The 144179-nt window shown below is 38.6% G+C and overlaps 2 long non-coding RNA genes across 3 annotated transcripts; both read right to left on the bottom strand.

Moving 5' to 3' along the window:
* Positions 1-76923: 76923 nt before the first annotated feature.
* LOC141422349 (uncharacterized) lies at positions 76924-82909 on the bottom strand. Its single transcript, XR_012446899.1, has 3 exons — positions 82855-82909; positions 81987-82058; positions 76924-77273 (listed from the first exon to the last, which is right to left on the bottom strand). It is a non-coding gene; the product is annotated as an uncharacterized lncRNA (long non-coding RNA).
* Positions 82910-93052: 10143 nt separating this feature from the next.
* Positions 93053-134243, bottom strand: LOC141422348 (uncharacterized). 2 transcript variants are annotated; one of them, XR_012446898.1, is made up of 5 exons: positions 133775-134243; positions 114356-114581; positions 113303-113436; positions 112215-112284; positions 93057-93321 (listed from the first exon to the last, which is right to left on the bottom strand). It is a non-coding gene; the product is annotated as an uncharacterized lncRNA (long non-coding RNA). The 2 variants fall into 2 exon arrangements; XR_012446897.1 differs by lacking the exon at positions 133775-134243 and having other exon boundaries at positions 93053-93321; positions 114356-115239.
* Positions 134244-144179: the final 9936 nt, after the last annotated feature.

The raw sequence follows: 144179 nt of genomic DNA, 5'->3' as shown, positions 1-144179 counted from the left end.
AATATAATTGAAGGGATGAACTTGTTCAAGGTACCCTGGACACATGTTTGGAATTGTCACAATGAAATCTTCTCCTATTATTAATGTATGATAAATCAATTTTTTAATTTAAAAAATATTTCTAGGGCTAAAGAGTATCTTTTCATAATGATAAAGAGGTCAACTCATCAAAAGACCATAATAAACACTTATGTACCCAATAATGATGCTTCAAAATAAATGGAGGGAACGCTGAAAGAACCCTAAGGAGAAAATAGACAAATCATAATTAGAAAGGGAATTCACCCCTCTATTACTCTTGTGTCCCTCCCCGCCTTTTTTAAACAGTTTTAATGTGTTTCATTATTCTATTTTCATACATTGCTTTGATCATATTCATCTTCCTTTGTCCTCTCATTTCACTTTCCCCCTGGTTGGTGCCCCTCCAAATAGTCCCCCTGCTTCACTCTTTTTTGTTTGTTTTGTTTTCGGTTTAATTTATTGTGTGCATTTTAAAGTGAAAGTTAAAACATACAAACCACAGAAGCTTCATAGTACTGATAGTACTGACCAATTTTAAAACAAAAACACTGATCATTTATGCACATTCCTCATCTTTAATTTTACATTGTGTTATACAGAGGTACTAATGATACACACACACATTCTAACTCCTTATAAGCTTTTTGTGAAGCAGCGAGATATTGCATCGTAGCACAGCAGAGACGGTTCCTAAGAAACCACAGCAGCAGTATTTGGTGAATGGTTATGCATAGAACTGACTTGGAGGTGTGTTAAACATCCCTCATGAAACAGGTAGCACACATATACTAACATAGAAAATGTAACTGTTATTAATATAACTCTTTATGCTTTAAGTCTAAAACTCTGGGATACTTTAAAAGCAGACAACACAAAGTGCTTTACTTGAAGACTCCATAACCAAATACTAACCTATTAGTCCCCTGAGAGTCTCTTAAGTTTTGAGGACTGGTCATGGGCAAGTGAACTTTAAATACGTACAAAAGCACTTAATTTACCAGTCACAATCTAGTTAACGTTGGCTACATGTTCACTAAAACATACCTGTGGAGAAAAACTGACTTTAAGATTTCGTTGTTGACTTACAGTAACTTCAAAAATTGTTACAGGAAAAATTGTTAGCACGGAAAAAAGCATTACTTTCACATCTTTCAACATGTTTCAGATGCCGTATTTTGTGAATCCATTATTTTAAATATTCTAAACTTTCAACAAAATAGTATTTGAAATTGTTCTTAACCCTAATACCACCTAAGGAAAAGGGCCAGCCTGCCTATGAAATGGTTATCCGATACAGAACGGTCTGTTTCCACTATGAAAATCCATTAAGTTCTATAGTTAATTTGAGGTAAATATTTAAATCCTCACTAACAGTGTTACACAGATATTTAGTGTCTTGGCATTTAAATCTCAGCAATGCTACTTGCCATACAGGCAATCTTCACAAAAAATGCCAGAGGCAAAATAAAATGGATTTGGGAATGGCTGGCTGAGAAGGAAATGAAAAACTCTACCCTGAGTCCTCAATTGTAGACTCCTCAAAAAGATGGCATACCTGATCACCATCATTTTGTGGAAGGGTCCAGGCAACATTCTAATGTTTGTATGTGTTTTTAATGCTCATAACCTTTTAAACTTAAAATTAACCAAGGGCTTATCCATTTCCCACTGAGTGACGGAAAACGCACTTGTGATGTAGTTAAGCTCAGCTACAAACTGCTTCACTCTTATGTCATTCACTTTCCTGTGAGTTTTAAATATGTAAAACTTATCTAAGCTTATGCATATTATGTACTCATTGATGATTTTAGTCTCCCTTTCTGATCAAGTTCCATCTGTTTCCAAACTTTACTAAGTAGGTCACAATTCAACCTGCCTAATTAATTCCCCAGACTTAACTAGAATACTTTTGCCTTGGCTTAAGTGGATGACTCTATAATCATGCCTGAAGAATGAAGAAATTAACAAACACTATTTCCATATTTCAGTAATGAAGAATCAATCCAATTCTGATGGCATATGATACTGTTACTGGAAATAAGAAAATAATAACAGTTTCTAAATTTTTTCATGCCAATATAGCATAACTTCAAGTTATCCAAATTATACTACATGGACCCAAAAATCTACCTTTTTTAACATGAATGTCCAAAAAATAAGAGTGAAAGTGCAACTTCAGCAAATGCCTGAGTTACATATATTCCCAGGAATCTTTTATGCCTTCCTAAGAGAATATAACTGAGTTTATATGTCACACTATTTTGAAAGTTAGGCAGGGCTTTGATTATCACCAAAATCCCTTACGTTCTTGGAGAAATAATTGTAATACAATCATTTTCCCAGGTGAATTAAGTCACAATTTTCCAAATGTTGTAAATAAATGACATATTAAAGCAGAGACAATGGAAACTAAAATCTTGGGTAGTCTTCATTCCCTCTGGACAGCTGACCTAATTAGCATTGACCAAATACCAACACTTGTTACCCACCAACTGCTTTGCTGACTATGGTCAGATTATTCACAGTTGAGGGTGGAACCCCCAAACTCCTGGAGATGTACTTGTTACAATAGCAGTGGAAGATAGCAGGACAGTTAAGGGCCAACAAAACCATCTTCCTTCATTTCCTTTCTCTTACTCTACTTCACTAGTTTAGAGCTTCTCACTAAAACCTCAGAGAGTTCATGCAACTTCTAGAAGAGCTTAAGTGACTGTCTTCAGGCTAGACAAGCACCCTTCTCATTCCTCCAGCAAACTTTTTCAAAAACCTACTATATACAGAATATAAAATATCTACACTTAAGAAGTTTACATAAACTCAATGAAGAGACAATAACCATCACCAGACTAAATGTTATCTTATATTAACATTCCTCTCCCCTTTCTCTCTCACACACATACATTTTCATTTGCTTCTTTTGATGAGGGAGATAGGGGATGGATAAATAACTTTTTTTCTCCACATAGTAGGATTCCTTGCTCTCAATGCAAAGGAGCCATTCTAAACTATTTGCATGCATTGCTATTGGCAATTTTATCATATGAAAAGCAGAAGAGAGAGAACCTTATTAAAATTTCAGCTTTCCTATGAATGAAATGAAGTAACAATATGGAGGAAACATCAAGATATACGCAAATAAAGATGGAAATTCTTTTTGTTTTGCTCTTAATTTTTTATGTTTTATTAGTTATTTATTTTTATTATCATATTATTGTTGTACTGGGGGAACACTTTGATTTTTTTTTAAGTTCTTACAATATATCATAGTTGAATTCACCGCTTCCATCATTCTCTTTTATCCCCCCCTCCTCAATTCTGGAATAGTTTGAATATGTATCATTTTCCCATTTTCATACATTAGTATATAATATTTCCATCATATTCACTCAAAGATGGAAATTCTTGAATTGTAAATATATGAGATGTATCAGAGAGAGAATGCAGTTATGGGCAGTGGTTTGCTGTAGCAGATTTATAACAATTGTCTTAATCTGTGATAGTATAACAAAATGCCACAAACTGGGTGATGGATAAATAGTAGAAATGTACATCTCAGGTTCTGGAAGTTGGGAAGTTGAAGATCAGTGTGCTAATCTTTGGTGTCTATTGAGGGGCTGGTCTCCACTTCCAAGGTGGCAAGTTGTTGTGGCACTCTGCAGAAGGGAGGAACACTGTCTCCTCACATACAAAAGGGCAAGAGAGCACTCCCTTAAGCCTTAAGCCCTATTATAAGAATGTCAATCCTATTGGTGAAAGAGGAGCCCTCTTCATCCCCTCACAGAGGTCACACTTCTTAATACTATTGGATTGGAGATTAAGTTTCAACATTAATTTTGGAGGGGACACCATCATTCTAACCATAGCACCAGCTCATGACAGACAATTATTAATTTTTCAGAAATTTTTAAATCTAGCAGTTAAATTTTTGATCCTTGAGATAGGCCATGAAGGATGTACTTGCATGGAAATCAGCAAAAGCTGACAATCATGGGTTTTCTTTATTTACTCATTTTTGGTCTGCTAGTTGTTAAACATTTACCAGCATAAGGCTGGATAGAGGATAAAACAAAGACTGACACTGCTGGGCATTTAATTAGTACAGGGGACTTTACTTTAATCCCCAAGTTAACTTAAAGGTTTAGATTTGAAAGTTATAACATTTATGAAATCTCTTAATTACTAAAAAGTTTGGCAACCTGACAAGTTAAATTTAAAAAACAATCCTAACTATAATAAAACATGCTACATAAGAAAAATTCTAGCAATTCGGTTACAAATGTGATTCCAGCTTTTACTTCAAATTTCAAAATTCTCTCCAAAAGTCATACTCCCTAGAACTATACAAACTACCAGTTCTCAGTTCTGTCTTCCAAATTTAGACAAAGTCTAAGATCTGCAGGTGCTGTTTACCTAGTGTTGGCTGTGGATTCATATCTGTAAATATTTCACGAGATTCTGAAAGCAAAATGTGCTTCAAAACAACCACCTGGACAAAACAGAACCTTTGTGGAGCTAAAAAGCAATGAGAGGGATATATAAAAGAAACCTAGAATTCTCTCTTTTTCTAACTAAAAATCTATATTGGGGAGTATAATCACTGTAGATTGGAAATATACTTATGTTCTCTTGATCTACTGATTCAAGTAGTTTAAGAGCAGAGCAAGTGAAATCTGAAGTAAAAATGGAATAAGACAGATGGCCCAATTAAAATTGTGATTCCACAAATTTTTCTGAATCAACTGTAGTAGTCGCAGTGTTTAAACTATCAAATTTGCAGCAATAACATTTAACAATTTGATGAAATAATCAATAATGCTAGTCACATCATTACAGCTGTCAAAATTAAATGTGGAACAAAACAGATCTTTTTCAAAAATAATAAAAGCCCATCAATATTACAAGGAGTTAAGTCTTCTTTTAACAAAAAAAAAGGAAGTGCACTTGTTTAAAGTTCAGGTTAAACAAACAAGAAGCAATCATTAGCTTATTATAGAAACTCCACGATTCTGAACCTGAAATGTGCCTCAGATTTTCAAATAATAGGGAATATGATGACAATATGAAGAGAAACTTGCTTTAAATTGCTGTGCGACTTGATGCAGAGCTGTTCTCTGTTTCTTCTCTGTTTGCAGAAATAGAAACTACTTTAAACCACATTCTTTACTGAGCTATTATTGGATGGATTGGTGTCATTCAATGAGGGATCAAAGATTACATTTTTAACCATAACATTCTAAAGAAAAAAATAATGAAAACCTTGAAAGAAAAAGTTTAATAATTCACTTGAAATTTTCCTATCTTTGTACGGATATGAGATACAGAGTAGTTTTATGCATCAATTTAAAGAAAATGCATCATGCAAAAATTCTGTTATAGAAATAATAATTCAGGCCTTTGAATCTTTAAAAGATAATGGTGTCTTCCATGTTATGGAAAATCAGTGTTGCTCTAGGTCAGTCATAGCACATATTAACAGGGATAACAGCAACATGGCAGAATAGGAAGTCCCCTGCTCAAATACTACCACAGCAATAAGAATTTGGCAGCCATCTTTGGACAAAAGTACCATTGTGGGAGCTTTAAGACCCAGGGAAGAGTTTGAGAAACCCCGATAGCACCCAACACCTACAAGGGCTGTTTTGAAAGGACAGGCCCATATCCAAGTGACAGAACTGATAACTGTAGTACAGGCAGATTCAGGATAGGCTCATCTCACTATAAATCCAGCTACAGCCTCATTTGGCCTTGGTCCTGCCACCAGAACCACCTGTCAAGGAACCCAGAAAGGGAGGAGGGGTTCACACACCTGTGTCACAGGCAATAAGTCTATAGTTCTTGATCCCAGCAGTGAACCCTAAAATGACCCTATGACATCGCTCAAACCCCTCTCAGTTTGGATCTGAGAGTAGCCAGGCACTCTCAGAGGTCTACTGGGAATCACATTAGTCCATGATTTGTCTGTCTTAATCCTATAGCAAACCCAAAAATGGTCCTGGAACTTGGCTCCAGCCCCTCTTATTACCAATCAGCTGGCTGGTGTCCTTTTGCTCTACCCAAATAGGAATCATGGATACATGAGGGGAAGCTATTCATGGCTCTTAGTGGTTTTTATAATCTTCAGTAGACAATGACAGTAGCAAGCAGCAGTAGGTGATGCCCTCTAGTGTTATAGCTCTAGTTTGTGCTCTGGGTGCTGGAACCCTTAGCCCTATAGCCAGTTTTACAGTTCTTCATGCTTGTATGTTGGAATCCCCAGTCCCTGACAGCAGGGGCAAGTGTTTCAACTCTCAGGCCTCAGATGTTAGGATCCTCAGCTCTTGACAGTGGCAACAAGTGTGACAGCTCTCTGGAAGTTTTCTGGTGACAAGGGTCTACTGTCTCTCTTCTCTCTGGTACTCCACAGTTCTAATGACCAAGGTCCTGGAGGCAGTCCAGTCTTTCCAGGAATAAGAAAGGATGCACACTCGCTCAGGATTATTTATTTATGTATTTCTATTGAGTTCTCTTAATGTCTTTATATATTTCAGTTATTAACATTTCATCAAATATATAGTTTGCAAACATTTTCTCCCATTCTGTTTTTGCCTTTGTTGTGTAAAAGCTTTTTTGCTTTACATGGTCCCTATTATTTATTTTTGCTTTTATTGCCTTCTGATTTTGGCATCCCATCCAAAAAATCATTGCCAGGACATCAAGGAGCTTCCCCCTATGTTGGTGAGAATGTGGAAAAAAAGAAAACCATTATATATGATTGGTAGAAATGTAAATTAAATTTTAAGAATACAATTAGAACTACCAAATAATACAACAATCCCATTTCTTATGTTATTTATATCCAAAGGAAACAAAATCAGCATCTTGAAGAGACCTCTGCATCTCATGTTCATTACAGCATTATTCATAATAGTGAAGATATGGAAGCAGACTAAGTGTTCATCAATGGATAAAGAAAATGTGGAGAAGTAGAGCAAGATGGCAGATTTGAGGTATCCACCATGTTGGCTCTGTGAATGAGAGAGTAAGGTATCACTGGAGAGACTACATTCCAAAGAGAGGAAGAGAGAAAGGCATCAGGAATCATGAAAGAAGTAGCAGGACAACAGAAAAGCACAGAGAAACTGAGGCAATGAAGAAAAGAAGAAAACAGTCCCAAGCCTATCCCCAGCTTCCCAGAAGGAGAAGCATAAGATGCCATCACAAAGTAAGTCAAACAGCCCTGGTGCCAAGCTGACAACTGTAACTGCAGCATAAGCTCACACTGCCTCTAAACCTTAAACCTGGTACAGGGATTTGTGAGATGGTGACTGCTCCCATGTGGAAGGCTAGACTCAGTGAAGAAAGACATTCTGTCACTCCCCTCATCTCAGAGGGCAGTATCAAGGCACCTACTAGAGAAAGGATCTATTGCTTGTGGCTGAGATACTCTGGAAGTCTGAAAACATAGAACACTTGCAGCTCAGGGAGTCTTGGGACACTGCCACAGAATCTGAGTGCAAGATGACCACAATAGGTACTTGAAGAGAAAGAGAGAGTCTGACATGGTCATGCAGAGAAGTTCAAGCAGTGGAAAACTCTGCTGGCAATGTAGGGCACCATGGTGGTTAGAGGCTCTACCCTTCCATGGATCAAGTCCCATTGCTTGAGGGTCAGGCAAAAACAAAGAACCTGAGCTTTTTTTGCTTAGTTTTCTGCCTCCAGGATCTTCCTCCTAACAACAGGTGTTGACTGCAAGGTGGGTCAGAGCTCTGCACCCAGATCCACTGAATCACATAATACCCACAGCCTCCCCCTAAACCCCACAAGGAGGTAAATTGTTGAATACGGAGAGGCAATTGAAAGCACTGAAGTCCACCACTAGAGTGTGTTTACTGACAGTCAGGAAGAAGGGCACAGAGTCCAGACCATGTGAATCACAAAACTTCCACAGTCTACACTTGCCCAAAGAGAACTGATGAACAGTGTCTATAAACATGGAGACCAGAGGGCAAGGTGACTAGACATAGTATGGTTAAAACACTATATATAACAGAACAAAGAAAGAATATTGAAAGCTGCAAGAGAGAAGCAACAAGTTGCATATAAAGGCAAACCCATCAGAATAACAGCAGATTTTTCAACAGAAACCCTAAAAGTAAGGAGGGCACAGAATGATATGTTCCAAGCCCTGAAATAAAATAACTGTCAACCTAGATTAATGTATCCAATACAGCTATCCTTCATAATTGAAGAGGAAATAAAAATCTTCCATGATAAAAAGCACTAAAGGAATTATTGACCACTGCAGAAGACACAAAGGAATCCTAGACAAAGAAGAGGAACATAGCTGGGTGCTAGTGGCTCACTTCTGTAATCCTAGCTACTCAGAAGGCAGAGATCAGGAGGATTACAGTTCGAAGCCAACCCAGGCAAACAGTTCAAGAGACCATATCTTGAAAAAAAAAACCATCACAAAAAAAGGGCTGGTGGAGTGGCTCAAGGTTTAGAGTCTGAGCTCAAGCCCCAGTGCTGCAAAAAAAAAAAAATGCAATCAGGAAAGTACAAGAAAGAATAAATCCCACTGGGTGAGTATATTAAGAAAGAAGAAAACATCACAAAAACAATAAAATGGCAAGAAATACTACAATTTTTAACACTGAAAGAGATATTAACACTGAATGTTAGTGGTCTCAATTCTCCATTCAAAAGACATGGAATAACAGGTTGGATTAAAAAGCAAGAACTAGCCATTTGTTGCCTACAAGTAATGCATTTCACTAACTAAGACAAATAACAGCTATGGTGAAAGGATGGAAAAAGGTTTTCCAAGCAAATGGACACCAAAAGCAAGCATGCATAGCTATACTCATATCTGGTAAAACAGACCTCAAGCCAAAATGAGTCAGATGAGACAAACGTCACTTCATATTAATAAAGTGGAGATGACAAGTATTAACATACACTTATCAAACAGTGCACCAAATTTCATTGAACAACCACTACTAACTTACAAGACACAAACAGAACCCAACACAATGCTAGTGGAAGACTTCAATACCCCACTTTAACTACTAGATGGGTTGTCCAGAGAAAAAAATCAACAAATCCTTCAGAATCAATTGCTACTATAGATCAAATGGGCTTAACAGAAATCTGCTAAGTATTTTGTTCAGCAGCTGCACAATACACTTTCTTTTTTTGTGTGTAATCTTCTCTTTTTAATTTTTTTATTATGATATATTCATTGCACGGGGGGATTCATTGTGATAGTAATACACTTTTTTCTCAGCAATTCACAGAATTTTCTCCAAAATAGGTTATATTTTAGGATATAAAGCAAGTCTTAACAAACATAAGGAAATTGAAATTATCCCATGTATTCTATCAGAACACAATGGAATAAAACTCAAAATCAATGAAATAAACTACAGAAAATATTCAAACACATTGAGGCAGAACATAGATGAATAGGCAGTGGGTCATTGAAGAACTAGGGGAGGAATCAAAAAATTCCTGATCTATTAAAAATGAAAAACACAACATACCAGAACCTCTGGGATACAGCAAAGACAGTACTAAGAGTAAAGTTTATAGCAATGAGCACCTACATCAAGAAAACAGATCTTACATAAATAGCCTAATGGTACACCTCAAGCTCCTAGAAAAACAAGAACAAGTCAAACCCCAAATTAGCATGTGGATAGAAATAGTAAAGATTAGGGTAGAATTAATGAAATAAAGACTAAGAAAACAATACGAGAATCAATGAAACCAGGAGCCAGGGGCTCACTCCTATAATCCCAGCTACTCAGGAGGCAGAGATCAGGAGAATCACAGTTTAAAGCCAAATCACAGTTCAAACAGTGCACAAGACCCTATCTCAAAAATACCCAGCACAAAAAAGGGCTAGCAAAATTGCTCAAGTAGTACAGTGGCTGCCTAGCAAGCATGAGGCCCTGAGTTCAAACTCCAGTACCACCAAAAATAATCAATTAAACAAAAAATTGGTTCTTTGAAAAGTTAAATAAGATTGATAAACCCTTAACCAAACTGACCAAAACAGGGCAGAAAAGACCCAAATTCATAAAATTAGAGATGAAAAAAGGAATATCACAACAAATATCAGTAAAATCCAAAGGACCATTAGGTAATATTTTGAAAACTTATATTCTAATAAACTGGAAAATCTAGAAGATATGGACAATTTTTAGATGCATTTGACCTACCAAAATTTAACCAAGAGGGTATAACCATTTAAACAGATTTGTAACAAGCAATGAGATTGAAGCTGTAACAAACAGTCTCCCAACAAAGAAAATCCCAGGACCCAATAAATTCACTGCTAAACTCTACCAGACCTTTAAAAAAGAACTAGCATCAATGCTCTTCAAAGTACTTAATAAAATAGAAAGGGAAGGAACATAACCAAATTCATTCTATGAAGTCAAAACCCAATAAGGACACAAACAAAGAAAATTATAGACTAATTTTCTTGATGAACATAGATGAAAAAATCTCAATAAAAGGCTTGCAAACAATTCAACAACACATTCATAAGATTGTACACCATCATCTTTGGTTGGTTTCATTCCAGAGATGCAAGAATGGTCCAACATATGTAAATGTAATACAGCATCAACAGAATCAAGAACAAAAGTCACATGATCATCTCAATACATGGAGGAAAGGCCTTTTACAAAATTCAGCATCCTTTCATAATAAAATCTCTGAAGAAATTGAATAAAGGAACATATATCAACATAATTAAGGTTATATATGACAAATATATGGCCAACATCATACCAAATGGGGAAAAACAGAAATCATTTACTCTAAAGTCACGAATGAGACAATGTCCACTCTTCCCACTCTTTCAATATAGTGCTGAAATTCCTAACCAGAGAATTAAGACAGAAGAAAGAAACAAAAAGAATTCAAATAGGGAAGGAAGAAGTCAAATTATCCCTATTTGCAGATGATATTACCTAAGACTTGAAAAACCCTAAAGAGTCTACCACCAAAAACTCCCAAATCTGATAAACACTTTCAGCAATGTAGCAGGATATAAAATTAACACATAAACATTAGTACTTTTTCTATATATCAACAATAAACAGGTTGTAAAAGTGAGGATGGATGGAGGTTAAAGGAATCTAATAGAGGGGCTGAACTTGTTCAGAGTACACTGTATATATCACTGAAATTTTCACGATGAAATTCCCTTGTACTATTAATATATGCTAATTTTGAAATTCCAACTAGTCAAAAGGAACATAATCACATTAGTTTTTTTTAAAACATAGGTTTTGCTATTGTATGATTGTGGTGCTACTCTATCAAAAAAGAAAATAGAAAATGTGGTGTATATGCACAGTGAAATATTATTTGGCCATAGTAAAGGAAGAAATACTTCCATTTGGTATAACAAGGATGAACTGAGAAGAATTATGCTAAGTGAAATGAGCCAGACATAAAAAGACAAATAGTGTGTGATCTCACTTATATGTGTAATCTAAAAGGCTCAAACTCATAGAATCAGAGAGTAAAACAGTGATCACCAAGGGCATAGAATGAGGAAGAAAGGAGAAATGTTGGTCAAAGAGTAAAATTTTTTAGTTATCAACAGGTCAGGTCTGGAGACCTAATGCACAACATGGTTCACTATAATTAAACTATTTTAAGTGAAATTTTTGGAGAGAGTGGATCTCAGTGTTCACACATACATGCACACACATACACACAAAATGGGTAACTATATGTAATGATTAATTAATTGATTAATTTGGTTGTGGTAATCATCACACAATGTATAGGTATATCAAATTATTTTTTACATCCTGAATTTACATAATTTTTATTTGCTTTTTATCTCAATAAATCCAGGGAAAAAATAGTCAGATTAAAAGCCAGCATTTATTATGCAACTAAAAATAGTATGCCTATGAAATAAGTTAAATAGTATAATGAGTGGTTATAAAAATAATGAAAAGTAAACATATAAAAAATAAAGAGGTCTCTCTGGGGATGTAGCTCAGTGGAACAGTGTTTGACTAGCATGCACAAGACTTTGGGTATGATCCACAGACTGCAAGGAGGCAAAAAAATATCATGCCAGGTCAGTGGCACATGCATATAAGCCAAGCATTCAGGAAGCAGAAGCAGGAAGATCAATTTAAAGGCCAACCTGGACTACATAGTGAGCTCCAGACCAGCCTGGGCTACATAGAGAGACCCTATCTTAAAATAAATAAATAAATAAACCAACAAATAAATAAAGATATTGTGACCACAAGTACAGCTAAAACCTAAATCAATGATACCTGAAGAGGTGCAGAAAAAAAAACCTGAAAGAAAATATGCCCAAAACATTAACAGTGGTTATTTGTGGTCCTTATATATTGCATATAAATATCAAATATTTATATAAAATATATGACTATAGATCATTCATAACCAGAGAAATATCTTATTACTGTCAAGTAGTAACCCAGAGGAACATATTTTAAGCTGTCCCAAGCCTAGACAAGGGTTGCAACAAGTTTTTTACAAGCATTTTAATTGACCGTTCCATGAAATGTAAAGACAAGATGTCTATTCATTTCTTTCATTTAGCAGTAAAATATTAGATAAGCAAGAGAAAAAGATGAGAAGTAATAAAAGACAGCAAAGAAATACAACCAGATTTTAATATGCAGAATTTGGATGACTTGTAGTTTTACATCACTAGGCTTTAAGAGAATTACTGTATAATGATTGATACTTTGGGGAAATCATCAGGATATGAAATTAATTTCTTAGCCTGGAACTTTAATTTGGCACATGAAGAATTAAGACATAACTAAAATCAAATATCCTTTATTAGCCATAATTCTCCTCAATAAAAATTACCTTGTACTGTCGCTCACCAATCCTCATCTCCACTCTGAGGTATTGATTCACAGTGTGGCGTCATTACTTACCTTTATTTCTAAACTGAAAGAATTAATGTAGTTAAACCCAATTTCATTTGCCACTCTTACCTACAGATCAAATCAAGAATTAAAAATAAGATTGAAGGATCCTTGCCCTACTAGTCTTATTTAAACATATTTTCACAAAGAAGTATTTTTCATCAGGATAAAGAAGAAATTTAAGGACACAAGCAAATTGGCAAAGACAAATTTAGTCTCTTCAGGAAAACTTCCTACACAAGATGTATACTTTTATGCCTCCATGTTTTATATCCAACTGTTCCTTCAGCCCTAAGATTCCCCATTCTTAACTCCTATTCTTTTAAACCACATATCTCATTCTTTAAATCCCAATCTATGTTACCTCCTTCCTATAGCACCAAATCACATTTATAGTTTCCACTGTCTGGTCGTAGATTAAGCCCAGGGCTGAAAAGAAGTAATTTGGGTGTGATGTCATTCACTCAGAGGCTATATAAGAGTACCTTGTAATTCAAGTATGACAGTTGATACATTGTAAGAACTTTTATAAATGCCACAATGTACCCAACCCAACACAACAGTAAAAAAATTTAAAAATAAATAAGTAAAGTAAGGTAGAGAAGAAAGGCAGATAAATGCTACCTAAGCATGATGAAGTCATCTCATTCCTGAGAAATCCTAAGAAGAAATATTTAAAATATTTTAATTATTAAATATGAATGATTACATTAAAATATTCTCTCATTTAAGTATGGGAGAAAAATATCAATTCTCTTGTAAAAAGGCACCAATATCAAACTCTGGGACTAAGACAACTGCCAAACAGAGTAAACATTCCTTATGGCTTCTTTCCCTCCTTCCTGCCACACTACCCTCATTCATGGGATCATCCTCTTTCCTACCCTCTACAAGGCCAATCAAGCTGGGCAGAATCGAATGTCTGGCATCTATTAGACAGTGGAGGCAGCAAAGTCAACAAAACATAGAGAACAGGTGAGGAGAGGATGGAGCAGAGCTGTGTGGGTCATCCCAAGATACAACCAGGGTACAGAAGGGAACTGAGGCCACCCACGGGAAGCAAGTTCAGGAGAGTTAGGGAATGGAAGAATGTCCATGTGGAGCAGCCCTCAAGATTTAGGCCATGTTTAATAGGTTGCAAGGGATAGATACAGCTAGAACTGAATTTCTTCCCAAATCAGTATGACTTAGGAAAATTAACAGCACATTTAAGAACTGAATAAGTTTTAATCCAGGTTTACCAAATCATATGCACACCCACCTTCAAGCCCACCATGTTCTCTCCATTAATCGGTCTCTTTCTTACTTCTCTTTCTACATCCTGGTCTCTTTTTCTTAAGAACATTCTCTTATCCACCTCTGACTGTCTTCTGCTGTTTTCACTTTGTGATTCTTCCTCCCCAGTCCAATTGTCCCCTATTTCTTCCTATTCACCAGTAAGCTTTATTTTTGTAAATAAATCCTTAACTAATATTTGAGGTATTCTAAAGCAGAGAGTTGAACATTTAAACTCTTCTCAAAAACCCAATAAAATTACTTTCTTTTCTTTAAAAGCTTCTCAGGTGAGTCCTAGAATTAGGAACATTCAATAGATAAAGGAATTCCTTCAAAAAAATATATCACCCTTGAGGCAAACACAACAAGGGGATTGAACTTTGATCACATGATAAAGCAAGAGCACACAAGGAAGGTATGAGAATAGGTAAGACACCTAAAAAACTAGATAGCATTTGTTGCCCTCAACACAGAGAAACTAAAACAGATACTTTAAAGCAACTGAGGCCAATAGGAGACGGGGACCAGGAACTAGAGAAAAGGTTAGATCAAAAAGAATTAACCTAGAAGGTAACACACATGCACAGGAAATCAATGTGAGTCAACTCCCTATATAGCTATCCTTATTTCAACTAGGAAAAACCCTTGTTCCTTCCTATTATTGCTTATACTCTCTCTTCAACAAAATTAGAGATAAGGGCAAAATAGTTTCTACCAGGTAACGAGGGGATGGGGGGAGAGGGAGGGGGTGGGGTGGGTGATAAGGGAGGGGGTATGGGAAGGAGGGAGAAATGACCCAAACATTGTATGCACATATGAATAAAAAAATATATATATATATATGTCACCCTTGAGAGAATAGTGAAGAGAATGCAACAAACTGGGGTACCTGGTATGTGTATATGGAAATGTCACAATGAAAGCCCCTGTACAACTATCATATACTAATAAAAACATTATATATATATATAATTAATTTTTTTTTAATTAATCACCATTGGTAGAAGGGCTAGCAATTCTTCTGTAATTATATAGCATATAGTATGTAAGAAAAATTATCTAATTTAATATAACCTTATTAAAAATTCATGCTAAGCTTCTTTTAAAACAGTGGTATAAACTGCATTAATTATGCTTTGAGTAACCTCTTTTCCCCAGCATAACTGGAAAGGTCCTCATTTACAACTATAAAGTAGGAGGCCTGGTCAATATCTATACACAGAATATTTTACCTTATTTTAATATATTTTATTTTTTAACTGACACATAGTAATTATACATATTTATGAAGTGTGACATTTTAATGTACATAAACAATGTTTAATGATCCATCTGGGCAACTGACATATCTATTATCTTAAACATTTATAATTTCTTTGTGTTGAGAATCCTGAGGATTCTCTCTAATAGCTATTTTGAAATACTCAATGTTGGTGTTAATTATATCCCTCTAACCATCCTCTTTCTATCCCTCTGTCTCCCATACTCTTCCCAGGCTCTAGTAATTACTCTTGTATTATCTCCTTTTTTAAGACCAACATTTTAGCTTCACATGTAAGTGACAACATACAGTACTTGTCTTTCTAGGTCACAGAACATTTTAAACAAGTTGTCAAATGTTTATAATCTAAACTAAGGTGCATCTACCCAAAAACTCCTAGACACCATAAACAGCTTCAGCAAAATAGCAGGTTGCAAAATCAACTTACAAAAATCAGTAGCCTTTCTATACACCAATAATGAACAGATTGAGAAAGAAAACAGGAAAACAATTCCACTTACAATACCCTCAAAAAAATCAAATATTAGGAATAAACTTAACAAAAAATGTAAATGACCTCTACAAGGAGAATACAAACCATTGAAGAAAGAGATAGAAGAAGACTACAGAAGGTAGAAAGATCTCCCATGCTCATGGATAGGCAGAATCAACATAATAAAAATGGATATACTTCCAAAAGCTATCTACATGTTCAATGCAATTCCCATCAAAATCCCAATGACATTCATCACAGAGATTGAAAAATCTACCCTAAAGTTCATCTGGAAATACAAAAGACATGAATAGCCAAGGCAATACTGAGAAAAAAAGAGCAATGCTGGAGATACCAAAATCTCTGACTTCGAACTATACTACAGAGCCATAGCAATAAAAACAGCATGGTACTAACACAAAAACAAATATGAAGACCAGTGGAACAGAATAGATGACCCAGATATGAATCTATGCAACTATATTCAATCTTCGACAAAGGTGCCAAAAACTATGTGATGGAGAAAAGATAGCCTCTTCAACAAATGTTTCTGGGAAAAGTGGTTATCTGCCTGCAGAAAATTGAAATTAGATCCATGCCTATAACCCTGTACCAGTATCAACTCAAAGTGGACTAAGGACCTTAATATCAGACTTGGAACCTTGAAGCTAGCACAGGAAAGAGCAGGGAATACACTTGAAGCAATAGACTTCCTCAGTAGAACTCAAGCAGCTAAGCAACTAAGAGAAAGGATTGACAAATGGAACTACATGAAATTAATGAACTTCTGCACAACAAAAGAAATGGTCTCTAAGTTGAAGAGGCCACCCACAGGGTGGGGGAAAATACTTGCTATCTATACATAAGACAAGGGACTGATAACCAGAATATACAGGGAGCTCAAAAAACTAAACTCCCCGAAATATCAATGACCCAATAAAGAAATGAGCAACTGAACTAAACAGAACGTTTTCAAAGGAAGAAATCCAAATGCCCAAAAGACACATGAAAAAATGCTCACCATCCCTGGCCATAAAGGAAATGCAAATCAAAACCACACTAAAATTCTACCTCACTCCTGTTAGAATTGCTACCATCAAGAACACCAACAAAAACAAATGTTGGTGAGGATGAGGTGGGGAAAGGAACCCTCATACACTGCTGGTCAGAATGTAAGCTAGTACAACCACTTTGGAAAACATGGGGGCTTTTTAAAAAGCTAAAAATATATCTGCCATATGATCCAGCAATACCACTCCTAGGGATGTACCCAAAGGAATGTCAGTCAAGTTACTATGAAGGCACCTGTACACCATGTTTATTGCAGCACTATTCACAATAGCCAAGCTATGGAAATAGCCAAGACACCCCACTACTGATGAATGGATTAAGAAAATGTGGTATTTATACACAATGGAATTTTACTCAGCCACAAAAAAGAATGAAATTTTGTCATTCGCAAGTAAATGGATGAAAGTGAAGAACATCATCTTAAGTGAAGTTAGGCTCAGAAGGCCAAAAATCACATGTTCTCCCTCATATGCAGACTATAGACCGAAAACAAATGCAGTAATATTACTGGACATGGGTCACACAGTAAGGGGAGACCATGCACAGGAGGAATAAGGAAAGGGAAGGAAACCTAAAACTTGAATGTGGTTGATGTGCTCACTGTATAGGAACAATTACAGTAATCTTAAACTGGCTGAGGCCACAATGGGAGGGGGACTAGGAAGTAGTGAAGAGGTCTGGTAGAGATGAACCCATCTGGGTTGTAATATACAAATGCATGAAAACAACACAAAAAGTCTCCCTGCAGAGCTATCCTTACCTCAAACTACCAAAACCACCATGTTTTTCTTATTATCTTTTATGTTTTTACTTCAACAAAATCAGAGAACAAGAAGGTGGAACAGGTTCTGCCCAGAAAGTGGGGGGGGGGGGGGGTGGCTCAAACAATGTATACACGTATAAGTACATGTGAAAATGATAAAATAAAAAAATTTTTTAAAACCAATAAATATTTTTAAAAATAAACTAAGGTACACGTTAGGTTTCTGTTTTTCCTAAAGTGGCAAAAATAATGTGACATATAAACAAGCTTCCTAACTTAAAGGGCAATTTGGGGGCATAAAATCTACAGAACAATTGGTTCCCTTTCTGAAAGGAGAAGCCCTTAAGTTACAGATAATGGCAAGTGGTACACTCTCTGCTTGATCAAAATAAGGGCATCTTTCCAAAGAAAACAGATTGGTTTTTTATCTGTTTTCCCTATCCAAATCACTACAATCAGGGCTATGATGGTCATCCTTGGCCACACATTGCAGACTGTGCCATATTACACTGAATAATAATGGTGACAGTACTTAATGCATAGATAATCATCTCCAATGTCCACAATAATGATGAAAAGTAGAAATTTTTATCTCTGTTTCATAAAGGAAGGAAGAGAAACCTGAAAAGGTACTAAGCAGTCAAGGCTAGACTTCTAGAAGGTACTAGAACTGTGAATTAAACCTAAGTCTCCTGACTGCAGAATCCATCATCTTTACCAAGTGAGGTTGCATGATCAAATTTACCCACCAGAGTCCAATTCCAATGCAGCTTTTGATCTTACAGTTTGGAAGGTTTTTAAAGTTTCAGTAGTACAAGCTTCCACCTGCTCATACAATTCCTACTACAGAATAGAGAGCCTGCTAAGTCCTTCAGCAGCCAATGAAATGTGGTGGGAGGTTTTTCTGTGGAACACAGTAGTGAAAAGCTCAAGTTCTGGAATCAAACAGCCTGGGTTTGAGTCTCAGCTCTGTCAATGTGTTATTTTTAAAAGTTTCTCTCAAAGTCTCAGTCTCCCCATTTATCTGTAGATGTTCTACCTCATAGGGTTATCATTAGAATTTAAGGAAATAAACTACGTAAGATCTTCAGCAATGGCACATAACAAGTGTCAATGAACATTAGCAATAATTATTACAAAGAGTCAAAATTAGTTCACTCCAACTGGTACCCACTCATTCACCTTAGTTTGGCTTTCGGGAAAAACAAGATCATTCTCAATGATAAGGAAGCACTTCAGAATCATCCCACTTTTATTAACATTCCTCATATGACTCTATTTCTCACTCCCATGCATTCCTATTTGAGGAAGAATGGACTAGAAAGATCACTATACAGTTGACTTCTAGTTGAAGTCATCTCAAATCTTTGTCATATAAATATGTGTTGAGCCAACTCAGTGCATAATATATTCTTACAACTAATTTGAGAATTAAAGTACAAACATTTAAAAATATGTTTAAGTATCACCTTGCTAAGAATCCTCAAATGATCCAAGTGACTGACTACATAGTTTTTGTGGAGCTCAAAACTCTCAAAGCAGGCACTAAATACACATCAACTGTCTTCTCCATAGAGTGTTGCTTCTTTTTAATGCCACAAGAGTAGCACAGAATACACTACAGACAGCAGCTCATACAAATGTAAGAACATGGACCACCTCAGCTATTATAGGATTCTGCACAATCCGCCCCCATGGAGTCTACATATAAAAATTTCAATTCATAGGGAAATAAAGGTTCCAAATCAGTTGTTTGCTGACATCAGAAAAACAAGCCATTTATAGGAAGAATTCCTCTGAGCCTAGAATACTCATAGAGAGGTTCCTCTTTGGGTGGTATTGTGAAACTAACAATTTAACTTTGTATTTCAGCCCTAACTATGCATTGATTAGCCTAGACATATACAGCAAGTATCACTTTATCTTCCTACATCTCAACTTTAATAAAAGTATCAGCAAAGGTAGATACCTAAAGATTAAATGACCTGAGTTCTCCCATCAGCTGCACATTGGAATCACCTGGAAAAACTTTTAACCAACACCAGCATCCAGGCCCCACCTGAGCTCAGTCAGGTCAGAATCTCAGAGATGGTTTTAAAGCTCCCCAAAAGGTACTAATTTGATCTGAGACTAAACAGTCTCTAATGTCCCTTTCAGTCCTTCTTTCATCTCAGAAATACATTGTACATTCTCCTCCCCTAAGAGGTATTTCACCACCTTGCCTACCCACCTTAAAAATAAAAAAATCTGAGACAGTGTATTCCATTCTAAGTAACTCTGTATATACACATTTCCTATGCTTTGATTAAACAACTGCTATTTTAGCAGAGTTTCTTATAAATAAAAAGCATAAGAGCTAAATGAAAAAAGCTGCCTCCCTATTTTTTCCTTCCTGAAATCAGAAACTACAACTCAAACTTCCTTTCTCTTCTCTGTGTGAATCTCATCTTCCTCCTGTCTGAATTCTCCCATTTCCTCTCTGTGAGATCTACAGGGCCCCCATTAGTCTTCCAACACCCAAAGAGAAACAAGCTACAAATCACGACTGCTTCCTCCCTCAACTCCTACTTCTGGAGACAAATATTGAAGCCCAAACTATGAAATGTTACAACAGGGAGTCCTAAATTCAAGCACCCATATTTCATTGGTTTTTCACTTTTTCTCTCAAAAATATACACAGATTTTATTAACACAATCATCTACTGAACTTTTCAGAAATCAAGAATATATTAAAGGAAAGATGTGCATATTAAAGCAGAATAGGACACAGGGTGGTGATGTCTGCAACTTGGAAATGCATCTAAAAAAATGAATTGACAGACAGATGGTGTAACAAAATGACAGCAATATGAAATCTGGGTGTGAGTAGGTGTGTGTTCACTGCACAATTCTTTCAATAGCTCAGTATATTTGAATTTTTTTAATAAAATATGGGCAGGAAAGGATGTTCTGGAAGACAAATTGAATGACTCTGACATAATAAGTGGGAGAAACCCAATAGCAAACTAAGACAAACTTTGTGATTTCATTCACATAAAGGTCAAGAATAGTGAAATAGTCTGTGGAGGACAGAAATCTGGATAGTGGACACATCTGAGTGGGTAAATATTGAATAGGAAGTAGCATAAGAAAGTCTTTTGCAAGAATGAAATCTTATCATTCGCAAGTAAATGGATGAACTGGAGAACATCATCCTGAGCACGGTTAGCCAGGCCCAGAAGACCAAAAATCATATGTTCTCCCTCATATGCAGACTTTAGATCAAGAGCAAACACAACAAGGGGATTGGACTTTGATCACATGATAAGGCAAGTGCACACAAGGGAGGTATGAGGGAGGATAGGTAAGTAACCCAAAAAAACAAGATAGCATTTGATGTCCTCAATGCAAAGGAACTAATGCAGAAACTTTAAAGCAATAGGAGAAGGGGACTAGGAACTAGAGAAAAGGTTAGTTTGAGAAGAATCAATTTAGTATGTAACACATATGTACATGGAGCAATGCTAGGAATCTCCCTGTATAGCTATCCTTACCTCAACTAGCAAAAACCCTTGGTCCTCCTTATTAACATGTATACTCTCTCTTCAACAAAATTAAAGATAAGGGCAAAACAGTTTCTGCTTGGAAGCGAGGGGGTTGGGGGGAGAGGGAGGGACTGGGGGAAAGGAAGGGTAGAGAGGAGAAATGACCCAAACATTGTATGCACATATGAATAAATGAAAAAATAAATAAATAAATAAATTTTTTAAAAAAGAAAGTCTTCTGCAATGCTGGAAATGTCCTATAATCTTGACATTTCTTATTATATTTCTTGATACCTAGAGGTTGGCTAGATGATTAGATAGATAGACAGATAAACTCATTAAGCTGTACTCTTTAAATTTATGCCATTTACTACAAAACACTATATCTCAATTTTATAGAAAACCTCTAATAATTTACTAAGGAAAAACAGTCATACAAGTTTGCTGCATTCTTTCAAAATCTTGGAGTTCTTAATGTGGTATTCCCTTGAACCCTGGAACAAAGGGGCCCTTACTCACCCATACAACTGGGACTCCTGCATGTTCTTTCCTGAATTCATACCTCTTTTCCCAAGTTAATGGCCCAGGCTGGAAAGCAAACAAGTGAACCTAAAGAGCTGCCAATCTTCAGCCTCTTAAGACCCAAAACCTTTTCTGAAACAACAGTCCTATAAAGACAACTCCAAAGTTGAAGGTAATCCCAACTTAGAAAATCTAAATGCAGAAGGAGGGAAGGAGCAGGAGAAAGAAGTAAATCCAGTACTGGCCAAAATCACAGTTTTAGCCTGTGATATTCATTCTACTGTGCTGTTCTTTGCTCCGCCTTTGTGCAGAGGGAACATTAGCAGTATTGTCATTTTCCTCAATTTGTCACCTAAATGCTTCCCCAGCTCCTCCCAAATGAAGCTGGATGAGAAAAATGAAGCAGCAGCATTCTAGTTCATCAAGACAAAGGTCCCAACAACAAAGTCAAGCTGCAGAAGTGGGAGGGAAGAGGAGTTCCATTGGTATTTTTCATCTAAAAATTGTGATGATATGCTGTAAAACCCTAAATAATAGGCGCATCACCTCATTTTTTACTAACAAACCATTCTGAGATTTTGCAATGACAACAAAACAAAATAAAGAGTGGCAGAAAATATGCATTATATTAATAACAACCAACTTAGAGGCGATGTTAGATAGCTTTCCACTGCTGCAACAATACCTCAGGTAATCAGCACAGAAAGGGAATAGTTTTATCTAGGCTCACAGTTTGGAGATTTCAGCCCATGACCCTTTGGCCTCATTGCTTTAGGTCTGTGATGGTAAAACATCATGGTGGGTGTGTGGCTGGGGAAGCCTGTTTACCTCACGGCCAGGTGTGAAAGAAAGAGGAAGATACTGGCTTTTTATAATCCCCTTAAAGAGCAGGCCCCCAGTGGCCTAAAACCTCCAATGAGGTCCTATCTCTTAAGGTTTCTACCACTTCCCAGTGGCTCCAGGGGCTGTGGATCAAGCCTTCAACACAAGGGCCTTTGGAGAATATTCCAAATGCAATCTTTAGCAGAGGTACGCATCTTGAAATGCGAAAAAGATTGACTAAAGTACACAAAAAGCACTGTGTAAATGCCCAAATACTATAAAGGAGATTAGTACCTTTGGGAACAGTCAAATAATTCTCTCTTTGGTATTTCATGTCCCTCAGAATTTCACGTAGCCTCAGACTTCTTTAACCCAAATCTTAAGCAGGATATTCCGTCTAAAACAAAAACTCTAAATCAATATGCAGGGGGGAAAATGTTAAGCTTTTCCATTCCTTAGGGGAAGAGAGAAGTTAATGAAAATTCTTAATTCTTTGCCTGAATACAAAAAGGTTTTGAAGCTATTTTGATTTGAGGGGGGAAATCCTTGGGGGGAAATTTGATATTTGCACCACAGAACAAGATGAATATGGTCAATCTCTACCAAATTATGCTTTATTTGGCTTCTTAAATTTTAGTAGGCAAAGCATGATCTCAGATCATCCACTATGAAAAATTCTTTAAAATTCCAAGAAGATCAGTGTTGTTGTTAGGCACTGACCTGAGCTGGAAAGAGCTGACATGTCAGGTATCAGAACAGCTGATTAAGATGGCAAGTTCAAATGAAATTAACAGGCAAGCCATTAGGCACACATTGCAATAGTCTGAGTAAGAGGGAAACCAGAGAAAAGTGTCAGCTCTCACCTGTTCCATTTTCTCCCATGGAATACCACCATTCCAGGGTCAGATAGATTAGAACAGAAATGGCAGCCACTTCACTACCAAGGGAAGAAACCCTGAACAAAAGGTGCCTGTGGAACAGAAAGACCCAGAAAATAGAAGAAGGCAAGGGAGAGAATGTTAGGAGAGGAAAAGTATTAAGTGCTGAGTCAGAGTGGAGGCAAATGTCTTCAAGGTCTCCTCCTTCCTCTCTCCAGTAAGGGAGTCTTGCTGAAGATCTCAGACAAACAGGCTTCAAATGGATGCACTTGAATGGGCTAGAGATGCAGCTACCTATAAGAGCATGACCAGCCAGGGCACCTGAGGCCTTGACCATAACTCCTTCCACAGACTGCAGTGTACTGGCTCTAAACCAAGTCTTCTGTAGGGAAGGCATATTTCTCCCATGAAGTGTGTTGTCCTATGGTTGTGTCTGAAAGATCCTGTGCATAGATTTTTGGTCAGGAGCCAAAAACTGGACTTCTCAGTAGTGATATTTGAGAATATTTTATTTTGTCCATCTCCCACACTTATATTTGAGTTGTGGAAGAAATTCATGGTCATAAATTTTGGAGAAAGGAAGGGAAGGAGGGAGGGAAAGAAGGAGGAACAAAGGAAGGGAAAAAGGACAGTGAGGGAATAGAGGAAGGAAGGAAGGTAAACATATATATGGAATATATTATTTACACAAGGAAGCAAAACTTATATCAAAAATATATAACCTTAAAGAAAGTCAAATCTAAAGAAAGTTGAATTAAAGAAATAATAAAGGTAAGAACAGAAAAAATGAAGTTAGTTTGAATAAAGTCAAAAACAAATATGAAAAGTAGAACAATTGTCAACCGAAATTTAGTTCTGTGAAAACATTAATACTACTGAAAATCACTAAGACTGATCAAGAAAGAGAATTTTTAAACCTAAAATACTAATATTGGAGAGATCCAAAATGGCAGTTAGGGTAGGGAATCAGAAATTCTAAGCTCCGTAACACTAGAAACAACCTCCTTGAGACATTGGAGCTACACTTGGGTCATTCTGATTGCTCCTAGCCAAAATAATAACCACCATCACATTAGATGGAGATAAAATTCAAAGACTGACCCTTAAATCTGGTAGGTAATTAAACCTACCAGCCACAAAAAATCCTGCACAGCACAGCCAGTAAGGCATGTTCAACACTAAGGAAAAAAAACAAACAACAACAACAACAAAAGGTCCTTGGCCATTTATTTTTTTTTCCTCTTTTTCTTTTTTTCTCCTAACAAGAAGAAGACAGAACATCAATGAGAATCAAACTCTGCAACATCCTGGACCCCTAGCCCATGGAAACCCTCCCTACACCAAGCCACACTGAAAAAAAAAATGTGTCATTTCTCCCCGCCAGTCAGTTCCAAAGCTGCTTGCATGAATCTTCAGAATGAACAGGTGAGCATCATGCACCATGTGTGACTCCCCTACCCACCCTCCAGAAAAATAGCCCGGCGCCCCTGGGAAGACTGAACCCCACCCCCAGCAAAACTGAAAAACAAACAGTGCCATAATCTAACACCAATAGCAGAGGTAGGGATGGAATGCTGAACCTGCTCTGGAGAAGAGAGGTGGGGCAAGGAGCCAAACTCTCAGTGCAGGTAAAGCAGCAATGGCTGAGAACAAGGGTGGGGTGACAAACCAACCTCCCAGAGGAGCCACAGGCACCCAGCAGAGCTCGGGAAAAACACAAAGACTGAGAGCGGGGCGGGGCAACAGGCCAACCTCCCAAATCAAGGCAGGTGGTGGATGCTGGAGCTGATCTCCAGGATAGAGGGCAGCATTCAAAATTAAATTGCCCCACCTTTCTGGGAGAGGAGCTGACCAAACAGAGCTGCAATTTAGGGGTAACACAGTTGCCACCTGATGAAAACAACAGCTCTGACCACCCAGCACAAGCTGGCAGTCATACCTCACCTCACAATTTCAACTAATCTTGTGGACAGAAGGACCAAATACTACTCACAAGCCAGTCACTTGATGGGAACACATCAGAGCTCCTACTTGTATGCCAATACCAGGATTGGACACCTAAAAATTAACTCCATCCACACTTTCCCTCATCTTCACCTCCCCCCATCCTCCCCAACCTGTCACTACACTACCCCTCCCTCCTACACACTCACCACCTGCTGACTAGCCTACTATACCAACAGTACACAACTCCAGCCCCCTGTGATCCCTGACACAAGCACCCTCCACTACAACAACAGAAATACACCCAAACACACACAAAGGCCACAAAATCCAGCAACCCACATACCATTTCTCCTACTCCCACCCACACCTTTTCCCACCACCTCCCCTTTTTAGTGTCACCTTTACCAATTCCCTATAATCTATAACTAGTCTAATAACCATTACCCCCTCCAACTCCCACTGTTTATAGATATTATCATCAAAAGGTTTTCTATATAACAGGTAAACAATTGGTCTGGTATGGAACCCGTGAATTTCTTATTGCTAAATTACACCTCCAGGCCAGGGACAGAAAGAGCACATCAACCTAGCTAACAACCAAGTCAGTCACAACACAAAAATTAAATCAGGGAAAGAAATCAGGCAATCAAAACCACCAACTAGCCTATCAAAAACATAGTTGCGCAGCACCAAGTGGAGCAACGGGAAGAAGAAGAAGGGATGGAAACACTCTCCTCAAAAAAACAATTTATACAGGATTCAGCAAGAAGTAAAGAAAATGGATACCTACTTCCTGACCTCAACAAAACAAGGGTAAATGTCACTAAGGAGCCCAGTGACACCCACATAAAAGTCCTCAAAGAAGAAATCTTGGAAGATATCACTGAGAAATTAAGATTTTAGACATGGTTAATAAAAAGGTACAAGATACACTCAAGAAATTTCAAGACTCGAAAAATAAAGAGCATGAGAAGACACAGAAACAAATAAAGAAACTAAGAGAGAGGTTCCACAAACAACAAATTGAAACAAAGGACACTATGAAAATACAGAGATATGAATTAAAGATGACAACATAAAATATAAAAGAGGAGTTGAACAAAGATATGGAAAACTTCAGGAAAAAGAATCAAACAGAAATCCTGGAAACAAAAAGTCCCTTTAGTCAAAAAAAAAAAAAAAACAGTGGAAGTCCACTCCATCAGACTAGAACAAGTAGAAGAAAGAATCTCAGAGCTCAAAGATAAAAATAGAAACTAAAGAAAAAAAAACAGAATAAATCTTAAACAACTCAAAACTGTGAAAGGAACATGCAAGAACTCAGCAAATCCATCAAAAGACCAAACCTGAGAGTCATGGGCTTTGAAGAAGGAAAAGAAGTGCAAACCAAAGGGTTATATAATATATCCAACAAGATAATAACAGAAAATTTCCCAAATCTGGAGAAAGTTGTGCCCATTCAGGTACAGGAAGCCTCCAGGACACCAAACAGACTTGACCAAAATAGAACCTCCCACCAGCACATTATCATTAAAACAATAAGCACAGACAACAGAGAAAGAATATTGAAGGCTGTAAGAGAGAAAAAAATTACATATAAAGGTAAACCCATCAAAATCACAGCAGATTTCTCGACAGAAACCTTAAAAGCAAAAAGGGCATGGAGGGAAGTATTGAAGGCAGTGAATGAAAATAATGTTGACCCTAGGATACGCTACCCAGCAAAACTATCATTCAAAATAAATGCAGCAATAAAAATCTTCCATGATAAGCAGAAACTAAAACAATATATGACACCAGGCCACCACTACAAAAGATTCTCCAAGGAATTCTGCACACAGAAAATGAAAGCAAACAAAACCACAAGAGAACAGGAAGTATCAAACCACACAAGAAGAAAAGACAAGTAATCAGAGAGTAGCATTCATTTGACTGCACACAATCAAACCCTTTAAGAACAAAAACAAATGGCAGGAATCACCATAGACCTATTAATATTAACACTGAAGGTCAATGGATTCAACTCCCCCATCAAAAGACACTGTTTGGCAAAGTGGATTAAAAAGGAAAATCCAACAATCTGTTGTTTATAGGAGACCCATCTCATTGACAGAAACAAACACTGGCTTAGGGTGAAAGGCTGAAAGAAGATTTACCAAGCCAATGGCCCCTGAAAACAGGCAGGAATAGCAATAATTATATCAGACAAAGTAGACTTCAAACCTATGTTGGCCAAATGAGATAAAGAAGGACACTTATACTAATAAAAGGGACAATACATCAAAAGGAAATAATAATTATCAACCTATATGCACCCAATGTCAGTGTACCCAATTTATCAAACATACTCTAAAGGACTTAAAAGCACATATAGACTCCAACACAGTGGTAATGGGAGACTTTAATACCCCCCTATCACCAATAGATAGGCCATCCAAACAAAAAATCAACAAAAAAATCCTAGAACTAAATGACGCCATAGATCAAATGGATCTAACTGAGGTTTACAGAATATTTCATACAACAACAACACAATATACATTCTTCTCAGCAGTCCATGGAACTTTCTCCAAAACAGATCATATCTTAGGGCTCAATGCAAGCCTCACCAAATATAAGAAAATATAAATAATCCCCTGTGTTCTATCTGATCTCAATGCATTAAAACTAGGACTCAACAACAAAAAACAACAGCAGGAAATACACAAATAATTGGAGGCTGAATAACACATTGCTCAACAGTCAGTGGATCATAGAAGAAATAAGAGAGGAAATAAAAAGATTCCTGGAAGCTAATGAAAATGAAAACACCACCTACTAGAACCTATGGGACACAGCAAAGGCAGTCCTAAGAGGAAAGTTTATAGCCATGAGTGCATATGTTAAAAGGTCAGAAAGATCTCAAATCAATGATCTAATACTACAGCTCAAACTCCTAGAAAAACAAGAACAAGCAAATCCCGAAACAAGCAGAAAGAGAGAAAAAATAAAAATAAGGGCTAAAATTAATGAAATAGAGTCCATATGTATAAAGAATTAATGGCTGGTTCTTTGAAAAAATAAACAAGATTGACAAGTCCCTGGTAAATCTGACTAAAATTAGTAAAATCAGAAATGAAAAAAGAGAGATAACAACAAACACCAAGGAAATACAGGGAATCATCAGAGACTACTTTGAGAACCTATATTTCATCCCAGGGATGCAAAGATGGTTCAACATACACAAATCAATAAATGTGATACAGCACATTAATAGAAGCAAAGACAAAAAAACACTTAATCATCTCAATAGACAGAGAAAAAGCCTTTGATAAAATTCAATACCACTTTATAACAAAAGCTCTAAGAAAACTAGGAATACAAGGAATGTACCTCAACATTATAAAGGCTATATATGACAAACTTATAGCCAACATCATACTTAATGGGCAAAAACTGAAACCATTTCCTCTAAAATCAGGAATGAGACATAGATGCCTACTTTCCCCACTCCTATTCAACACAGTCCTGGAATTCCTAGCCAGAGCAATAAGACAAGAAGAAGAAATAAAAGGAATATGAATAGGTAAAGAAATAGTCAAAGTATCTCTATTTGCAGGTGACATGATCCTATACCTCAAATACACGCACAAAAAAAAAACTCTACCCAAAAACTCCTAGACACCATAAACAGCTTCAGCCATGTAGCTGGATACAAAATCAATTTACAAAAATCAGTAGCCTTTCTACATACCAACAGTGGACAAATTGAGAAAGAACATAGGAAAACAATTCCATCTATAATAACCTCAAAGAAATCAAATACCTAGGAACAAACTTAACAAAGGATGTGAATGACCTCTACAAGGAGAACTACAAACCTCTGAAGAAATAGATCAAGGAAGACTACAGAAGATGGGAAGATCTCCCATGCTCACTGATTGGCAGAATCAACATAGTAAAAATGGCTACACTACCAAAGGCAATCTACATGTTTATTGCAATTGCCATCAAAATGTCAATGACTTTCATCACAGAGACTGAAAAAAATCTACCCTAAAGCTCATTTGGAAACACAAAAGCCAAGGCAATACTGATCAAAAAGAGCAATGCTGGAGGTATCACAATACCTGATTTCAAACTATATTACAGAACCATAGCAATAAAAACAACATGGCACTGGCACAAAAACAGATATGAAGACCAGTGGAAGAGAATAGAGGACTCAGATATGAATTCACACAGCTATGCCTACCTTATTTTTTACTGAGGCGCCAAAACATACAATGAAGAAAACACAGCCTCTTCAACAAATGTTGCTGGGAAAAGTGGCTATCTGCCTACAGAAAACTGAAACTAGGTCCATGCCTGTCACCCTGTCCTAGTATCAGCTCAAAGTGGATTAAGGACCACAATATCAGACCAGAACAATGCAGTTAGTACACAAAAGAGCAGAGAAAACCCTGGAAGCAATAGGTATAGGCAAGGACTTCCTCAGTAGAACTCCTGCAGCCCAGCAACTAAGAGAAAGGATGAACAAATGGAGCTACATGCAAATAAAAAGCTTCTGCACAACAAAAGAAATGGTCTCTAAACTGAAGAGACCACCTACAGAGTGGGAGAAAATATTTGCTAGCTATACATCAGACAATTACTGATAACCAGAATATACAAGGAGTTCAAAAAACTAAACTCCCCAAAAAATCAATGACCCAATAAAGAAATGGGAAACTGAACTAAACAGAACATTTTTCAAAGGAAGAAGTCCAAATGCCCAAAAGACACATGAAAAAATGCTCACCATCCCTGGCCATAAAGGAAACACAAATCAAAACCACACTAAGATTCTACCTTACTCCTCTTAGAATAGGTACCATCAAGAACACCAACAACAACAAATGTTGGTGAGGATGCAGGGAAAAAGAAAGCCTCATACACTGTCGGTGGGAATGTAAGCAAGTACAACCACTTTGGAAAACAATATAGAGGCTTCTTAAAAATCTAAACATAGACCTGCCATATGATCCAGCAATACCACTCTTGGGGATATACCCAAAGGAATGCAACTCAGGTTACTCCAGAGGCACCTGCATACCCTTGCTTACTGCAGCACTATTTACAATAGCCAAGCTATGGAAATAGCCAAGATGCCCCACTATGGGCAAATGGACCAACAAAATGTGGTATTTATACACAATGGAATTTTACTCAGCCACAAAAAAGAATGAAATTTTGTCATTCTCAAGTAAATGGATGGAGCTGGAGAACATCTTAAGCAAGGTTAGCCAGGGCAGAAGACCAGAAATCACATGTTCTCCCTCATATGCAGATTGTAGACCTAAAACAAATACAGTAATATTATTGGACATGGGTCACACACTAAGGGGAGGATGTGCACAGGAGAAATAGAGAAAGGGAAGGAAACCTAAAACTTGAGTGTGGTTGATGTGCTCACTGTAAAGGCGCGAATAAAGTAATCTTCAATTGGCAGAAGCCACGATGGGAAGGGGACCAGGAAGTAGTGAAGAGGTCTGGCAGAGATGAACCAATGTGGGTTGCAATACACAAGTGCATGGAAGCAATGCTAAGATTCTCTCTGTATAGCTATCTTTATTTCAAACTAGCAAAAATGCTACGTCTTTCTTATTATCTCTTATGTTTTCTCTTCAACAAAATTGGAGAAGAAGAGGACAGAACAAGTTCTGCCCAGAAGCAGGGAGTGGGAGAGGGGGGAGGCGGGAGGTGGCCTGAAACAGTGTATACACATGTAAGTAAATGTAGAAACGATTTAAAACATAAAATCATAAAGAAAATAAAATACTAATATTAGGAATGAAAAAGAACAGCAGTATAAAGCCTATACATATGAAAAAGATGTAAGATGACAATATTAAAACCTTCAGTTCAACAAATTTGACAATTTGGATGAAAGAAAAATTCCTCAAAAAACGTAACTTTTCAAGGTTATCAAAAGAAGAAAGAGAAAAATCTAAATGGCATGATATTCATTAACAAAACCAAATCCTTTATTTAAACTTTCATGAACAGACTCACAATAGCCAAGCTGAAATTGTTTTTACCAATGAATCTTTCCCAACATTTAAGGAAGAAAACAGCAACTTAGCAAAAATGCTTCCAAAGATTAGAAAATTTCTTTTCCTAAGAATAGGGAACATTTTCCAATCATTTTTAGGTAGTCAACAAAATATTGATTCACAATCTGAATCAAAGAAGAAAAATTACAGATCTAAATATGAAAGGTAAGGGGGAAAAAACAAGCTTTTAGAGAAAAACTTACATGATCATAACCTTGGAGAAAAGACACAAAGAGCATTAAAACAAAAAAGAAAAAAATTATGTATTGGAGTATATGAAAATTGAGGATTTCTATTCACCAGTAAGAACAAAACATCAACCCACAGGCTGAATATTCACAATAAGACAAGATTCATTCAAGATATACAATGAACTTCTACAAGTTAATAAACAAAATATGGACAACCCAGTAGGCAAAATGGAAACGGAGCTTGAATGGATAAAATCCATATGACCTAGGAGTATAGGACAAGATTCCTACTGGGATTTGTCATGAAAGAAATGCAAATTTAAATCATAATAAGAAGATTCTCACAAGAAACTAGAATGATGGAGTAAGTTGACACTCAAAAAAAAGGAAAATACCTTGGGATAAATGAAAACACAGAGTAACAAGAAGGCTATGGTTGAGTCAATGTCTGTGGGAAACCGGTTGGCAATATACAAAAAAGTTGAACAAATACATTACCCATGAACCAGAAATTCTAATGCTGGATATATACCCAGCTACATACAATACATATACACAGTGTTCAACTAAAGCTATGTAGCAGAAAATGTGTAGAGACATATTTAATCATAGGCAAACATCTACCAGCAATAAAATGAAGAAATAAATAGTTGTATATCCTCACATTGCAAGACAAAATAGCAATGAGAATGGATAAAATGGATGAGTCCCACAAACAAAATGTTTTTGGTTTTGTTTAGGGCAGTAATAGGACTTAAACTCATGGGCTCGTATTTGTTTACTAGGCAAGTGCTTTACTACTTGAGTCATGCCCTCAGCCCTTCCTACTTTAGATATTTTGCAGATAGGGTCTTATATTCTTTTTTTCTGGGGCTAATCTGGACCACAATCCTCCTATTTATGCTGGAATTATATGGTGCACCATCACACCCAGCTTTTTGTTGAGATGGGGTCTTGCTAACTTTTTGCCCAGGCTGGCCTCAGCCTCCTTAGTACCTGGGATTACAGGCATAAGCCACTTTGCCCAGCCCCCAAACCAAATGTTAAATGAAAGATGTCAAACATCAAAACATATAAATAGTGATTCTATTTCTATAAAGGTGGTGATGGCCCTTGGAAAAGTGATATGAATGACTAGGAGGAAAAGCAAGTCACTGGTAATATTCTGTGTGATGCTGGCTGCACAGATGTGCTCAGCTGGTGAACATTTTTCAAGCTTTATACTTAGGACATGTGTATTTTCTATATTGCATCAAAGTAAGAAGTACATAATATATCACCTGGGTATTTTAATGATATGATAGAGTCTGTAAATATTAAAAGTAGTTACACAACCAAAAGACATCACATAAACTTGTAGTAACACTTTCTTTTAGGAAAAATGAACTGGAAAAACAAAGGTGATTTTAAATGTAATTAATATCTTTTTAGTAGATGAAAAAAATTCTGGGTTATTTAAAATGTTACCTTTTAAATATATATATTTAAAATATATAATATATATTCATGTAAGTAAATGTAAAAATGATAAAATAAAAGAAAGAAGGAAAAAAATATATACAGTATATGAAACCAACTATAAACTGTTAAAAAGAGGAGAGGATAGAGGGGAGGAGGGAAAGGAAAAAAGGATGATAGAGAGTGAACAATATCAAAATACATTGTGTCTGTACAAACAGAGGACATAAGGGTATGTACTGAAAGCTGCCAAATAATAGGGGGTGGGAGGAAAAGAGTAAGGGAGAGGATTAGAAGGGTTGAACTGACCAAAGTAAAGTAAATTCCCAAGTGGGATACATTAAGAAACCCCTTTGAACACTGACTTTGGAAGTAAAAATGAAAGACAGGACTGTGAAATAGGTATGGGGGAGGTACTTATGGGACGGAGGAGGGTGAATGGAGGGAATATGGTTGGTGGGCTTAGTACATATATATGAAATAGAACAAAGAAACCTCTTGCCATTGCTCTAAGTGGGATGGGGGAAGAAGTGGCGGGGGAGAGGCAATTGTACCAATGTACAATGTAAGGCTATTCAGAATTGTCACAATTAATACCCTGGTACAATGAATATATGCTAATAAAAATGAAAAAACAGAGAGTAATACAAGGGGTAAATTCAACCAAAGTACATTATATGCATGCATGGAAGTATCATAATAAAACCCCATTGTATAATTAATTTACATCAATAAAAGTCACCATTTACACATCCCATCTACTATAATTTTTCAATACATCATAAACTGAACTAAATCAAGTATTGTTAAAATAAATGCCACCAAGCCAATAAGCAAATGAAAACAGAATCAGCAACATTAGTCTCCAGAGAAATACAAATTGAAATTGGAATGAGATACGACTACACACCACTAAAATTAGAAAGACTGGAAATATCAAGTGTTGGCAAAGAGGCAACACAAATACACTCAAACAGTCTAGTGAAAACACTCAAACATTCTAGTGAAAGTGTAAACCACTCTGGAAAAATGTTTAAAAATTTCTTGTAAAGCTAAACATATACTTACCGTATGGCCCAATAGTTTCCCTCCGAGGCATTTACCTTAAAGAAAAGTAAATATATGTCCATACTGTGAACGATTCATTCACTATAACCAAGAATTGTAAACAACTCAAATGCCCACCAAAAGGTGCACAGATAAACAAATTGTGGTATGTTCTTACAAAGGAAGACTACTTAGCAATAAAACAAAACCAAGTTCTAGATACTGTGACATGGATGATTCTCAAAATTATCATGCTGAATGACAAAAAAACAAACTCAAAAGAAAATGTGCTTTCTCATTCTGCAACAGACAAAACTAATCTGTAATGATGAAAATCTAATCAGAGATTACCTGAGGCTTGGAGGGTAGATGGAGCCCACTGTACAGGAGCAAGAGGGAACTTTTTGGAGTAATCAAAATCTCTATTATGATTATAATGATAGTTACACATCACATAAATTATGTCGTACACAAGTAATACAATATACAGGGTATATATATATATGTATACATATATATATGTACATATATATATATATACAATTGTCCAATTCATTGTAATGTGCACCTAATGTGGGTGCATTCCAGTGAATATAAATTATACCTCAATAAAGCTGGTTTTTTAAAAGAAAATTCTGCCAAAATGACATTCAATATATAATAAATTAAGAAACTCACAAAAACATTTTAAAAGAACAATCCTGAAATAAAAAAGGGGCACAAATGGCATGAACAGAAACAATTCACAAAATAGAACACAGAAATAAGTAAATATAAAAAAAATTCAGCCTCATCAGTAACTCAGCACATACAAAAATCAAATAAAACATTTCACCTATCAAAATAGTGGAAAAAATTCTTAATAACACTCAAAGCAGGAGTAATTTAAAATTTTTTTAGCTACTTGCATATAATACTAATAGGAACTTAGACCAATTATTGGGGACAATTTAGAAATATGTATCATGTCTTTAAAATACTGTATCTTTTGGATCCAGTAATGTACTCTTCAGAGAAAGAAAAGATTCAGATAAATATACATAGAAAGTCCCTGAATATTTTACACATGCATCAATAGAGTGATGAAATGATGGCATCCCATGACTATTTTGAAAAAAGGATTTTAATGGGATGGAGAGACACTAATTTTGTGTGTGTGTGTGTGTGTGTGTGTGTGTGTGGTATTGGGGTTTGAACTTGGGGCCTTCACCTTGAGCCAGTCCACCAGCCCTATTTTTGTGAAGGGTTTTTTTGAGATAGGGTCTTGCCAATTATTTGCCCAGGCTGGCTTTGAACCGTGATCCTCCTGATCTCTGCCTCCTGAGTAGCTAGGATTATAGGCGTGAGCCACCAGCGCCCAGCAAGAAAGACATTAATTATAAATGTTCCGGAAAAGTGGCAGCGTTCAACTTGGTATGTACAGGACAATCCTCAGCACAAACTTCTCCTCCAATTCCTCATGCAAATGGACTGTAGTCATCTACCCCAAATCCATACCATGTGCCAAAACTCAAAGCATTTGTGACCATTTAGCTTCCCTAGACTTTACTCCAAAAGTTTTGAACCAAGTTAAATAAGTAATGGCACTCTTTCTTATCATTTTTTGTGTGTGAGAGAGAAACAGAGTCTTGCTATGTAGCCGAGGCTGGCCTTGAACTTGTGATCCTCCTGCCTCAGCTTCCCTAGTGCTGGGATTACAGGCATGCACCATCATGCCTACCAGGCAATTATTTCTTACAATTGGGAGCTAGTGGATGGTGATGGGCTGTTGTCTTGCTACCCTTTTTCTTTCTCACATGACTGCTTCCTCTGCCATAGCAGGATGTGGACACTCCATAAACAAAACAGTCAATGTGGATAAAGGATGCAATCCATCATCCTCCAAGTTAATCCTTCTCAAACACAGAGTGCACTCAATGTAGAACTACTTAGAGTATGAGTCCTCAATGGAAAAATTCATGACTTACTGAGAGTAACAAGTACTCAGATTCCTAAAAAGCAAACAGTGCCTCTTCATTCTTCTCTACAGAAAGCTAGAAACAATTAAAGAAAAAAATGCCACTTGTCATGGGTATGACATTCTGAGAGCTCTAAATATGGGAAATATAATGTATTTTTCATCCACCTTCTGCATGTTCTCAAGTCCTGTTACATCTGTATTAGGTTGGTCATGATACCAGATTAAAAAATTAACTGAGACGCTCATGAGTTAAAAGTATTCTTTTGAAACAATCTGTTTGCTCTGACCATTCAAACATTGTAACCACAAAGTGAAATGACTGGAGAAATGGATATGGTCACCCAACATTTCTTACTTTTGGTAAAATAGAGAGTAAGGCCCAAATTAAAGGTCTAATTGAAGTAGAATGAGACATTTCCAGGCAAAGAAACAGAATGTAGATTTTTAAATTAAACTGCTGCTCTCCCAAGTTGTTGGCACAGTTTTGATATCGCACCTTCAGTCTCATGACTGACGCACAGAACAGCATACACAGCAGTCAGTGCATACGCACCTGGTCTGGTTTACACATCTTAACCACAGCAATCAGCCTGCTGTCCACTAATTAGGTCTCCTCTCTCAAACCCTGAGCCTTTTGAGGCCAAATATCCTGTCAACACTTGATTCAAATGCCAGTTACAGAGTAGGCATTCCATAAATTGCTGAATCATAGGTACCAGTGGCTCACACCTGAAATCCTAGCTACTTGGGAGGCTGAGATCAGGAGGATCACAGTTCAAGGCCAGCCTGGGCAAATAGTTCATGAGATCCCAGAGCAAAATGGGCTGACGGTATAGCTCAATTGATAGAGCACCTCCTTTGTAAGCATGAAGCCCTGTGTTCAAAACCCATCCCACAAAAAAAAAAAGGCTCAATCATCACTACATGAATGAAATGACATCAGTGAATGACAGAATCTTCAGCTCTAACGTGAAAAAAAGGCCTCAGCTGCTATGCATTCTAACCCTAATGAAGATCTGTTTCCAGCAGTTAGCTCTGTTTGGCCAGAACTAATTGGCAGAATGGTCCCATTTTCCATTCTTCAGTTAGGTCAACAGGACTGGTGAGGATCAGAGTGAATTGGTTAATTACACCAAGCTCTGTAGGCAGAGATATGACCTCAATTAACCACATGAATAAGGTATGCAATGGGACTTAGAAAGCTTTAACTTTTTATCAGCCACCTCCTACCTAAGTATGAAAATCATGATTTCAGTTTTTCTAAAGTAAGCCATCAACAGCCAAGGTCCTAAAAAGCCCTGCAAAGAATTTAGACATTATTGGTAATGACCTCAAAGGCCTAAGAATATTTGTGACAAAGCTAAAGTAGGTGTGGCTCACTGTATTAAGGAGCCACATGGGTTAACATGGGTTGGCTTTTCCTCTAAAAATTATCTGAAGGTTTTTTAATTTATTGATTATTTGATGTACCTTTTGGAATCATTAAGTTTTCTCTAAGTTATGAAAAGAGATTAGATATTTGTTGTGAAAAGTCACAATTGAGTGTGGACTTTGAACTTGTTTTTCTTTTAGTTCATGAGTTGTTGATACCCAAAACAGTCTCATCCTTAACATTCAGAGTGTCCAGGACTACAGTACAAATGCAAACTCACACATCACATGTAGACTACATGTATGCCAAGTACCAAACCAGTAACCTTAGAAACATTCTATCCTCAGACCTTAGCAAAGGTAGCCTCACAATACCTTAAGGCCAGACTAGATTAGACAATTCTCCACTTTCTTGGAGTTCAGCAGGAGGAGGTGATATAGTGACCAGCACTGGCCCTTGGACAACCTATCATCAGGCTTTCTCTTTTTCTGACTCTTGACTCTATCCTTATGGGGTCATGAACCCACACCTGGGACTTCCCAGCAAAAAAATTCAAGCTCAGTCCTCAACAGCCCCACCCCTAGAGAAGTGGCTGCTCTTGTCCATCTGTTACAGTTTAAATCTTGAATAACCTTTCAAGGATCTATATGTTGAAAGCTAGGTCCCAAACTGATGGAAGGTGGTGAAACTTCTAAGAGGTGGGGCCTAGTAGAAGGAAGTTAGGTCATTAGGGTTGTGCTCTTGAATACTGACACCCCCACCCTTCCTCTCTCTTTGCTTCCTGACCACCACGTGGTAGCCAGCTTCCTCTGCTACACACTCCTGTCATTATATACTTACCCCAACACAGGTCCAAAGACAACAGGGTCAAGCAACTATGGATTGAAAGCATGAATGAAAATAAACCTTTCCTCCTTATAAAGTATATCTCTGGTATTATGTCACAGTGACAGAAAACTGACTAACACTCCATCCTTTGAGCCTATTAGCCCAAAGGACAATGTGCATCAAGGAGGATTGACTGGGAACAGTAGTGAGGGCTAGGAAGTGGCTCAGGCCTGTGCTGGGAGTTCCACAGTCCATCCTACCTGGAATGTAGTTCTAGAAAAAAAGAACCTGAGGTTCCTTAGTCCCATGGATTCCTCATCCCCTAGACAGGGATGCAGCCAGATGTGAACCAGAACAAGACCCTCTCTTGCTAAGACCTAAGTACTGATTTGAATATAAGGAATCTCTAAGACTATGGTTTGGAGTTCATGCTCAAGCACTGTGTTAATCCAGTACTCTGTGAAGGCTGGGGGGTGATTATTATGACAAGGTCTTAAGTGATACAGGTCAATAGCTAAGAACTGGGAATGTAGCTCATTGGTAGAACTCTTACCTAACATGTACAAGGCCCTGGGTTCTATCCCCAGCAGCACAAAAAGAAATAAAAATAAAAAGTCACTCCATTTATTTTTAAAGCCACCTTTAATATCTGGTATTTCTTAATTTAATGTGTACCTTCTAAATATTCCATCTCCTAAAAACATGAAAATGCAATATTTGAGTTTAAAACATAACTCATGACTTATGATAAAAGTTTACTCACTGTCACCATAGCTTATGTTATAAGCTTTTCAAAAAATAGTTAGCAATTTTCTGCAGGAATACCAATTCTGTGGCTAACACATCATTTTTAAGAGCAATTTACATAATAAAAGTAAAATGTTTCATATTTAAGATGATCAGGTCCATGTGAAAAGAAAAATAGCAAGCTTAACCAGAGTAAATTAGGGAAGCAGATTCTAGACACTCATCTCAAGAGTTCTGCAATTATGAGGCAGGTTTCATCATCTGTGGAACGTCGGTTCAAAGACGCCCCCCGCTAGCTTGATGATTGCTTTTCAAACCAAGTGCAATTTGAAATGTGTAACAAGACAACTCCTTCCCTAGATGGTAACTTACCATATTTTACTCCAGTAACCCAAGCCACCTTTAAAGGAGTCCTGAGTTCAATAAGAAGAAAAAACAGAGAACCATCCCTTTTTAAAGTCTATATTGAACTATAACCTCACAAGTAAGTCACAAACATAAAACACAAAGAATTCTTACAAACTAACTAGTACCCAGATCAAGAAACAGGACATTATCTGAATGCTTCCCTCCCAAGAACCCTACTCTGAGTTTTCTCTTGTACCCAGTCCCTATAAGGGTAGTCATTCTCCTGACTTCTAATACCTAGCTTTGTTTTGAATTTTAGGCAAGTGGCAGTCATCCAACTTGTAGTTTTGTCACGAATTGTTCATTCCCACTGCTGTATAGTATTCCAGTGTAGGAATAGAATCAAGTTCATCAGGTCTACTATTGAGGGCATTTGCACAGTCTCCTGCTTCAACTACTCTAGTATATGCCTATTGGTGAATATATGGACACCTATACTGAGTATAGAGCTAGTGTGGAATGCAAAGTCATAGCAATGCATATCCTCAGCTTTAGTGGGTAATGCCAGTTTTCCAAGGAGGTTGTACCCATTTTTATTCCTACTGCAGTAAATGGGAGCTCCCTGTCATGTGTTGACCTCAACTACTTAAATTATCAATATCCAAGCACATCTCTTCATGTGATTATTACAGGATGAAAAGAATGGAAAGACACCATCCCACGCAGGTAAAAGGTAAAAGTCTACTTATGTGAAGGAGAAAAAAGCATTGTGTACACAGAAGGCTACACTCAATGGGGTGCAAAGTACAGTCCCATAGGGGAGCACCCAGCAGGTTCCCATGGCTAAGGGCCCCCAACAAAGCCCCCAAAAACCAGTGATACAACTTGAGATTCTTCTAAGAATTTCACCCACCTACTCTACCCTAAAGGGTAGAGTACCTTGATATATTCCTGGGTGACAACTATGTGGGAACGGCTGGCTAAACACCTGCCTGCTCACCTTGGGTTAGGAACTAGAAATAATCTAAATTCTACCACATTTCTGAATGTTTATTTTTACATGAGAATGGAAAAAATCATGTTAATTCCTCAATAAACCATATTCCTAACAAAAATTCTGCCTGGAATGTTTTCCTAGATGTCTCTAATATGCTATAAACTCCTCAAGGATAGCATTGTGTTGGGTTTTTTTTAATCCCAAATATTAATACACTCTATGGAACACAATAGGTACTCAACAAATGCTTTTTTTCTTATTATTATTAACATATGCTAATTGTACAAAATAATGAGTTTCATTAGGACATTTTCATACCTGTATACAATATACTTTCATCATAAATACCCCCTGCCCTTGTTACAAATGCTTTTTACACTGGGTAAGGCAATTATTGTTATCCCATGATATAAATAATCAGAGTACCAGACACATAGTAAGCCCCCAACTCTGTAGCTACAACTAGATTTTCCTTCATGACCATATTCTTTCTACTATATCATGCTGTCTGTGATTATCACCATACTAGAAATATATTTACTTGCATGTCCCCATGGAACAGAATTAGAAAAGATGATTTCACATCAATATAAAAAAATTTCTAAATGATGTTTAAATCTTTTGCTTCAGGAATTACTCCTAATAAAAGTGCTGCTTATAAGACGCACTGATGTTTTTTGTATTCATATATGAAAATAGAAGAACTAAATCTGCTGAAATTGTTCTAAGATGGAGGGGGAGGGAGAAAGGGAGAAGAGGGAGAAGGATGGAGGTGGTAAATCCAACTAAGATATATTGTCAGCACATATGTAAATATCACAGTGTATCCCCCTGAACAACTACTATATGCCAATAAAATCATAAAAAAGAATACATAAAAAAGATATACACTTTGCTTACTCCATATAAGATATTTATTGGACATAGTAGAGTTGTTGAGGAGACAAGGAAAAGCAGAAATACTTTTGGTTCATGTGTTCATCAAAGCGATATGAATGCATAAGCCAAAAGTAAATGTAAAATTGCAACTGTGATCAGGTACGTGGCCTATGATATACCAGTAGGTAAAACGGAATTGGGGCTTAATCTAGACTACCACCCCTAAGAAAGTGATAGTTGACATCTAGTGGCTGCTTAAGAGTTCAGTAGGAGGAGATAAAAGATGGATGGTTCTAAGCAAAGGCCCATAACCAAGGAAGAAGAGTGATGTGTTTGAGGAACTAGGAAAAGTTCTATGTGATTGGAACAGAAGGTTAAAAGGAAAACAGAGAGACACGAGATGGAGCCAGCTCACAGAGAACCCAGTAGACCTTATTGAGGATTTTGGTCTTTATCCTGCCAAAAATCAGTGTGAGTTTGTTCAACATAACATCCTGACTTTCTCTAACAATTTTTGGTAACCAGAAAGCAAGAACAAGGTTGGTGAAGTGAGATGAGGAATTTTAGAATTCTGCTGAGGATTTGATTATCAAGGCTAGCCACAGGATCAGCAGAGAAGCAAATTGTAGTCACCCCCTCAGCATCCATGGAGGATTGTTTCCAGGACCTCCTGAGGAACCAAAGTCCATAAAGTGTCTTACATAAAATGGAATATTATTTGCATAGAACCTACACATATCCTCCATACCCTTTAAATCATTTCCGGATTACTCATAATACCTGACACAATGCAAATGCTAGGAAATAGGTGTTACATTGTTTAGGGAATAATGACAATGAAAAAATCTAAACAAGTTCAGTACAGATGCAATTTTTTAAAATATTCTCTATCCATGGTTGGTTGACTCTCTAGATATGAGACCACAGATGTGGAGGACCAACTGTAAATCTAAAAGAGTAGGTGATGAAAGTCAGACAAAAACATCAGAGTGTCACAATGAGCAGAAATGATTCAACTGATAGGACTAAGCAGAGGCAGTTACGACATGAAGGAAACTATTGTAATAAAAGAAAATTCCATACTTTAAGTTCCAAGTTTCAGAATAATTTATATGGAGAAGATCAAAATGGATATGAAGGTGACTAGGGAGAACATCAAGAAAACAATATATCCTTCCATCTTTTGGCTTTAATAACAAATTTTTAAAAAGGAAACAATATAAACTCATGACTTTTGAAGGGTTGACTCCATAGAAATCAAAGCTAAATTTTCTCTCATACATAGGAACTAGAGAGGGCAGGTAGGGAACGGGGGAGAAAATGACCTGAAGAGGGACTATTAGGAAAGGGAAAGGGAACTGGGGGAGGAAGAAAGGATAGGAGGAAGGATGGATACCATCAAAGCACATAGAAAGCTCCCAATTGTGGAAATGTCACAGTGAAACTCATTAATTTTACAGTTAATATGTATTAGTAATTATAATAAAAGTGTTAAAAAAAAAAAAAGCAGGGCCATAGAAGAAGACTAAGGAAAAGATGAAAAGAGTAACTTTTCAGGCAAATGTTGTCACCAAGTCTCATGGCAAGAATATCTTCGGGAGAATTCCAAGATGGCGGCTAGAGGTAGGAAGCAGAAAGCAACCCTCCTATAGTGAAATCTTGGAGAGACGCTGGAGACACACTTTGCAGGCATAATCACTGAGAAAAGGCATAACTTTGACTCCTCCACATCTCCAGCCGGTGCAGAGAATCTCCACTTCACATTAAACGGAGAACCGAGGAGGGCCCCTGGGGCCGCCAGTGGCCAGCACCCATACGGCTTGGGAAGACGCGGACCAGGTGAGCTTCGCGGTACCGCAGTAGCCCCACAGACAAGCCTGGGCCAGAGCAGCATAGCCCCCTGGACAGACTGACCTCCACCCGGGAAAAAAAGAGAAACTGAGTACTAAGCAATAAGAACAGTTAAGACACGCTGGAAAGAGGGTGGGGCGCCCTGAGCGCTGAAGATTGGGGGAAGGGAATCCTTCCCGGGACTGTAAATAAACGAGCCGGGTGGGCCGGAGAGGCTCTGGCGGGAGTGGGGCGCGCCCAGCAACCAGAAGCGGGACAGCTTGTGAGAGGAGGGAAGACCCACTTCCCACGTGAACTGTAAATAAACACGCAGGCCTGACAACGCGGGGCAGTGTCACCTTTCCCAGTGCTTGGAAAGGGGAAAGCCTGTAGCAGAGGCCCCCGCACAGGAGAACTCTGAGCAAACAAAGCCTGTGGGACCAGGTGAGTGCTAGCTCACCCCAGAGATCTGCATAAATAACGCCGCCAGCTACAGGCTGAGAGCAGCAGGCAGGCAAGCCACAGTTGCAGATACCACTCTCAGAACTGCCTCCAGACGCTTTTTTTTCTTTTTCTCCCTACCTTTGATGAGAGAACAACCGAATTACACCTGCAAGCCGAAAAACTTACTGAAACTGTATTGCATTTGAACTGGGGACACTTGGTGGGGCTTTTTTTTTTTTTTCTTCTGTGTGTGTGTGAGTGTAGTTTTGTTCTACTTTATGCATCCCCTTTGATGAGACAACTACAGAACAACATCTGAGGCACCAACTCCAGGACTGGAGATTGAGACAGACATCCAAATTATTAAGACTGAAATTGCATTGCATATAAACTTGGAAGTTTTTTGGTTTTTTTTTTTAATTTTCTATTTTCCATTTTATTTTATTTCATTTTTATAAATAGATATTACTTTCATATACTTATTTTTTATTTTTTTATCTTTCATTTTCAATCCTCTCTCTGTCTCTCTATTGTCTGTTCAGCTTACTGTCGATTAGTACACTAACACTCCCTGTTTGTACCTTTGAAACTCTCTTGTCTGATACCTTGTTCTGCTTTCTCCCTCTTGTCTGTATATTTGTTTTCCCCTTTTCTTTAACTTCTTGCTTTCCATCTCAGCTCACTCTTCCATTCTCAATATTACCATTGTTATTATTACAAGCTAGAAAATACTTAATTACACACAGTACAGGGACAGTAACAACACCAAGGACAATGACAGGAAGACAAAAAAAACAAGGAAACCAGTTTCCCCACAGCAAAAAATTAGTACAGGAACCAGAGGGGAATGAAGAGAACAGAAACTCAGATCCAGACTCCAACAAAATGAAGATAAATTATGCCAAAGGACCCAATGAAGCCCACAAGAATAATTTAAAAGAAGACATACTACAAGTACTCAATGAGAATTTTATAGAGATGATACTGGATAGGGTCAACCAAAATGTACAGGAGACACTCAAGAAATTCCAAGACAATAAAAATAGAGAATTTGAAAAAGCAAAAGAAGAAATAAAGGAAACCATAGAAGCACTGTATAAACACCAAAGTGAAAGAGAGAACACAATGAGTAAATGGATAAATGAACTCAGGACAAAAATAGACAATATTAAAGAAGAAAACAGCCAGGATATGGAAAACCTCAGAAAAAAGAACGAAACAGAACTGCAAAACAAAACGGAAGGCCAATCCAGCAGAATAGAACAAACAGAAGACAGAATCTCAGAACTTGAAGATGAAATGGTAACTAAAGGAAAAACTGAAGAACTATTAATTAAACAACTCAAGACCTGTGAAAAGAAAATGCAAGAACTCACTGACTCCATCAAAAGACCAAACTTGAGAATCATGGGCATCGAAGAAGGAGAAGAGGTGCAAGCAAAGGGAATGCGTAATATATTCAACAAAATAATAACGGAAAATTTCCCAAATCTAGAGAAAGATATTCCCATACAGATGCAAGAGGCCTCCAGGACATCAAACAGACCAGATCAAAATAGAACTACTCCACGACATATCATCATTAAAACAACAAGTTCAGAAACTAAGGAAAGAATATCGAAGGCTGTAAGAGAGAAAAAACAAGTAACATACAAAGGTAAACCCATCAAAATCACAGCAGACTTCTCAACAGAAACATTAAAAGCAAGAAGAGCATGGGGTGAGATCTTCTGGGCACTGAATGAAAATAACTTCAACCCCAGGATACTCTACCCAGCAAAGCTATCATTCAAAATAGATGGAGCAATAAAAGTCTTCCATGATAAGCAGAAACTAAAACAATATGTGACCACAAAGCCACCATTACAAAAGATTCTGCAAGGGATCCTGCACACAGAAAGTGACACCCAACTTAACCATGAAAAGGCAGGCAGCACCAAACCACAGGAAAAGAAAAAGCAAGACAGTAGAGAGTAACATCAAGTTAGGTACACACAATCAAACCTTCAAACAACTAAGATAACTAAATGGCAGGAATCACCACATACCTATCAGTACTAACACTTAATGTTAATGGACTTAATTCACCCATCAAAAGACACCGTTTGACAAAATGGATTAAAAAAGAAGGTCCAACAATTTGTTGCTTACAGGCAACTCATCTCACCGACAGAAATAGGCATATGCTTAGGATGAAAGGCTGGAAGAAGATTTACCAAGCCAATGGCCCCCGAAAACAAGCAGGAGTAGCAATACTTATCTCTGACAAAGTAGACTTCAAACCTACATTGATCAAACGAGATAAAGAAGGACATTCCATACTAATAAAAGGGGAAATACACCAAAAGGAAATAATAATCATCAATCTGTACGCACCCAATGTCAATGCACCCAATTTCATCAAACATACCCTGAAAGACCTAAAAGCATATATAAATGCCAACACAGTGGTTGTGGGAGACTTTAACACTCCATTATCATCAATAGATAGGTCATCCAAACAAAAACTCAATAAAGAAATCCAAGATCTAAAATATGCAATAGATCAAGTGGACCTAGTAGATGTCTACAGAACATTTCATCCAACCTCTACACAATATACATTCTTCTCAGCAGCCCATGGAACCTTCTCCAAAATAGATCATATCCTAGGGCACAAAGCAAGCCTCAGCAAATATAAGAAAATAGAAATAATACCGTGCATACTATCTGATCACAATGCAGTAAAAGTAGAACTCAACAACAAAAGTAAAGACAAAAAACATGCAAACAGCTGGAAACTAAATAACTCATTACTTAATGAAGAATGGATCATCGATGCAATAAAAGAGGAAATTAAAAAGTTCCTGGAAGTCAATGAAAATGAAAACACAACCTACCAGAACCTATGGGACACAGCTAAGGCAGTCTTGAGAGGAAAGTTTATAGCCATGAGTGCATATATTAAAAAGATTGAAAGATCCCAAATCAATGACCTAATGATACATCTCAAACTCCTAGAAAAACAAGAACAAGCAAATCCCAAAACAAATAGAAGGAGAGAAATAATAAAAATAAGAGCTGAAATCAATGAAATAGAAACCAAAAAAACCATACAAAGAATTAATGAAACAAAAAGTTGGTTCTTTGAAAAAATAAACAAGATCGATAGACCCCTGGCAAACCTGACTAAAATGAGGAGAGAAAAAACCCAAATTAGTAGAATTAGGATGCAAAAGGGGAGATAACAACAAACACCATGGAAGTCCAGGAAATCATCAGAGACTACTTTGAGAACCTATATTCAAATAAATTTGAAAATCTAAAAGAAATGGACAGATTTCTAGATACACATGATCATCCAAAACTGAACCAAGAGGAAATTAATCACCTGAATAGACCTATAACACAAAATGAAATTGAAGCAGCAATCAAGAGTCTCCCCAAAAAGAAAAGTCCAGGACCTGATGGATTCTCTGCTGAATTCTATCAGACCTTTAAAGAAGAACTGATACCAACCCTCCTTAAACTGTTCCATGAAATAGAAAGGGAAGGAAAACTGCCAAACATATTTTATGAAGCCACTATTACACTTATCCCAAAACCAGGCAAACCTCCAAAAGGGAGAACTATAGGCCAATCTCCTTAATGAACATTGATGCAAAAATCCTCAACAAAATAATGGCAAACCAAATTCAACAACACATCAAAAAGATTATTCACCACGACCAAGTAGGTTTCATCCCAGGGATGCAGGGGTGGTTCAACATACGAAAGTCAATAAACATAATAAACCACATTAACAGAAGCAAAGACAAAAACCACTTGATCATCTCAATAGATGCAGAAAAAGCCTTTGATAAGATCCAACATCATTTCATGATAAAAGCTCTAAGAAAACTAGGAATAGAAGGAAAGTTCCTCAACATTGTAAAAGCTATATATGACAAACCTACAGCCAGCATTATACTTAACGGAGAAAAATTAAAACCATTCCCTCTAAAATCAGGAACCAGACAAGGATGCCCACTATCTCCACTCCTATTCAACATAGTACTGGAATTCCTAGCCAGAGCAATTAGGCAAGAAGAAGGAATAAAAGGAATACAAATAGGTAAAGAAACTGTCAAAATATCCCTATTTGTAGATGACATGATCCTATACCTTAAAGACCCAAAAAACTCTACTCAGAAGCTTCTAGACATCATCAATAGCTATAGCAAGGTAGCAGGATATAAAATCAACATAGAAAAATCATTAGCATTTCTATACACTAACAATGAGCAAACGGAAAAAGAATGTATGAAAACAATTCCATTTACAATAGCCTCAAACAAAATCAAATACCTAGGTGTAAACCTAACAAAAGATGTGAAAGACCTCTACAAGGAAAACTATACACTTCTGAAGAAAGAGACTGAGGAAGACTATAGAAAGTGGAGAGATCTCCCATGCTCATGGATTGGTAGAATCAACATAGTAAAAATGTCGATACTCCCCAAAGTAATCTACATGTTTAATGCAATTCCCATCAAAATTCCAATGACATTCATTAAAGAGATTGAAAAAACTACTGTTAAATTTATATGGAAACACAAGAGGCCACGAATAGCCAAGGCAATACTCAGTCAAAAGAACAATGCAGGAGGTATCACAATACCTGACTTCAAACTATATTACAAAGCAATAACAATAAAAACAGCATGGTACTGGCACAAAAACAGACATGAAGACCAGTAGAACAGAAATAGAGGATCCAGATATGAAGCCACACAACTATGAGCAACCTATCTTTGACAAAGGAGCTAAAAACATACGATGGAGAAATAGCAGCCTCTTCAACAAAAACTGCTGGGAAAACTGGTTAGCAGTCTGCAAAAAACTGAAACTAGATCCATGTATATCGCCCTATACCAAGATTAACTCAAAATGGATCAAGGATCTTAATATCAGACCACAAACTCTTAAGTTGATACAAGAAAGAGTAGGAAATACTCTGGAGTTAGTAGGTATAGGTAAGAACTTTCTCAATGAAACCCCAGCAGCACAGCAACTAAGAGATAGCATAGATAAATGGGACCTCATAAAACTAAAAAGCTTCTGTTCATCAAAAGAAATGGTCTCTAAACTGAAGAGAACACCCACAGAGTGGGAGAAAATATTTGCCAATTATACATCAGACAAAGGACTGATAACCAGAATATACAGGGAACTTAAAAAACTAAATTCTCCCAAAACTAATGAACCAATAAAGAAATGGGCATGTGAACTAAACAGAACTTTCTCAAAAGAAGAAATTCAAATGGCCAGAAAACACATGAAAAAATGCTCACCATCTCTAGCAATAAAGGAAATGCAAATTAAAACCATGCTAAGATTCCACCTCACCCCTGTTAGAAAAGCCATCATCAGCAACACCAACAACAACAGGTGTTGGCGAGGATGCGGGGAAAAAGGAACCCTCTTACACTGTTGGTGGGAATGTAGACTAGTACAACCACTCTGGAAAAAAATTTGGAGGCTACTTAAAAAGCTGGACATCGATCTACCATTTGATCCAGCAATACCACTCTTGGGGATATACCCAAAAGACTGTTACTCCAGAGGCACCTGCACATCCATGTTTATTGCGGCACTATTCACAATAGCCAAGTTATGGAAACAGCCAAGATGCCCCAGCACTGACGAATGGATTAAGAAAATGTGGTATCTATACACAATGGAATTTTATGCAGCCATGAAGAAGAATGAAATGTTATCATTCGCTGGTAAATGGATGGAATTGGAGAACATCATTCTGAGTGAGGTTAGCCTGGCCCAAAAGACCAAAAATCGTATGTTCTCCCTCATATGTGGACATTAGATCAAGGGCAAACACAACAAGGGGATTGGACTATGAGCACATGATAAAAGCGAGAGCACACAAGGGAGGGGTGAGGATAGGTAAGACACCTAAAAAACTAGCTAGCATTTGTTGCCCTTAATGCAGAGAAACTAAAGCAGATACCTTAAAGCAACTGAGGCCAATAGGAAAAGGGGACCAGGAACTAGAGAAAAGGTTAGATCAAAAAGAATTAACCTAGAAGGTAACACCCACGCACAGGAAATCAATGTGAGTCAATGCCCTGTATAGCTATCCTTATCTCAACCAGCAAAACCCTTTGTTCCTTCCTATTATTGCTTATACTCTCTCTACAACAAAATTAGAGATAAGGGCAAAATAGTTTCTGCTGGGTATTGAGGGGGGGAGCGGGAGGGGGTGGAGTGGGTGGTAAGGGAGGGGGTGGGGGCAGGGGGGAGAAATGAACCAAGCCTTGTATGCACATATGAATAATAAAAGAAAAATGAAAAAAAAAAAAAAGAATATCTTCGAGCTCTAGAGGGCTGAAACTATGATAAGGATGGAGAGGGAAAAGGACTTGAGAATTACCAAAAAATATGTAAGATATTGATTAGATGTACTCAAATCAAGTGTTAGCCAATCAATTCACATTGACAAACAACTCCTACAAGAACAGTTTTTAAGCATTAAGACTATGACTTTAGTTCAGAGAGCTTTATTTTCTTTGTTCAATTTTTTATTTAAGTGTCAAGAAATCCAAGATCAATAAGTAGTGTGTTTGTTTGGGGTCATGGGTAGGATATAACTTATCTAACTGTGAAAAATTATGGGGATGAAGGTACATGACCCTCAAGTGAGCGAAGGAAATTCCGTTGAGTATACTTCATAAAGAGCTCTACCATTGCACATTACAGGCCATCACAACCTTTCCATCAGAGGAATCCTGACTTTTTTCTAAAATGTATTGCAACATTACTAAGAGTGAGGAGCGCCATAGAGGCCAAAAACTCTCTGAGATGGGATCATATTAAGGGCTGCTAATAGGAAGGGAAGTGAAAATTCACAAAATTCTTTCAAAATTAGAAATGGTAAGAAAGATTTTGAGAAAATAATCATCAACTTACATGTTTTCTTGACCAGACAGAAAGTGTAAGTGCATGCAAACCCCAGATATAAGTCTGTAACAGAATAGACATCACACTCAGCCTGCCAAATAAATGATCTCTTGCTATGTGACTTAAAAATTGTCAAGTGACACACTGTAAAGCAGGTCCCGGAAACTGCTCGGAATGCAGGAAGTGTCTGCTTCCCGCTGGCACATCTGTACCCTGGCTTCAACTCCAAGCCTTCCATATTTCCTCTGAGACCACAGCTTATAAATCAGATGAGACTGGTCATCTTGCAACAAAATGGATTTTTTAAATGTGATTTTGAAGAGATTGGAAAGTGTAATACAACAGATTTTTCAGTCTTCAATGCTGAGAAATGATTGTTTTATGGATGGCTCTATTGAGAATGTGATATTACTCCCGAAACAAGTAGGCTGTAACATTTCCAGGAGCTATATCATTAGATGTTTTATTCCTGAGCCTAAATGGTCAGATACCAATTATGTGTGTGACTCTAAAGGATTGAATAATGATGACCAAAGGGCTCTAGTCATTGCTTTTATTTCTGAGTTAATCACATTTTTGACAAATCCACCAAGGAAGCCTGAGTAATGATGAGTTCTAGTATAATATAAATATTCCAGTACAGGTATGTAGTTAATTACAATATAGTTTAAATGTCACTTTTGCTATAGGGAAAAAAATCTAAATACACTACATCCCAAGATAGTTTTGCATGTACATTCATAGAAAGACTGTATATTTCTGGCCTTCACATTGACATACTCACAGAAAGGAAGAGTTGTAAGGTCAATATCTTGCTAAATTGCTTCCTTTCCAGATGTCCAAGCTCTAGAGGACATTTCACTTTTTAGACATACACACAACACTATTTCACAGAATGCTCCTACTTGCCATCTCCCCTTACCCCTTGGCTTGCATTTAATGACTAAAATTCATGCAAACTGGCTGCTCTTACAGGCTCATAAGGAGATGGCTAAATCTGGAACCAGGTGGAAGACGGCCAGTTAATTGGATCCTTCTTCTCCAAACACCAGGGGACAGCTGGTTCGCATTGTCTTTCTAATGAGCAACACTGAGCTTGAAGCTGGGCACATTAGTTGGAGCTCCTCTGGTGCTATGTACAATCTTGGAAATCATGCTTAATCACTGCCAGAGGCCTTTATGGTGAAAAGAATACTCTTTCTACTTTTAAAAACTGCAATCTGATATTGGGGGAAGGTGACAGTATTTCTTATTTCCCATTTTGGTCTTCGTGTGTCTAAATTGTCATATCTTCTGCTTCATCTTCCCTCCCCTGGGTATATACATCTGATGTCAATATATGTGTTGTAAACCATACACACACACACACACACACACACGCACACACACACATGAGCACATGCATGCACTGGTGGGTAGTCCCCTGAGAGAAGGGACAATGTCAGTTCACAGTAAGAAATGCAATATGGATTTAAGCTTGTAAGCCTGGTAGAGCCAAGAACCAAAGCTATTTTTAATAAGAATAAAGAACAACTGTGAATCATATTCCTTAAGGGATGGGACATTAACACCTTTCTTAAATATTACAGAATGAAAGAAGGAAAAATTGCTTGGAAGATTTCTATTCCCATTTTAAGCATGAAATGTAGTAAACTGACCAAAAAAAATCCAGTTTGATTAATTAGGGACCAGAATACGACTCTCTGCCTTTCAGTAACTTAGGTCTTTGAAGATACTCACTGGTTCCATAGGTAAAGTTCTATGTCCTGAGGCTCTCAGATGTTCAACCTTGGTCCAAGACTGCTGGAACCACTATAACTTGGTCTGTTTTCATTTTAATTTTTCAGAGAGATATGAGATGTCATTTTTCAATACAAAGTATTGAAATGTTTCCAAATGGTGTCAAAAATAAAAGGTTTAATAAAGTATCTGAGCTTTCAGTGCTTCTCTTTTTCCTTCAGGACTGTCAGAGAGGGAAGGAAGAAGGTTAAGCAACTATAAAAGTATTGATGAAACTGGAAAGTTTTCTGGCAATAAATTTTTATTACTTCTCTGGCTCTCATTTTATTTTCACAAATTTCCTTTTGATTTTCTCTTTACTCTAAATTTAAGATCTTAACATTTCCACATGGAGCATCTAAGTCTTCCTCTTTGCTAGGAGAGGAGGAAGGTGTTACTCACATTAAAAATGGGCATTGCTACAACCATTCCCTTATAAGAGACTCATCTAAATGATAATGAGCATGAAAAATTGATTATCTCCTAGGTTGAACTGGTCTTTGTGTTTTTCATCTGGAGAATTTAATAGTGCTAGAATAGGTCTCAAAACATAAACATGCCAGCACTTCAATTAATAAAATAGTGAGAGACAGATCTACAGAATTTTACCTATTTTGGGCCGAAAGCTTCCCAAATAAGAGTCATTCATATCATAATGTCAATAGAAAAAGGCCACTGTGAATTTTTAGCTTTCTGTTTAAACTTATATGTGGACTGTTTTCTTCAAATCCTCTAACCCAAAGCAGAAGATGAATTGTAGAAAGCTTTAAGCACAGCAAAATATGAATTGCAATCACCCAGTCCCTAATAAATAAGAAACCTGATAAAAATATTTGATGAGAAAAGCAGTTCTTAGACTGTGTGTTAGGGCTTTCTAGATCTTTTTCATGGTCATTACAATTTTCTGTCCTCAATTTCTTAAACTTGTCCCTATAAAAACATGCATTCCCTACAAGATTTTATCTTTTCCCTCTCTGAGACATTTCTCAATGTCTACCTTTAGTCTCTCCACAGCTACAGATCCATATAACCACGGGATGTCTCTATCTATTCTGTACACTACCAAAACATGCTCTCACTCAGCATTCACAAGCCATTTCCTCTCCTCATCTCCCCATTTCTGCTAATGGTACCCATTTATTTTATATTACCCCGTGGTTCTCAGTATCATTTATGATTTTATGCCTACTTCCATAGGCATCTCTGGATTGTGAGTTCTTCAGGGTAAAGAATGTTTTCTCCCTCATATGTGGACATTAGATCAAGGGCAAACACAACAAGGGGATTGGACTTTGATCACAAGATAAAGCGAGAGCACACAAGGGAGGGGTGAGGATAGGTAAGACGCCTAAAAAACTAGATAGCATTTGTTGTCCTCAATGCAGAGAAACTAAAGCAGATACCTTAAAACAACTGAGGCCAATAGGAAAAGGGGACCAGGAACTAGAGAAAAGGTTAGATCAAAAAGAATTAACCTAGAAGGTAACACACATGCACAGGAAATCAATGCAAGTCAACTCCCTGTATAGCTATCTTTATCTCAACCAGCAAAAACCCTTGTTCCTTCCTAGTATTGCTTATACTCTCTCTTTAACAAAATTAGAGATAAGGGCAAAATAGTTTCTGCCAGTATCGAGGGGGTGGGGGGGAGAGGGAAGGGACGGGGGGTGGGGGTAAGGGGGGGAGAAATGACCCAAACATTGTATGCACATATGAATAAAATAAAATTTAAAAAAAAAAAAAGAAGAATGTTTTCTGTACACTGGGCATGATGGTACATGTTTGTAATCCCAGCTGCTCACTCAGGAGGAGCGGGTAGGAGAATCACGATGCAAGGCTGGCCTGGGCAAAAGCCTGAGACCCCTACCTGAAAAATACACTAGAAAGCAAAAGAACTTGGGGCATGACTCAAGCAATAAAGCATTTGCCTAGCAAGCACAAGGCCCTGAGTTCAATCTCCAATTCCAACAAAAAAAAGATGTTTTATCTGTGTCCCTAGATGTTACTTTCCTATATCCATAAACATTGATATTTAATAATGTCAAGTGAATGAATAAATACATACATTCTTGCAAAGCACTTTAATCAGACTATTACTATAGGGCTGCAACTTTAGAAATGAATGTGAAAATTCACATGAACATTATGACAACGAATGCCAGTTGGTGAACTTTGAATCTGGACTGGATGTCTGACAGTAGCATTATCTTAATGTTAACTCTCCTAAACTTTATTACTGTTTTGTGGTAGAACATTATGTGGCTGTACTTTCAGAATGTCCTTGGTCTCAGAAACGATGTGCTTCAGTATTCAGGAGTAAAAATATTAAGAACCTAGGCGTTACATGGTAGTGGTCATTATTGTGAATGTCAGAAATAATGTTTTTATCTTAAAAATAAACCATTAAATGTGCTAAATTCAGATCTTGTAGGATCCAGGCCTCAAACCAGGACAATGTGGAACCTAATTAAGGTTCTTACTCCTAAAGGAGCTCTGACATGCCTGATCTCATGTCATCCTAATATAATAAATACCTGGCATCCCCAAAGCAAAAGTAATCAGGAGCCTAGTGAGTATTTGAGTGGTTAAATGCAATAAAAATAAAACAGAAGCCCATTTGCACAACCTACACCACATGTCATACAATTTTATTAAATATGTGCCTGATTTGCCTGCCAGGACTTTGGTTAAATATGTGAGAAAAAGCTGAAGCCTGTAAGTTAATAAATTCAACTTAAAAAATCATAACCTGAACCTGAAAATCCCATTACAGTTAAAAGAAGAAAAAAAATCTACAGGCAAAGTATTTTGCACCTTCAAATGGGTTTCAATATTCTCTCAAACCTCTACCATGATTCACCTGAGACCTGGGAAAGATAGATACCCTGGGCAGTCATAGTTCTAGGAGAGAGAGAACAAGAACAAGGGAAAAACAGATACAAAGAGAGAAACACAGACAGAGACAGAAATAGAGGATGACACCCTGCACAACAGATATATCCTAATTTAAAAAAAAATAGAGGATAACAGAGAGAGACAGAGAGAACCAGATTCAGAGACAATAAGAGAGCGAGAGAGAAAGGCAACAGGTAGAAAAAAAACAGAAAGAGAGAGACAGAGTCGGAAACAGAGACGCACCCCACAACCTCACCAACTATGGCCACAATTCAAAGGCTTCTGGGACAAAAAAAAACCTTAATGATCACTCAAACTGTGTCCCAGAAATTCCTAGAATTCTTTGACAGCCCTTAAGGACCATTTTTGGGAACAAAAAGATATTTAGCCACTGCTTCCACCAGAGGTGCCCTATTTTTATCTGCTTATATATTAGGGCCCTTAAGTAATATTTCAAAGAAATCAGTTCAATTCCATCACAATGCAGGTGACAAAACTGAGACCAGAGAGGTTGAGTGACTTGCCAAGGACCACACACTCAGCATCAAAGCAAACACCGGAACCCAACTAGAGACCTTCAAGCTTCCAGGGCTCGTTCCACAGCGACAGTGATTCCCACACAGGACTGTGAAGCTAGATAATGAGCTCATTCAAATGAAGACCTGTGCCTCCTTCTGAGCAATTCTGACTCAGTGGTCCTGGGAATCTGCCATTTTCCTGTGTCCTGCGTGATTCTAAGTCAACCAATCACAGGCCAGCATTTGGGACCCATTGCTGCCTCTACTAATGCATACATTAAATCTTGCAGCAAATGCAATTTATATTTAATTGACGTCAAGCTCAGGACTCAGCATCCTGCAACCCAGAATCCTACTATCAGCTGACTTGGGAGTTTAAGTTTAAAAGTTAATTTAGCGCCAATGAGAGAAATGATTTATAGCCTCAGTGTGTGTGTATTCACTCCCTAGGGACAGCTCCCAGAGGATGGGAAAACAGCATGTCAGCCTTGGCCCTAAGGCCTATTCCAGATGGCTCCTAAATGAGCTGGAGGGATCTGCAGCAGCTTTTCAAAATCCTACTTCCATACCCACATGGTTTAAGGAAAATGAGAACAGTAAGGAGTCTTAGAATTAGGAAAAGATCTTACTGGATGCAGAAGACAAAGACTTGTACACACTGCTCTCCTCAGCTTCCCAGGGCTTCCCATGTGTCTCGGGCAGAAACTGTCAGAGACAGGAGTATCTGATCACTGATGCAATGTTAGTATCCCACATGAATGATGCTAAACTGGCAATATGGTCCCACATACGGAGAAGACTGTAGGAAAATACCAGCCATAGCACTTCCTCAGGGCAGGACCCTTAGTCCTTACACCAGGGAAACATCACTGATGGTCACAAATACCAGGATCTACTCTCATTCCTGAGAGGAGACCCCTCTTCCCAGCCTCTTTGCAGTTTGGGCAGTCAGGTGAATAATTCTGGCCAATAAACTCGAAGTAGAGATATTACGTATCACCTCTGGGTGAAAGGACTGAAAAGATCCTACACTAGCCTCCAGTGTGGTCTCTGCTTCCCCTGTAGACTGGAATCCAAGTGTTGATGTAACAGAGACATTAAAAAGAATCAGGTGGAGCTTAGCACAACAGCTCACACCTATAATTCCAGCTACTCAGAAGGTGGAGATCTGGAGGTTTGCAGAAACTATCTGAAAAATAACTAATTGGGACAATAGCCCAAGTGGGAGAGCACTTGCCTAGCAAGCAAGGGGCTTTGATTTTAACCCCAGTACCAAAGATTCCTAAACTGCTGCTTAGAACCAAGCTGCCCAATGGGCCTTAGAGCCTGCAAGTTGAAAAAATTCCCGGCTGCATCAAGCCACTGAGATTGCAATGGTAACTCCTTACCATGGTTAGCCAATCCTGACTCAACTCCTCATCTCCCTCACTCTACCAACTCCCTGCTCCTGACTTCAAAAACAGGTTGCTGCTCTCCCAGCATCCCACCAAGACCATTGTACAGGAAGAGGGGCAAAGCCCCTCTAAGGCCCTCTTAAAGAATTAGGTGTTATTGAATTACCTGCTTTGTGATGTTATCCATAGAGATATAGTTTCAATATCAGAAATAAACACCTATTTTAATCTATATGTTGAAGAAAAGAGAATGGAGGGGGTGATCCAGAAAGAAAGTCCCTGTAAAGTCTCAGCATTATATTTCTAGATTTAGGATCTGAAGCAAAGGTGATTTTTTTAATGCATAGTTCAAGGACCAGGGTAGAGACTCAAGGCTGCTCCAAGGTCAGTTCCCCAGGTTAGTTTAAAAATCTTTAATTTCACATCAGATACAAATGCAGGATTGAGACAATGTCAGGTAATGCTCTCCCTTCACTTTGGTGATTAACAATTCCCACTGCTTCCCTGTACTAAGGGAAACTCCCAGACAGACCCATTCCTGCCTTATGAGTATCCTCCATACGACTCAGAAAATAAGGAAGAGATGTGTGGATCTTCTAACAAAGTCATGACAAGGTGACCTTCTGTGCAGCCTTGACTTTGTGCTGCAGACAGCCCTGCCAAGCATCCTACCTAGAATGTGGATAATGCCCCTGCAGTCACAGTATACAGTCTAAGTGAAGAACCTGTAGTCCACACAGGCAAGAAACACACTCCTGAGATAAACTGAAGTAGTGCTTCAAGTCCCTCAACATAACCATGAGTTTCCAGAAACAGGTACAACAGCCCCACATCGCAGTGGTCCAAGAGGTGAGGAGGAAGAACTTTGGTCAAGATGGGCTCCCAAGCAGCCATGAATCTGAATGCACTGAAATCTTACCAGTTTTCTAGCCACTCTCACTCATAGACAACATGAATGACTCTGAAAATGTCACAGACTGTTAGTGGGAAACAAATCCAGGATTTTTCCTGCCCAACAATGTGATCTGTATTAGTAGAACCAATTCTCAAATACTAATCAAAGTGCAACCACACAGGAAAGAAAATTGCAACTCAAAAACCAGTGTGGGAGCACAGCCATTGCCAGTGTGGCTCCAGGTCTCATGTCAAACTAATGGGATAAATGACCAGCTGGTAAGGTCCATTCTCATAGGACAAGGACTCCAGCTCTCCAGAATCAAAGCTTTGGACCATGGGTCATGGCCCAGCTTGGCCCACATTCCAAAGAGCATCCCTCTAACTTCTCTTCAAGGTAACTCAAAACTTAATATGGGTGACTAAAATCTCATACACTCTTTAGCAAAGATCAAGGGGAAACTCTAAGTGCTTCTTCAAAAAATTTGTGATCCAGTGTCCTATGACTGGAGATCGCTGGCACTATGTACTAAGTTCATGATTTTTAAGAAACATTTACTGCTGGTGACTCCACCTGCAGTTACATACATGTAGTAAGACTGCTCTGATTTTCTGCTAAGTCATGATGAAATTCAAATCTAAACCATGTGCTAAGGCATCATCTATCACTGAATCTTCTGATTCCAAGCCCCCTTTGCCAGGCTAACTCTGAAAACATTGTTTTCGTTGAATAATTATTTAAATGTGTGCTCATAGGAAATATTATCAAATTATAGTAAATGAACAAATGCAATTAAATAAAACTATGGCTCCTCATGAGCACATAATGATCTGAGATGTTTGGCCCCAGGAAATGTGGTTAGAGTGGACATTAATCTCTGTCTACTGACTCAGGTGTGCACAATAATCCAAGTTTTAATAAATAAACTTAATTTCTGGCTCAGTCCCCATCCTGCAGCTTGGCGGGGGGCGGCTCTTTCTCCAGGGTCATGTGGAGGTCATCTGTCTTCATAAATTATTGCTGAGATACCCACTGTTACAGATTTACATGGTCTGTTCGGATTCAGAAGATTCTTGTGGCTTCTATGTTTTCCTAGAGGTGAAGAGACACTTGTAAGGTTGGGGCTTGAGCTGCAATGACACCATCTCCCATATACCATGCAGTCATTCTCTTTGGGATCTTGCTGCCTCACCAGGTACCATCAGGAAGATAAGTCTGGGTCCTCACTTGATGGGCTTCTGGACCACAGGGTCCACCTGGGAGAATCTTCAGGACAAAACCACTTATAGTTGTCCTTTGTGTCCAAAGAGAATTGGTTCCAGAATCCTGAAGATACTAAAATCTACCGATGCTTAAATCTCTTATATAAAATGGAATAGCATTTGTACATCCTTCTGTAAACTTTAAATCATTTCTAGACTACTGGTAATACCTAATTCAGTTTAAGTGCTAGATAAGTAGCTGTTATAGTATATTGTGTAGGGAATCATAAGAAAAAAGTCTGTAGATGTACAGTACAGACACACTTTTGTTTTTACATTTTACACCCATTGTTTGGTTGAATCAGAAGATGCAAAAACCCTGGACCCTGAGGGCCAAATGTATTTTCCCTCCTTCTTCCTTCAAACCAGTCTAATCCTTCTCACAAAACTTCCTTCTTCTTCCTGTTACTAGCAAATCACCTCATCCTCCTATGAATTTTATCAAAAAACATGATGACTTATCACAAGCTATTCTTGTGTACAATGATCCAACTCAAAGAACAAACTAACCTAACCCCTAGTTTAAAAACATAAAAGCAGACCCAAATACACAGAGCATCTCTTAATCTGCTGTGTTGTATTTTAATAAATGCTAGACTATTTTTAAAATGTGCCTACAGAGCACAGAGGAAGAAGGGTAAAACATCAGAAGTAAATTAGAAGAAAATATGAACTTTGATAACTACACTGCACAGCCTACTGATTTCCTTCTCTTCACCAATTAGTGTCACTCAATTAAATCAGATGAATTTTCATTTAATCCAGTGGATTCCAGACTCATTAAAACAACTGAACAACTTTCATTGAGTTCTTTTTTCTTCTGTTCAGGCACAACCCATCAGATTGGCTCATAGCCCCAGTGAGAGGCTGTTGGCAGCCCCAAAAAAACTATACTGAAGTTACTCTCTTGTTTCTGCTCATTCAGCCTAGACATTTTGGCTTCAAGACAGTGCATAAATATGCATGGAGAAGAACTTTTAAAACTTGGATTTCTTTTAGCCTTCCAGGAATTTTTGAAGTCATAGATCTCTGGTCTAAGAAGAAAAGTAAGTAGTCAATAAACATGTAAAATTGGCTAGGACTCAAAGAACTGGAAAATCAAACAACGAGATGCCTACCTGCAAGCTATGAAGCTTGCAAATTTTTAAGCACTATAGAGGTGTTGGTAAGACTTAGGGAAGAAGGGTGATAATTATATACTGTTGGTGGAGGAACAACCTTTCTGGAGAAAAAACTAGCTATAGTAGATTAAGTGTTATGGTTTGGATATGAAGTGTCTCCCAAAAGGCTCATGTGTTAAAGGTTTGGTTCCCAGCTGATGGCTTTGGGGAAATGATTGGATCCTGCAGGCACTGGCCTAATCAAAGGACTATGAAACTATCTTTGATAGATTCATAATATGATGCCATTATTGGTAGATAGTAGAAATTAGGAGATGAGACCTATTTGCAGGAAGTAGGTGACTGGGGGTATGTTCTGGAAAAATATACCTTTCCCGGTCCCTTCCCCTCTTTCTGCTTCCTGACTGCCAGGAGTTAAGCAGCTTCCTCTGTAACATACCCATAGCCGTGATATTGTGCCTCATGTCAGGCCCAAAGTAAAGGATCTAGCTGACCTTGGATAGAAACTTCTCAAACCATGAGCCAAAATAAAGCTTTCTTCCTTTAAGTTGTTTCTCTCGAGTGCTTGTCACAGTAACAAAAGTCTGACCAACGCAACAAAGAAGCACTAGCTATACCTCATGAATCTCTAATGTCAATGGCTTGACACTATAAGTTATTTCTTAACTGCCTGGAGCCTGAATGGATGATCCAGGTTGTAGGGGGCACTCATCCTCTCACTGAAAAGATTACAGAGCCTCACTGGAACTTCTACCACCTTTAGTCCCTTCCGGGGTCACCTCAGAAATTGAAACTCAGCTGAGAGACCAGAGAAGAGAAAGGCCATGCAGAAGGCACATCCACTTTTTTAACAACCCTTACCATGAAGAATAATTATTCCTACACTTCTGCTCAGAGTCTGTGGATAGGAATCAGGCACATAGGTCACTGAGATGCAAGAAGGACATGAAGCATCTGCTTCCAAGCAACAAATCTACACTGTGGATGGGGGCACGAAATTATCTCCATCAAATAGCAAAATAAAATGTGTATTCATACATATGTGTACAAAAAGCATATATATATTTGACCAAGCAATTCCATTTTTAAAATTTTATCAAAGTAAATAATTAGATATAAGGATAAAGATACATTCATAAAGATGATCACTGACATTTTGCTTATAATGAGAAAAACTAGAAATGATCTAAAAGTTATTAAACAGATTGGTTAAATTCTCGCACATTCACATAATGCTGTACTGTTCACAAAAAACAAGAATGATGCTATAAGTACTTATTTATTCATTTATATGGAATTTATAAACCATGATATGCAGGATGAGCCCATTTTCATAGCAAAAAAATATCTAGTGAATACATAGACTGGTAATTCACCAAGTAGAGTCAAGATTCTATAAGTACATTTTCTAAAATTCAATCTCATTCATTAACTTAGAAGCATTCCAGATCTGAGGGATTGACTCTTGGCTAAAATAGTCTCAAGAGTTTGATTAACAAACTAGAAGGCTGATTTGTTCTTTTGCAATGAAAATATACCTCTGTTACTAGAAATGTCTGTTTCTTTTCTCAAAGAATATCTTCATTCACCATCAAGAAGCTAGGAAATAAAATTTATCAGATGCTGCTTCATGAGCTTAATTCTCTACAGAAATGGAATGTGATGCTTTTGAGGCTTTTTTTTTCCAGAATGGAGAATCAATCCCATTTCACACAGTCAACCAACATTTATTGGGCTCCCACTCAATGACACAAATTGTGTTACATCCCGAGGACACAAATTGTGTTACATCCCGAGGACACAAAGGTGAACAGCACAGAATCTGCCACATTGGAACTCAGAGGGGAGCAAGAGAGACACAGATATGGACAGCAGTTGTGGGCTGTGAGCAGAACTTAGGGAGTAACGCCCACAAGATTCTGTGAGAAGCACCCAGCCCTTTTTCAGAGCTCAAGAAGGATTTAGTGAGGTGATAGTACTTCAGTGAGTTAAATATAAAAGAATGAGAGAAGCTTCCAAACACAAGCAAAGCGAGGAAGGATCACCAGACAAGAGGAAATGCATACCCAAAAAAGAAAAAATAAACACAGAGAAAACAAAGACTGTGAGCACTGGGTACTGCTTGTATTTCCTTATACTATTTTGGTGGGTAATAGTAAGTACAGTATCTTTAGCCAGAGGAAGGCACAATGACTAAGGGTTTAGGTCCATCAGGAATGAAGCTGTGAGAAGCACCCAGCTTACTAGTTGGGTCATACCATTAAGTAAGCCACTAATATTAGCAAAGGTGTAAACTACAGGTGATGAGACTTTAGAATGACTAAAGCAGCTTCAGAAACCAACCCCTAGAGCTGGCTGAGGCTTCCACTGAAACCACCTCACAACTGTACCACACCCACTGCCCAATGCTGCTTCTTTATCTTCCACAGATGTCCATCGCAAGGGCACTTGTTGATCAGCCACTGAATGTCCATCTCCATCCAGAATCTGCTTCCAAGGAACCCATCTTACGACACACACCAAATGCAGGTACCAAAAATACCTGAATCTGTCAGATGGTACTTGATATATACCAATATATTTCCCATCCAGCTTGCCTGCATCATTATCTATTAATAGACCAACAAAAATACAATCAGGTTGATCATTAAATATAAATATTGATGAGACACTCCTTACTATAAAGGATCAGAATCCCATCTTCCAAGGTGGCCCTTGATGTCCAAAGTTTGATTAGACTTTTTCTTCAAGGATGAATCACTACCAACCTCAGATAAAATCCCTGATTCATTCTTGTTTTGAAAGCAAAAACTTCCAAAAAGATTAATTACAGCAGGGTAGACCTTTCCATGACCAGATAGCTATCTGGTTTTCAACAGAAGACACCTAAAAACTAGCTAGCATTTGTTGCCCTTAACGCAGAGAAACTAAAGCAGCTACCTTAAAGCAACTGAGGCCAATAGGAAAAGGGGAACAGGTACTAGAGAAAAGGTTAGATCAAAAAGAATTAACCTAGAAGGTAACACCCACGCACAGGAAATCAATGTGAGTCAATGCCCTGTATAGCTATCCTTATCTCAACCAGCAAAAACCCTTGTTCCTTCCTATTATTGCTTATACTCTCTCTACAACAAAATTAGAAATAAGGGCAAAATAGGTTCTGCTGGGTATTGGGGGGGGAGAAGGAGGGGGCGGAGTGGGTGGTAAAGGAGGGGGTGGGGGCAGGGGGGAGAAATGAACCAAGCCTTGTATGCACATATGAATAATAAAAGAAAAATGAAAAAAAAAAGACACATAGGGAGGCTTTTCTCACATTCTCTGATAGAATTAATATGCAACTAAACTATGTGAAACACTACATGTTATATTTCAATATGTTCTGAAAATTTTCAATCATATACTATTGATTATCCATGACACTTAAACTGTTCTGTAATTAAACATTTAAACCATTTTAAGCTAACACTGATTTTGACTTACAATTAAACTTAGAACTGTCAAAAAAAAAAAAAAAAAAAGAAAGCAAAAACTTCCAAAAAGATTAATTACAGCAGGGTAGACTTTTCCATGACCAGATAGCTATCTGGTTTTCAACAGCAATACTTGAGGTCAGATCATCACTTGTGATTTCTGAAATTGTTTACTCTAAAATCTCTGACCATGGCTTCCCTATACAAACAGAAGACACAGAGAACTCTCTTCCATTTCCTTACTTCATTTTTCCTGCCAGGCATTCCCCTATTATTAGTGGTCTACAGCTCACTTAAGTGGTATGGACCCTTTCATTTCTAGGGAAACTACCACTTTTTCCACCTGTCTTTCTTGTTTCCTAAATGAGGCCTAAGACAGAAAATATTTCTATTTTTTCCAACTGTAGATTACATGGGTTTATACAAGGAATTCTACTAGATGTGAATTCACAAATTTGTCCAAAATAACAGAAAGCTGTAAGCATGACCTGGCCCACTCCATATCAAAATGGTGTTAAAGAAATTACATAACTGATTAACTTTAGAGGAAAAAGAAGGGAACATATAGGATGACTTGTGTCTTATACTGTTCATCTTGTCCAAATTCTATAAATGTTCCGGTGTTGAAGATCCCTTGTTAAGAAATGGTTCTATTCATAGAATAAAGAAACTCACCAAATATTGCATTTAAAAGGAGAAAGGAGGGAAGAGGTTAAGGGAATATAATAGAGAGGATAAACTTGTTCAAAATACACTGAATGCATATATGGAATTTTGATATGAAACCTCTTCTATTACTAATGAATCCTTTATTTAAACAAAGAAATGGTTCTGTTCACAATCAAAATAGTGATAGGAAGTTTTTCTATTTCCCAAAATCTTGCCCCTATATATTGAAGAAATGCCTAGATTAAAAAATAATTTGTGACTAAGATATAAAACAACCATCATTAAGGAATTTAGGCTTCTTGGCCAGCTGTGCTGGTAAAGATGAACCACTTTGACCTCCTGAGGTCTTGTTTTTTTCATTTGTTTACCAAATAAGGAAGGGTAAGAGAGGGAGAGCCTTTCCAAAAAATTTTAGTGTTAAGTATGTGTTACTTTGTAAGGGAAATAATTTAAAAATTACTATTTAAAAAATTTTAAAGGTAATTTCCAAGTTTCTATCCAATGCTAAAGCTGTCTAACTCTCCATGAGGTCAGGTTAAGCTAAATTGCATTAGCAAGCTCATCTGCCCCAGCCTGTATCTCACCAAAACATAGCTTCAATAGCAATCCATACACCAGTGTGACATCTCCCGGCCAGACCTCTCCACTGAGCTCCAGACTTGTAAAACTTCCACTCCATATAGTCATTTGGATGTTTCAAAGGCACCTCAAATGCTCATATGCAAAATAAGTTTCATGACTTTCAGCCTAAATCTGATTCTTTTCCAGTTATTTTTATTACAATGATGAGCACCATCACCTAAAAAGTACAACCAAAATATAAAACACAAAAAATAAATTTGAAAAAAAAAGAAGTACAATAAACCAGATGATGACATCTCTTGTGTCCTTATACTTGCAGTCTATCTTTAAGTCTTATCAATTGTGCTGCTAAGTAGCCCAAGCCATCCTCTGGAGGCTCCACCTCCACCATACAATCCAAGCACAATGACTTCTCACCTGCACTAGGCTACAGCCATCTCCCTGCCTCCCCAGTCTTCTCTTGCTTCATAGCCATTCAGGGATGTCTCAGAGTGCAAAAATGCTCATACCATCCATCTTACAGCCCCCAGATGATTCCCCTATTTTATTAGGATAACCACAAAATTTTTAACCCTTTTTATCTGGTTTTTTTTCTTTTTTGTACCCATACTGCATTTAAATAGTGCTATCTGTTTTAAGGACAATAGTATTTTGCCTCTACAGAAATCACTGTGGCAACAATAACAATTATACTAGTAATAGTAGGAGTCAAAGTCAAGATCAACATTCAAAATAGATATTTGGAAAAGACTTAAGCAAAGGAGCTCTTTTCAGAAAGAGGAAAGATGCCCTTAGGTAGAGAAATTCTGTACAGATAATGGAACATACTTAGGCTAACCAAAAGAAGGCCTGTTGTGAGACCCAAACACTCCAGAGAGGAGCCAAGGGAAGAAATAGGTAGATGTCACTTTCCCTTCTCCTTCCAATCTGTTCTTGGTACTTCCTATTGACCAAAGTCAGGAGGGCACAAGAGGGCACAAAAGACCACTGAGTCAGTCTATACAGGATGCAGTCTTCCAGAGACCATGATAAAAAGTGATGCAGAGAGCTCGACTAGAGAAAATAGAAGACATCCAGCAAAACTGTTATCATCAGCATCATGACTAACTTCTCTGAATACTTACCAGCTATGTAACAAAGTCCCATTAGCTAATTTAATCTGAAAATATTACAAACTCCTTAACTCTTCCCACAAGGCCCTCGACAATCTGGCCATTCCCTATCTCACCAGCTTCATAGTGCAGTGTCCACTTCTCTCTTAGAGCTCCAGCTACATCACCTTCTCTAAGTTCTTCAACTACATGTGCTCCTTCCCACCTCAGGACCTTTGCACAAGTGCTGCAGGTCAGTTCACTCTGATCTCTCTGACTTATTCACTTTTCCTTCAAGTCTCAGCTCAAAACTGCTTTCTCAGGGAACCTTTCTCTGACCCGTGGGCTAAGTCAACTCTTTTTGTAACAAGTTCCCATAGTAGCTTATATATTCCTAATAGCACTTGTGGCTTGTAATGATGAATGTAGGTTTCAATATTTGTCTTTAGCACCAGAAAACTTTTATGGGACTAAGAGTTCTGTTTGTTCACATTTTATCCCTGATATCTCACTTAATGATTAGCACATAACAAATGTTTAATCAATGTTTCTTTAGTGGATGAACAAACAAATGGATTAATAAAAGCAGGGGAAAGTATTGAAGCATTTTTCTCATTATGGCTTCTGCTCAAATGTCTAGATATTTACTTCCTAACTTTATTTCCCTTTGATTCTGAAGGTATAATTTGGAACTACAGCTCAAATTTCATCAATTTTAGAGAAAAGGGATCTTCTTATCAAACTAAGTGGTTAAGAGTGATTACTTGAAGCCAGATGCTGATGGCCACATCTGTAGTCCCAGTTATTTGGGAGGTAATATCAGGAGTATCATGGTTCAAAGCCAGATCCAGGGGAAAAAGTTTGCAAGATCCCATCTCAACCAAGAGTTGGGCCTGGGGTACATGCCTATCATCCCAAGCTACTACAGCAAGCATAAAATAGGAGGATCACAGTCCAGGCCAGCCTGGGCAAAAGTGCGACCATATAACCAGAGGTAAAAAGCGTTGGAGGTGTGGCTCAAGCAGTAGAGCACCTTCCTGGCAAACTTGAAGTCCTGAGTTCAAACCCCAGTAGTGCCAAAAAAAAGATGGCCACTTGACATTTGCATATTAGTTACATGATAAATATGCAAGTAAAATTGACAGCCTCCATAGTCTCTCTGGGAAAATTATTAGTGGGTCAAGAGAAATGGGAGCTAAGGAATATTTTGAACACTCTCCAAGAATAAGATATCTGCCCTGGATATTATACAGTGGAAAAGTTTTGAATTACCATCAGATTTATTTTTCTGAATCTGTTCTAGGCAAGTATCTCAAATACAAATACTTAAATCTTAGATACTTAATGAGGTCCCCAAACCACTCTCGAACCTGGATATTGCTAGAGAGGGAATGAGGAATGTTTCTAGCGTGAGAATGCAGACAAGTACACCAGCATAATGAAGACCAGAGGAAAACACAGGAATCATGTTGGGGGAGTGAGAGGAAATATTTCCTGATGCAGTCTCTGATCAATTCACCTCTCTTTCTTTGTCTCCTTGTAAGTGAACTTGGTCATGCAGTCCCCAACTATGAAGATCACAGGACATTCATTAAGTCTTAGGACCTTTTGCCCAAGGCTCTCTTCCAGTTTAACTCATTCTATCGCTGCCCTTTGACCAGCTTTGCCTCTAGGGAACAAATCTAACACCTAAGATTCTAGGTCAGATCTTGCATTAGCACCAAATTCAATTTCAAAATCCCCAAGTGTTATCTCTCCCAGTAAAAATGTGCTATACAATATTTTAGTGGCAAATCATATCCAAATTGTGTGATAAGTCAAACTGAATCCTTGAGTTGATTTCCCCTCTCCGTCACCCTGAACCACTTCTCTACATTTCTGAACTAAAAGAGGAACTATAGAAACAAAGCAGGAAAAGAATCCATCACAGAGGTCCAGTTTCCTCTCCACATGATCAGATCAGCACATGGTCTTCCAGTGTGACTTGAATAAAATTCTCATCCTTAAGGCAAAGCATCCATTGGTTCTGGACTAGAGAGAAACCTACAATGAAAGCAAGACTAGTTACCGATGCTAGTTAAGACCTCTGCTCCCATCAACCCTTGGAGCCTTAGGATAAATACTACCAAGAGTTCCCAATGCAGAGAACAAGCCTCCTGGAAAACATGCTTTTGATATAATTAAGGCCCAGAAAAGCTAGATTCTCTATCATGAGTCCATCCGTGACTGCCCTAAAACACTATGCACACAAATCCACCCTGGTCATGTCCTTTTTTTAGTATCTGTGGTATCACTGGACATAGGTCATGTAATTACATGTTTACATATTTATTTGCCCCACTGCACAGGGATATGTTCTGATGTGGCCTGGCACTACCTTCATATTTCTAGCTCCACTACACAGCACAGTAAAAGCTCAGTAAACATTCATTGGCTGAATGAATGAGTGAATTTTTTAAATGCAAGAATCAGTCAGGATTCACTGATTAAAACATTTTTAAAATATAATGGTTAAGATTGGTCAGCCAATTTATTCCTTTCATTTTTAAAAGTTTTTCTGTTTATGGAAGTTATCATGTTTAATTATATAATATTAAGTGCACACAAAAGCTGGGTGTAATGGTGCAAATCTATAATTGCAGCACTTGGGAAGTAGAGGCAGGAGGATTACAAGTTCAAAGCCAACTTCAGCTACATAGTAAGACCCTGTGTCAAAAAAAAAAAAGACTGGGTGTTGTGGTACACACCTGTAATTCCAGCTACTCTGGAGGCAAAGAGAAATGGATCAAACTCCAGGCCAATCCAAGCAATAGTTTGTGAGACCCTATCTTAAAAAAAAATCTTGGTATAATGGTACATACCTATAATACCAGCTACTAGGGAGGCAGAAGTAGGAACACCAGGGTCCAAGATCAGCCCAGGCAAAAGCTTAAGACCTTATCTAAAAAGACTGAAAAATAAACTAAAAGCAAAAAGACTGGGGGTGTAGTTCAAGTCAAAGAGCTCTTGTCTAGCGAGTATAAGGCCCTGAGTTCAATCTTCAGTACTGTCAAAAGAAAAAAAAGACAAAAGTCATAATAACCAGACAGTGAACATTGGGGTGCCACCTTTCCAAAACATAGCCAATACAGCTGGAAAGTTCTTGTATTCCTCTCCCTCACCATCATCCCCACCAAAAATGAGCACAGCCATGTCATCTCTTTAACTCAACATGAAGAAAGATTTGTCTTGTACAAAACTTCAGAATATGACCAAACTGTTTTTTTTTTGTTTTTATTTTGTGGTACTGGGGCTTAAACTCAGGGTCCACACCTTGAGCCACTCCACCAGCCCTTTTTTGTGATGGATGGGGTTTTTTTTTAGGTTGAGTCTCACAAACTATTTGCCCAGGGCTGACTTCGAAACGTAATCCTCCTGATCTTTGCCTCCTGAGACGCTAGGATTATGGACATGAGCCACTGGCACCCAGCCAAACTTATTATTTAATTTAAAAATAATTTATAACTTTAAAATAGTAAAACTTACTATTACACAAATAAAAACAGATTTAGAAATTATGTCATTTGCAGGAAAATGGATGGAACTGGAGATCGTCATGCTGAGAGAGATAAGCCAAGCTCAAAGAGCCAAATATTGTATGTTCCTGCTCATCTGTGGAACCTGAACACAAAACGATGGTGATGATGATGACAGGACATGAAGGTATGGGGAAGACTGTCGGGAGGCTTGGGGATCAGTGAGGGAGGACAGGAAAGGACACTGAGGCATGAAGAGGATGGAAGTACACTGCATAGATACATATGAAGACAGCACAATGAAACCTACCAAACACTGTTTGCAAGTTAGGGAGGAAGGGAAGAGGAATGGAAATATAGTGGAACTTGAACTTGCTCAAGGTACACCACACGCATGTATGGAATCATCACAATGAAATCCTCTCATATTATTAATGTATGCTAATTCAAAAATAAAATAAAAACAGACTTAACAGTGGTTTGACATGGAAACCAAAGTAAATATTTCCAGCTAATCTGCAAATAATGAATCTTACCTACCAGGTCAGGAAGTCTTTTGACTCACATGTTACCATCCCTCCTCATAAACAAACATATCCATTTGACCCTTTTGACCTTACCTTCAGTGTGATGGGCATTACAGGAATGGGTTGTGGGCACACTCACAGAGACTGCACCAGAGACTGGGGGTCAACATATGTTCTTTCAAAGCCAGAAGGACAAAATGAAGAGAGGTCCTTAATGTGGAGAGGAATGGTGACTTTTTTTTTCAGTACTGGGGATTGACACTAGGGCCTTGAGTATGCTAAGCAAGTACACTCTGCTATTTGAGCTACACCTCCAGCCCTTTTGTTTGTATTTTCAAAGAGGTTCCATTGTGATATTTCCATATATGTACATAATGTGCTTTGATCAAATTTATCCCCTCTATTACTCTTTCTTCTTATCCACCCTCCCTTCTTTAAACAATTTTAATGGATTTCATTATTCTATTTTCATACATGCATATGAAGTAATTCCATCATATCCACTGTCTCCTTTCACCCTCCTTCATCCCACTAGTTCACACCCCCCCAAACAGTCCCCTCCATTTTACACTTCTGTCATTCATTTTTTAAGGTCAAGATTCACATGAAAGAAAACATTTAATATTTGTGTTTCTCAGTCTTCCTTGTTTCACTTAACATCATGATCTCTAGTTCCATCCATTTTCCTACAAATGACATAATTTCATCCTTCTTTATGGCTGAATAATACTCCATTGTGCATATATACTATATTTTCATTACCTAGTCATCAGTTGATGGGCAACTATGCTCTGTCACTTGAGCCATACATGCCTCCAGCCCTTCGTATTTTGTTTCTAAGACAGGATCTTCTAACTTCTTCCAGGGCTGGTCTCAAACTCATGATTCTTCTACCCCAGCCTCCTGAGTAGCTGGGATTACAAGTGTGCATCACCAGGTCCGGCAGAATAGTGACTATTAAAAGGTAACATAAAAATGCTTACCCACAGTGCTTAGTTTGTGAATGTCAGGGAGAGAGAGAGACAGACAGACAATGACTAACTGGAACAAGGTAGGTATGATCATGTAGCTCAAGGTAATTGTAAAAGGCAAGATCAGATTACTTTTTTGGGGAGGAGGGCAGGACTAGGGTTTGAACTCAGGACTTCACACTTACAAAGCAGGTGCTCTACCACTTGAGCCATACCTCCAGTCCATTTTGCTCTGATTATGTTGGAGATGGGGTCTCATGAACTATCTACCAAGCTGGCCTCAAATCATGATCCTCTGTACCTCAGCCTCTCAAATAGCTAAGTTTACAGGTGTGAGCCCCTGGTGCCCAGTGATCAGATCACTTTAAATGAGTTCCACTCTTGAGAACCAAATTCTACCTCCAAAAGAGTAAAAGAATATCCAGATTTCATCTCTGAACTCTTGGAAATAACTTTGGAGGAATTCTTTTAAGTAATCACTGCCCCAATTTACCACAGGGAGGAAAGAATTTATCCCAGAAACATCAGAAAAAATTTAAACCAGTTTATGAAAGGATAGATTCCTGAATAAACAGAAAATAATATGTCCCTGAGTCATCGCTAAGTCACTAAAATGTGATAGCACATTATTATCATTTCCTTTTCTAACAAAACACTGGCAAAGTCTCCCACAATGTTTCTGGATAAGATAATAAAATACAAATTAGATAACAGAGTTTTTTGGATCAAGCCTGGTAGAACTAGAAAACAGATCTCTAGGCTGATGATGGAGACAGGTGACAGATAGATGACAGATGATAGATGACAGATTCATTGATGATAGATATATAGATAGATGATAGATTTTAGAGCACTCTAAACTCAAACTGACCTATTCTGTTTCTATATTTGATCAAACATTTCTTCGGTTTCCTGTGAGCAGATCCTGTTGATTGCCTATTACACAGCCATGAACTCCTTTTCCTTGGTAACAAAATAATGATTTTGTTTAGGCAGAAATATTTCATCTTCCAAACAATGAATCTTCATTGGTCTATGCCAACCATAGCAAGCTAAGTCTGTGTGGCCCAGAGATTGGTCAATGAGACATAAATGAGAAGTGTGCTGGGCACTTCCAGGGAGATTTTCCTCCTGGAGGAAAAGAAAGACATACACAGAGAAGGTTCTTTTTTCCCCTACTCTCTTTATTCCTACTGCAGATATTTTAATGTTAGAACCTGACCCTGGGAGCTGTGGCAGCCATCTTGAAACAATGAGGCCACAAAGCAGATGAAACTAATACTCTAGGATAACAGAGTAGAAAGAAAAGGAACTCAATGACACCATGTATTCACCAAACAAGTCTGAGATTGCATTCTTCTGGACTTCTTAAATACCTAATAAATGTCCTCAAAGTTTGACTCACTATTAACTGAGAATACTCTAAATGATATGCTTGTCAACACTAAAGAAATGAAAACATGACTTAGCATTTGCAGTTGGACATTAAACATCAGTGTAGACTCTAAAACAGGATTAAAAGGTCTTGATCATAAATGTATGTATCCTGTAAATAGCACAACACTGGGGTGTCACCAAGAAGAACAATCCCACACTGATATCCCTTAGTCCAACCCTATATGGTAGGTTTTCACATCAGGGAATCCTATTTCAGGAGGCACATAGAAAATTCAAGAATAAGTAGCAATTAATATAAAGAACATAGCTGGGAGTGTTGGTGCATATCTGTAATCCCAGTACATGGGAGGCTGAGACAAGAAGCTCATGTCCTCAAGGTCAGCCTGGGCTATCTCAAAAAAAGTGGGGGGACAAGAAACAAAGACTTATCTGAAGGAACTAGATGCATGATTTTTAAGCTGTGTAATAAGACAAAAGGAATCAGGAGGGCTAATTCAAACTTCTGAAGGTTTTTAACACAAAACAGAAAATAGAATAAAATGTTCTGCACACTTTGCCACAAAAGTCCTCCTTCTGCATTCTCCATCTTTATAATTATACCATTCACTGAATTGCCAATGTCAGAAAAGTCATTTTGTTACTATTTCTTCCCCTCACCTAAGCTCCACAGCCAATAAATTACAAAGCTGTTCAGTTCTGTTTTATGAGGGTTTCTCCAATCTCTGCACCTCTTTCTATGTCTAATGTCACATCCATGGTCATCATCATCTCTCATCTGGACATTGCAATAGCCTCCCTTCCTGTGGCTCTCCAGGACCACCACCAGAATGTCTCAAAGGAAGCTCTCTTAAAAAATGAATTCAACTATATGGTTCCCCACATGCCCCCCACTTGCCTACAAAGTAAAATCTAATACTCTGTGCTTTCCATAATGGGCCCCTCTCCATTCTTTATAGCATCCCATGCTTATCCCAAAGTATTTGCAAGTTCTATAAAACATAACTAAACTACTTCAAGCTTCTGCATCTATCTTCTTGCTCCATATCCACAGGATTTTCCTTCCCAAAGTTCTCCTCCATCTTTGGAGCCCCTAAAATTCTCTTCTCTCAGACACAAAAGACCCAGACAGAAAAGTGGGCTGATAAATATATTAAGTATTCTAAACCCCTGAGCCAGGTAGGAGAACAGGAAAGGCACAGATTCAAAAAGTCTAACAATTATATAATGGAGCTTCATTCTCATGGAACCAGCCTGAGAGATAGAATCTGGGCAAAAACCAACAGGATAAAAGCAGGAGAGAGCCAACATAAGAAATGCAGAGTGGTATCAGAATCTGGGTAAGTTTGCTGAGCCAATCATGGGTGATGATAGACTCAGACATGTAGAGAGAAAGCTGTTCAAGCCACCAACTAATGGCCATCTGATTTATCTCTCTCTTGGTGAACAACCCTTTGTATTGAAATTATACATTGCTATTTGATTCCCCCTCTCTTCTATATCCTTGTGTAGAAAAAAGACCATATCTTATTTATCTATAACTATGGTTCCCCAAGACACAACAGCATAGGAGTCAAAGTAGGGTAACTTAACAGCCAAAACTAGTATTCTTCTGCCTCAGTGAAAATTCTCCAAGTCCCTTCAAATTTCTCCTAACTCAAGACCATCCCCAGCTAGTTCTCAGTCACCATGTGCTATCCACCACTTTCCCTCTCTTGTGATCCTGCCCCAGTCCCGGGAGAATACCTTCTGTGACTGGCAAGTTCCCCCATGATGCTGCAGACAGCATCAACACTATTCACTGAAGCTACTGCACCAATTTTAGAATCTAAAATTCTCTAAAATACACCAAGGAAGCCCATATCCAAGCCCTTATCCATGAGTCAAACCAGTTATGGCTTCCTGTTGGCTCTGTCCTCAGCTCAAATCTCAGCATTTGCTCTGGACTTTGTCCATTGAGCTCCAGAAGTAAAGAGAATTGAATTCTCATTGTCTTTTGCTTTACTATAGGCTCATTGCTGACATTTTGGTTACATGATTCCAAGTCTTATTTGTGGATATCTGTCTTCTGAATGAGAGCCCAAATCTATGCAAAACCCAAACAAGTTGTAGATATTCTCCTCAGAATACACATTCTCACGTGAAACTTTAGGGGCCTTAACAATTCTCTCTTGGAAAGAAGTAGTCCTTGTGCAAATGGTTACCCGACTACTCCACCTTTCAGTATGAAATTTCTTCCATGTCTATGTCCTTCGTGTATAGCACAAGCCTGGCACATAAATATATGTCCTGTAAATGCTTACTAAATGAGTAAACATGGAAATGTTTTGCAAAATGAAAGTTTAAGACAATTGTATTTCTCAAAAAAAGATATGAAAATACTCAAAATGCACATGAAAAGATGTTCAACAGCATTAGCCATTAAGGAAATACAAATAAAACCACAATGAGAGAACATTTCACATTCACTAGGAGGCCTACAGTCATGAACGTGAACAATAACAAGTGTTGGTGAGGACACAGAGAAGTCAGAACCCTCAAATACTGTTCCTGGGAACATACAGTGGTACCGCTGCTCTCAGAAACAGTTTGGTGGTACCTCAAAAAGTTAAACATACAATTACCACAAAACCCAGCAGTCACAGTCCTAGAGAATTGTATATATACAAAAATTTGTAGAATGCAAATGTGCTTGATATTATTTTTCATAATAACCAAACAATGGAAACAACCCAAATGAGTGAGTGAACAGAGTTTGGTATGTCCATACAATGGAATGTTTTTCATTCATAAAAAAGTAAATTACATGTTACAATGAAGAAATGAAGTATATGCTTAATGCTTCAGGTTACAATGTGAATGAACCTTTATATACACACTAAGTAAAAAAAAAAGTCTACATATTATATGAGTTCATTTCTATGAAATGTCCAGAGTAGGCAGATCTTTAGAGTAGATTAGTGGTTTTTCAGGAGCTAGAAGGAGGACAAAATGGGGAGTACTAGATCCGAAGGCTTATTTTAGGGGTGATGAATTGCCCAACTTTTAGATTTACTGAAAACAACTGAATAATATACTTTTAAAAGGTGTATTTTATGGCATGTGAATTAGATCTCAAAATTTTTAGAGCCCCTAAAAATTTTAGGAAAGTTGGGTGACATTATGTCATTACAAATTGCAAAGTGAATTTTAGCTCAATTTTTTAAAAACGTACTTTCTACTTTGAGAAAGAGACCTGCCCAGCATGGAAACAAATCTCTCACATAGGTAATAAGCTGCCTGTCTGAGGGGTTACTCAGGACAGGCTTATCAGAGGGGCTGCAGAAGAAATTCCTGCACTGCACCTGAGATGAAACCATCTCAGAAAGACCATATCCTGTTAGGTATCACCTGGGCAAAGAAGACGCTCAATTAATAAGTAAGTAGGTGTCAGCAAATACCTGGCAGGTAAGTTAGCAAGCTTTCACAAAGAATTTATTAAGCATACCTTTGCACACAGGGTGGTGCCAGTCAAATGCAATAGCTTAATATGAATCGGTAGCCACTTCACCCCTAACAGGCAGAGAAGAGAACTCCACTTATTTTGCATCAGGTTTCATCATTCATGACAAGGGGAGAGCACATACAGGAGATATAGGAATAGGTAGAAAACCCAAAACATAAAAGTGTTTGATGTCTCCACTCCAGAGGAACTAATACAGAAACCTTAAAACGACAGAGGTTATCATGAGAAGGGGTTCAGTAACCAGGGTAAAGATCAGTTAGAGATGAATCAACATGGGTCATAACACATGTGTACACGAAAGCAATGCTAGGAATATTTCTGTATAGCTATTTTCAACTCAACTAGCAAACACGCTTTGTCTTCCTTGTTAGGCTTGTGTCTTTTCTTCAACAAAACTAGTGATAAAGGCAGAACAGGACCTGCCTGGAACTGGGGGGGGAGGGTGAAGAGGGTGGGGGAGGGGATCAGGGGGGAGAAATGACCCAAACAATGTATGCACATGTGAATAAATGAATAATTAAAATTAATTAATTAATTTAATTAAAACAGAAAAAAAAAGAAATTAGTTAGAAGAAAACCAACTGACAAACTCTTATCAGATGAGTAGACCCAAATACTGCTGGCCAGCACTGCTTATACACCTCACTGGCTGACAACCAAGCCCACTGGAGGAAAACCTACAGCTTCAGTAGAGGAGGAAACAAGGAAGTCTGTGTTCATTTTCAAATTGTGTGAGAACAGGAGACATTAGCAGAGCAGCATTCCCCAGACATCGTCCACAAGGACTGAGAGGGGTATTTCATTCCAACATTCGTAGATTCCAGCCCAATTCTAAGAAGAGAGTAGACACTCATTACATTTTTTTCTCGAAAAAAATTTTTTTCTCTTTTTACTTTACCCTTTTGTGATGCATTGAATTGTGTCTCCTCAAAAGAGATATGTTGGAGTCCTAACTGCAGTACCTTAGAACGTGATCTTCTTTGAAGAAAGGTCTTTGCAGATGATCGAGTGAAAATGAGACCATCAGGATGGGCCCTCACCTACCATGACTGGTATCCTTAGGAGGGAAACTGGAAAACAGACAAATAAGAAGGTCATGGGGAGATGAAAGTAGAAGCTGGAAAGTAAAACTACAAGCAAGGAAACACCAACATGCCCTCTACCCACAAACCATCAGAAGTTATGAGGGAGGTAGAGACCAGATTCTCTTCATAGCTCTCAGAAGCCAACTTTGGTGACATCTTGCTCTCCAACTGAAGATGCTCAGTTTCTTCTGCTTAAGCCACCCAGCGTGGGGTCCTTTGTCAAAGCCATGGATACCTCCTCCACAACACTGATTGCAGCAGCACTGCCCACCTTCACCCTCAGTGTCATTTTTTGGTCCTCACTTCCTCTTACCAGAGGCAAAGCTTAAAAGGATATTAGAAGTCCAGTCAGTAACCAGGGAGCCCTCAAACCCATAAGCATCCAAGATCACTTTCCCTCTGTGAGTGGAGTCTGTTCTCCAACCATCTGCAGCAAATGAAAAGGTCTAAAATGTCATGATCCCTCCCACCCCTGTGCTTTCTCACAACCCACCATTTGTCTTTAGCAGAGTAGAAGAAAACCCTCCTTAAAACGGCAATTTCGTGAAGTTAAGCATGATTTTTTGGATAAGTGAGCCCCAAGGGATCAGTAAACAAATATGAACAGATGTTCCAAATTGGGGAAGGAACATGACAATAGAAGAAGAGGGAATATGTTGCCAGACTGACATTTCGTACCCAAGGCCCCATCTGAGCTGAAGTCACCAGTACACCTGCTACACGAGTGGCGTTTTGATATGATTTAATAGACTCAGTAATGAGTTCAAAAGTGCAGCATGCACATAACTTCATTCTAAAGCCTGTAAATTAGAGGGATCTTCTAATGAGGGATAATAAGTTGCATTTCCCAGCCTGCGCTTACGGAGGCACAAGCAGTGCAAACTCGGGCTGGGAGGTAAAGGCCTGCCCCCTCTCTCGCTCATGTTAGAGCCCCTCACAGGCCAGCTGTCCAGGGAATAGCACTCCTACCCCACAGCAGCCAAGCTTCTAGCTGCAGAGCTGGGGTGCTCTAGCCAGTACCATCCAAACACTGCCTTCTCTAAACCCAAAATCAGCCTTGGTTTGTCAAAGGCAGAGGCAGATCAAGAAGCCAATTAGAAAGAGAAGAATCATATGTCCTAAAGAAGAAAAAAGTCCTGCACCCAGGCTGGTGGAGTGGCTCAAGTGGTAGAGTGCCTGCCTAGCAGACACCAGGTCCTGATTTCAACATCCAGTAATACACACACACACATACAATAGTCCTAGACTGTTTCAGAGAAAACAAATTTGATTCCACAGCATGCTTAAAGCTTTAGGACAGTATTCTTTTCCCACAGTGCTAGGGATTGAACTCAGGGTCTGGTGCTTGCTGGGCACATCCCCAGTCCTTTTGCTTTGGGTTTGTTTTTCAGATAGGGTCTCACACCAACTTTGCTTGTGCCAGCCTCAGACTACAATTCTTCTACCTCCACTTCCTGAGTAGCTGGGATCAGACATACACCACCACACCTGGCCCTAAGATACCTCTTTTGTGTGCTTTAGCAGTGCTCTGTCAATTTGTTAAATATCTTGAGTACCCACTCTGTGCAGTTCCACAGCAATGTCAAGAACAGAACAGATACAGTTGCTGCCCATAGAGATATGGCAGAGGGCAAGAAATCAGGCCTCAGAGTGAGACGCAGCTGAATTCCCATTCTGATTCTGATGTTTCTTGGAGGGGTGAGTCTGGGAAGGTCATGTGACATCTCTGAACATCAGCTTCTTAGTCTTCAAAATAGGTGGTAATATCCGACATCATGTTTTGTAAAGTTTCAAGTATAGAGGACTCACTTGAAAACAGAAGCTATAATGATTATGTGTTAATATATAAATGCTGACAAACATTGTAGATTTATCTTTAAATATCCGTCATGAGCATGTATTCTGTTTTTCTGGCTAGAGCAAATAGCCTGCTGTTTTGGTTTTAGTTTTCGTGCTGAAAAGTGAACCCAGGACTTTACACATGCTAAATGCACACTCTACCACTGAGCCACACATCCCCCTCCCCAAGATGACAAATATTCTTTTTTTTTTTTTTTTGTGGTATTGGAGCTTGAACTCAGGGCCTTGCTCTTGCTAGGCAGGCACTCTATCACTTAAGGCATGCCCCCAGCCCTTTTTTTGTTTTAGTTATTTTTGGATAGAGTCTCAGGCTTTTTGTCTGGGACCAGCCTTGGACCATGATCCTCCTTACCTCCACCTTCTGTATAACTGGGATTACAGGCATGTACCATCATGTCCAACCAAGGCAAACATTCTTCAGGACAGAAATAATGTCTTCTTTTTCTTTTGTGCCCTCCAACTGTTTATAGCACAGTGATGACTAATTGTCCCACACCAGTGTCAAAAAGCCACATAACTGAGAATTATAGGTTCTGATGTTGCTTAAGAAGAACTAGTAGAATAACATTAGAGGCAAGATTTGTACATAAAGTTTATCATATTTGAGGTGTATTGCTGTATTCTCAGAACAAAAAGCCTAAAATGTGTTCTTCCCCTTCTTAATGAAAACCAACCTAAACTTGAAGCTGGAAAGTACATTCTCTGGTCCTTGACACAATGAAAGGATAATTAAATCTATAAAATGTCTCCACATTGTGTAAATTTATACAGCATGTATATGTTCCTATAGAATGCCATAGTTTTGAAATCTATAGAGATTTACCAATATATTCCTGAGCCACGTAAAACAGTTTTTGACCAATTTTCTCAACCTGAAAAAATAGATTTTATCTTCTGTGAAACCAACAGCTTTCCTACAGAACCAAATGTTCTTCAGGACAAAAATCATTTGTCTTTCAAAGAAAGACTATTTTCTCCCTTCATTAATATGAGATAAAACCTGCTGTTTTTAACTATGAAGTTACGCCTAACCTAAAGGGTTCAAAAATGTATACATTCAGTACTTGGATATTTTGAGAAGATATCATAAAAATAAATCACTGCATAGAATATTTTTTATATTTATCCCCTAAAAAATTACAGTGATGTAATGTAAGGAGGAATAGGAGTAAGTTGTTACACGATTTAATAAATTCCTCCTTTGCTCAAAAAAATGGGCATTTAATGATAAAGGGGTGGATATGTCTTGATGGGAAATAAATGATCATAAATGTTTTCAAGAAAGTCATCAAACATAGAAGAGACTGTCACACACCTTCAGCCTTTTAGCAAATTCACAGCTCCCCTCAGGTACTCACAAAAGAATTGGTGAGGTGGGCAATGACTTCACTGGGAATATGTACTCATAACCTGACCACCACTCCTAATCCTCGCTTCATTTGCTGGCCTTCTGCTGCTCTGCTCAGCAAGCCCATGTATGTACTGAGAGGCCCAATCTTCCAGACTTCAGTGGCTTCATCCTCCCTCAAACTGCCAATAAACTTGCACTGGCTTGTCCCGGCCTCCCTACACCTGCGCCTTGCCTTTAGGGTCAACCCGGACAAGGTTGGTCCATGACCCAGAAGAGCCAATGCAGATAGCCAACTGCTTGTTTTGATTTAATCTACTCAAGACTAGCAACTAGAGTGGATGCTACCTTGACTTGTAGCTCTGATTCTAACAATTTATGAATAAATCTTCCAACAGAGCCAGATTCAGAAACGCTCTGTCCACTTAAATACAAACCAAGAAATTATGACCAGTGGTGAAAGAATTTAGCTTCAGTCCAGACCTATTATCAGCAGACTAGCGGGCTGGTTTAAACCATTCCAAAATGAAAAGGCAGACTTCTCTATGGCATGGATGTGTAATGAATTGAGGAGCGGGGCGGGGAGGAGAAAGGAGTTAAACGAGCATCTTTATTTTAGCATAACTTAGAGCAGATTAGCCCTCACCTCTGAAGCTTGAATAAAAGGGAAAGAAAGCATAGGAAGGCAATTAAGACAGCTTAATAAGGGTCTGAGAAGGTTTGGCTGCAAGCAATATTACAGCTTGGATAGGAAAGAGCAGGAGGAAAAATTCAATCTTATTTAGAACATCTGAAGCCAGCTCTGCATGTGGAACTGAACACTGGTCATTTGTACTTGGATAATTCACCAGTTGCCACTAAGAAATTACCCTGGGGGATGCTTTCTGGGAAGGACATGGGGGAGGGGAGCAGAAGACAGGCTGTGTCCTCTCACCTTATTGTTCAGAGCCAGTGCTCATTTGCATAGCCTTCTGAGGATGAAGTCTTTTCTGTCATTTGGTAGATTGCCATCAAATTTCAAGTGACATGATGCACGATAGATTTATGCACCGTGAAGCGGATACTGCAGGGGGCTGGTGTATTTGTGTTTCGTTTCCAGTTAAACAATACACAGGGGGCTGTCACACTAACAAGGTTTATAATGATTGACTTGTTCGGCCGTATCAAGACCTTTACTTCAATAGAGCAGAAGCCTCAATAAACAGGAAATTTATATTTGAGCAGATGTCTGTCTAGAAGGGCGGGACCATGTTTCTGCCTGACTGGATGTAGAGTGAATCATGTACATCCCTTCCAAAGCACAAGCCATTGCTAAATTCCGGACAATTTGCTGGATCACTGGATCACTAGCATCTTGCCTTTATAAAATAGAACCCCTTAACATGTGTGTTTAAGTCCTCCAAAGGAAGAATTGCCAGGCATATGACAATATTTCACTGGGTTCATTTTTAAACATGAATTCACAATTTCAGAAAATGTAAACAACATACCAGAACAAAAAGAAAGCAGCTTTATCTCTGTGATTTGGAGACACTAAACTCCATGGGTCTCAGTTTTCTCACCTATAAAACAAGAATGACAAAACCCACTGGTAAGAGACCATTGTAAAAATTCAATGAGAAAAGATAGATGTTTGTTTGACCAAACACACAAATAGAAAGGACCTTCTAGGTTCACCCAATCTCACCTTTGGAAGATGACTGTCTAATATCTGAGCTAGAATTAAGAACAATGAGAGCATTTAGGAGCAGAGTGGTACAGGACACAGTGAGAAGAAAATGCCTTCCTGGGACCCAATGTATCCAGTGAGCCAGAAAGATATGAAAAGTATGGTCCCTGTCATTGCTTCCCTGAGGAACTCAGTAAAACTTGCTAAGGAATATTGAGATAGGAAAGAGTTGAGAGAAGTTAAAGAGAACAGTTGATTCTTTCCTGGGATTCAAAATAACCTGGATATGTATTAAATGAATAAATGAGTGAATAAAGAATAAAGAAATGAATAAACACATCCTTACAAAATAGTTCAGGATATTTTTTCTTTTTGGATTTTTTTAAGATAGGGTCTTTCTATGTAGCTCAGTCTGTCCTGGAACTGCACACTAGCATCTTGCCCTTATAAAATAGAACCCCTTAACATGTGTGTTTAAGTCCTCCAAAAGAAGAATTGCCAGGCATATGACAATATTTCACTGGGTTCATTTCCCTGGAACTCACTGTGTAGCCCATGGTGGCCTTGAACTTGCAACCCTCCTGTCTCAGCCTCCTGAGTGCTAAATTTACATGCACCTCCATGCCCAGGTTGGCCCAGGGGATTTTTATGGAGCATTTATAAATTCAAGTAGATTAACAGGCTCATACCATATGCAGAAGGTGCTAGGTGCTGAAGACAGACATCAACCTTGCCTTTCTAGAGCTCACAGTCTAGTAGGGAGACAGAAAAGAAAATCACATAAATAAGGGCAAACAGAAAAGGTGCTGTGACAGAAAAGTAGAGGCTACTAGGAGAGTATTTATACCATGGGAACATTATTCCTGAGACCTGAGGCATGTGTAGGAACAATCAGGTAAAGAGTAGGGAGAACAGAGTTCCAGGCAGAGGAACAGCACGTGGGAAGTCTCAGCAGGAGAGTGTTTTCAGACATTCTCAAGACTGAACGGAGCTTCCGTAGCTAGAATATTGGAAGCAAAGAGAAGGCTGGCAGGAGTTGGCAGGAACCAGATCAGACAATCTTATTGGTAGTATTATTTATTTGGCATTTTAGCCTAAATGCAATGAGAAACAATGACTTTATCAAATTTTTGCCTTTAAAATATCATTCTGACTACAGTATGCTGAATGAATCAGAGAAATAAAAAAGTAAATAGGAAGAGGCTATTAAAAAGCTATTGCAAGAGCTGGGGGTGTGGCTCAAGTGGTAGCATGCCTGCCTAGCAAGGACAAGGCTCTGAGTTCAAGCTCCAGTAAAACAAAAAAAAATTTAAATAGAGTTACCACATGATTCATCAATCTCTGTTCTGGGTATATAGACAAAGAAGATGAAGTTACAACTTCATGAAGATATCTGCCCTCCCATGTTCATTGAAGGATATTCACTGTAGGTAAGATCTGGAAATAACCTACATGTCCATCAAAGGATGAATGGATAAAGAAAATGCCATATGCATACATATAAATAAACACACACAGTGCAATATTTTTACAATGATTTTATTTTTTATATTTTTTATCATTTTTACATTTATTTACATATGTTTACACTGTTTGGGTCACCTCCCCTTTCCCCCACCACTTCCAGGCAGAACCTGTTCTGCCCTCTTGTTCTCCAATTATATTGAAGAGAAAACATAAGGGATAATAAGAAAGACATAGTGTTTTTGCTGGTTTGAGATAAAGATAGCTATACAGAGAGAATCCTAGCATTGCTTCCATGCACTTGTGAATTGCAACCCGCATTGGTTCATCTCTACCAGACCTCTTTGCTACTTCCTGGTCCCCTTCCCATAGTGGTCTCTGCCACTTTAAGATTACTATATTCACTCTTCTACAGTGAGCACATCAACCACATTCAAGTTTTAGGTTCCCTTCCCTTTCCCTATTCCTCCCCTGTGCACATTCTCCCCTTAGAGTGTGATCCAAGTCCAATAATATTACTGCATTTGTTTTAAGTCTATAATCTGCATATGAGGGAGAACATGCAATTTTTGACCTTCTGAGCCTGGCTAACTTTGCTTAAGATGATGTTCCCCAGTTCCATTCATTTATCTGCGAATGACAAAATTTTTTCTTGTTTGTGACTGAGTAAAATTACATCATGCATAAATACCTCATTTTCTTAATCCATTCATTGGTAGTGGGGCATCTTAGCTGTTACCATAGCTTGGCTATTGTGAATAGCTGCAATAAACATGGTGTGCAGGTGCCTTTGTCATAACCTGATTCCTTCGGGTATATCCCTAGGAGTGGTATTACTGAATCATATGGCAGATCTATGTTTATTTTTTTAAGAAGCCCTCATATTGTTTTCCAAAGTGGTTGTACTAGCTTACATTCCCACCAGCAGTGTATGAGGCTTCCTTTTTCCCTGCATCCTCACCAACATTTATTGTTGGTGGTGTTCTTGATGCTAGCTATTCTAACAAGGGTGAGGTGGAATCTTAGTGTGGTTTTGATTTGTATTTCCTTTATGACCAGGGATGGTGAGCATTTTTCCATGTTTTTTTGGCCATTTGGACTTCTTCCTTTGAAAAAGTTCTGTTTATTTCAGTTGCCCACTTCTTTTTTGTTTAATTTTTATTCTTTTATTATTCATATGTGCATACAATGCTTGGGTCATTTCTTCCCCCTGCCCCCACTCCCTCCCTTACCACCCACTCCACCCCCTCCCTCTCCCCCCGCCCCCTCAATATCCGAGTTGCCCACTTCTTAATTGATTCATTAATTTTGGGGGAATTTAGTTTTTTGAGCTCCCTGTATATTCTGGTTATCAGTAATTATCTGATGTATAGCTAGCAAATACTTTCTCCCACTCTGTGAGTGGTCTCTTCAATTTAGAGACCATTTATTTTATTGTGCAGAAGCTTTTTAGTTTTATGAAGTCCCATTTGTCCATCCTTTCTCTTAGTTGCTGGGCTGCTGGAGTTCTACTGAGGAAGTCCTTGCCTGTACCTATTGCTTCCAGGGTATTCCCTGCGCTTTTGTGTACTAACTGCAAGGTTTTGGGCCTGATATTAAGGTCCTTAATCAGAAAATACAATATTATTCAGCTTTTGCAAAGGATATGTGGCCATTTGTAACAACATGAATAGATCTAGAGGTCATTATGCTAAGTAAAATAAATCAGACACAGAAAGGAAAGTATTGCATGATCTCACTTACATGAGGGATTTTTTTTTTTTTTAGAGCTGGGATAATCCAGGGCCTGGTGCATGCTAGGCAAGGGTTCCACCACTGACCTACATCCCCAGCCCCTGGAATTTTTTTTTTAAGATAAAGAGCTCAAACACAAAGATGAAGAAACAATGGTTACCTCTGGAGGTGAGGGACAGAAACTGGTATGATAAAGTCAAAGGATACAAAATGGCAGATACATAGATTGAACAAGTTAGAGGCCTATATACAACATGAGAACGAAAGTTAATAAAATTATATTGTATGAAGAATTTTTGTTAAATAAGCAGATTTTAGCTATTCTTACCACAAAAAGATAACTGTAAGAAGACAGGAATGTTAACCTGCTTCACCATGGTAACCATTTTGCTATCTGTAGATATTCATGACAGCATGTTGTAAACCTTAAATATACACAAAAATTTTTAAAAATAAAAATGCTAAATGTCACAACAAACAAAATAAGAACTAAAATTAGTCCATTGGCTAGAACAACACACAAGCCCCTTAGTAACTACTATGTAGTACAGTTGTACTGTAGTACAGAAGGCAGGTAGGAGAGCTCAAAAGACAGAGGAAAAGAAGCACACGGGGCCTGAGCAGACACAGTGTTGGCAAGGTGTAGCTGGGAAAGCACAGAGAAAGGAAACTAGGGACAAAGAATAGCAGTGGTGGCTGTCCTTAATTCTCCTTGGCTTTGTTGGTGCTGAGGTTGTGATTGTTGCTAGTAGTAGATACTACAGCAGAGTTTAACACTAATCAGCTGGGTCCAGATCATGGAAAAGGCTAGAGAGAACAGAATTTGAAACTCCCTGCATGTGGTGTGACTGATCTTGAATAAGGAGAGGGCCTGTCCTCCATCATCACTGTGGTGAAAAAAAGGAGGCAGATGCAGGCTGCACCTGGATCCCAGAAAGGGAACTTGAGAACAGTTCCATCAAGAGCATTTACCTTCCCTTTTATAGGAGAAGCAAGCTCATCTTCTGAGACAAAGGGAGATTGGGGTTTTAAGGAGAATGAAAACATATGAATCAATGCTTCAGAACAGTGAAGTGGAGCTTGCTAGAAAAAGTAGCTCTAGGGTCACCATGTCATGGAAAGAAACCAATTGTGTTTGGTAATTGTGTTACCACCTGCCAGGTTGTGGACTATTCTCTACCAGTGTCAATACTCAATGGGAGGCCTGGAGTAAGTTAGGATCTGGGTTTATCCAGAGTTGGGGTCTGTCACGTGGACAGGAGAGAGAGAGAGAGAAAAGAGCATTTGCAGCAAAGGAAAGATGGTGATGAACAAGAGAATGTGAACACAAGCTGGAAGGAAAAGAGTGGAAGGAATAATGAGGAAGTGAGTGGGGGAACGTACAAAAGGCAGCCTCAAGTACCTCAGGGTGTTTGATTTAGAGATCCTGCAGACATGGGAGCCTCTCATGGTGATAGCCATCAAGGCGTAGCCATGGGAGAGGTAAAAAAGGAAGCTCTTATAGATGATGTGCTCCAAAACTGAAAGGTTGGGTGCTGAATAGATTTGATTGTAGACATTTAAGTCAAACAGGATGCAAGTGAAAGTTGAAGTGAACAGAAAGATTGAGAGTCATGTTCTCAGGTCTTTAGTGAGAGAGAAAGACTACATACCAAAGAAAGAATACAGAAATTATACTGAAGAGGAGGGGGAGAAAATGGCACATCTGGATGGGTTGATCCTCAAAAGACCAGGGATTTTTATAAAAAAGAAGGTATTTATGGTCTAAAACTATCATAAAAAGAAGCTGGCTAGTGGGTGCAAAATTACAATGAGATAAGAGGAAGAAGTTCTGGTATTACACAGCAGGGCAACTATAATTAATAGTGATATAAGTATATTTCAAAATAGAAGAAAGACTTTGAAATGTTTTTATCACAAAGAAATGGGATAAATGTTTGGGGTGATGGATATGCTAATTATCCTGATTTGATCATTACACAACATATATAAGCATTAAAACATCACATTTTATACCATGACTATCTATAATTATTATATGTCAATTAAACTTTAAAAGGGCTGGGAGGTAGCTCTGTGGTAAAGCTTTTGCTGATTTTGCATGAAGCATCTGAGTTTGATCCCAGTACTACAAAAAAATAATAAATTAAAAATTTTAAATATAGAAATTTAAAAGTGTCACGAGGAAGATACCCGGTTCACTGTCCAACCCTCAAATAAATCAAATGTGAGAAAATTGTCCCTACACAAAAATACCTCAAGTAATAAAATTATTGTTTTTATAGCAACAACTACAAAATGTTTTGGGTACCAGCCCTGTACTGCAAATATTTTACACACTATTTTACAAAAACCATGATTATTTCTCATTTCACAGATGAGGTAACTGAAGCTTGGATAGCATTGAAATAACCTGTATTAGTCAGGTATCTTGTAAATGGCAGGACTGAAGCCATCACCTGAAGGGCAAATTATTGTTATTGAAATGTTCTTTCAGGCTGCTTGATTCACAGGATGGAGTGTTGCTTTGTAACCACAGAGACCTTGGAGGAGTCATTCTTCTGTGGACTCACGATGATGTAATGACAGTTCTGGCCCCTTCAGGTGAAAGTGACCATCCATCCTGTGCCCTTGAGGAAAGAAACAGGTTTGGCCCCTCTGTCCCCTCGCTTCTCCCTTTCCTCTCTGTCCTCCTGCAATACAAATTCATGAAAACTATGTTGCACCTAATCTTTGTCTCCCCTGAGTCTAACATGACACCTGACACATAGTAGTTTCTCAATAACTAGTTGTTGAATTGTAACAAAGAAAATGTCCAGACTAAACCAATGGACTGAACTTCCCTCACTGTCTGAGATTAGAATGGGGGAGAAAGGATGAAATGAACTCTTCTATCATCTTCTCCTCTCAGAAGTTGTCACAAGGGGTCACTTGATCTTACATAATAGAGAGGAGGGACCTGGTTTCGAGGGCAGTCTCAGGCCTAGAGAGAGCACAGCAATTTAGCACTGGCATGGGATTCTCTGCTGCTCAGGGTACAAGCACAAGGACAGAGGAAAACTGGTTCTCCTTTCCAACCAACTCCTCCCCTCCTCACCTCAATTCTCCATCACAAAATGTTTAAGTACTTAAAATAAAGAAATGTAGAAGGGCCATGATAAGAATTTACCATTTAAGCCAGAGGAGCACAGTCCATCATGATGTCATGTATCTGTAATCAGCAGTTAGTAAGGCCCAAGATTTCAATCTGGCCCAAATTACACACAGTTTTGTGTCACAGCCTTTCTACCCATGGATCAGTTCCTCCCTCTAAGAAGTCCACCTAGAGTCTCTGCTTCGCAGGAAGGTGATTTATTCCAATATTTATTTTATCTAGCTGGTTTTCACTTTCTGCCTCTTTCAACTAATAAATACTAGCAGCTACCAAGGTCTCATGATATGATTTGTATCACAGTCTGCCAACCTTCTGGGTCCCACCGACTGATATGAAGCTTCAAATGGCAGGAAAACCAGAAACCTTCCACCCACTCACCAAGGGCAGGTAAGGTCCAGCCAACAACTCCAGCCATGTATAGATCTAGACCTAGCAATGGAGAAGGGTGGAAATGCAGGTACAGCTCCTGTTTAATCCATCGTCCTCAGGCTAAGGACTGACAAAACATCCCAACCACTCCACAAGTAGGGCAGCCCAGGGCCCCAAGGCCCAAAGTCCACTCTCAAGGACATTGCAGTCAACAGACTCAAAATGGCTTTTCTTTAAAATGTCGGTGAAATGCCTCTTCTCCTTTTTTAATATTTCAGGACTTCAAGGGGAACGAGGCAACTGCATTTGGCAGTGTTCCAGAGGTTGTTGATAATTTGCTGCACTAATCACTTCCTGATGATAAGCCTGTTGTGCTGGTGAGCTTCAAGTGTGTCCTTCAAGAAGAATGGAGGTAGGGTGGCAGAGAGAGGAGAATGGCAAAGAGAGGTCAGCCTGAGAAAAAGTTAGCAAGAACCTATCTCCAAAAACAGCCAGGTGAAGTGGTGCATATCTGTAATCCCAGCTACTCAGGAAGCAGAGGTAGGAGGATAGCAGTTAGTAACTGGCCTGGGGAAAAGTGTGAGACCCTACCTAAAAAAAAAGAAACTAAAAGGATTGGGGCTGTGGTTCAATTGTTAGAGTGCTGCTTGGCAAGCACAGGGTCCTGAATTCAATCCCCAGGACCACCAAAACAAAAGAAAAAAGAAGGATGGACATAAGATGATGGTCTAGGCCAAAGACAGAGATTAACTGAGGCCAGAGGGGATGGCCAGAGTGGCCAGAGTCAGAAGATCAGGTGGTGACTTTCCAGAAGCGACCACTTTGCCTTCTCCTGCATCTTTATGCACCTGCTCAGACTCTCCTAGGAACACATACAAACACTGATCCGTTCTCCAACCTCCATGTTTTATTAGCTCCATGATGTCCCCAGGAAATAACGCCAGCACTTTGCATATGCCAGACACGATCCTGAGTTCTTTAAATGCCTATCTGCTATCATTCTTATATAAGTTTTATTCTATTCCTACCCCCATTTTGTATATGAGGAAACTGATGCACAAAGACACTGCTAATAAATGGAGGTGAGATGCAAACTCACACTTCTTGAATTCCATGGCTACGATGTCTGACCATTACACAACAGTGGAAGTTTTTTTGGTTTCGATTTTGTTTATTTGGGGGAGAGAAGGCTTGAGACAGATTCTCACTAGGTAGTCCAGGATGACCTCAAACTCTACATCCTCCTGCTTCTGCCTCCTGAGTGCTGGGATTACAGATGTGCACCACCACACATGGCTTGCAACAGTGTTTTTTAGAAGACAAAATCTGAATTCTTTTTTTTTCTTGGTGGGACTGGGGTTTGAACTCAGGGCCTTCACACTTGCAAAGCAGGTACTCTACCACTTAAGCCATATATCTAGACCCAGAAGACAAAATCTGAAATGCTTAGACATGATTTAACAGTAGTCCTACCTGTCAAGACTCAAAAGTAACTCTATGCTTAGCACAGTGTTTCACACCTGTAATCCCATTCCCTGGGAGGGTTAGGCAGGAGGATTGCAACTTCAAGATCAGCCTGGACTACATAACAAATTCTAGAACAGCTGGGGCTACATTAGCAAGACTCTGTCTCAACAAAAAAGTCAAATAAACAAAACTCTTAATCCTCTTCCTCCTTGCTTTGGTTTCAATATTGCTTGATCCCACAGAAACTCATGTTGAGGTGTGGTACCCACACAGCAGTGTTGGGAGGCCTGCCTAACAGGAGGTGTTGGGGTCCTGGAGACAAAGTCCTCATGAGTAAGTTAGTACCTTTCTTCTTATGGGAATGTCTTAGCTATCAGGGAGGTAAGCTCCCTTCTCTCTCTTAAGCACAAGCCCCCTTGCCCTTAGCTTTTTCTGTCACACTACAACAAAGCAAGATGACTCACCAGATGGGGCTACTGGCTATCTTGGACTTCCCGGCCTCCAGAATTGTAAGCCACAATAAATTTGGTGACTCCTGGTGAACTTGATATGGAACATGGTAGGAGGTTGCGGTTCATGGTCTAAAATTATCATCCAGCAGGTTTCAACTACAAAAAGGGATAATCCCTCTTCTTACTGCCTTCCCTCCTAGTTGTGAGAAAGTGAAAGGTGCGGTGAGTCTTTGCGTCACTGACCATACCTCCCAAATCCAGTGAACGCCTGTAAGAAGAGGCTCTCAGGCAGTAAAAAGAGGTGGGTGTCATAGCTTCAACAATGTGAGAAAAAGAAAACAGATCCACAGGAGAACAGAATGTTAGAGAACATGAAATGTTCTGGATTTCAGTCACATATACAAATTATGAGCCAGTTGGGAATCATTGGGAATTTTTTGTGGGCCAACTTTTCAGTGAAAAACTTTGCTCAGTCTGGAGAAGTGTGAAGAACTGGCAGCTGACTTACAATGACTTGTTCTGAGTGGAAGTCTGGGATTGTCCCAACAGTAGGCATCCCTGCAGCCCTCCGACACCCAACTGACTCAGTGACTGCATCCACAGGGCTCGCCACAGAGAAGCGTGGCACTGGCACTCAATGAAACCATATTGTCCCTTTGAAGGAAAATCCTAACTCATGTGCTCCTCTTCCCAAAGCCATCTGAACCAGCCTGCGACCATCTCCACTTCCACTGTATACTCAGTATGGTCACACAGTCCTGGGTGCTAAGACTTCGATGCAAATGTTCCTAAGGTGATGTCCTCACTCATGGAAAGACCAAATCTGCAGTGAGTTTTGAACAAATAGAAGTGAGCCAGAGAAAGAAGAGGTAAAGAAAATGATGAAAACAGTAATTATAATTATAATACTAGTTAGGCCTTTACAACTGACAAAAGGTCGTATATCAATAACCTAGTTTCTGATTGGTAATTGGTTCAAACTGTGGCCATCTGAGCTATGACAGACCAAGGAAGGTTCTTTGCTGCCTGAGGATTTTTTACCTTGAGCTGGTGGGGATGCGTGTCTTTATCAGGTCACAAGCTACAAAGTGGGAGGACCTAGCTGCCTGCGGCCATGTCCCAGGCTGAGCAGCAAAGCAGCTGGCAGGAGAGAATGAGGCTGCCAGCAGAGAGGTAGAAACCAGAGAGGTGGGGTTGGAAGTGCTGGGTCTATCATCCCTAACCCAGCTGCCTCTGCCCTTCTACTTGGGGTTCCTGCACTGATGGTGATGACAATCACCATCATCACAACAATAATACTGCTAATGAGCACAGACTTAGGATGTACTAACAGCTCCTCACACACCAGTTGCTGGACAAGGAAGAAGTCGGCTACTGTACAACTGCCTATTTCTTCCCAAATTGAATCACACTCTGCTTAGCCAACAGCTAAGAACTGTGTCTCACTTAGGCAGCACCACTAGATATTCAGGATACCCAATAAAATCTGATTTTTTGTTGATTTTTTTTTTTTTACATCTCCTTTCTTTTACTTATTCTGTTAACCTTTAGGCTCTCTGTACAGCTGTTTAGGTATAACCAGTTTTGGGTTACTTGCAGCCTTGGGTTTAGAAAGCAAAGGAGAGATTGGTTCTCTCACAATACTTCCTACAGAGCATACTCACTGGCCTATGGTCAACTCACTACCCCAGTCCCCAGTGCTCTCTGATAACCCAAGGTTACTAGCCCTACTTCATCCCCATGACAAATTCAACTTAAAACCAGTATCTGAGTGCTGGGCTTTGGGTTTCACACCTGTAATCCCAGCTACTCTGGAAGTAGAGGAGGAGGATTATAGCCCCAGCTACAGCTTCAAATCCTATCTGAAAAACTAACTAACATAAAAAGGGATGGGGGTCATGGCTCGAGAGGTGGCCCTGAGTTCAAACTGCAATACTGAAGGGAAAAAACTATCTATCAATGATATTAACTCTATTGATCTGTATATCTTAAACAAGGTGTTACTCTCCAGTAATGTAATCTGAAATGTTTTTAGAATATTCCTGGGGTGGGCATGGTGGCTCACTCCTGTAATCCTAGCAACATGAGAGGCAGAGATCAGGAAGATCACAGTTCCAGGCCATACATGGCAAAAAGTTTTCACGACCCTCCCCTCCACCTCCAGCTCAACCAATGGTTGGTCATCGTAATACATTTCTGACATTCCAGCTAAACAGGAAGCATAAATAGGAGGATCACAAAACTCTATTTCCAAAGTCACTAACGCAAAAAGGGCTGGCAAAGTGGCTTAAGTAGTAAAGCACCCACCCAGCAAACATGAGGCCCTAAGATCAATCCCCAGAAACACAAAAAAATAAAATAATATAATATTTTTACAGTCCCCCGTTCCTTTTCTCTTACCAGATACAAATTCTTCCTTTAGCAGCAAAAGCAATTTACTCTGCCCACAGTTCCAAACTTCTTGCATGCTCCTCTCCAAAATCATAAATTCTCTTTTTTCACTGGTCTACTTATTGCTGTCACCAAAGACAACAGAAACCAAGTCAGTTTTCACTCTACACAAAGCATTAGAAAAAGAATACCAATATAATCTCACAGGGGTTCAACTCTTAAGTGTATCCTGAGTACATATGTTGATTTCATTGATATTTTTTAAGAATATGGAAATTCTGGAATGTGGTATAAACAGAAACTCATTCCCTCATTTTAAATCTAAGGGTTGGGGTGGATGAAGCTCATCTGTAGAGCACTTGCCTAGCACACGAGACCTTGAGTTTGATCTCCAGCATTCCTAAAAGAAAAAATTTTTAAGACTTCCCATTTTACAGATCACAGAGAACACAGGATTTCCAGACTGTTAGTGACCAAAACAGATAAGGACCCCATGCTTCTTATGTGTTATACTCTAAGAAGGCACCCATTACAAACACCTAAATTCCAAACCAGGAATAACTATCATTTTAGTTTAAAACCTTGATTGCTTTTTCCTTCATATTCTTTTTGGAATATATGATGTTTGTCTATAATAGGTCTACATTTTATGCTTGGAGAGCATCTCATCTCATACCTTGGAATGACAAAAGCAGCACAAAACAGACTGAAGGAAAATGTTTTTCCAAAAGGACTTCAGACCCATCTCATGGAATAAAATGACTGTTTCCTCATATTTCCATCATTGCATCTTCCTAGTGGATAAATCACAAAACACCAGGGGAAAAATGTTTCCTTGCCAGTTCCTTCCCCAGGAGAGAGTTTAAATGTTGATCACTTTCTCATTAGAGAGACAGTGTTCATTTGAAAGGAAGAGCTTTGTCATCCTATTCAAAACATCCCTAAACAACCCAAGGGACCAAAGCAAGAAACCATCAGATAGAACCATTTTGTGGGTCCCTGGTGCTCTGCGAAAACACAGCCAGACAGAATGACAGGAACCCCCATTAGCAGCAGAGAAGAGAATTGAAACCAGAGAAGCTACACCCTGGGACTCTATCAAGGATCAAAAGAATACTTGCTTTCTTCAAAGGAAAAGTTTGAAAGAGTAAGGAAAGCCAGGCACCAGTGGCTCATGCTTGTAATCCTAGCTACTCAAGAGGCCAAGATCAGGAAGATTACAATTTGACGCCAGCCCAGGCAAACAGTCTGTGAGACCCTATCTCAAGAAAGCACATCACAAAAACGGGCTGATGGAATGGCTATAGGTGTAGGCTCTGAGTTCAAGCCCCAGTACAGCAAAAAAAGAAAAAAACAGCAAGGAAAAAACTGTCATGCCAGTGACAGTTTCAACTCTAGCCTCCAGGGGTCACTGTTAAATTTTGTAGCTACTTAAAAGAGCAAGTCTCCAAAGAGCCATGTACAAAATATTCTCCAGCTAGTACTTTCATAACTCTTGCAGAACATAGACAACACCTATTGACAAAATATTTTAGGGTGCTAATATTCCTTAAAAATCTGCTACTGTTTTTTAAACAACCCCAAATACCATGTTTTTTTTAAAAACTTTTTAATTTCAAAGAACAAAGAGTGATTTAACACCTCACAGCTGAAAAATCTGGATAACTGAATGACCTTGAGGTATCTGTTAGAATTCTAATTACTTTTTCCCCTCAAATCATCTACCTCCTATTTCTGTATAGTTTATAAACACAGAGAAAAGGAAGGATGAATTCATACATGAGCAGAAAGAAGGTTCAGAAAACAAGTCAAAAGCATTTTACTCTGTTCATCTAGGTATGTGTGCGTGCAAATGAGTGTGAAAAGAATATTCACACACAAAAGAATGTAATCGTGTATTATATGGTCAGTTACTTACATGTGTAATACACAGCCTGTAAAAAAAATCTCCCAGAAAGAATATTAAAGTTTATTTTTAAATTCTCTTAATTCATCAAGAGTACAAAAGTAGCAAAATAATTTAATTTCAGTATTACACTTCAGCAATCAAAATCTGGGAAATTAATTTAAACCTAAGCTTATTTAAATTTGTTTCCACTTCATCACAACTTTAGCCAAATAAACATGACGGGGTAAACATACCCTGGTCAAAGCTTAGAAATGCTACAAGTTATTTTCCTCTTCTGGAGAAACACAAAGCACAGAAAGAGAGCTGTTTAATTTTATTTGTTCAACCTAGAATTTCTTAAAATTAATAAGCACCAAACATATTATTCATTGGCTACCTTTTAATTTTTCATGAAATATATCATAAGAAACAAAAAAAAACCCACATCAAACTATAAACTCAATTTGAAAATCACTTAGTTTAGGTTTTAATGCCAAAAAAACTTTAAGAATTTTTAACTGCTACATACAAATATATATGTTTATTTTGTTCTTGACTTTTGAAATTTCCTTTTGGGAGACAATTTTATTGTCCAGAGAATCTATGTCAGTATATATTAAATCCAAGTTTGCCAGTTTCATTTCCATTGATCATATTCCAGTGCTACTAAAACACAAACTTATTTACTAAATTTTATCAGTTCCACACAATGATAATATTTCATATTTCTCAAAAAGAAGCTCAAAGTATATTTCAGGCATTTTTATAATTCATTTCAGAGTACTATCATGACACAGGTGAGAGATTAATCGTTCCATTTTACAAATGTATCAAAGGCATCTTAGAGAAAGTGAGTCATAGCAAATTTGGAAGTAAAACTCACTTATTGAGCCTTCAGAATGTAATTGTTCATCCAGATGGCAATGTCCCTCTACAAATTAAAAGTACGATCTTCTCTGTGTGGCTATCTTCTTAGGGAAACATTAAAAGAAAGGACAAGTGAAAAATATTACGATGGAATCTTCTCCACGATGGAGTGTTTGATTCTTGCAAGGGTGCTGGATAATCAGCTGAAGGGGTAGCCCCTCCAGACAGGAGAAGTTGTTCTTGGTTATATAATTCCAACAGTGAGCCAAAGAGCTTGGTACTAGTCATTTTCACAGAACTACTACTGGAATTTGCATAGTCATTTGCAATAGGCTACAGAATAAAATACGAATCAGTCAAGCAAGTTGAAGTAACTTTAAATATCTTAAAATAATTTAATCTTCTGTATTTGTTGTATATGCTTAAAGAGTTAGTGACTATTAAGCATATTTATTGTTGCTATTCTCACTTTCAAATTATTTGGAGGCTGTCATTTAAGGAAAAGCTTTCTAATAGCTTTTCTAGTTCCTTACACACACACACACACACACACACACACACACACACACACACAAAACACACACATGCTTGTTTTCTAGCCCCTGCCAGGACATTGTTATTTCTTTCAAAAGAATCAAAAACAAACTACTGGATATTTTCTTTTGCAATATTTTCGTTTTTAACATTTAACCTTGCCTCCTGACACACTTTGCCCAGTAGAAGTGCTTTTTGGACAAAGCTATTTGTTTCCCCATTCCTAATATTACAACAACCCAACCTACAATCACTGGGGCTCTCATTTCCACACCTAAAACTTTTCCCTTGCCTCTATGCTTAGGCTAACACTTTGTCAAACCTCCAATGCTCAGCTCTTTTATCACTGGTACTCTCCTGACTTTGCAAAGCTTCCTGGGAAATGAAATCTAGTCCCAGAATCTCAGTCCAGGGCTGGGCTCCTCCAACTCTCTCAGGAGCTACTCACTATTCTTATGGTTCCCAGTGCATTTCTATTCTCTGTCACCCACAGCTCCTGTCCCTGTGTTTTACTAGATCATCTATGCCATCATCCCATCTCCCACCAGCAATGCTCTTCCTAGACCTGCCAACCCTAAATGCTATGCCTGTTCTCCAGTCTCCTCCTCCACCACCCGGATAGTCTATCAAAGCACTAAGTTCCAAGTACTTGAGAATAGAATCCAGAAATGTTCAACTATTCTCAAGACAATGAAAATCTCAAAGAACCAAAGAGTAGACAGGGTAGTAGATATCCACACAGATCTCTGCACTCTCCCTGTGAAACTCATGTCAATGAAAACAAACTGGATCATCAGGTTTTTGTTCACTGATAATTTTTATTTAGCTTGTTTTGGTTCCATCCATGTCCACCACGTACTAGCTGTGGAATCTCTATAAAGTTACTTGGCCTTCCTAAGCCTCCATGTTCACGTTGGTGAAATGGGGAAATACTCTTACCTCATTAGGTTTTCATAAGGCCTAAATGAGATGGCCCACATAAGGCACTGAGTGAGTGTTGAGGTTACAAACATAACCACAGTATGAACCCCTTTCTCACCAGCTCTAACCAAACAGAGGAATAAAAAATAAATTAAATAAACACAACTGGTACCTGAGAATGTCAAAATAAACCATGTTATATTTTTCCCCCAACTGTCACTTGATTCCTCCCTTTCATTGTGTTTGCTGGTGGCAGCTGGGCCATGACACCAAGATCAACAACATTAGCACTTCTCAGCACTGAATCCATGCCAGCAAATGTCATGAGCCACTTGTTCTCCTCACCGTGCTGCTGAACGGGGAGAGGCAGGTTTCCGCTGAAGGAACCATTAAAAATCCAACATTGTTTCTATCCTTGAATACTCTTGAAGACCCCTTGCCCCTGAAAGGATCAGGCTTTCAAGCCTTTATCCACTGACAAGTTGGATTTTGTACGTGCTAAGTATTATTCTGCCAGAGTCCTGACCCTGAGGTTGGAGTTCTCAGTATTCCAAAGTAAGCCAGATTTACAGTTAGGACCTCTTTCAGAGAGAGAAGATCACCCTTTTCAGGATCCTCTGACACTTATTTTACCATGGCTATTCCTCATAATTTAAAAAGTCCTCTCTAGGGGTGGTAAAATGTCTAATGCTGTGCAAAGTTTTTCTAAAGAATGGCAAAAGTTATCCATCTAAAGGACTACTTATCAAAAATGTAGGTTCTGATCCATTAGTGAGAAGTAAAATTTAGTTAGTATCAATTGACATTTTTTTAGCAAAAGCAAACAAGAATAAAATAAAACACATTATATCCTAATTACTAAGGGTAAAATAGTGTCATGTTTTAATTATATGTGTGTTTGTGTTAGTCTGTTGTTATTATAAAAAAAATACTTATGATAATCAGCTTATGTTTTAAAAAAAGATTTATTTTGGTTCATAGTTTTGCAGTTTCCAGTCTATGATCAGGTTGACCCCATTGTTTTGGGCCTGTGGCAAGGCCACACCCATGGGGGTAGAGCATGACAGAGCAAACCTGCTCACCTCAACATAAGCTAGGAAGCAAAAGGTAAGAAAGGGCCTAGTGTCCCACATGCATTTTGAGGGAACACCATCAATAACCTAAAGACCTCCCAGTAGGTCTCACCTCTCCATAGTGCCACCCTGAGGACTACACCTTCAATACATGCGCTTTGGGGGATGCTTATCCAAACCATAGCAATATATATGAATGCACTGGCTCATATTGTAAACATGTAATTCTTATACAGAGCAACATGAAATATTTTGGAAGGCACAGATTCAATGGAATAACTGAATCAGTATCAAGCCCTTCTTCTACACATCAGTAGTATTTCAGACTCTGGAGGAGGTTGAACATTAGAAAGCTACTGAGAGTGTGCAATAAAATTTAGCTGCATGCTAAAAGTTATTCTAACAAATTTAGGGGAAATTAATTCAAGGTTTGATTTACATTGGATGGCTGGAAATCTTTACAGTAAAGAATGTAGGCTTGACACCAGAGTGCTGGGGCTCAAATCAGTAGCCCCTGGTAGCTGTGTGATCGTGAGTCAGTAACTTAGGATCGCCAAGTCTAAGGTTCCTTGGGTGACATGGAGATAAAAGCAGTCACTATGAGAATTGAATAAATTATTATAATTAATTATTAGATATAAAAATAATTAATTACTAGAAATGAGTTATACAACACTTAGTGCCAGGGTCTGACACAAAGTTAACACTTTTAGCTATGATAGGCTAAGTATCCCTTATCCAAAATGCTTGGGGCTATAAAGCCAGGAGGTTTTAAAGAAGTGTTCCTACCCATGGCTACTGGGTCAGGCACCTCTGACAGAAGGCAAACTCCTATTTTTTTGGCCAAGGCCTTTTATTTAAGTAGAGACAAAAATGATTATTTCTGCTGACTCCAAACGTATCTTTTCTTAGTCATGGAGTTATTTTAGAAGGGGTTCCCCTACACAATTTATTTAACCAGATATCTTCTAACTTTTACTTCCTCTGAATTCTGCTTTATACTGTTGTGTCTAGTTTTAGACTTAAGAACTTTTGACTTTACTGTCAGCTATCTGTCCCCTTCTCCTGTACTAATTTATCACTAGACAAGAAACCCTATTTCCCTCAAGACTGAGAAATGTTCAAACATAAGGGGGAAATTGTAAGAGATGCTCAAACTGCTTTTGCTGAAAAGCATGGACTCCTTACTCAGGCCCAAGAATTAACTAAAAACAGGAGAAAAGCATGGTATCTCTCCTTCATTTTCTGTCTTTGCTCTAAGTCATTCTCTTTGTAGTCCCCTTGCCATCATCTTGGATTCCAGGAAAGACAGATGATAACATCTTCATAACAAGGCAACCAAAACTCCCTCCAACAGTGAAGCCTCCTCAGGATGGATCAACCGCCTGACTCTAGATAACAACTCCAGAACCTCTCCCAGAACAAGGCCTGGGATAACCAGACCACACCTGTGACTGGACCGGTTTCACCATGCATACTTCTCCCCACCCTGCCCCCAGTTCTTTGTCTATTTAAGCCCATAGCCCATGTCTGCACCCTGAAGATGGGTAGAGATGGACTGAGTGCTCACTTTGCCTGGCATGTCCTGAGCCATGTAATAAACCTCCTTTATCTGCCTAAAAAAAAAAAATGCTTGGGGCTTAAAGTGCTTCAGACATTTTTGGATTTTGGATTCTTCTGGATTTTGGAATATTCTCATCTATATAATGTGTTGTCTTGGGTGAGCCATTTTTAACACAAAATTCATTTATGTTTCCTAAACTGTTTATTCATATAGGCTTGAAATAATTTGATACATTATTTTTAATGCACCCAGGCTTTGACTGCAACTCGTCACATGAGGTCAGTTGTGGAATTTTCCACTGTGGTGCCAGGTCAGTGCTCAGAGTTTCAAGTTTGGGATTCTGGAGCATTCTGGATTTCAGAGTTTAAAATTAAGACTACTTAACCCCAATTTTATGTGCCAATGAAACTGGAAGTTGCTATTGTTGCTTATTACATGCAAAAATATACAATCGTCTAAATAACTTTATCTCAGAAGGTTACACCCAGCACACCACAAAGACCAAATAGCTATTTTCTCTCACTTACACTATCCAGTCAATTAAAACTCCTACTAACTCAAAATATCAAGCCCACCTGAACAAGCTTAAGAGAAGCCTAGAGCTCCATTTTCAACCAGAGATACCCAATAATGGGTGCTGTTTGGGGAGGTGGGGTTAACACTAGGATATTTTATTCTGTGTAGTCACGGCTAGTGTGAGTTCAAAAATAAACATAAAGACTATATCCAGGGTAACACTCGTGAGGAAAATTTTGTCTTTCAATCTTTTTCCATAAAATACCAAAAGAAGTTCCAAGGAGCTTTCAACTAATTATTTCACAGCCTTAATAGTTTACCTAAAGCTAGTTCTTTAAAAAAAAAAAAGAAAGAAAGAAAGAGAAAGATACAAAGAAAGAAAAGAACCTGACCTCCATAGGAGCATTAGTGGACAAGGTAAAGAAGGCAACAACCCCCTCACCCACCCGATGACAGGAAGCTCAGAAGTAGAGAAATAGGCAGAGGTGGCAGAAGTAGGAGGCTAGAGATCTAACTGTGCCTCTACACTGATTAGGACAGCATTTCATTCTCTTTGGTCTACTCCCACTTCCCAGCAGCAAGGAAGAAATAATGCAGAACTCTCCAGGTTTAGGGTGGGTTAAATGTGGAAATCTTTAGTCAAGACACAATTTCTCCCGAATTCCTTGAGCAGGCTACAAATGACTTTCAGGTGACATGCACCTTTTCTTGTTTTTTTTTTTCTTTGTGGTGCTGGGGAGTAAACCAGGGTCTCTTGCATGCTAATCAAGTGCTCTATCACTGAAGCTGTGTCCCTAGCCCAGACGTGGATTTTTTTGGAGGGGGTGCGGCTGGTACTGAGGTTTGAACTCAGGAGCTTTGGGCTTGGTAGGCAAGCATTCTACAACTTGAGCCCTATTCCTAGCGCCTTAAATGGACTTTTTTAGTTTGTTTTTTAGATAAGGTTTCATGCTTTTGCCCAGACCAGCCTCAAATCATGATCCTCCTACCTCTGCCTCCTGAGTAGCTAGATCACAGACAAGTGCCATCATGCCCAGCAGACTCCATCCTCCTGTTGGACTGTCTCAATTCCAGCACGTGGTCCACATGTCTTCTTATTGGTTGGACCCCAAAGACACATTCTTCACACTAACCTTCAACTGAAGATTAGCTTAAATTTATGGGAAAAGGAATTTCTCAGAGCACTGACCATACAGGTGAGTCTGATTCTGATTAAGATATCAGATTATGTAAAGAAGTAGACAAAAAAAAGAAACTGTGTGCCCAGCTCTACGCTAGAGACTTATACACATCTGCTCATCTAATCTTCATTAAATGAAGTACATATTTCTATTTCCATTCTACAGATGATAAAACTGAGGTTGAGAGCAGCCAAGTAATTTGTTTGAGATCTCACAACAAGTAAACAGTGCAGCCAACTTTGGAAACTGAACCGAAGAGCTACCTTGTTATCCAAATCCTCCCAGACAAACACACACACATAATAGGAAATATCCCAACCTTCATACTCCCTTTCACAAACCATCTCCCAAACCTCTGAAGATAACAGGGATAGGAGGGGAACTGAGCAGAGAAAGGGCAAGGCCACAGGTAATTTCCTAGCTTCCTCTCAGAGAAGGGTCTACTGACATTCACAGAGACTAGCTCTCAACCCAGCTTGGGAAAAACATGTCCAAGAGTAATTTAACACCAAGCCAAGTAGGGTCATCAAGAGTAGAAGGAGAACTAGACTTCACTTGGAAGAAAAGTGACCCACATCTGAGCATTCTCTCCTATGCAAGAATCTTCACTCCATTTTAATGAAATAGAACCAAAAATGACATATTACATTTCTAAATGCTCTCGATTTTTCAGTGCCTCAGTGAATACCACCTCCTCTTGAAACAGTACACTAAAGACATCATGATATTGACTTACACTGAAGATATCATAATATTGAGTTAACTTAAATGCCAAATAATACTGTGATTATGTTCTAGCCATGTTTGAGCTAGAAACAGTGCCATGAAATTTTAATGAAAAAAAAATCTTTAATTCATATAAAATTTCCTAATTGAAAAATGAACTCTCTATATTCCCAAAGAAACACACAGGATGCAGACCATAGTTATTGTTTCAGGAAGCAGACAGTCCTTATTAATGTTGTCTTAAGAACTCTTTTTCAGCTAAACATGTGCCATAATTCAGGGAAATGTTTGCATAACTCAGCATCATTTAAAATCAAAATGCATATGCAATCCAATCTGAGATCATTTTGAAAGTCCTGGCTCCTATCAGATGTCCAAAACGGATAAAGAATTTTCATACAAAGCCTGTATCCTTAATGAAAATCTCTCTCTCCTTCGCTCCTCACCTCTGGCTGATCATGTCAAAAAGCAGTTTTTCCCAAAAGAAAGTGGATTGAGTAGGAATGGGGAAAGGACACAAAACTATTCCACTCCTTCTGGCTGCCATCTCCTGAGTTGTAACAGATTTTGCAATATGTATAAGCAAGGGTGGCTGATATATTATTCATCAAAGATTTATTGGACCATTAAACTCAATTACACAGTGAGTGACCATGGGACCCTTTAAGATAACAATAACAACAAAATGTGCATTAAAATAGATTTTTTAAAAATACTCTCTAGGAGAAGAAAAAGAATAAAGAATGATTGCTTTAATATTGATTTCTAGGCCTCAGGATGAAAATTATAGCAAGCTTCTCTCAGTCCCCAATACTTAGTTTTTAAATTAACAGCTCAGTCTCCAAGATCCCACTTCTCCTATTGTACAGAACGGATTGCACAGAGCTGAACCCAACACCATGCCTCCACCACACAACAATCACATGCAGCACTTCATTCAACAATTATTTACTGAGACCTTCATATGTGCCAAGCTCTGCATTAACACAAGATGTATTGATGAATTAAACAGCCCCGCCCATGCCCCTCCAGCTTAGGTGGATACAGGAACCACCAGGGCATGGACCTTCACTAGGCATGGACCTAGGGCATGGACCAAGAGGCAGTCAACTCTTAGTCCACAGGTGAGGCCCTGTCTATGATGAGGTTTACACCTGTTGGAGGCAAATGGTAAAAGTACAGACAATACAGATTTCCATAAAGCTGAATGTACTCTATTTCAAAATGATCCTTTATCCCCACCATCTTCCTTATCTTGTTCTGTTAAAAATTTCCTTCCTCTTTATGAAATAATGGTGACAAAAGACGGTCATGACTTTTATACAACCTCACTTAAAAAACTAATTTCTCCTTTTAAAAGCTATTGTTATATGAAATCCAATTCTAAGACATTCTGCTTTTGACCACCATCCCCTCTTACAAGATTAGCAGATAAAGAGGTCTATGAATATTACAAAATTAAGGGCAAGAAGACCCCTCCTGATGAGCAGCTGAAGTGGGCTGGGTTTGACAGCTCTTTCTTGGTATATCTGGAAGTCCAGCTTGACACAGTATCACTAAAGTTAATAAAGTCTGTCTCCTGGCTCTGTGACTAACCATTATTGAGACTGGAGAATTAGGTTGCCAAGACTAACCCAAAAAACTCTTCTTTTATGAAGTGAATTAATTAGTTAATATTTGTGGAGAGCTCAAAAGTAGCAAAGGGTTATGTTCATGATGAATTCACTCAGGATGACAGAAAGATGATTAGGAACTGAGGGGGATATATCTGCAAAGAAAGAGTTCCAATAAAGCACTAGCCAGGCACTGGTGGCTCACATCTGTAATCCTAGCTCCTCAGGAGGCAGAGGTCAGAAGGATCTCGGTTCAAAGTCAGTCCAGGCAAATAGTTTGCAAGACCCTATCTCTAAAACACTCAACACAAAAAAGAGATGGTGGAGTGGCTCAAGCAGTAGAGCACCTGCCTACCAAGTGTGAGATCCTGAGTTCAAACCCCAGTATCGCCAAAAAAAAAAAAGAAAGAAAGAAATCTTTAAGGGTTACATCATTAACCTAAACATAAATAAGCACCTCTTGTAATTTCCTCGGATCAAGAGCCCCAGGAAACAGCAGCCAGCTTTGTTCTTATTGCTGAATTTTCCCTTTCAGTTTATCCTAATTCTAGGCCCTACCACCTGAGAAAATAGGAAGGCCAGAGGCAAAGGGACAGGTGCCTCCACAGTGAATCTTAAAGCAGCTTGGTTTCATCGTGTTACCCAAAACTGCCAACTCATTTGTACTGGGCTCCTAGTGGGGAAAGCTGTATTCCAAAAGCTGTATCTTAAGAAATTTCTAGAGCTGTGACAATAATGACCATTTATTGCTTACCCATTTAATGACCCCTTGTGCTAAGTACTTTCCACACATTGTGCTAATACTTTTTCACAGCAGACCTTACAAACAGGCAGCATTAGCCTCAATTTCTAGTTGGTGAAATTGAAACCTAAAGAAACTTGCCCAAGGTCATAGAGCTCAGGACTTGAACCACCCTCAAAATCCTGTTTCTAACCACAACATTATTCTGCTTTCTGCAAAAGCCCTAAAGCACACGGAAAGAAGGCAGGTTTCTTCTCCACATGCAAACTCAACCTCTTGTAGTGAATATTGTGACACCACTGCAGTGCTCCCTCCCTGGCCGTCAAGAATGTTGTCTACTGAGAACTCAGAGCTTTGTTCCTCTACAGCAATTGCTCTTGGCCATCATGGGGGCAGTTGCTTAGTCTCCCCAAGGAAGCAGGGATCCTGTGACTGGTCGATGTGAAAATGCAAAATCTGTACTGTCTTTTCTCACTGAGGGACACCTTTGACAAGGCAGCTCAGCCTCTGAGCACGGTGGATCAGCTGAGGCCTCTACGGCGACTTCAGCACAGTCCACCAGCTCTTTTCCCCAGACCTACTTGGTTCAATTCCTTGCAAGTACAGTTACTGAGAGCACTGCCCAATAAACCACTTGCACACAAATCCTTCTCAGCATCTGCTTCCCAGGGAGTCTCAACTACAATATTTATAACAATGTATATTTTTATGTAGGATGACAACTGCTACAACTAAAGTAATTCTGAAGAGTTCTCCATAACAAAGAATTTGTTTTACCAAGCAGTCTCTATAGCTGAAAGTCCCAAACCCCACAAGGCCTATAATACTGCAGAATGATATACTATAAGAAAACCTCCTGCCAGGTGCTGGTGGTTCACACCTGTAATCCTAGCTACTCAGAAGGCAGAGAGCAGGAGGATCACAGCTCGAAGCAAACATGGGCAAATAGCTCACAAGACCCCATCTTGAAAGTACCCAACACAAAAAAAGGGCTGGCAGAGTGGTTCAAATGGTAGAGCACCTGCCTAGCAAGCATGAGGCTCTGAGCTCATACGCCAGTACCACCACAAAACAAAGAAAAAGAAACCTCCCATCTCTCTTAATAATTAATATCTTGTTATCAATAGTCAAGTCACAAAAAGACTTGAAGGTGACATCCTTGCCTTGAATGTGGAGGCTGAAAAGTGGAGGACTGGACCATTGGGGTCAAAAGTAATTGGAGCCCATGAAGTGAGACAGGATTTATAGAAATATAGAAAACATTGTGGAGAAGTAGCTCCACTGGTACCATCGTCTTGGTGATCACATTTTATCTTTCTTATCAGCAACTCACTGAAGTACAAAACTGACAATCTAGAACTGAACTGTCCAACAGGGTTGCCCCTCGCCAGACACATGTGGCTATTTAAAATTGATTAAATGTATAAAGTTAAAAATTCAGTTCCTCAGTCACACTAGCCAAATTTCAAATGATGGATAGCCCCCATGTGGCTACTGGCTACCATACCAGACAGCACAGAATATGAACATTTATCATTGCCAAAAGACTGGATTAGGTAGCACTGGTCTAAAATGTAAAACCTTGTAGATATTAGAGTACTGCCTTTAAACTAACCACTAATAACTGGTCTCCATGCTCCTATGGAATAAGAACAGTGTCTTTGATGATAATTTATAAGAGATTTATCTTCACCATTGAGTTAATGAGACTACAGCCTGTTTACATAATACTCCACCCAGAATTTGGGCCCACAGCAATTAAAAAGCCCCTCTGCCTGAACATACAGGCCCCCAATTATATCTGTAGGAGATGCTGAGAAAGAAGAGAAGTCAGTTTTCTGATATGCATGCCCATGACAGACCCCATGAATTCTGTGGAAAGAACAAAGCAATAGAACTACTTTTCCACATTATGAAAGAGGGTTGTCTAGAGGTGGAAGCCTATGAAAAGAATTCACAAGGCAGGCCTGACCCCAAACATTTAAAGGCCCACTTACAGTACTGACCTTTGGCTGGTATCTAGGACCTTGGATTTCAGGAAGGTTCCCACCATTACCTGAACTAAGAAGACTATCTCCTTGTTCCTAAATTGTTTATACAAACAATATGGTTTACACTGATTACCTGCTGTCCTGGAGTTGAATTTTGGTAGTCAAGCAGAGTCTGTCTACCTAACCAGCTTCCTTAAAAACCCTGCATGCTGAGTCTCTTTCACATGTGTCCTCACAATTCATTGCCAGAGTGATTCCCCTAGGAGACAATTCTTGGAAGTTTAAGCCTGATTTCCCAGGACTTTGCTCCATTCATCTTTTCCCTTGGCTGATTCTGCTTTGTAACCTTTCACTGAAATAAATAATGACTGTAAGTACAATTATACTGAGTCTTGAACAGCCTCCCAGCATATATCAAATCTGAAGGTCTTGACGACCCCCAACAGAAAATACCTCAGAGATAAATCCACTAATCTCCTTCTGAGTGAAAGAGAAAGCTATTGATTCCTCCCCAAAACCCAGGGGAAAGGGACCAGGTGTGCTCTGAAGCCTGTGCTTGGTTTTGCCAGAAGATCATATATATTTCTCCAAGCAAATGGGGTCAATGCTAACATATGACCTCTATCACTGATATGCATATGAACAGACACTAATTATATCAAGTCCCTTCTACTTCCTCCCTGAGGTTCATCAGTTTGTGACCTGATACCTCTGCCTGTTTTTCCCCTTCGCTTCATTCTTCAGAAATATCCTAAGACAGAACTAGACACAGAGGAATCATCTGAAGTGCTCACATACAAAAATGAATGAAAATTCATCAAACTGATGTTTGGAGAGTCATTGGTTATTTGGTTTGACTTACTTAAAAATATTGCAGACCATAGGCCAATTCAGACAGCCTCTAGCGCAACTGTGGTTTGTCCAGGCATCTATGAGAAATCAAGCCCACTCCTATTGGAGGAATGAGAAGCAGATCTCTCCTATACCTGGAAATCCTAACAGTCTTGAATAGGAATTCTCAATATTTTCTAGAAAGAATCTTCAAATCTAGATGTAAGGATGAAAGGAATCCCAGGCTTACTTTTAAAAGAACCAACAACGTCTGCTCCTCTAGAGAGAAATGACTTTGGTATCAGATAAATATGTTATTGGTTTAACCACATGCCAACATTCCTTCAGTTGGAAGTTTCTATCAAGATCTAACTTTAAGAATATATCTTTGCTGGGGCACTTCATTTTCCTGTCATACCTGGCTATGGGAAGCAGGTACCCTCTGTTGTCAGCCCCCAGAAATCAAGCAAGGTAAACCCACCCCATGGTCCTGAAAAATCCAGATAATTAAAGAATCTCACCTCCAGCAGAGGGAGGGAGTTGTAGAGTGGACATGTCTGTATTTGACAGGAAATAGAGGACAAATAAAATCTGGCCTCAAAAAAAAAATCTAATTTTGTCACATATTTCTCATGTGACACTGTCAATAAAGCAGAAAACTTCATAGTTTTCATACATAATAGACCTTTATATAATGAAAAGACATTACTGAATGAACCAATAATAATGGCTATCACTTGTTAATTAAATCATTTATGCATACCATTTTCATTTTTACAGTAATCCAGTAATATTATTATGCTCATTTCAGAAACATAGAACAGAGCCAGAGTAATAAAGAAAAGCAAGTAAGTAGGACTTTATAAGCCAAGGTGGGCTGATTCAAAACCCAATACTCTTAGAAATTGCTCCAGTTGCCAGGTGTGGTAACATTCACCTATAGTCCCAGCACTTAGAAGGCTGAGGCAGAAAGATTGCAAGTTAGAGGCCAGCCTGGGCTACAGAAAGAGTTCCAAACTATCCTGGGCTACATAGTGAAACCCTGTCTCAAATAAATAAACAAATAAATTCTAAAAGAAATTGCTCTGATCAACTGGATTTTCAGAGAGAGACTATAAGAGGCCATAAACTAAGCTTCAGCTATTTCTTTAAAGAATTTTGGGTTGCTTCTGAAGGTATACCAGCTCTTACTCATAAATAACTCCATCTAAGAATGAAATGGCCTATTTAACAGTGGACAGTTAGTGAGACACCATTTGTTAGTAAGTTGCTGCTTTTGAATATAGAATAACACTGAACAGATTCCTCCAGCTGTTCAAACTATAAAATCAAAAGTTAAGCACTCTAGGGCAGGGGGCATGGTTCAAGGAGTAGAGCATTTGCCTTGCAAGCCCAAGGCCCTGAGTTCAAACCCCAGTACAACAGTAACAACAACAACAAAAAAAGTTAAGCACTCATATGTCAAGAGAACCAAAGAGTTTTGAATGAAAGTTTATAGAAACGTAGGGAGAAAATAAGGGTGATCCTAGAAAATGAAGACTTGTAACCAATCACCTACTGCCTCCAGGGGCACATGCACTGTGACCCACCGGGGATCCAGTCATCTGAGAGCAAAGATGGTAACAGAGAAGTCCTCAGAAAAAGAGGATCGTTGTGCATAGAAGAGATTTCTGTGGCTCCCACCCCAACCCAGTGCACATATCTTCCAGGTGTTTCTGTGAAGGCATTTTTGCAGGTGTAATTAAATTCACTAATCAGTTGATTTTTAAATTAGGAAGATTCTCCTGGTTGAGTCAAATGTAATCAAGTGAGCCCTTTTAAAAAGAGAGAATCAAAGCAGTAGTAAACGCCTCCTACTAACCAGGGAGGTGTGAACTGCCTTGCTGCGGAGAGGGCCACATGGCAGGGAACTTCAGGCAACCTCGGCCCTACAGCCACAGGGAACTGAATTCTGCCAATAAACAGTGAACTTAGAGGAGCACTTAGAGCCTGCAGGTGAAAGCCCAACCCAGAGGACACCTTGATGGTGGCCCTGTGAGATAATGAGCAGAAGACCAGCTCAGTCATGCTTAGACTCTCCTAACCCACAGAAACTGAGATCATAAACATGGGCTGATTTACAATTCTAAGCTAAAAATAATTTATTAACAGCAGTAGTAAACTCATACAGAGTCACCTCCAAAGCACACAACACTGGATGCAGTGAGCTATCGCTTCCGTTTACAAGTGTCCATGGGGACAGACGGAGAACACAGAAAAGCCTCTGAGCCTCCCAACTCTGAAAATATTGGATGCACAGGAGTCTAGCAGAGGACCATAGTAGCAGGTAAGGGAGTAGGGGACAACAAAATCACACACCACGTGCCTGAGTGTGTGGAAGTTGACTAAATTGTTCAGTCTGCCTTGGTGATGTGCCTGGGTCCTTAACCTTACTACCCCAAGCTGCTTTCTCCTTTTCCCTCCAGAGACTGCATGATGGATGCAGAAACCCACAAACTAGACCCAGGGTTATTGATTTTGCTTAAACCATCAGCACTTGGGAAACAGAGCAAGGCAGTAGGCGGTTTGCTAGTCATTGCCTAAAATAAGAAAATATTTCTACCTTTATCAAGTAAATCTACTCTTGATTTGATCATTCTTAGGCAAAGACCTAAAGTCCAAATTGAGTGTTTCTGGCCTCCAATGCATTCTTACAGTAATTTTTTTAAGCTGGCTCTGAGCTTTGTAACTCCTCTGCATGCATTTAGTACTTCACATATTTCCCCAATTTATTCTGACAACTGTATACTTATCTTTGCATTACAAGTAGGAAGTTACAACTCACAACTATAGGTAGCTTGACTTAAATATCATAGATTCCAGATGGGATGGATTACCTCAAATGTTCTTCCTTCTAAGCAGATGCATAATTAGTGTGTGTGTATGTGTGAGTTTGTGTATAATCAACCTTTTATATTCATAGGTTCCAAATATGTATATTCAACTAACTGCAAATAGAAAATATTCTTTAAAAATTTGTGTCTGAGGCTGGGCATGGCAAGTAGAAAGACTGCAGCCTGAGGCCAGCCTGAGCAAAAACAGGGGACCCTACCTGAAAAACACCTAAAGTGAAAAAAAAAAGGGACATGGCTCAAAAGCAGAGTGCCTGCCAAGGAAGAACAAAGCCCTGAGTTCAAACCCCAGTACTGAAAATAAAATTGTGTCTGTATTGAACACATACAGACTTTTTTCTTGTCATTATTCCTAAGCAATACAGTAAAACAACTATTTACATAGCAGTTTCATTGTGTTTGGTTTTATACATAATCTGGAGACGATTTCAAGCATACAGAAAGATGTATGCTATGCCATTTTATACGAGGGACTTTAGAATCACAGATTTTGCTATCCACAGGGGTTCTAGAACCCATCCCCACAGACATGGAGGGAATACTGTACATGTTTTTACCCGCTATTTCTTCAGGTTATTTCCACAGTTTGGTTGCTATCTCAACTAAGGCTGTTACCTCCTATTCCCTTTCCCAATCTAGCAGGTACAAAATATACACAGCATGCTTTGTGCTAACTGCTACAGAGGAGTCTGATTCACTTGAAGCAGCACTCACGTGTGATAAAACAGGTTTTGAATATAAGGAAAGGGTGTAGGAGAGTCAATGTAGTGAAAATATTATGTACTCATGTATGAAAATGGAAAAATGAGACCTGTTGAAACTACTCCAGGAATGGAGAGAGGAGGGAATAAAGGAAAATAATGGCAAGGGTGAATTCAACTATGATATATTGTAAGAACTTTTGTAGATATCACAATGTACCCCCAGTACAACAATAATATAATTTAAAAAATTATAAAAATTAGGTTTTGAATTAAAAATAAGGACCCATCAGATTGGACAATGGACAGAGCATATGAAGAGTGGAGCTGCCCTTCAAGGCAAAAATATATACTGACATAGATTACTGCATGTATTTTAATAGATCTACACACTTATATGTTCAAAATCATCAGTAAAAGTCCTTGCTGAAGCAAGCCAGGGCTCATGAGCTATGCTCAGTAAACACTTGATATCTGAGTAGGTTGTTCAGTTGTATACTTGAAGTAACCCAAGGATACCAAACACCCTAAGTCCCAGCAGCTGAGAAAACTCTTAACGTTAACATGCAGACAAGAAACACCTATGATCTATGCAGAAAGGGAATTTCACCCATTTGTTCAGACTTGACTAGGGAAGCTAGCAAGGACCTTCTGCAGGCCTAGAACTAGAGCAAGTGCTTTGTATGTATCATTTTGCTTATTCCCAATAATAGCCCCTAAGGTAAGTATTGCTGTTGCAGTTTTGTAGATTAGGAAACAGGTTCAGAAGGGGGAAGAAGTTGCTCCAGGCCACACAGTTTCTACGTGACTCTTGAATAAAACATACAAATAAAGGTCAGAACTAATAAAAATCCCATGGTAGGGCTCCAAGGTCTTCCCTATTATTTTGTTATAGTAAAATTGTATTTCATTATTCTGGCAGAAAGTATATTTCTTGCCTATTAGACTTAAGAGAAAACACAAATGACACTAATCTTACCTTAGTATGTAGTCAAGAAAATCGAATTATATATTTAGATCCCAATAGGAGTCAGTTATTTCCTCTGCCCCTGTAGGTGGAATGATTGTTAGGATGATGACTTAATGCACCATTACAAGCACTTTGCATAAAGGAACTCATTCAATCCTCACAGTAATCCTATGAGGATCTTGTAAGTGAGGAAACAGGAGCATAGAGGATTAAGTAACTTGCCCAAGGTCACACTGAGTAAATGAAAGAACCAAAATTCAAACTCCAGTTTGAATTTGGGATATTTAACCAGTATTAATTAGGATGAAATAAGGTGCTCCAGGGAATTCTTCCCACCCTTCCCCTTTCCACAAGCACTCCTTCCCTCTGTTAAAGGATGACAGTGATTAAAGAATGGTTTTTTACAAAGCAGGCACTTTATCACTGCTTATTTTGGAGACAGAGGTTTCATGAACTATTTGCTCAGGCTGGCCTGATCTCAGTCTCTCAAGTAGCTAGGATTACAGGCATGGGCCATGGGCACCCAGCTTTAATAGGACTTTTGTGACATGAGATTCAGTCCAGTCTATTTTGTTACTCAGGAAAATCTTTCCTCCACTCCAGTGCAGTTTCTAACCAGACATTCCCTTCCCTTTTCCATCCAACCAAATGGTCCATCCTCTCTGAGGTACAACAGCAAAGTGTACTGATGACACAAAGCATGTCATACACACAGCCAACACATATACATCTTAACAGAAACCTTTAAATATTGCTTGAACCTAATGGGACAAATGTACTTGCAGGATTGTGGGCACCAGGACATGTTTGGGGGAGGAAAGGACAACTATATTAAGAAAAGGAATTCATTGAATAAAGGGCATCCTGAATGATACTGAGTTGTGCATGCTATGTAACACATGGCATTATAAATATGCAAATATATAGACTTATAAAGAAATACCAATAATCTCTTAGACTTAAATATAAGTAAATTAACCATAAACTGTATAATGTAGATTCAGAATTAAATGAGCAGATCCAATTCATGACTATAAAACGTAGCAGAAATTGTAGACTCTCTACTAAAAGTTTTGAAATTTAGTGTAATATCTTACCAATATAATATTTTGGTATAGATAATTTCTGTCCTGGCACTCAGGATATACAACTGGAAACCCGGCATGGTGGCACATGTCTATACTCAGGAGGAAGAACAGGAGGGTCACTGAGCGACATAGTGAGACCCTGTCTGTGAAAAACAAAAAGGTATATAGTTGGTTCCCAGCTTGAGAACAGTAATCAGTCTAAATAATCTCATGTAAAGGAAAGGATCCAATCCAAAGAGGATGATAGAATCATCAAGTCTAGAATTGATACACATCTACACATAGAATGTTGGTTTTCATGTACCTCTTTTCTTTTTACCCTGATAGAGCATGCCAAAAGTAATCATTGAGCTATGCATTTGAACTCCATAGGCTACTGCTGTGGAAAATTCAGAAAGGAGCCCTGGTCTAAAATTGGGACACCTGGAATCTAATTACATCTCTGCTATTAACTAGCCTTGTAAATTTGGGCCACTTAACACCTCTGGCCCTTACTTCTCTTTTCTGGAAAATGGGGGAAGAGGGTGTAGATTAGAGAAAGTCTATGACCTCTACCAACTTGAAAATCCAATGATTCAGAAAAAACAACAGCTACCTATAACAACACCAGCGAAATTCACAAACAAAACATTGAGCCAAGGGAATCAGACAGAAATGGGCACATTCTGAGTGATTCTATTTATGTTAAATTCAAAAGCAGACAAAAATGTCTATCTTGTTAGAAATCAGATGTCACCTTTGCAAGAAGGTAGTAGGGGAAGAAACCCTATGGAAGGTTAGTCATTTCTTCAACTTGGTACTGCCTAAATGGACACAAATTTGCTGAATTAAACGTGTGATTTGCATAATTTTCCCTATAGATGCTTTGCTTCATTAAAACTTGTTTTCTTTTTTAAATGTTCAGTGATCCGAATCCATGGTACTGTTCTCAAATTCATGAAGTAACTGAAAGCGCTCCCTTTTACTCTGTAGTACCTCCAACTAGACAGAGATGGAAGCAAGTCAAGTGAGGTAAACACCTGCTGACCAGGTGCCAGGCCCTGTGCTGTGCATGTCACATACCTCATTACTGCTCTCTCAGGAAGACTGCAGTACAGCAATCACCATCTCCATGAACACGTGAGGAAGCTGAGGTTCAGAGTGCACAAGAGAATTGCCCACACTCATGAAGCAAGTGTGCAATGGAGCTGTTCTTCAACATCAGGCTTTCTGCTGAGGTCTGTAATGCTCTTTCCATTATGCCTTGCTGCAAACCACTTCAATTTAGGGTTTCAAAGAACCTTCAGTCCTGAGTTTGTACACACAAAAATAATTTAGGAGAGCTAGAAAATTACTTCCCCAGACTTGAAACCCTTTGCAAGGGGCAACATTTGCAGCAGTTCCTGGAAGTTTCCCCATGAGTAAACAAGTGTCCAATCACAGTCCTAACTAACTCCATTTTGCCTCTGTCTGGCTCAATATGACCTCTTTAACTTTTCTTTTCAAGTCACTGTCTTCTGCAGTTACCTTGGATTCCAGGAATGAAAGGCCTGATCAATAAACATCTTTATGAAAAGGGACCAAAACTACCCCCAAGTAATCGGGAAGCCTTGCAGAACAGATCACCCCATGACAAGATTGTCCCCCTGAAGAGGGAACAATTATTTAATAATGGGAACCAAGGTGTCCCTCTAAGCAGGAGCAATCATCTAATAATTAGAAAAAAAAATTACCCCCTTAAGTGATGATGACTCTCCCTGAGCTTAGTAGAACCACTTCTGAGATAATGCTCAACCAGACCAAGGCCTGTTCTGCCAACTACGCAAACCCCAACCTTGTCTTTGTTCCACTCTTCTAAAAAAATCTCAAAGTTCCTGTTGGTCCCTCAAAGACAAAATTTATTTTTCTGTTCTTCCTGATATGTCCACACTGGTTAAAGCGCTTTTCCTGCCCTTTGCCACTATATTTCTGAGTATTGGGGCAAGTGACAGCCTAGTCCAGTGGGACTCAGAACAGATGGATGGGAGCAATCTCTTAAGGCAGTAATTCTCAAACTTTTCTTAACATTAGAATTACCTAGACAACTTTAAAAAAATCTTCTGCTGGCTGCCATGACATGTAACTGTAGTCCCAGCTATGGGGGAAGCTGAAGCTTGACTCATCACTAGATGTACACATGAAACTAAAATCTCCAAGAGCCAGGTATAGAGGTGCAGGCCTGTCTGTAATCCTAGCACTTGGGATTACATGATTTTGAGGCTACATAGCAAGACTCTGCCTCAAAAAACCAAATAAATAAATATTCTCATCTGAGTAACCATTCCCACTCAAAGGGTTAAAATAACTCTTGGGGAAAAGAGAATGATAGCGAGTGAATAATACCAAAATCTACCACACCTGTATAGGAAGATGGCAGAACAAAATGCACTGAAAGCTGCTGAATAATAGGGGTATGGGATAAGGAAGAGAGTAATAGAGGGGGGCTAATCTGATAAAAGTACAATATATTCACAGGTGAAATGCCATAGCAAAACCCCTCTGAACAATGAATATACACTTAAAAAATGAAGAATGAAATGTTAGGGGGTGAGTGCTAGTGGGAGAGGGGAGGGTGAACAAAGAGGGTGACTATGGTCCATGTACTTTATATACTTCTGTAGGAAAATGTAACAATGAAGCCTGTTAAAATCATTTTAAGTACAGGAGGATAAGGGAGACAAAAAAACAACTGTCAGTATCTGAAAGATCCTCTTCTACAACAAAAGAGTGTTAGGCATTATCTGAAACACACACACAGGACTCACAGACATTCAGCTTGCTCACTCTAGGAACCCAATTTAAATGGCAAAGACTTTGCAAGCCTCCCTAATTCCTGGGTTTGGCAAATCTTTGCCCATTCTAGAGAATGTAGGAGGTGATAATGACTTTGCTGGCATAAAAAAAAAAAAGTTATCTTTCTATTCTAATGACAAATGATAAAATAACAATCTAGCATAGGATGATTGTGACTTCAAATAAAAAGTTATAGCAACAAACCAGATATGTAGACCCTGCACAAACCTAAAACAAAACTGTGACTAGCCTAATGCCCTTAGTTCTACACTAATTACAATGACCCCATGGGGATCCAGTGACCATCTGTTGTCTCTGACTTAGGGTAGTGAAGAGGCAGGATAGGCCAAGGGCAAGAACAAGGATCCCAGGCCCAGTCTGACCCATCAGTTGAGTGGCCTTGAGTACAGTTTGAGCATTTTTTTGCTGCTTACTTTGTACTTTATTGAAATAAGACTGTTGCAATTTACACCCAGAAGAGGTGGGTTTTTTTAATTTTTACATATGCAGAGTTGTCTGATTGCTTCACACAATATATAACATTCTTCTATTCAATTCTATGCTTCCTTATAAGGACAAAGGGTATTAAATGTCTTCATAGTCTTAGTTAATTCAGTTTGACACCAAATGACAAAATTGGAAAATTTTTAACACCCTTCTCCCTGTCTTTTTCCTCCCTTCTCTCCCTTAGATCATTCTGGTCTTCCCTAGAAACTTGCTCTCAGGACCCTTCCCAGGCTTTCTCTCCTCTCACAAACACCCCTTCTTCTCCCTCCTACCAAACTTTTATTTGAATGGCCTCCACAAGATTTTTTTTATTATTATAATATTTTTATTAGGATACATTCATTATTGGGGGGATTCATAGTGACAATTCTGATTAGACTTATGTTATACATTATTTACATTGCCCCCATCATCTCTCCCCCTCAGCCTCCTCCTCATCCCACTTAAAGCAATTGCAAGAGATTGTTTTGTTCTGTTTCAAATAGGTATTTGAAGTCCATCTACCATATACCATCACCTTAATCTCCTTCCTTCACCCTTCCTCCTCCCACTAGTACCCCCGCCCCCACACACTGTGCCTATTTTTCAGTCCTCATTTTCGTTATTAAATATTCAAGTTGACATTCAGAGGAGTATTTCAATATATGCCCACTGTGGGTGTGCTTTACTTTAGTCTGTTCAATCCCTCCAATACTCTCCCTTACCTCTTTACCACCCTCACCCAGTTTTTCAACAGTTTTCAATACACATTCTTTTTTTTTTTTTTCATTTTTCTTTTATTATTCATATGTGCATACAAGGCTTGGTTTATTTCTCCCCCCTGCCCCCACCCCCTCCCTTACCACCCACTCCACCCCCTCCGGCTCCCCCCCTCAATACCCAGCAGAAACTATTTTGCCCTTATCTCTAATTTTGTTGTAGAGAGAGTTCAATACACATTCTTATATTCTCTACCTTTACATCTTATGGTATGTGATATTACTGATGCTCTATCATTCTCTTTTCCTTTTCCTCTTTCCCTGAGTTCCATAGAGTAGCTCTACTGAGTGTTCTGCATCTGAGTTTGTATATGATCATGCTTGTTTTTGTATATATGTTTATCTTTGGATCTATCTTCCCCATATGAGGGAAAACATGCATCTTTTGTGTTTCTGATCCTGGCTAACTTCACTTAGCATGATGTCTTCCAATTGCATCCAATTTACCTTCAAACCCATGTCATTATTCCTTGTGACTGAGTCATACTCCATTGTGTGTATGTACCACAATTTCATGATACATTCATCAGTTGTAGGTCATCTGCGTTGTTTCCAGAGCTTGGCTACATTGGGGTACAGGTGTCTCTACTGTACCCTGTCTTAGCATTCTTTTGGGTGGATGCCCAGGAGTTCCACAAGATATTTAAAAGAAGGTGATAAGAGAGAAAGCATTCTTCCTAAGATCCATTTTCCAGGGTAATCATATTTTAAATGTAGAGCTAACTTATCCATATATATTCCTAATATATGAAATAAGAATTTCAGCCCATGTGCCTGAGCAAACTTTAAAAATTCAGTAATGTGGGGGAAAGAAGGATGTCATTATCACTTCTTAGAGAAGGTGGCTATTGCATGCCATGCAAGGACCTCGGCTGTGACCCTCACAGCACCTGGAGATGCTTTAAGGATGATGGCTGTGAGTCATACTCCATGACCCTGGGATGGTTTGATCTTCATGCATTTTTTTCTCTATTTCTAGATTAACAAGATTTCAATAAATTATAGGCATACATTTATGCAGATAGTATTCAAATGTCATACAAAAATGCTATTCAGAACCTGATGTTCAAATAAATGGTGAAAGAGTTCTAATTTGACTGGAATATATGCCATTATCTTCAAATGAAAGTTCAGAAGGAAATAAAGAAGGTGAATATGGTTGATGTACTTTCTATACAAGAATGAATATAGAATTTTTAAACCTGTTCAAATCACCATATGAAGGGGACTAAGATAGAAATGAAAAAAAATGGAGGGAATGAACCAATTCTGGATATAATACATATATACATGGAAATGTCATAATGAAACTCCCCATATAGATATCTTAAATAAAAATGTATTTTTTTCAAAAACAGGACAGGAAGGCAAAACAGGTCCTTTTTGGGGTGGGGAGGTAATTCCTGTAGAAGGAAGGAGAATAGAAGGAAGAGTATGGGAAAGTGAATATGGTAGAGATATTATATACTCACGCATGAAAATGGAAAAGTGAGACCTGTTGAAACTGTGCTAAGAACGCGGGGAGGGGTAGAAACGAGATGATGGAGGGAGTGAATTTAAGACATTTTGTAAACACTTTTGTATATGTCACAGTGTACCCCCAGTACAAAAATAATATAATAAAAATAAATTTTTTAAGTTCATTATTTATTCTTCCCAGCCCCACACACTCAGTTTTTTAAGGACTCTTTCCATTTCCATTGCTTCCCATCTACATATACAAGCATAAAATAAGAAACAGATATATAGTCATTAGAACATTGGTGGTCAAGTGCCACTGTTAATAGAGAACTCTCAATGACCATGTCTCTGGCACAGTGTAGGGTTACAATATTCAATCAACTTTTATGAGATATCAATGAAGTGTCAAGCATTAAGATCTGTCCCCAGAGTTACTACCCATTCCTAGTTCCTTCACCCCTGGAGAAAGATCCTGGCATTCACCTAAATGCCTTAGCTCAGACCTGCCATGGTTTAGATAAGGTCTAAGTATGTCCCTCGGGTTCACATGTTGGAAGCTTGGTCCCCAGTGTGACAACACTGAAAGTGTTTGTTTGCAGAGGAGAAGTACTGGGGTTTGAACTCAGGGATTTGTGCTTGCTAGGCAGCTTCTTACCGCTTAAGCCAAGCCTCCAAACCCCAAATGGATCTTTTAAGATGTGGGGCTTAGCACAAGCTAATTGGGCCATTAGGGATGCTGTCCTCAGAAAAGATTAGTGCAGGTCTCCAGGAGTGGATTGGCTCCCTAAAGAGTAGGTTGTTATAAAATAGCAAGACCAGCTCCTCCCTATTCTCAGGCTTCCTGTCTAGCCATGTGGTCTCTTCCTGGCACTATGATGCATCACATGAGATCCCCACTAGAGGCCATACATATTGAGTTGCCTGATCATGGCCCTTCAGCCACCAAAACTACAAATTACCCAGCCTCAAGATTTTTGGTTTGGGTTTTGGTTTGGTTTGGTTTGGTTTTTTGGGAGTACTGGGGTTTGAACTCAGCCTTGTACTTGGAAGCAAGTGCTGTATCATTTGAGCCATGCCTCCAGTTCTCAGGTATTTTTATAGCAATGGGAAACAGACTAATATAAGACCACCACCATTCTATACCCCCTTGGATCGCAGCATCACCAATCTGGTCATATAACAAATAGAAAAAGTCATTCCAGGTTTCCATGCTTAGAACACGATCCTCAGAGACGTAAGTTAAGTGAGAAGAATTTGGGATTCACAGAGAAGAGTCATTTGTAAAAAGAATGTATCTAAATTCCATCATTTGCATTTTTTAATCAAGTGGAAATCAAGTGCTGGTATTGGAAAACAAGAACATTTTATGAATTGAGAAATATTTTCTCATCAGATGTGCCTGAATCTCCAATTTAATGTCTTGTGTCAATTGTTTACAAAATGCAGACGATCCAGTCATTCTCCCTTTCATTATGGATAGTATGAGAGTGCCTAGCACAGTACCTGGCAGATACCTAATGAGTAGGTGCTTAATATGTATCTGTCACATGAATGAATGAACTGATATCTGTGATTCATATTTTAGGCTGCAAAAATACAAATGGTATTTTTAATTAATTCAGCGACATATGGTATTGATTCTAAAAGTGCTTTGTTAAACTATAAGCAAGCACTGAAATACTGATACTACAAAAAGCAATTCTGCTACCAGAATATAATTAAAGTCATGCATTGCTAGACTTATTTGCTAAATACAGACTATTAATATGTTTTAATCTGCCCTTCATTAAGTTGGTGCCAGAATTTTTAATTTTTAAGTTACCAGATTTCCCTCTCCTCTGTAACTAACAGTAGTTGCCTCTTTTAGGTCCAAGCAAGAGGAGTCTTGTCCCAGATCCCCATTCTAGTTCTCATCCAGCTGCACCCCACCCCTTGGGAGAATCAGCAGGGTCAACAGGATGTGCATATCTGAAGCCCATCCCCATTTCCCAGATCTTGATCTGAGTATCTGGGACCTCAGAGACCACATGGCTAACAACCTCAAGCCTGCTTCCAGGGCCTGGCACACCACTTCCCAGGTTCCCTCCTCCTGAGTGTGTAGCACAGGGCTAACGTGCTCCCTGTAGGCCTGGAGGTGGTGTGCACAGTAGGCAAAGATGCCCACACAAATACACGCAGCATAGAACCAGGAATGGGGACAGTCAGACCGGTCTCAGGCCAACAACTGAGGCTTGCTCCTTCTGGATCACCACACTTCAGCACAAACCACCAAGGAGTCCCAAAATTCCAAATTCAGATCTGCCTTTCAGGTTGCCATGAAGATGTATATGCCAGGATGGGAAGTTACAACAAAAGTTACAGTTTGGCAGCTTGACTTAGACCTTTAATTTGCGGACCTCTATTTATACTCAGGCCTCTGGCTTCATAAATATTAGATGTGGGGTTTTTTTTCAAATTCTTTTTGTGTATGTCAAATATCCAAGTATCAAAGTATGCTTAATAAAGTATCACGAGTGAGCATCTACCCACTTGAGACTTTGAAATGTCTTTACATTCTCAAAGTCTACCAACACGGGCTTGGTTCTGAAGAACAAATTCTCCTGTAAGGCATCCTACACATACCAATGAAGTTAATCTATGGTGATAATAATATTAGCAATAATAATAAAGTTTACTGAGCATTTAGCATGGGTTGGGTATAACACCAAGCAATTTGTATGCATTATTACAGCTAATACTCAATAACTCTAAAGTAGGCACTGATAATATTTTACAAATGAGGAAACTGAGGCTCAAAGAAGTTCAATAAATTGTCCAAGTTGTCACAGCTAGAAAGGGCAGCATTTGAGGGCCAGCATCATAGTCCTCTCCCTCTGGATCCTCTCTTCCTTAGATCCTCTCATCCTTACCTTTGCTAAGCCCCACCTATGACTCAGACCTCCTAGTGGCAATTGTTTATTCTATTGGCCGTAGAGATGACTTTGGGGGATGGATGAATTCCAACACAAATACACCAAGGAAAGGAAAAGTGCTCTCCAATGAGGGAGCAACCTGGAATCAGGGAGTCCCTGTCCAGGGTGAGGCTGAGGGATGTGGGCTGAGTTATGGACATTGCAAAGGGAGAGGGGTAAGCCAGGAATGTGGTATGTCAGGTGTACCTTGAAACAGAAGAGACAGAAAAGGACAAAATTGAGAGGATACAGAGATATAGCCTCCATGCTGGGGCAGAGGCAAAAGGGGCCCAGCCCAAAGGAAGAAGAACCTCCCAAAATAGGCAGCTTTGTTTGGGTCAGACAGAATAAATAAGGAAAACTCACCCTCCAGCTCCAAACTAAATCCAATCCTTTTTGCTTTCTTATTTAGTTAAATCAGATCAATGTTTTAAAAAATAGAGCCTACCCTACATACTTTTTTGAAATATAGAGACCAAACAGAGAAAAATGTTATAAATTTTCTTAAAACTGGTAAATGTGTTGGAGTACTTGACTGGAGAGAGTGAAAATGTTCCCACTGGAACATTCATCACTGGATGAAACATTTGGGGAAGGAGCAAGAGGGGAGGAGGAGAGCCCCTTTTCTCTCCATCTCCCTCTCTCTCTCTTCCTTTAATCTTCAAATGTAGTGACTGAATATGCTTACTTTTGGAAAAATAGATTCAGGCACAATCATGACCTCTGCCCTCTGTAGGGAAAGAGAAATGAAAATGATATTTCATGTCCACATTTCAATTCAACCTCACCTTCTTCTTATACGAAAGCATCTAGGGCACTCAAAAAACTCTTACTTGCTCTTGTTTCTGTTACCATGACAACAAGCATCCACTGTGAATGGACAGGAAGAGTAGGGAAACAAATATGTTTCAACCTTCTTGAGACATACTTTCTCGTTGATAACAGGACGCTTCCAGTGTTACTGGTTCCTAAGTGTATTAAGTGGTTAATGGAATTGCCTTCAGGAATCTGATTCTCTCCAAGATCTAAGCTATGTGGCTAAGTGACAATACATTCAGTGCAACTCTTCTAACTGATGGATGGCAGCAAGGGGGGCTCACAGGGAACCTGCTGCCAATGCTTAGTGGTGGCTAGGATAAATGAACCTTGGGGCTCTGCATGGGGCTCATACATGTGCGTGGCCTACATCGGCATGGCCCACAGTCAAGGCACAAAGGGGCTTGTCATAGACAAAGCCCAGAATCCTATATTAGGTCTATTCACTAATATGATGACTAATGAAATACCTGAGACTGAGTACTTTATGACAAAAAGTTTATTCAGCTCACAGTTTTGAAGACTGAATGTGCAAGACTGTGCAAGTCCTCTGGTGAGGGCTTCTTGGCTGCACTACAATACAGCAAAAAAACAGGAAGTGAAACAACTGTATACAGAAGGAGTCAAGTAATTGGGGAGTAGCCTCACTATGAAATCCCACTTTCAAGGGTACTGACCAGGTTTCCACTCTAACTACATTAATCTCTTCCAAGCATGGTGCTCCCATGATCTAATTACCTTGCATTTAGACCATCTCTAAACCTTCCACTACCTCTTAACATTGCCAAACGGGGACCCTACCTTCTAACTCATGAAGTTTTGGGACACACTCGAACCGTATCTAAACCACAGCAAATTCTTTATAGAGTCTAAATATCTAATTATAATCAAGGAAAATCAACAAAGCCCCTTTCTCAGTTACTCTCAAAGCACTCGTATTTGCATCTGACCTCATTCAATATTTTTGGGTCCTATTACATACTAGATGCTCTAAATAATTATCACCTTGAGTCATCTCAACATCTTTTTGAAGTCGATACCATCATTCCCACTGCTTACCAGGAAAAAAAAAATTGATGCTCAAAGAAATTAAATTATGGTCAGGTTCACACAGCCATTATCTGGAAAAACTAATCTTCAAATTTACACAGGTGAAAAAAAAAACAAGTCTATTTTTATGGTCCACCAGAGTCTGGAAGGTGCAGAGATGCTGAGTTTGCCACGTGTTGACTCACACATACTGCCTGTTGGTGAACGACAAGTTTGGCTTTGGGTGACCAAGTAGCTGACACACTGAAGCAATGCAGAACAGACAAGTAAACAAAAATACGTGTAATTAAAATCCAAGGTGTTATTAAACAAATGGTGCTCTAAAAAAAATTGTGTCCTCATCCTTATTAAAAATTCTGTCCTCTCACGTCCTCTCCCTTGCAAGTCAGAGGCAGAGCTTTGATCCACAGGCCTAAGAGGATGCACTTGGAGTCAGCTTTGCACAGTGACTAAGAGCAGGCACTTGCTCTCAGTTCACCATTGAGAATCCAGTTCTGCCGCAACTTAATTGAGTGACCTGGAACAAGCTACTTAAAACTCAATGGGCTTCAGCAAATGAAGAAATACATGCCAAGTATTTAGCTGAGCCTGGCACTTAACATAAATGTGAGTTTCAATTATCATTTTCATTACTTCCCTCCCACCCCTAAAAGTCCTCCCAGATGTTTTCTGGGACAGGAAATGCTGGAGTATAGATTATGGAACTGAAGCCACAGAGAGTCAGCTCAACTGAATGAAGACATCAACTTCCCTGCTCCTTTCCCTCATGTGCTACCTATGGGCTGAGGCAGCAATTGTTGTCAACAACCCACTCCCTGTCCTCCAATTCCTCTGCCCTTTGCTTGCTCACTGGCTCACAGTACATTTCCATTCCCAACTGCTTCTTGTCCTTGTGTCTTGGTTTTTGTTAGCTTGCCCCACCCGCCAGCATTCTGAACCTCTTAGCTGCCTGCATGGACTGTCACAAGTATCTAGGAATTTATGTCTCCTGGGGGCAGCAGCCCTTAACCCATGACTGACGAGTGCAGAGAACAAAACTGCAGCCTCCAACCTGGTGGGCACAACTACAAGAGTTACCCTTTGTAGGTCTTTGCTTCACACCACACCTTTGTTCAGCCTCTTGCCTTTCCAAGTCGTACTCTTTCAATACCCTATGAAGGGTCACTTACTAGTAAATACATCCATTTCACAGGAATCCTCTTCTCAGAATCTGCTTCTGAGAAATCAACCTAAGACAGACTGCTGTTAACTGGCCGGAGAACTTGCTTTAAAAGTATGGTTAGAAAGAAACATTTGGGTGAGAAATGTTCCAGACTTAGCAAGGCTTGACACACACAGCTTTAGTATTCTCTGAGAATTTGAAAGCGTAGCTATAGGCATTTTGTCCTTTGCATGAAAGATAGAGGTCTATTAGAACTGAGAAGTATAAACACAATGATACATTTGGGGACAAGATGCACCTTCTGGGCAACAATCGCTCCTGAATTAGAGCCATCAGACTTTGCATTATTGCTTGTTCCCAAAGAGGAAGTGAAATATAACTGAGAGTCTGAGTGAAATATTCATCACTGGAATGTTTAATGGAATTCTACCTAAGAAAATCTCTATATCCTTAGAGCTGTAATTGTTTGTAGATACAACTTGTAGACAAAGGGCACTGGTGTCCTCTCTTTCAGGGTGGCTTTCAGTTAACTAAAAAACAAGGTACATTTTAATCTAAGCATAAAAAATTAGTTCTCATCAGAGATGATTTAAAAATCACCTTCTTTATCAGGACTTTGGCTTTATGGCCTCAGAGATGAAATGTTTTGATATCATGGTCATAGCATTTAGAGCTTAAAGATCATCTAGCCAAAATCATCCTTTCTAGTTTTCTACATTTCCAGTTTTTCCATAATGAGTATGTGGATACACATAACATAAACATATATATGTATGTGTGTGTGGTATGTGTGTGTTTATATATAGATATGCATATCATGCATGTTTTTGTGTGTATATAAATAAGTATGGATGTATACGAAAATATACAAAGACAGATTGCTTTTACAATTTATGTTTTCTAAACTGGGACATGTCCAATACATGGATATTTAAGAAATTTAAATGAGAATAATGAAATGACTTTGCTTATATATTATCAAAATATTTTTAAGTAGTAAGATTTAGAGCAGATGTGGAAATGTAAACTGAAATTCTCCTTTGAAAGCCATTTAGCAAGAGCCTTGAATAAAGTTTATAACCCAGTAGTTCTATGCCTATAAAACAAAAATAAAAGAGCTTGTGTACAAATATAAATATTTTGATAATATTCAATAGATTTTCTACTTTTAAAGTACAACATACTTATAGGAGATGTACCTTTCATAGATGTACAGTTAATAAATTTCCACAAACTGAACTCACCCACATAATCATCACCCAAATAAGGCAGCAAAATATTACCAACATTTCAGACTGCAATAGCTCTTATGATAGAAACAAATTAACATCCAACAACAGAGATAAACTTCAGTTGGGACACACTGAGCAAATAAGCAAATAAGCAATTAAAGAAAATTTAAGCAGTTATCTGGAAATCCTGTAGCAACAAGACAAAGCAGTAAATATGAAAATCTCTGATGGCCACAAAGACACACTTAAAAGAGAACAATCCCCTCCCATTGAACAACTCTTACTAGATGTTTAGTAAAAGCAACTAGAAATTGTACCAAGTAGCCTTTCTGGGGAATACTTGGGAGAATCACAGCAACAAAGGCATCAAGCATGAATGGGCTCAAATCATGTCAGGATTCACGGAAACATAAATGAGGTCTAAACTGATACTCGGTAGAGCAAATATTGAAGGAGAATAAGAAATAATGGGAGGAGAAACGGATGTGAGTAACTTCTGAATGAGGATGGAAAATATAGACTAAGTTCTCCATGCTGATAAAAGATGGAATATACTACTGTGTATCAGTAACCACCATAAACAAGCCAGACTACAGCCAAAGACACTCATGAGAACATCAAGCTTAACTAACAGGGGTAGGTATATATATAACTACTATACTATACTATATATAGTGCTGCAATAAACATGGGTGTGCAGGTGCCTCTGGAGTAACCTGTGTTACATTCCTTTGGGTATATCCCCAGGAGTGGGATTGCTGGATCATATGGCAGGTCTATGTTTAGATTTTTAAGAAGTCTCCAAATTTTTTTTCCAGAGTGGTTGCACCAGTTTGCATTCCCAGCAGCAGTGGATTAGGGCTCCTTTTTCCCACATCCTCACAAGCACTTGTTGGTGGTGTTTTGGATGATGGCTATTCTAACGGGGTTGAGGTGGAATCTTAGTGTGGTTTTGATTTGCATTTCCTTTATGGCCAAAGATGGTGAGCATTTTTTCATATGTTTTCTGGCCATTTGAATTTCTTCTAACACTAACTCTCCTTAAACTGTTCCATGAAATAAAACGCGAAGGAACACTGCCTAACTCATTTTATGAAGCCAATTATTACCCTCATCCCAAAACCAGACAAAGACACCTCCAAAAAGGAGAACTAAGGCCAATTTCCCTAATGAACATCAATGCAAAAATCCTCAATAAAATAATGGCAAACCAACAACACATCAGAAAGATCATTCACCACAACCAAGTTGGCTTCATCCCAGGGATGCAGGGGTGGTTCAACATACGCAAATCTATAAATGTAGTACAGCACATCAATAGAAACAAAGACAAAAAGCACTTGATCATCTCAATAGATGCAGAAAAAGCCTTCGACAAGATCCAACACTACTTCATGATAAAAACTCTAAGAAAACTAGGAATAGAAGGAATGTACCTCAACATTGTAAAGGCTGCAGATGCCAAACCTACAGCCAACATCATATTAATGGTGAAAAACTGAAACCATTCCCCCTAAAATCAGGAACGAGACAAGGGTGCCCACTATCCCCACCCCTATTTAACATTGTACTGGAATTTCTAGCCAGAGCAATTAGGCAAGAAGAAGAAATAAAAGGAATACAAATAGATAAAGAAACTGTCAAAATATCCTTATTTGCAGATGATATGATCCTATACCTTAAAGACCCAAAAAACTCTACCCAAAAACTCTTAGATACCATAAACAGCTACAGTAAGGTGGCAGGATACAAAATCAACCTACAAAAATCATTAGCTTTTCTATAACCAACAATGAACAAACTGAGAAGGAACACATGGAAACAATTCCATTCACAATAGCCTCAAAAAAAAAAATCAAATACCTAGGAGTAAATTTAACAAAGGATGTGAATGACCTCTACAAGGAGAATTACAAACTCCTGAAGAAAGAGATCGAGGAAGACTACAGAAGATGGAAAGATATCCTGTGCTCATGGATTGGTAGAATCAACATAGTAAAAATGGCTACACTACCAAAAGCAATCTACATGTTTAATGCAATTCCCATCAAAATCCCAATGACATTCATCACAGAGATTGAAAAAATCTACCCTAAAGTTCATTTGGAAACACAAGAGACCGTGAATAGCCAAGGCATTACTCAACAAAAAGAGCAAAGCTGGAGGTATCACAATACTTGACTTCAAACTATATTACAAAGCAATAGCAATAAAAACAGCACAGTACTGGCACAAAAACAGACATGAAGACCAGTGGAACAGAATAGAGGACCCAGATATGAATCCACACAACTATATCCACCTCATTTTTGACAAAGGTGCCAAAAATACATGATGGAGAAAAGACAGCCTCTTCAACAAATTAAGTATAGGCAAAGACTTCTTCAATAGAACCCCAGCAGCACAGCAACTAAGAGAAAGGATGAATAAATGGGACTTCATAAAATTAAAAAGCTTCTGCACAACAAAAGAAATGATTTCTAAACTGAAAAGACCATCCACAGAGTGGAAGAAAATATTTGCCAGCTACACATCAGACAAGGGACTGATAACCAGAATATATAGGGAACTTAAAAAACTAAACTTTCCTAAAATCAACGAACCAATTAAGAAATGGGTGACTGAACGAAACAGAACTTTTTCAAAGTTAAAAAAAAATGTCTTTTTAAAAAATGAAGGACAGAAAGGTAAAGTAAGTCCTACCGGAGGTTGGTACCAGTGGGAGAAGGAAGGACATAAGGAAAGGGTTAAGGAGGGTAAATATGGTGGAAATACTATGTATTCATGTATGAAAATGGAACAATGAGATCTGTTGAAACTGTTCTAAGAAGGAGGAGAGGGAGATAAGGGAGAATGACAGACGGTGTAACTCTAAATAAGCTATATTGTAAGCACTTTTGTAAATGTCACAGTTATTCCCCTACAACTAGAACATGCTAATAAATTTTTAAAAAGAAAAGAAAGAGAGAGATCTCTCCAGACCTTCCACAGAAGCAGTGTGAGCCCAAGAGTACTAGAATTGGGGGTTTCTTAGGCTGCGTAAGGCCAGAACTAGTTTGTGCCTCTTTGTTAATCTATACAGGTTCGTTTTTTCCTTTAACAGTTATTGAGCCCCAATTGTACTATTTGGATCATTTGTTCCTCCCTTTTGGCAAAAGAATTTCTTACTCTTCCCAATTTTCTCTCCATTTGCATATCTAATTGCTGAAGGTCTTTACCTTGATCATAATTTAAAGGTAAAACCCAGTTTGTTAAAATCTCATATCATGAATTGCAAAACAACCAAAGTAAGTCCAAACTATTTGAATGGAGTTCCAAAATAGAACCTAAAACAGGGAGCTATATAAAATGAACTAATTAAATAAGGAAAATGAGAATTTTACTATTGCATTACAAGTTCCTGGTTTTACCTAAGTGAATGATTAAAAAAAAACAGTGTGGAAGAGCAAAATGACTTAACAGTAAAAATCTGAGCCCCAGAAGATCCTAGCATCCCTTGTATTCTAAACTTAGCTCAGCCACTGGGCACCATGTGAATGAGTCACTGCTCCTCCTTGACTTAAATCATCCCTCTTATAAAACTTGTTAAAGAAAGACGTCACTGCAAATTAGATGCTGTAGCTAAGTTTAGCCATCCTCAGGACATAAATATTGTAACTTATATGACTTCCACCATTTTTGTTTCATGACTTATATTTGGGCATGTGTTTTAATACGTGTTTATGTACATACTGCAGCTAAAAATATACCTTCCACATAAAGATATTTTATATGTGTATGCAAATATCCACAGAACCTACCCTGCACAGAACCGTCCTTGAGCTATTTTAAGAGGCAGCATTATTTCACTGACAAGTGTTCAGAATTTAGCACTCTGACTTGCCCCCAGCCTAACCTCTTTGAATTGACTGTTCTCAGAGAGGCTACGTATGAATGTGTGTGTGTGTGTGTGTGTGTGTGTGTGTGTGTGTGTGTGTGTGTGTGTTGGGGAGAAGACAGGAAGAGCTACCCTCCCCTAACCCAAGGCTTCTCCTCAGTGCCATTGACAGAGGCAGATGCAGTCTTGTATAACCTGGGGAGTAAAATGGTCCGTCTACCAGAAATACTTCACAGCTTCCAGGAAAACCTGAGGTTCTAGTCATCACCAGCATCACCTTGTCTTTAAGAGCCTTCTTAATGAGCTCATGCATTCTACCTGGATCAGCACACTATTGTCTGGCAAAAGTTGCCCATTTAAAATCTGAGTGACTGGATAGGTTAGTTTACCTGGTCAATCCTCTACTGCCCACATATTGTCACCTCTTTAATATTAGAATCCTGAAGGAACAAGAAAAGGATATGCTACATACAGAGAGACTTTAAAAAAAAAAAACTGAATCTTGCTTGGAAGGAGGAAGTTAGAAACCTGGACAGCCCAGCAGCCATACAAGGGTCCTAGGCACCAAGGACAAAGTAGCAGGAGAGAGGAGCAGGGACACGAGAAGCCAGGAACGTGTGAGAAAAAGACTAACTAGCCAGTGATCAAAACTGACCACTGCATGGGAATTTGTAATTTGCAGAGGACTCTTTCTTCTCATTAGAACTTCACAAAATTCCAGTGGATTAGGTATTATTATTTTCATTCTCATTTTATAGAGGAAGAATGTGAGATTTCACAAAATTGAATGGCTCACCCAGGATCACTCAGCTAATAAATAGCAGAACTGGGCTAACCCCCTTTAAGTTTCAGTTTTGAAACCAAGGTGTTGAAAACCCAGCAAATCTTTTTACTGCACATTTCTCCCTACCTGTGTCAGGTCAAGCAGTGGTTATACCAAATGGTTCTGGACCCTCCAATACACACAGGCCATGGTTGTGTTCCACTAATTGGTTTCCACTTACAGTGACCAGAGCTGATACAAACAATCTAGAAATAGTCAATCACACTGCTCATACAGGAGAGCTGGTATACCCTGAAATACAGACCAAACAGCTAAAGGAGAAACTTAAGAGAAAGGCAAATATCAAGGAAGGTATCGCCACGCCCCCCTACCCAGGTGAATGTGTGTCTGACATCTTCCTGTGAATCAAAGGAAGATATGAGTTCACAGAACATAAACTCTGGGAGAAGCCTTGAGGGTACATCCGGGCTCTGGATAAGCCTACATCTCAACTATCCAATCCATGTGGTCATGAAATCTGTCCATAAACAGTGAAAAAAAGAATTCTTCAATTACCTGGAGGCACTCATTCCTATGTTCAGAAATTGTTCCTATTTAAAAAGTGCTCTTCTGTGCTTAATTTAAATGTTTTTCCATCAGCCTTCTTAGGTCTACTCAAGACATGATAATCAATGCCATTTGAATAATATACTTAATGTTTTTAAGCCTAATAAGGACCCCAGGTTTTTTTCCTCCATTAAAACAACCACAGCTCCTCAGACATTTCCTGAGGCATGAGTCTTTTCTTCTTCATGCATTTAACCAATACACTTGTTCATTTGTAGTACCTTTCCAATTTTACTACATTCACCTTAAGATGTGAAGACCACAACACAGTACCTTGGATGCAATACTCTGAGGAACAGAAAAATAAAATGCTGGTTTCCTAGCTTCTGAAAGATGATCACAAAATAAAAGCCAAGATCATGCCAAAATATCACTAATATATAACAGCACCACATTGCTTATTCGATGTGTTCCATTTGCTGACCACTTCCCCAATTTTCTCTAGTGCTCCTGCATATCATCCTGTCCTGACCCTCTCTGAAAAGAGATCCATGGGAGTTTCACAAGCTTAAAATATAAGAGCCTCTACCTCCCATTATCACAGATGACTAGAGAGTCACAAAAGCTAATGTTCTACCCAGCACCACAATAAGAAATAAGGAATTCTTAATACATATATGTACCAGTGAAGTACCTATAGGTTCAAATAGCCTAAGAACATTTGCAGGTGATTTCTACACTAATTCTGCCCAAATAAAGGTAAGCGTTATCTTCATTAGGAAGCTCACAGGTTTGGTAAGCAGAGACCAAAACTGAGAAGGATGAAAGTACCCAGAGCTTGTTAGAAAATCATTCAGGATGTGGGATCCAAGACAGCAAATTAGAAACAAACAGCTTCTCAGAGAAATAAATCAGCCAGAAAACAACTTCTCAGTGAGGTGGGTGACTGAGGGAATGCATTGAAGTTTAATATCGGACAGAGACAGAATTGGAGAGATCCAGAAACTCTGGTTATCAGAACACAGTAGGAAAGAGTGCATCAGCACTGAGCCTACTGAGGCCACTGGTGCACCAGAAGGGATAAATAACAGAAAGAAAAAGAGGGGGAGATGGAGTGGGGGAGTTGGAAATTGGCACAGTAACAGGCACAGAACACAAAGGCAATCTGAACTTAGCTGATCTAGGTGCTGTATTACATGCTGGCACTTGAGAAGTACTCTGTGCCTCTCAATGTAAAAGCTGCATGTTGGTGGTGTTACGGGAGCCATCTTGAGAAGGTTGTGTCCAAACTTGCTGCTGCATTTTCCTTATCCTTGGCACTCACAGGAAGTATTGCCACACCATTCAAGCCAGCATCTAATTTGTGACCCAGTGTGGTCCTGGTGGAATGCCACTAAAGCAAGTTCATTGAAAAACATGCAGTGGTATTCTGTTCTGAGACATGAGGCAGAATAAAGTTTGTTTTCCCTTTAAGACTGGCAGTTCAGGCAGCCAGCTGAAGAAGGTTAGGAGACTAAGTAGGCATGCATGACGGCATGTAGGTACTGGATCTCAGAAAGCCATAGTAATGGACACTGGAAAGCAGAGACCTATTTCATCTCCTCCACCCAATACAATTTGTTACCATGCCCTCCATGTGGATTTCAAGAAGGCATCTAAGATCTAAACAAGCAGCAAAACTCAGTGTCAGCCCAACCCTGGGGGTACACTTAGCTCATGTGCCTGGACTAAACTCCATCCAAGAGAACTTTGGTTCTGCCCTTCTTATGCTTGTGCAGGGAAACTGAAAGCCATTTCAATCAGCTCCAGCTCCCATCCACTCCAACTGCCTGATTGGCAAGCAACACACACACACACACACACACACACACACAAAGAATGAATATTCCACATACTTTACTCTCTCCACAGGGTGCATTACCCAAGAAGACACAGAAAGAAGTACAGATGGGCAGAGGTAGTGAATATCTACTCTTGCCTGCACAATCACCTCAATAGGGACAATAATTTTCTTTTCACTTTTTTTAATGAAGACTTTTTTTAATTTGCTGTTTGATTGATTTATGCATTTTTGTTTTGTTTTTTCTTTATATAACATTTTTTCTTTTTGTTACTTTCTCTATCTTTCCCCTTCTTCTAATAATAAATATCTCTCACTCTCTCATTAATGGTCTTCATTTCTCCTTTTTCACTTTTTCAGTATTCTAATTTTCTCATGCATTCCACTTTGCACACTTTCTTACTTTTTCTTTCTTTATCTTTTAAAACTTCTTAGTTTATATTATTTCTGCCCCACCATTCCTGTTGTTGTTATTAGAGTTATGGATGTCATAGTTGGTACTTGATTTTACTTTATTTCTGTATCTGGTTCACTGCTTCTTGTTGCTGTTATTTATTTTCCTCTTTCTGCACAAGGCTGAGGATCAAATACAGCAGTTCAAGTACATTATATATAGGTGCTCTTCCCCTGAGCTATACACCTAGCCCACCTAAGAGTCAGCACACATTGTTATATAAACTACTCACCCTGCTCAAATTTCAGCAAATACTTTAACTCAAACTCAAAGAATAGGGGAAATTAAAAAAAAAAAAAAAAGCTGTTGACCAGGCTCCAAGTAGGAACAGCTAAAGATCCACTTCTGGTCATCCACCCCTGCAGCAACAACAGAGAAAAAACAAAAAAAAAAAGATGTGAACACCACAGCTACAAGGCACCACATCATGGATCACTCTCATACCTCTTTAGACCATACATTAGTGACTAGACTAGAGGAATATTACATAAGTGTGGCCCATATACTCTGCTATCTACAATATATTTGCCTTATTCACTAGAAATACCCCACTCTTGTGAGACCTACAGAGAAAATAAGACCCTCAGTCTCTGATACATACAGTATTCACTGTGTCAAAATGCACTGATCTCCACAAAAAAGTAACAGGGAAACCATGCTAAAAAAAATCCAATTAGAAATATATTCAATACTTCACAACAATCCAATACCCCAAGGCACATCATCAAGAGAAGGCTATTCCCTAAAAAGACTCTCACATGAAAATGGAAGAGATATCCATTTCAACATATGCACAAATTTCAACATAGAAATATAAGAAATATTAAAAAAAAAAAAAAGGAAATGTGACTCCTTCAAAAACTCAAAATGCTCTAGCAACCTATTCCAAAGATATTTAAGTGGATGAAATTCTGGATAAAGAATTCAAAAGAATGATTTTTTTAAAGATCAATGATGTTGGGACACACCTGAAATCACAGCTACTCAGGAGGCAAAAGCAGGAGGATTATGAGTTTGAGGCCAGCCAGGGAAAAGTTAGCAAGACCCTATCCCAAAAACAAAAATAAAAGTAAAGGTCTAGAGGTGTAGCACAAAAAAAATTAATGAATTTTAAGAAAATACATAAAACAACTAAACAAATTAAGGAAGATGACATAGGACATAAATGACAAGTTCAATAAAGAGAGATTTTTGAAAAATAAGCAGAAATCTTAGAAATGAAAAGTTCAATAAGTCAAATTTAAAAAAAAAAAAAACTCAGTTGAAAGCTTTGCCAATAGACTAGGTCAGGTGAAATAGAAAATCAAAGTTTGAATCCAAGGTTGATGGATTAGCACAGAGAGTAATAAAGAAAAAAGAATAAGAACTTATGAACAGAACATACAAGTCTTCTGTGGCATGATTAAAAGATCAAACCTACCTGTTTTAGTGTAAAAGAAGATGCTGAGTACAGGCTGAAGGCATAGAAAGTCTAGTCAATGAAATAATAGCAAAAATTTCCCAAAATCCTGGGAAATATATAGACATCCAGGTGCAAGAGGCATTTAAAACCCCAAACAGACATGACCAGAAAAGATACTCCTTACTCCATATTATAGTTAAAATGTCAAGAATCAAATCAAAGAAAGAATATTGAAAGCTGTAAGAGAGAAATTCCAATTCACCTACAAAGGCAAACTCATCAGAATTACAGATTTCGCAACAGAAACAGTAAAGGCCAGGAGATCTTGGGATGATGTATTTCAAGCCCTGAAAGATAATAACTGCCAACCTAGATTACTATATCCAGCAAAGTTATCCTTCAGAATCAAAGAGGAAATAAAGACTTTCAAAGATAAGCATAAACTAAAGCAATTCATGACCACAAAAGTATCCTACACAGAGAAAAGGAAGATAAACACAACCATAGGGGCACAGAAAAGAATAAATTCAATGAGAAGAATAGATAAACAAGTGAAAATTAGAAAAGTACTAAACATTTTGAAAAACAAAAAAATGACAGGAATTAGTACATACTCTTCCATTATAACTCCAAATGTAAATGGTCTTAATTCTATAATTAAAACATATAGACTGGCTGATTAGATTTAAAAACAAGGTACAACTACTGCTGCCTGTGCCAAGACACCAGCAAAGACATTCACAGACTGAAAGTGAAATGATGGAAAATTATATCCAAGCAAATGGAATCTGGAAGCAAGCAGGACTAGCTATAGCTATTTCCAATAAAGATGTCAAGCCAAAATTAGTCAGAAGGCACAAAGAAGGTCACTACATATTGGTAAAGGAAACAATACACAAAGAAGATGTAACAATTATAAATATATATTCATCAAATGTTGCACCACCAATTTCATAAAACATACACAACTGAAAATAAAGGGAGAGATAAGCCGCAATACAATAAAAGTTGGTGACTTCACTATACCACTATCTTCAATAGATAGATCATTCAGACAAAAAAAAAATCAACAAAGAAACTTCAGAGTTAAACTACAGTACAGAACAAATGGACTTAACAGACACCTAAAGAATGTTCCATCAAACAACTCTATAATATACACTCTCTTCAGCAGCAAATGAAAATTTCTCCAAAATAGACTATATTTTAGGATATAAGGAAAGTTTTAGGAAACACAAAATAGCTAGGTGGGCTTACGTCTTAATCTGAACTACTTGGAAGGTGATGATCAGGAGGATCATGGTTCAAGACCAGCCCAGGAAAACACTTAGCAAGACCCTGTCTCAACTAATAAAAGGTGGGCATGTCAACATTCGCCTGTCATCCCAGCTATGTGAGAAGTATAAACAGGATCACAGTCCAGGCTGGTCCAGGCATAAAAGCAAGACTGTATGTAACAAATGACTAAAACAGAAAGGCCAGGGACATGGCTCAAGTGGTTAAGCAGCTGCCCAGCAAACATAAGGCCCTGAGAGTTCAAACACCAAACTGTAAAAAAGAAAGACAGAAAGACAAAATATTTGGAATAATTTTTTGCATCTTATCAGACATAATGGAATGAAACTAGATATCAACACCAAAAAAACTGAAGAAACTAAACAAACACATAAAGAGTGAACAATAAACTTTTGAACAATCAGTTGTCACTGAAGAAATTGGAAGGGGAATTTTAAAATTCCTAGAATCTGTGAGATACATCAAAGGCAATTCTAAGAGGGAAATTTATAGCTAGGAGTGCCTACAATAAAAAAAAAATCTCAAAAAACCTAACAATAAATCTCAGGTGTTAGAAAAACAAAAAAAAGCCCAAACCCAAAACAGTGAAAGGAAAGAAATAATGAAGATCATAGCAAAAATTAATGAAATAGAGTCTAAAATAATACAAAGAGTCAATGAAACAGTGTTGGTTCTTTGAAAAAACTAACAAGACAAACCTTTAGGCCAAACTAACAAGTAGAAAGAGAAAAACCAAACTAATAAAATTAAAGATTGAAAAAGAGGACCTGAAACTTTTTTACTTCTAGAGGAAAACATAGGGGAAACACTTCAACATCCAGACTTAGACAATGACTTTTTGAAAAGGACTCTAAGAGCTCAGGAAATAATAGTAAGAACTGACAAATGAGATTGCATCAAATTAAAAAAATTTCTACACAGCAGGAAATAATTAACAGAGTGAAGCGACAGCCTACAGAATGAGAGAAAATCTTTACTAGCTATTCATCCAACAGAGGATTAATATACAGAATATATAAAGAACTCAAAACATTAAACACACAAAAAAATGCAATCAATAAATGACCAATAAAGATATGAAAAAATGTTCAACATCTTTAACCATCAGGAAAATGTAAACACTACATTGTGATTCCATTAACCCCACTCAGAATGGTAATCAACAAGAAAATAAGTAACAAATGCTGGCAAGGATGGGAGGAAGAAGCAATCCTTCTGTGCTGACAATGGGAATGTAAATTTGTGCAGTATCAGCCTGGAGGTTCTTCAGAAAACTAAAAACAGAACTACCATTCCTGGGTACATACACAAAGGAATCAAAGTTAGCAATACCTACATGCCTATGTTTATTGCAGCACTCTTCAGAATAGCCAAGCTATGGAGACAACCTAGATGCCCACTAATGGATGAATTGATAAAGAACATGTAGTATATATGCAATGGAATATTATTCAGCCACAAATTAGCATAAAATCATGTGTTCAGGAAAATAACTACAGCTAGAGAGCATCATGTTAAGCAAAATAAACCAGACTCAGAAAGATAAGTGTCACATGCTTTCTCTCCATATGTGGAATCTGGGGTGGAGGAAAACATGAGAGCAGAAAGGGAATTATTAGCAAAGAGGAAGGGGATCAGAGGGAGGGGGGAACAAAAGAGAGTACTGGGGGTGATTAGGATCAAAGCCCATTATATGTGAAAACATAACACAAAAAAGAATGATTTTATATTGATTAAATGTTAAAATAATAATGTTTTGGATAGTTTGGTTAAATAAAATGTATTATTGACATTGAAGAGAAAAAGAAAAGAAAATTGACCACAGCAGGGCCAGCAACATTCTAGCCAGTTCTCTCTCTCTCTCTCTCTCTTTCTTTCTCTCTCTCTTTCTTTCTCTCTCTCTCTTCATAACTTTGCAACAAAATTTGCCTTTTTTTCTCCCTGAAGCCAAAACAAAATTGTGTAAGTAAAAGCCCTAGAACTAAACCCCAACAACTAAGACTTAGGCAAATCATCAGCAACACCACCAACAACAGGTGTTGGCGAGGATGTGGGGAAAAAGGAACCCTCTTACACTGTTGGTGGGAATGTAGACTAGTACAACCACTCTGGAAAAAAATTTGGAGGCTACTTAAAAAGCTGGACATCGATCTACCATTTGATCCAGCAATACCACTCTTGGGGATATACCCAAAAGACTGTTACTCCAGAGGCACCTGCACATCCATGTTTATTGCGGCACTATTCACAATAGCCAAGTTATGGAAACAGCCAAGATGCCCCAGCACCGACGAATGGATTAAGAAAATGTGGTATCTATACACAATGGAATTTTATGCAGCCATGAAGAAGAACGAAATGTTATCATTCGCTGGTAAATGGATGGAATTGGAGAACATCATTCTGAGTGAGGTTAGCCTGGCCCAAAAGACCAAAAATCGTATGTTCTCCCTCATATGTGGACATTAGATCAAGGGCAAACACAACAAGGGGATTGGACTATGAGCACATGATAAAAGCGAGAGCACACAAGGGAGGGGTGAGGATAGGTAAGACACCTAAAAAACTAGCTAGCATTTGTTGCCCTTAATGCAGAGAAACTAAAGCAGATACCTTAAAGCAACTGAGGCCAATAGGAAAAGGGGACCAGTAACTAGAGAAAAGGTTAGATCAAGAAGAATTAACCTAGAAGGTAACACCCATGCACAGGAAATCAATGTGAGTCAATGCCCTGTATAGCTATCCTTATCTCAACCAGCAAAACCCCTTGTTCCTTCCTATTATTGCTTATACTCTCTCTACAACAAAATTAGAGATAAGGGCAAAATAGTTTCTGCTGGGTATTGGGGCGGGGAGAGGGAGGGGAGCGGAGTGGGTGGTAAGGGAGGGGGTGGGGGCAGGGGGGAGAAATGAACCAAGCCTTGTATGCACATATGAATAATAAAAGAAAAATGAAAAAAAAAAAGAATATAAATATATTTCTGGAAAAAAAAAAAAAAGACTTAGGCAAACAAGAAAACCAATTCCAGAATTAGCTAACAGCTTGCTGGTGCTTCTAGAGGTACTGCTAGGTCGGTAACTAAAGCCTTAAGTGATGGAGACCTGTGAAATTAGCACTTGATTCAGCTGACTGCCCCAGGCCTCTCTGCCTGGAGGGGATGAGGCTCTGCTGGCAAATGTTTACTCAGTCTCCAAACGTTCTTTCCACAGTGACACTTTTCTTTACTCTGCAGATGGAATACATCCCTGAATAAGCCAGTGAGGTAGCATGCATACCACTGAGCCCAGCACAAAGCATTTAGCCAGGCCCTCTGGCAGTCTCATATGCTCCCAGAATGAGGTTAGTTCTCTGGAGTGTTGGTTTGATGCCCACATTATCAGCTAGAAAACCTAAAGTGGATGTTTCAATAGCGGTAGCCCATACAACCATTAAAATTATTTGATTATATTCATTTAATACTTGAAATCTCTTTCTGAAAGAATGTAAGATTATTGGTGATATTTAAGCCTATTAAAACACAATGGGGGCTGGGGATGTAGCTAAGTGATAAAATGCTTGCCTAGCATGTGCAAGACCCAAGTCCAATCCAAGCACCAAAAAAGAAAAAGACAAAAAAAAAATCACAATGAGGATAAGAGATACCTGTACTCCCAGGTTTTGGGAAGTTCTTTTCACAACAGCCAAGAAATGGGAAAATCGTGTATTGATATGCCCATCAATGGACAGACGGATAAAGAACATGTGGTCTATACATTCAGTGGAAGATTATTCAGCTATAGAAAAAGAAGGAAAATATAAACCACAACATGGATGAACCTTGAAGACATTATCCTAAGTGAAATAAGCCAGTCACAGAAGGACAAATACCCCAATTCCACTTATGTGGCGTATCCATGGTAGACAAACTCATAAAATAAATACTACAATGGTATTTAATGGTAGTTACTAGGGGCTTCACGAGGGGAAATGGGGAGATATCTGAAGGGTATCAAGTTTCAGTTACAGAAGTTTAAAAATTGTTCTGTACAACATTGTGCTTATAGTTAACATACAAAACTTGTGCTTAAACTTTTGTTAAGAGGATAGATCTCATGTTATATCTTGTCATATATTTTTACCACAACTTTTAAAGCTTTGTTCTCCTCTACTGCAGCAGGAATTGACAATAAAATCATGAGCGGGTCAAAGACATCACACACACACACTGAGGACAGGGCATCCAAGAACAAATAAAGATGAGGTTTGGCTGTATCCCGTGCTCAGAAAAATTCCACACTTGGTTTAATGCTCTGCTGTTGCTATTTAGAAATTTTTTTGGGAGTATTGGAGTTTGAACTCAGGACCTCATTTGCCTTGCTTGCTAGGCAAATGCTCTACCACTTGAGCCACTGTACTAGCTTCTGGAAATTCTTAGTAATTTTTGGAAAAAAAGGCCCCTCGTTTTCATTTTGTACTGGGTTTTACAAATTATGTAGGTTGTCTTTCCCAGAATTGATCATGTCTATTCACACACTTAAGTAGATCATTCCATGGGACTGGAAAATGGCAATATCCAATCATTATCAAATAGTCTGCACACCATGGAGCAAAGGTTGTAAAATAAGAAAATATGTCAGGAGGTTAGACACAGGTGGCTTGCTAAATGAAGATTTTGTAACCACATAAAGTAATTAAGCTGGGGATTTAAGGCATTGTAGATGGAAGTAAAAGAGATCAGAAATCCCCTAGTTTGGGTTTCTCCATACCTGACAGGATTTACCCCTAGGCAGGTAAATACCACTGCCACCCTCCCAAACCCATCTCCCCTGAGCAACCGGGAGATCTGGAAAGCCATGCCCATCAAATTCCCTCCAGTCTAGTGTCTTCTGATATCTTTTGCTAAAAGCTGATCCTTTGTGTTTATTATAGTGATGGAAACTTCTAGAACATGTAGGTGAACGATGCCCATTTTCACCAAGCTTCAAGCTTGGTTCTCTGAAAGATTTCAGGACCTTCTAAAAGAAATAGAAAGAAGAATATTTTCAGAGACTTCAGAGTCTTCGCAACAGTTGGGCAATCAAGTTGCCACTAGAGTTTAGACAATGCAGATGAAAAGGAAAACTTCAGTCTAAAGGACTTTGGTCTCACACCTCTAATCCCAACTACTCAGAGGCAGAGGCAGGAGGATCCCAAGATCAAGGCCAACCTGGGCAAAGTTAGTGAGACTCTATCTCTAAAACAACCAAAACAATCAAAATTAAAACTAATGACTGTACTCTATACAGAGATAATTTGCTGAGAATGACTAAAACTATTTGTTTCAAGGCATAATCAGAAAAAACCTTGCTTTATAAGAATGTTTGCATTTTGCCCCATATTAGAGGCCCCTTAGAGATAATGTCAGAGGCATAACCTACTCATTAAGACAGACTAATGTAAACCTCAAAAAACAAAAAAAAGAGGGTGCCTTCCTTAAAGCATCTCAAAGATCCCAGTAAGAAGAGACAGAATTACTAATGATAATGTAGCAGAGCATACACTGATTAATTTGTGGAAAATTCAGGGGCTCTGCTTTGGCAATTCCAATGTCCTTTTTCCAGAACTTCCACCAGAATGCTTGGCAATTAGCAAAATGAACTGGCTCACATTTTTGTTTTTTCTTCCCTCTAATTGAAGCAAAATAAATAATCTCATGATCAGAAGACAGAATCTGTAAACAGGATCATCAGTTCCTTATATACTTATGAAATTGTGTGAGCAAAATGTGCCCCGTGCAAAATCACAATCCCCTAAGATAGCATCCACCTCATTAAGGCTAAGAGTATCATTTATTTCCCCAGCTCACTATAAGACCAAGCATCTGGCTTCCAGAAAGTCTACTACAGTAAATAAGTCAGACTGCCTTTCTCTGATGAACCCTATTTACACTCAGAGTAGAATAGCCAGAAGAGATCTTAGCAGGGTTTCATCCAAGAACATCTGCACCCACAAATGAGATGGAAAATTCCCAGCCACTCAAGAAATGTCTATTGCTTGAAGGCCTTTTTTTTTAAACTTTTTACTATAGCTTAGATTTCTGAAACACTCCAGTCAGTGCGAAGGGTTATTGGGTCTTTAAACAACTCCAAGGAATTTGAGTTTTATGTTCATGGTCTATTTTTTCTTACAAAACAAACTAATTTAATCAGTCTAGAAAGATGACACTATATCTTGATGACAGTCCAGATCGGTGAAAGATGAGAACAGAAGAGTATGTTGAAAGGAAACTACCTAGAGAGTAACTACTATGAGCAAGTTCTATGTTATTGTTCCCACCTTTCACCTGAGTGCATATTTATCACCTGCTCAAAAGAGATGAGAAAAATGAAAAGGAAAACAGTCCTTCAACACTCAGATAACCTCAGCACACAACCCTTTGGGTATTTAAGGGAGTGAGTTTTGTCTCCTTTACTCAACAGGTATTTGTTGCTGCTTAAATCCTTCGTAATAGCTAATCAATAGCCTTTATGTTATATCTTAAATTACATTTTCCTATGGTTTGTATGGAGAATAACTCTTCACCAACTTCCATGGAATTAATTTTAATTCAACAAATAATGAATGAGTGCCCATTATGAGTCAGAAACCACAGGCCCTAACAACAGGAAACTGAATAATTATGATCCTCATCAGCAAAAAACACATACGCAACTAAATATTAAACTAGTAGTATGAAACAAATGCATCATGAAAACAGAAAAAAGCTAGTCCTTCCTTTAAAGATTACAGGCATTTCACTAGGAAAGAAAGAAAAGAAGAACATTCTGCAGAGATGCCATCACAAATAGAAGGTAATAGATAAAAACAGAAATTATTTTAAAACATGCTAAAGACTTTGGGCTCCATTCACTGGACCACAGGAAACCATAAAAAAATTTTTCAAGTCAGTATATAGAAGTAACATGCCCGAGTCTTATTTTAGGCGAATCATCGTGGAGGCAGAGGAGACTGAGTAGGAGCGAATAGCTAGAGTCAAAGTGGGGTGAACCTATTGTAAAAGCAGCCAAAAAAGATTTTGTGAATGTGGAAGTAGGCAGAAATAGGACTGAAAAATCCTGAGATGAGCGATTAAGTGAATGGAGTAAAGAGGAAGAAGGGGAGAATCCCCTGAAATAAGGAGTTTGGGTAATGTGATGAAAAGTGATGCGAATAACAGTGAGGGGAATAAATGTGGGAAATGATTTCATTTGGGAACACACTGAGTGTGAGGTGCCCACTGTACATCCAGATGGATGTGTCAGTCAGGCTTTTGAACTCTCTCATAAGGACTGTAGGATTGGAAACTAGCAGCCCTGCAGACCACAGTAAATGAGATCATCCAAGGTGAAAGAAAGCATAGTCTTAGAAGAAGGGAGGGAGGAAAGAACCTGAGGCCAGCCACATAAACGAAAGAAGACGAGGCACTAGAAAAGACTAAAAAAGAAGAGGTGGGAACATCTGAGGGAAGAAAAGAATTTAGGAAAATCAAGTCCTAGGAACCAAGTGCAAATAAAGTTCTAGGAATGAAGGAAATGCTATAAAGAGATGACATAGCATGGAACTGGGAAGATAATTGGATTTGGCAAGTATGAGACAATTGAATACAAAGAAATCTCAATAAAGTGTTAGAGGAAATACAGACGGCAGGAAATTGAGATGGGAATTTGAAGTGAAAAAGCATGTGGCAGAGGAGGGAAAGAAACCGAGGGAGTTCTGCTTTGTTTTTGTTTGTTGCAGAATACAGACAGTGAAGTTTGAGAGGCTGGATGGGCTGGGGATCCTGAAGAGTGAGGAGAACAGTATAGGATATGGAAACAGGGCCAGTTAGAAGAGAGTGTGTTAAAGGTCCCACAGAAATAAGAAATCATAAATTTACATGCAGTGGTATCAAAACAGATTCATTTCCCAAGATCCCTCAGCAATGGGGAGGAAACATGAATT

The sequence above is a fragment of the Castor canadensis genome, chromosome 4 (assembly GCF_047511655.1).
Source record: "Castor canadensis chromosome 4, mCasCan1.hap1v2, whole genome shotgun sequence".
Lineage (NCBI taxonomy): Eukaryota > Metazoa > Chordata > Mammalia > Rodentia > Castoridae > Castor > Castor canadensis.
The sequence above is the reverse complement of the archived record's forward strand: the minus strand, read 5'-3'. Positions and strand labels throughout refer to the sequence as shown.